Raw genomic sequence first — 121,896 nt, 5'->3', positions numbered from 1 at the left:
AAAACTTAGAAAAAAGATATTTTTGACCTGTGCATTGGACGGGCTATAAGCTAAGTAGACAACAAAGAACACAGATTGCTATTAGAGTAGAAGGTAATGAAATCAATTAATCGTCTTATTCATTTAAACTCTACTCAATTAGGTTTTATTGTGAGTAATCTTATTTTAACTCCTTATTTATCTTTATTTTACATGCTTACAGAGTTACCGTGCAAATATAGTGGACAAGGAGGGAAATATTGCAGGTAACACCGGTCCAGTTACAAAGGTTATGGAGGTTGTTTAGGTACCAAGAATGGATTGAAGAAGATGATAATAAAGTGTTCTTCCATTTGACAAGGGATTGTGCTTCAGTTTCTGTGGATGATGTTATATTTAGTGGAAAAACGAAAAAAACCAGGAACAGAACAAGAGCGAAAGGCTTGTTAATTATTTCCATGCTTGGTTACTTTGTTCAGGATCTAGTAACATATATCATTGATTTAGAGTAGTAGTAATAAATTGTCGGTCCTCGCATGTGAATACAGCTGAGACTAGTTCAGCTCCAATTTTTCTCCAGGAAACTCATATGTAGCTTCTTTAATCAAAGTGAGCCCGGACAGTCTACTTTAATTTCCAAAGGTCATCAAGTCAAGCTACTTTATTCTATCCTTGACACTGTTTGTAGTTTGTAATATAACAAACGGTTTTTCTAGTGTGTGGCCATGGGCACACACTAACAACCACTTTTTGTTGAGGTGGAGAGCTTTTATTGGCCAAAACCTCATTAATAATCATGGCCCCCTGCATATGCACAAAAATCATGACCAGTAAAAGCTCTCCACCTCAATAAAAAATAATTGTTAGTGTGTGCCCATGGGCACACATTAGAAAGACCCTATAACAAAAAGCATGACCATATTATTTAGAAAAAGCAGATGTAAAGAATGTTGACTCACTACTTTTGCTTTTCCTTATAGCTCATAATAAAACAAGAAGCAAAGACTTATAGAGTCAAGTCAATGATGTGACAGTCCAGGAATCCGGGGGTCTGGATTCTGACGTCACCACATAAAACCCATTTTTAAAACACTTTAAAAACCTGTAATATTTTTATTAATGAAGATCCAATAGAATTTAAAACTTGAAAACATTAAATAAAGGATTTGAATGAGAACATAAATCAAATGATTTCAAAACCTGACTTTTAAATTTGAAAATCATCATAAAAGAATTTCCAGAGAACATTTAAACTTCAATAAGTGACTCGAAAGAGAACATTTTAACCCCCAAAAACAACAGGATCGCTTCCAGGTTACAGTATTGAAATTAGAATCCACCACTAATACTATACAATATTTCTTACCAAGTCAGATCATCTTCGATAAGAAGAATCACTGTCAACTATTCCAGCTTGCACCAACCTCATCAACTTTCCTCACCACTCCCTGACCACTGGATCCTCAACTCTGTCTCCTCGCCTAGCATTAGCCGTATCCACAATCTCAATCAATCATCTCACCTTTAAGCCTTTCTGAAATGTTTAGAAAGGAATAGCAAGGGTGAGCAACAATGCTCAGCAAGTAATAATAAACAATGATAGTTCTGAAATTATATAATAGAAGTTCACGAGTTCAAGATATAAGAGAATTCAACCTGAGTTCATGAGTTCATGGTATCGTATAAGAAGTTCACAATACCTTGCAGCAATTGAATAATGAGGAATTCAATTTTTCCAAAAGAATTATTGAATTGGACTATCACATTTTAATTAAAACCAAGGTTAGGCAGCTGATCAGTTCCGCACTAACCCCGAGCAGGCCCCGCCATGCTCTATCACTGGATCCAAGGCACTCATTGGCCTAACATGACCACGAATCTGGTCCACAGGTTTATATAAAAACAATAATCCAATTCTCTAATTCAATTCAAGAAGCCAATGTAAATCAACAGAACATTATCATAAATATCTTCAACAACAGAATAATTCCAATTCAAACTTTAATAATAATTTATTCATAAATCATGATCCATCATTTCATAAATCACAGTTCAGGAAATCCTCAACTATTCAGTATCCTCCATTATCGGCTAAGCAACTGAATTTAGCCTGCTAAACCAGCATGACAATGGCGGGTTGAATAATCAAGAAGATCCCAATTCATTCAAAGCTCTAACTATCACTGAGCAACACATGCTTCAATGACAATCTGAACTTCGAATTAATTTGTAAAACGGAAATTCTTTAGAAACTTGAAGATTAGAAAGAATGGGTCAGAATACTCGCATTTTCGAACATTGAAAAGAAAGGTATGAATACTTGAAACATATACCAAAGGAATGGATCAGAACATGCAATATATCCAAAAGAAGGGTTTAGGATACTTGCAACACATCAAAAGAATGAATCAGAATATTTGCAATATATCCAAAAGCAGGGTGCAGGATACTTGCCTTAAATCTGACTCCCGTCTCACAGCTCATTCTCATCTTTCCACTTTCACAATCTATGCATCTCATAATCTCTAGACCATCTCTAGCTATACTCTATTCGCCACATTGCTTCGCTTACTCGATTCATCCCTTATTCGCTTTGCAATACCATTCCGACTTTCTGACGTCTTCGAGCGTACACGTCTCGTCCAAATCCTTTACGAGAATAAGATAATGCTATAGTCACTAAACAATATATCGCATATACATATCACGTATATCGATACCCACTTATATACCCCTTTAAACCTATCACATACCACGTAACACATAAGCATGCTTTGATTCTAACATATAATCAATCATATTCCACATAACATATCACCAATCAATTATCATATAAATTCTTATCGAAAATCCGACATCGTCTCGTCTATGTATAAGACTATCCACCTATTATCCTATCTCAACCATTAATCAACCAACGAAATCCAATAGCTATAATCCATATATTCTTATCCAATATCAATCATACGAATCATTTATCACTTCACAATATCAAAACTAACACGTACTTCACATAATCATCACTTGGTAGCACTTAGATCACATATTATCACATTATGCATACTTATCAACAATTATTCACCTTATAGACTCAGCCATATAGTCACATCATATTAAAATAGACGTTATAAGCTTCTGTCTCTCTTTCGTTTCACTTGATTCCGACTTACGGATCAAAAGTTATGCTCAAAACAGTTTTCTCACTCTCCTATCGGCACATAACACATCCAACCAATAGCAGACAACACACAACACATAAGGTTTCCCATCCCAATTGATATTAAATCAAGTCTTGGGTTAGAAATGATTTTTCGGGAATTTTCTGGAATTTTTAAACATTTTTCGGAATTAAAACGGATAAAAGAATCATTTTTCAAATAAATAATCAAGTCCGGATGCTCAAAACTGGACTTGAAATCATTCATAAACAATTGTCGAGCCTTGAACATAATTTGGAAAAATATTTCAAAGCTCGAAACTATTTTTCAGAATTTTTAAATCAAAAAGGATAATTAAATCCAATTAATTAATCAATTAAAATCAATTAATAATTAATTAAAATAATTAATCAATTAATATTTAAATTAATTGACTAATTAAAATAATTAATTACTAATTAAAATTAATTAATAAATCAAATTAGATTTATTTTTGAATAAACAAATATTTAAAAAGCATTTTTGAATTTAAAATCAATAATTTTCGAAATTAAAATAAATAAATAAAATGTTTTTGAAAAGATTCAAAACTCCAAGGTTCACTGTGCAACTTTGTAAACTACTAGGGACTGAGTTGAAAACTTTTAAACTCCAGGGTTCCCACTGTATCGTTTTGATAAGTTTGGGGGTCAAATTGTAATTTGACCCCCGGTCACCACCTCCGACGAGCCTTCGCCGGACTTTCGCCGTGAAACGGCTACAGGGCTCCACACATCACCAAAACGTGCAGATTTATAAATCAAAACCCCAGGAATTCACTTATGCAACCTGATTAAGCAAGGGATCAACCATTTGGCCGGAAAAAGCTTCGAAAGTTGACGTCGCCGTCGACTTCCCCAGATTCCGGCGCCTCCATTACGACTCCAACAATCAAACTAAGCACACGAACATGTTGCTCTCCTTATACTCTTTCCAATGATATATACCATGCTAGCCCAGGTTCAACGAATCAAAATTCCGACTCAAATCAGAATTTTCCGGTGACTTTATTCAAGAACACCAAGAACATGACTTTCGAAGATTAAACTGACTTTTCGAGGTGTTATTGAACTCAAAAATTGACATATGATATACCAAAACGACGAGAAAAACATGCTCTACAACATGGAATCATCAAAACAATCAAACAATCACGTTTGCAAAAATTCACTATTTAAATCATATTAATTCGAAATTTAAAACTTCAATTACTCCCTACCTGTGAATCTCAGGTTGTTTTTGATGATTGATTTGAGTTCTTCTCTTCGATATCTTCGATTTGACTATTCGCACGCTCGATTCTGACTCCAATAACACCTTCAAATCTTTGTTTAATTATGAAGAACACGAAGAACACCGCTCGGTTTCTCTCGGTATTCGTGCAGAGAAACCGGTGAAATGATTTTACGGGTGAAAATAAGCTCTAGAAAGGTATATTTATATTTACAAATAATTGGTACCCCTTTGGATCGTTTATGGCATGAAAATACATATTTAATAGCTTTATATTAAGAAAGTGGGGTCCAATCGGTACTTGTTTTCGAGATAATCATCAAAACGGGGCTTTTTAACTCAATTATTGGTCTGCGGGTCCCACTGCAATTATTACATGATAAGGATGAAAAAAAATATCCCGTTTCACGTTTATCGAGACAAACTGGATAATTATCAACAATTCAACTACCCGAAAAACTCCGCCGGACCGACTCCGGGAAAAACCGTACTCCGGATCGAAAAAGTCAAAACACGAAAAGTGTCCGGAATATCTAAATTAGGCTAAAGGTGAGTTTTGTTGAAACTTCCGGGAAGAAAATTTGCTACCTCGTTACGAGTGGACGGTTTTACAGAAGTCCAATAATTAATAAATAAATATAAATATACGCAATTAAATCCGTAAATCGATTATAAAATCATCTAATATTCCATAAATCGATATGAAAATATCCAAATAAACTATATTTTCTCCTGAGCATGTAGAAATTGAAATCTCTCAAATACGAACACATATGAGCAGTTAACGCAATAAACCAGATAATATAAAATTCACAAAAATTCATATATTAATCATATAATATTAATAATTCATCATAACTAATTAACAACAAATTCACCAATACCACTTAATCACATAACACATATATTCACATAATATTAATACAGAATTTTCAAAACAATATTTGAAAATCCGTTTTGAAAATACAGTTATCTATCAATAACACAATAACCCGGGGTTTAAATATAAACCTTTGAAAATTCATTAAACTGGAATAAAATATTAAATATTATTCCTTTCTTTTTAAGAAAATCATTTATAATATTAACAAAAAATATTTTTAAAAATCCGGGTTATTACAATCTACCCTCCTTATAGGGATTCCGTCCTCGGAATCCGAGAAAGAAGGAGGACGCATAATTTGTAAAATCCATATTAATCCATAGAACAAGTATCATCACATACAACTATTCACAAATCATATCACTATTCCATTAAAGCCAACAATTATATTTAGACAAATAGATTTATAATAATCAAATCTAAATTTAATAATATGGGATATTACATTCTACTCCCCTTATAAGGATTCCGCCCTCGGAATCCGCAAAGAGAACTCAAACGTATCACTTATAAGATTCCACTATACGCTTCGTAATAACGTATCATCATTCACCTTTGATCGGCCTTGGCATACCTTTGACTTTAAAGAAATTTGAGAATCAACTTTCACAATTGCAGAATTCATTTCCCAAGAATCAATCTTTGGAAATTTTGAACAGAACAAGATGTTTTCAAGGTAGATCATATTTGAATAAAGGAGTGACTGAGAGATCTATATGATCAATGAACTTGGTGTTGCGTGTCCACATTAGACACTACTAAAGGTTGTTAACCTTCTTGTAATCACAACACACACAAGTGATGGCGTCCCATCCAACTCCTATCACACAGACAGGTATACCTTGTGTCCCCTATAAATAGGGTTGTTCATCCCAGTCAAATTGAAGAAATGTTAAGGAATCTCAGAGAATATCAAGGAATATCAAAGAATCTCGAGAATATCAAGGGATATCAAGGATGATGAAAGAATATCAAGGAATATCAAGAAATGTCAAACAATATCAAGGAACATCACTATCTCTTCACAACAAACCTTTATCACACATCTTTGCTTTCCAACTCATACCAATAATCAATATCAATGTCATCGTAGAATTTGAGAAATTGAAGATCTCATTTATCAAAACTTTTGTAGAAAAGATATCATGATAATATCTTACTGATGAAAAAAACCATCAAAAGAATCTTTAGTTGAATAGAGGTATTGCCAAGGTCTTCTCAGATTCCGACTCTACTTCAATAAATCATTGTACGATATATGTCTTCTTTTCAACGTTCTTGATGATCAATCAATTTGACCCGTAATAGCCTCGTAAGATGTCATCGTAGACGTTATCGTTCGTAATAAGTCTGGCCCAAGTAGTTCACGTTCTTATGCTTCATCCAATTGCCTTTGAAGTCTATAACACAACACGTAGCATATCTTCGATTTTCTGAATCGTCGCCCTGTGGGTTATGGGCCCACCTTGTCCCGCTTAACTTAAAGCGTCATCGTCGAGAATTAACATTCTAACTTACTCGCAAATATCGCTTCTAATAACCTGAATCAACTTTACTTACTCTCTATCATGCACTTCTCATCTATCAACCAATCTCTCCTTCTAATCCAATACAACTCATACTCTACACTCACTCTTCATATCTTCACTCAAAACAATATACATCTTCCAAATATCTGACATGGTCAACATACTATGAACCATGCATTTATATTATCCTCAAATCAATACAATAATCCAAATTTAAATATGCAGTATAGTCAGAATACTCTGAACTCTGCATTTTCACCATTCTCAACTCAATCATTCATTATCAAACTCTTCTATATAGGTCTAATACTGACCTTTCCCACAATTCACCATCTCAAATACTCAATATACTAGAAATCATATGTCTAAACTTAAGAATCCTAATCTCTTTTAGATATCCACACTTAACTTGATCATCTAACTAAACTCTATGCTTCACTCACATCTCTAGACTATTCCTAAATAGTCCGACCATACCTCTATGTGAGGTTACACCACATTCCTCATCAATAGAACTTAAAACTATAATCTATATTCTAATTTCAAATACTTATAACCTGTCGCTCTGATACCAACTGTGACAGTCCAGGAATCCGGGGGTCTGGATTCTGACGTCACCACATAAAACCCATTTTTAAAACACTTTAAAAACCTGTAATATTTTTATTAATGAAGATCCAATAGAATTTAAAACTTGAAAACATTAAATAAAGGATTTGAATGAGAACATAAATCAAATGATTTCAAAACCTGACTTTTAAATTTGAAAATCATCATAAAAGAATTTCCAGAGAACATTTAAACTTCAATAAGTGACTCGAAAGAGAACATTTTAACCCCCAAAAACAACAGGATCGCTTCCAGGTTACAGTATTGAAATTAGAATCCACCACTAATACTATACAATATTTCTTACCAAGTCAGATCATCTTCGATAAGAAGAATCACTGTCAACTATTCCAGCTTGCACCAACCTCATCAACTTTCCTCACCACTCCCTGACCACTGGATCCTCAACTCTGTCTCCTCGCCTAGCATTAGCCGTATCCACAATCTCAATCAATCATCTCACCTTTAAGCCTTTCTGAAATGTTTAGAAAGGAATAGCAAGGGTGAGCAACAATGCTCAGCAAGTAATAATAAACAATGATAGTTCTGAAATTATATAATAGAAGTTCACGAGTTCAAGATATAAGAGAATTCAACCTGAGTTCATGAGTTCATGGTATCGTATAAGAAGTTCACAATACCTTGCAGCAATTGAATAATGAGGAATTCAATTTTTCCAAAAGAATTATTGAATTGGACTATCACATTTTAATTAAAACCAAGGTTAGGCAGCTGATCAGTTCCGCACTAACCCCGAGCAGGCCCCGCCATGCTCTATCACTGGATCCAAGGCACTCATTGGCCTAACATGACCACGAATCTGGTCCACAGGTTTATATAAAAACAATAATCCAATTCTCTAATTCAATTCAAGAAGCCAATGTAAATCAACAGAACATTATCATAAATATCTTCAACAACAGAATAATTCCAATTCAAACTTTAATAATAATTTATTCATAAATCATGATCCATCATTTCATAAATCACAGTTCAGGAAATCCTCAACTATTCAGTATCCTCCATTATCGGCTAAGCAACTGAATTTAGCCTGCTAAACCAGCATGACAATGGCGGGTTGAATAATCAAGAAGATCCCAATTCATTCAAAGCTCTAACTATCACTGAGCAACACATGCTTCAATGACAATCTGAACTTCGAATTAATTTGTAAAACGGAAATTCTTTAGAAACTTGAAGATTAGAAAGAATGGGTCAGAATACTCGCATTTTCGAACATTGAAAAGAAAGGTATGAATACTTGAAACATATACCAAAGGAATGGATCAGAACATGCAATATATCCAAAAGAAGGGTTTAGGATACTTGCAACACATCAAAAGAATGAATCAGAATATTTGCAATATATCCAAAAGCAGGGTGCAGGATACTTGCCTTAAATCTGACTCCCGTCTCACAGCTCATTCTCATCTTTCCACTTTCACAATCTATGCATCTCATAATCTCTAGACCATCTCTAGCTATACTCTATTCGCCACATTGCTTCGCTTACTCGATTCATCCCTTATTCGCTTTGCAATACCATTCCGACTTTCTGACGTCTTCGAGCGTACACGTCTCGTCCAAATCCTTTACGAGAATAAGATAATGCTATAGTCACTAAACAATATATCGCATATACATATCACGTATATCGATACCCACTTATATACCCCTTTAAACCTATCACATACCACGTAACACATAAGCATGCTTTGATTCTAACATATAATCAATCATATTCCACATAACATATCACCAATCAATTATCATATAAATTCTTATCGAAAATCCGACATCGTCTCGTCTATGTATAAGACTATCCACCTATTATCCTATCTCAACCATTAATCAACCAACGAAATCCAATAGCTATAATCCATATATTCTTATCCAATATCAATCATACGAATCATTTATCACTTCACAATATCAAAACTAACACGTACTTCACATAATCATCACTTGGTAGCACTTAGATCACATATTATCACATTATGCATACTTATCAACAATTATTCACCTTATAGACTCAGCCATATAGTCACATCATATTAAAATAGACGTTATAAGCTTCTGTCTCTCTTTCGTTTCACTTGATTCCGACTTACGGATCAAAAGTTATGCTCAAAACAGTTTTCTCACTCTCCTATCGGCACATAACACATCCAACCAATAGCAGACAACACACAACACATAAGGTTTCCCATCCCAATTGATATTAAATCAAGTCTTGGGTTAGAAATGATTTTTCGGGAATTTTCTGGAATTTTTAAACATTTTTCGGAATTAAAACGGATAAAAGAATCATTTTTCAAATAAATAATCAAGTCCGGATGCTCAAAACTGGACTTGAAATCATTCATAAACAATTGTCGAGCCTTGAACATAATTTGGAAAAATATTTCAAAGCTCGAAACTATTTTTCAGAATTTTTAAATCAAAAAGGATAATTAAATCCAATTAATTAATCAATTAAAATCAATTAATAATTAATTAAAATAATTAATCAATTAATATTTAAATTAATTGACTAATTAAAATAATTAATTACTAATTAAAATTAATTAATAAATCAAATTAGATTTATTTTTGAATAAACAAATATTTAAAAAGCATTTTTGAATTTAAAATCAATAATTTTCGAAATTAAAATAAATAAATAAAATGTTTTTGAAAAGATTCAAAACTCCAAGGTTCACTGTGCAACTTTGTAAACTACTAGGGACTGAGTTGAAAACTTTTAAACTCCAGGGTTCCCACTGTATCGTTTTGATAAGTTTGGGGGTCAAATTGTAATTTGACCCCCGGTCACCACCTCCGACGAGCCTTCGCCGGACTTTCGCCGTGAAACGGCTACAGGGCTCCACACATCACCAAAACGTGCAGATTTATAAATCAAAACCCCAGGAATTCACTTATGCAACCTGATTAAGCAAGGGATCAACCATTTGGCCGGAAAAAGCTTCGAAAGTTGACGTCGCCGTCGACTTCCCCAGATTCCGGCGCCTCCATTACGACTCCAACAATCAAACTAAGCACACGAACATGTTGCTCTCCTTATACTCTTTCCAATGATATATACCATGCTAGCCCAGGTTCAACGAATCAAAATTCCGACTCAAATCAGAATTTTCCGGTGACTTTATTCAAGAACACCAAGAACATGACTTTCGAAGATTAAACTGACTTTTCGAGGTGTTATTGAACTCAAAAATTGACATATGATATACCAAAACGACGAGAAAAACATGCTCTACAACATGGAATCATCAAAACAATCAAACAATCACGTTTGCAAAAATTCACTATTTAAATCATATTAATTCGAAATTTAAAACTTCAATTACTCCCTACCTGTGAATCTCAGGTTGTTTTTGATGATTGATTTGAGTTCTTCTCTTCGATATCTTCGATTTGACTATTCGCACGCTCGATTCTGACTCCAATAACACCTTCAAATCTTTGTTTAATTATGAAGAACACGAAGAACACCGCTCGGTTTCTCTCGGTATTCGTGCAGAGAAACCGGTGAAATGATTTTACGGGTGAAAATAAGCTCTAGAAAGGTATATTTATATTTACAAATAATTGGTACCCCTTTGGATCGTTTATGGCATGAAAATACATATTTAATAGCTTTATATTAAGAAAGTGGGGTCCAATCGGTACTTGTTTTCGAGATAATCATCAAAACGGGGCTTTTTAACTCAATTATTGGTCTGCGGGTCCCACTGCAATTATTACATGATAAGGATGAAAAAAAATATCCCGTTTCACGTTTATCGAGACAAACTGGATAATTATCAACAATTCAACTACCCGAAAAACTCCGCCGGACCGACTCCGGGAAAAACCGTACTCCGGATCGAAAAAGTCAAAACACGAAAAGTGTCCGGAATATCTAAATTAGGCTAAAGGTGAGTTTTGTTGAAACTTCCGGGAAGAAAATTTGCTACCTCGTTACGAGTGGACGGTTTTACAGAAGTCCAATAATTAATAAATAAATATAAATATACGCAATTAAATCCGTAAATCGATTATAAAATCATCTAATATTCCATAAATCGATATGAAAATATCCAAATAAACTATATTTTCTCCTGAGCATGTAGAAATTGAAATCTCTCAAATACGAACACATATGAGCAGTTAACGCAATAAACCAGATAATATAAAATTCACAAAAATTCATATATTAATCATATAATATTAATAATTCATCATAACTAATTAACAACAAATTCACCAATACCACTTAATCACATAACACATATATTCACATAATATTAATACAGAATTTTCAAAACAATATTTGAAAATCCGTTTTGAAAATACAGTTATCTATCAATAACACAATAACCCGGGGTTTAAATATAAACCTTTGAAAATTCATTAAACTGGAATAAAATATTAAATATTATTCCTTTCTTTTTAAGAAAATCATTTATAATATTAACAAAAAATATTTTTAAAAATCCGGGTTATTACAAATGATGCCCGACAAAGAAACCTGGAGACTAGTGACATGAAAGATGAAGCTGCCCTGAGAACTACGGAGAAAAGTATTCTTGCAGAAATAATTGCTTTAGTCCCACTACACTGGCTTGACTTCACAAGGTCTTTGGTGGGTGAGAGATCACAGCTCATGTTTCAGTTTTGTAACCGATAAAAATATAATTTCGGGTTATTCCGGAAATTTGATTTATAACCGAAATTAAATGAAAGCAAGGTACATATTAGTGATGAGAATTCAGCAAACTAGCAGCAAATAACTTATCACATTTGCTCCTCTCAGCCGCCTCTCTCCTCTCTTCCTCCTCCATTAGGTTTTTTTTTTTTTTTAAGTAAATCGAGGGGCTTCCACTGGTTTTCTCCGGTGGAAAGCCCCAACTCCTTCATTATCTATCTTTTACTCTCGTTAATTTCTTTTCAATAAAACCCAATTTTTTGGGTGTTTGTGTGTCTCTCCTCTTGGAGTGTGTGGTTTGTCTCCCCTTTTGGAGTGTCTGTTATGTTTTTCTTTGGTCATGATTGGGTTTATTTCGTGTTGGATCTTTTGAAAACGAGTTTCTTGATATTTTTGGTGATCTACAAAAACTGTATCGAATCTGGGACGGTGGTGATTATTGCAAGAGCTCACCTTTCACAATCAAAGATTGTTCATCATTCACGGGTTTACACTTTCGGCATGTCTATAGCTGGTATCCGGCATGTAGATAGCTGTGGTGCCACTTCTCCAATCTCGTTTTATGCTATTGGTGTTTCTGAACATTGGGCTAACAATAGTTTTTATGTGATATGGTCAATTGCGATGTTATTGTTTCCAGAGATTTTGGTGCAATTTGGATCGCTTGGGATGTTTTTGATTTCGTTTTTTGCTTCAAGAATTTTTGAATTCTATCTGTTAAACAATCAGGAAACAAATCATCTAATTGTTTTTAGCATGTTATTTGTTTACCACCTGGTTGTATCGACAGTTGGGGGTTTGTCCCGACTGTATTATATTTAAGTTAATGAAATTCTCTTGCATTTGTCAAAAAAAAAAAAAACAAGAAGCAAAGACTTATAGAGTCAAGTCAATGATGCCCGACAAAGAGTCCCGGAGACTCAGACACAAGCAGTCGAAGCAGACACAAAATAGACTAGTGACATGAAAGATGAAGGTGCCCTGAGAACTACGGAGAAAAGTATTCTTGCAGAAATAATTGCTTTAGTCCCACTACACTGGCTTGACTTCACATGGTCTTTGGTGGGTGAGAGATTACAGCTCATGTTTAAGTTTTGTAACTGATCTAAAAATATAATTTCGGGTTATTCCTGAAATTTGATTTATAACCGAAATTAAATGAAAGCAAGGTACAGATTAGTGATTAGAATTCAGAAAACTAGCAGCAAATAACTTATCCCATTTGCCTGTGTTGGAGCATCTCCTATCATGAAAATACCTTGGCTAAAACTCTACAGACATTTTAGTATTGATAATTTCTTTTTTCCATCGATTAAAAACGTAATTTTCTACACAATTATGCTAATGTTAGTCTAAAAGAATGGAACGAGACAGAATTAGAAAGAAAAAAACCTAGTTGAGTAAGAATGTATATCTACCCACCCACTTGATATGAACGTGTTCATAATGTAAATGAAATGCAATTAAATATTTATCCAGGAAAAAGGATAAATATAATTCTTATCCCGACCCAATTCCATTCGTTCCAACTAAACAGATTGCTTAAGTCCAACTACTTGACTACTTCCAATGAAATTACGATTTTAAATATTTTTGGCACTTGACATACTTATAGTTGTTGCTTAATTCAGTTATGCACACTGATAAACTTGAATGTTTATGGTTTTATGATGAAAACAAATATATTTAAACATAAAAAATTTATTTGGAGTTGCAACAATTATTTCAGTGAAGCGAGGAAAATGTAATCAAAGTGTGTTCTTGATCTATCTCTTGATCAGTTTCTGCTGAGCTCTTTCAATGATACTCACAAACCACCAAGGCTTTAATGTTGTAAAAACAATGTATCCTGTGGACAATCCGCATACCAATCCTATTCCATACCCGATCAGTATCATTTTCCAATCAAACCAAATATAGTCAACATCGTCATCAGCTTCTCGTGGTGGAAACTCATCATCTTTGCATTTCTTTGTCACAGGAGCTCCACACAACGCCAAGTTGCCTAGGAATGAATCTTTAGTAAAAGTATCGAAATGCCTGCCTTGTGGAATTTCTCCAGAAAGATTGTTGGTTGAAAGGTTCAAGGTTGAAAGAAATTCCAAAGTACTCAATTGCCGAGGAATCTTACTTGTCATTCGATTTGAAGAGAAATCTAAAGATTCGAGGAGACTCATGTTTCCCAATGAGGATGGGATATGGCCCGTAAGACTGTTATGGGAAAGGTTGAGCAGTCGAAGTGATTTAAATTCACCAATGGTCTCTGAAACTTCTCCAGTAAACTTGTTGCTTGATAAATCTATACTTGTGTATATATAGAGAATTTTTTTCACTTCAAGCTCTATTCCTTTGACAACTAGCGAAACAGAAGCTTCATAAAAGGAACCGCTTAGGATACTGGTATTTAAACCAACTCCTTCATCTGAGTCATCCATAAGTTTAAAATTATCAAAAAAGTTGATTGGTAGATTGCCACTGAATTGATTGTGAGAGAGATCCATGATGCGCAACTGGGAAAATGGATTTTCCATCTTTTTAACACTTATGTTGCCATGAAATCTGTTTGACCGCAAGACAAGAATTTGTAGCTGTGGAAGAGCCGCCAACCATGATGGAAAAGAGTCCTTTATTTTGTTGTTTCCAAAATCTAGAATTTGTAATTGCTTACAATTGGCCAAGGTCGAGGGTATTGATCCTTCAATGTGATTGTTGTTGATGTTGAAAGTAGTCAATTTACATGAGTTTGCGATGATTTGTGGTATTGTCCCTTGAAGTTGATTATCATGAAGATCGAGAATATTAAGATCAATGCTCGTATTTGTGAACAAACAGTGTGGAAGTGCACCCCCTAACATGTTACTTGACAAATCAAGAACCCAAATTTCCGTCGTACAAAATGTTGGTATTATCCCTTTAAATTGATTCTTGCTGAGATTGACTACTATAGTCTGGTTAAGATTTTCCAGGCAACGGGGAAGTGAACCTTTTAATTCATTACTTGACAAATCAAGATATCGAAGAGATGTCACTTTGCACAGTGTTGGGGGAACTTCTCCTGTCAATATCAGAAAAATAGTAAAAATAATTAGAAAAAGTGATAGGTTTGTTAAATTTCCAATATTGGTCTAGATTCTCACCAAACAATATTAATAAATAGTCTATATAAACACAAAGGAAAATAAAATAAAAATAAAAGGGGAGCAAACATGTTAAAAAGTTGTAGAGCTTACCAGAAAAGTTATTCCTCGATAAATTGATGTCAGACAAGCTGGGTGTATGGTTCCCAAAGTTAGTAGGAATGATGCCGCACAACCTATTAGAAGAAAGGTTAAGGGATTCCAATGTACCTAAATAAGGAACTGGATCAGGCAGCTCTCCTGTCAATTGGTTATTTTCGAGATTAAGATAGTGGAACAGTAGGTTCCAAATCTCAGGTGGAATAGTTCCACTCAATTGGTTATTTCCGAGATCAAGATCATCGAGCATTGTTAAGTTCCCAATCTCAGATGGAATAGTTCCATTCAATTGGTTGTTGCTGAGATCAAGATATGTCAAATCTATCAAGAGACCAATATCAGGTGGAATAATTCCTGTCAATTGGTTGGTCTTGAGATTAAGAGAATCAAGCAGTGTTAAGTTCCGAATCTCAGGTGGAATAGTTCCACTTAGATTATTGGAGTGCAGACGTAACCATTCCAATTTGACCAGGTTCCAAATTGTTGCTGGAACTGAACCTTCTAGATGGTTTTGAGACAAGTATAATCCCTGAAGCTGATTCAAGTTCCCTATCTCTCTGGGAATTGTTCCTTTAAGATCATTATCTTGCAGATAGAGGCTTGTAAGATTTGTCAACATACCAATTTCAGAAGGAATATTACCACTCAAGGCATTGCCTCCTATGTGCAGTAATTTTAACTCGGTCCATTTGGTGAAGAGATTAGGGGAGAGCTCACCAGAAAGATAATTGTCATCTAGGTATAGTTCAGAAATCTGGGTTAGATTCGAAAAGGAGTAAGGCAGAGGCCCAGCAAGAGAATTATGAGATAGAGACAAGACATTGAGCCTGGTACACAACCCAAGCTCAGGGGGAATGCTAGAGTTCAAATTGTTATCACCAAGATCAAGTTCTTGAAGCTCCGTAAGTTGACCTATGAAGGAGGGAATATTCCCTGCAAAGGAATCATCAAACAAATAAACAACTTTATTTTAATTGCGACTCCGGGAAATACAACTCTGATTTTTTTGTAACTTCTGGACATGACTAATTTAGTAAGGAATGTTACCATCTATATTGTTGCTGCTGAGATCCAAGTGCTGAAGTTGTGTTGCATTTCCAATATCTACTGGTATACTGCCTGATAAGTTGTTGCCGCTCATGTCCAAATAAGTGAGACTTGGAAATGAGGAGAAGTTGAAGTGAGCAAGTGTTCCAGAGATTCTTAGATAGTAAATGTTGAGCTCAGAAACTGTTCCTGCAGTATTGCAGGTAATGCCAGTCCAATTACAAAGGTAACTGAGATTGTTTGAAGACCAAGAATTGAGTGAAGAAGAGCTGAATAAAGTGTCCTTCCATTTGACAAGGGCTTCTCCTTGGGTGGTTGGTGATGATACTATATTTAGTGGAAGTACAACAAGGAATAGTACAAGAAGAAGAGACTTGTTAACTATTCCCATGATTGTTTACTCCGTTCCTGTATTTTGTGGAGTAACATACTATGGGATTTATAGAACTCACATGTGAACTGAAGGCCAAGGGTTTGCTCTGCAACTGATTACTCTCAGTGACTTTCCTTGAAATGGCTGTTCAAGCTGCTTTTGCTACGCGGACTTACTGTTTTTCGACAAGAACTTTAAATAACACAAAGTAAGGACTTTATATTAATTTACGTTAGTTCAGTCACATTTCTGCTGTTAATTCTATATACACGTTCCTACTTTCTATGTTTTTTAGGAATCATATAGTCTAGAAAAGGAGACCAGGTCCTGGATTTACTTTACTAACAAATCCAATAAACAAATAACCCACTATAACAAATCAAATATTGAAAGGTTCTTCCATGATCGTTAAATTATACTCCCTCCGTCCCACCCATTTCTTATCAAATGGGTTGGGCACGGAGGTTAAGGAATATGAATAAAATAGTTGAAAAGAGGAAGAAAAGTGGGTAAAGTGGTGGGACCCATTAATTTTTAATGTATAAAAAGAAGATAGTGGAGTAAAAGTAGTGTGAAAAGGAAAAAAAAGTGAAGAAGTAGTGGGACACATTTACTATTTTTGGTAAGTTTTGAAATGTAAAGAATTGGATGGGACACCCAAAAAAAGAAAGTGTAAAGAAATGGGTGAGACGGAGGGAGTATATGGCTAGTGTTTTCTCTTTAGTCAAAGCTGGCATGACTTGATTTATTAGCTCATAAGTTTGGTAGATAATCAGAGCTGTAAACATGAGAGTTGGGCCAGTACAGCATAGTATCTTGTGGAAGATGTTCCTGTATTACTGGGTCTGGAAGATGTAGCAGATGTAAAGAATGTTGACCCACTACTTTTGCTTTTCCTTATAGCTCATAATAAAACAAGAAGCAAAGACTTATAGAGTCAAGTCAATGATGCCCGACAAAGAAACCTGGAGACTAGTGACATGAAAGATGAAGCTGCCCTGAGAACTGCGGAGAAAAGTATTCTTGCAGAAATAATTGCTTTAGTCCCACTACACTGGCTTGACTTCACAAGGTCTTTGGTGGGTGAGAGATCACAGCTCATGTTTCAGTTTTGTAACCGATCTAAAAATATAATTTCGGGTTATTCCGGAAATTTGATTTATAACCGAAATCAAATGAAAGCAAGGTACATATTAGTGATGAGAATTCAGCAAACTAGCAGCAAATAACTTATCACATTTGTCTGTGTTAGAGCATCTCCTATCATGAAAATACCTTGGCTAAAAGTCTACATTAGAGCATCAGGTTCACTATAATGGTTAGTTAAAGTGATATAAAATATTGATTAATTAAATATGATTTGCAAGATTTGTATAAGCACGTCCAACAAAATCTTAAACATGGACTGAGACACGTCTGGAGTATCATTTTTGAAGCAGGAGCTATTGAAGTGGGCACTTTCCCCAGTGAAGGGCAAAGAATGACATGTAAAGCGATTAAGAGTTGGAGGGCCAAAGTCGAATGAAGACCATTGGCCTGTATATGCGCATTAGAGCAACAATTAAGAAGTTCTAGCGAGGAAAATGGTGCGGTTGAAGAGAATGGGGAGAGTTGGGAAGCAAAGGGCTTATGTGTTATCACTGTCCATTTTCCTTACTATTTGATGTATATAATAATTTCCATCTTCCATCAATTGCTTATCTGGTCTGGTACAGAATGATTCATATCTAGTAGGAAGCAGAACAGTCAAATAGGGAAAAAAAACTGTGAACATCATCTTCAAGAAAAGAAATGAAGAAAAACATTTTCCCAACTAAACAGAGTTTTAGATTAACTTTTGTTTTTAATCTCCAGTTGTTTTTGTAGCACCTAAAAAGCTACTCCCTCCGTTCTCTTGAGTTTTATACATTGGGCGACGGGGACGTGACACGTACTTTAATGCTCCTATAAAGTATAGTTCTATAACTTTTTCTTAAGATTTTTTTTTTTCTGAATAAAAGTTTGAATGTTATATTTTTATTCAGAAAAAGAAAATTTTAAGAATAAGTTATAGAACCACATTTTACAAGAGCATTGAAGTGCGTGTCGAGCAGTGAAAAAGAAACGTATAGAATTAAATGGGACAGAGGGAGTATGGATTTATACATTCTTGACACTTGACATGCTCAGTTCTTAGCTAATAATAAAACAGGGAGCAAAGACTTGCTAGTTAGCAATGGGCATGAAGCACTAATGCTACGCAGACTTACAGTCTTTCAATTTTACTGGATTTTCGTTACTAACACACCCACTATAACCCTGTAATTATGAATGAGAACAAAAAGGTTCGTCCATTAACTTGTAATACTTTCAAAAAATGAAAGGTTCTTCCCGGATCTACGTAATGGATGGAAATTAAAGAGTCTACCCTCAAGTTAGTCGCATTGAACTTGCAAGAGACTCTGAACCCTAGCTACCCGTTTGTTTTTTTTAGTACAGTTTTTGAGAAAGGTTGCAAAAGCCTCAAAAGCTTTAGTTACCTAAGCAAATCTTGGTACGTTCCACAACAAGCTCCTCGCTGCCATATGCAGTAATAGGGGGGCAAGACTCTATTAAAGGTATTGATAAACAACATCTCTGACTGTCGCGCAACGTTTGATTTACTCTCACTTTTTTGGTAGACTCGTAAATGAGGGATGCTGATTTCTATGTTCTCAGCAGAAGATTTTCTTTTAGGATAATGAATCATATAATATCTCATCTTAAACACAGCTGATAGCTACAAATTACAGTTGGATAGTAGAATCTAGATATTTTTGGCACTTGACATACTTATATTTGTCACTTCAGTTATGCACACTGATAAACTTGCATGTTTATCTTTTTATAATGAAAGCGAACATACTGAAACAGAACAAATTTATTTGGAGTGGCGACAATTAATTCAGTACAGTGTGGAAAATGTGGTTTAAGTGTTCATCATCAATCTCCTGATCAGTTTATGCTGAGCTCTTTCAATGATACTCACAAACCACCAAGGCTTTAATGTTGTAAAAACAATGTATCCTGTGGACAATCCGCATACCAATCCTATTCCATACCCGATCAGTATCATTTTCCAATCAAACCAAATATAGTCAACATCGTCATCAGCTTCTCGTGGTGGAAACTCATCATCTTTGCATTTCTTTGTCACAGGAGCTCCACACAACGCCAAGTTGCCTAGGAATGAATCTTTAGTAAAAGTATCGAAATGCCTGCCTTGTGGAATTTCTCCAGAAAGATTGTTGGTTGAAAGGTTCAAGGTTGAAAGAAATTCCAAAGTACTCAATTGCCGAGGAATCATACCTGTCATTCGATTTGAAGAGAAATCTAAAGATTCAAGGAGACTCATGTTTCCCAATGAGGATGGGATATGGCCCGTAAGACTGTTATGAGAGAGGTTGAGCAGCCGAAGTGATTTAAATTCGCCAATGACCTCTGAAACTTCTCCGGTAAACTCGTTGCTTGATAAATCTATACTTGTGTATATATAGAGAATTTTTTTCACTTCAAGCTCCATTCCTTTGACAACTAGCGAAGTAGAAGCTTCGTAATACAAACCGATTGTGAAACTGGTATTTATACCAACTCTTCGATCAGAGTTAGCCATGAGTTTGAAATTATCAAAAAAGTTGATTGGTAGATTCCCACTAAATTGATTGTGAGAGAGATCCATGATGCGCAGTTTGGAGAATGGTCGCTCTGTCATTTTAACACTCAAGTTACCATGAAATCTGTTTGACCGCAAGACTAGAATTTGTAGCTGTGGAAGAGTCGGCAGCCATGATGGAAAAGAATCCTTTATTTTGTTGTTTCCAAGATCTAGAATTTGTAACAGCTTACAATTGGCCAAGCCCAAGGGTATTGATCCTTCAATGTGATTGTTGTTGATGTTGAAAGTAGTCAATTCACATGAGTTTCCGATGATTTGGGGTATTGTCCCTTGAAATTGATTATCATGAAGATCAAGTATGATAAGCTTAATGTTTGTATATGTGAACAAACAACGTGGAAGTGCACCGCTTAACATGTTACTTGACAAATCAAGAATCGCAATGTTTGTCGTACAAAACATTGGCATTGTCCCTTTAAATTTATTCTTACTGAGATTGACTACTATAGTCTTGTTAAGATTTCCTAGACAGCCGGGAAGTGAACCATTTAATTCATTACTTGACAGATCGAGAACCTGAAGAGATGTCGCTTTGCAAAGTGTTTGGGGAAATTCTCCTGTCAATTTGATAAAAAAAAGATTGGATAAAATTATCATTCCATGATTCCATCTTATATTCCCAGATAAATTCATGTGAGACAAGTTAAAATTGGCCAACATAACACCTTATACTTGAATTTGTAAAATATTAACAGGTGAAAAAGTTGGAGAGCTTACCAGAAAAGTTATTCCCAGATAAATTCATGTGAGACAAGTTGGGGGTATATTTCCCAAAGTCGGTAGGAATGCTGCCAGAAAACCTATTGAAAGAAAGGCCAAGTTTTCTCAACATAGTTAAATGAGAAATTGAATCATGCAGCTCTCCGACCAATTGATTATTTTCGAGTTGAAGATATTGGAGCAATGTGAAGTTCCCAATCTCCAGTGGTATAATTCCATTCAATTGGTTGTTGCTGAGATCAAGATACGTCAGATTTATCAAGCGTCCAATATCATGTGGAATAGTTCCTGTCAATTGGTTGTTGCCGAGATCAAGATATTCAAGCAGTGTTAAGTTCGAAACCTCGGGTGGAATAGTTCCACTTAGATTATTATTGTACAGAAATAAGGATTCCAATTTGGCCAGGTTCCCGATTGTTGCAGGAATTGAACCTTCTAGATGGTTTTCTGACAAGTATAATATCTGGAGCTGATTCAAGTTACCTATCTCTTTGGGAATTGTTCCTTCAAGATCATTTCCAGTTAGATCGAGGGATGTAAGATTTCTCAACATACCAATTTCAGAAGGAATATTACCACTGAAGCCACTGTACCTCATATCCAGTGAAGTTAACTCAGTCCATTTGGTGAAGAGTTGAGGGGAGAGCTCACCAGAAAGATGATTCTCATATAGGGATAGTTCAGAAATCCGGGTTAGATTCGAAAAGGAGTAAGGCAGAGGCCCAGTAAGAGAATTACCAGATAGATTCAAGGCATTGAGCTTGGTACACAACCCAAGCTCAGGAGGAATACTAGAGTTCAAATTGTTAAAACTGAGATCAAGTTGTTGAAGCTCTGTAAGTTGATCTATGAAGGAAGGAATATTCCCTGCAAAGGAATCATTAAACGAATTAACAACTTTAAGTAGCATATGGTGAGAGAATGAATATATACAGCTTTATTTTAATTACGACTCTGTGAATGACCTGTACTAAAGGAAATACAAATATGATATCTTGTAGTATATTGTAACTACTGGAGATGACTAATTTAGTAAGGAAAGTTACCATCAAGATTGTTGAAGCTGAGATCCAAGCGCTGAAGTTGTGTTGCATTTCCAATATCTACCGGTATACTACCTGATAAGTTGTTGTAGCTCATGGCCAAAGAAGTGAGGCTTGGAAATGAGGAGAAGTTGAAGTGAGCAAGTGTTCCAGAGATTCCCTGATCGTAAATTTGGAGCTTGGAAACTGTTCCTTCGGTATTGCAGGTAATGCCAGTCCAATTACAAAGGTTACTGAGATTGTTTAAAGACCAAGAATTGAGTGGAGAAGAGTCAAATAAAGTGTCCTTCCATTTGACAAGGGCTTCTCCTTGGGTGGTTGGTGATGATACTATATTTAGTGGAAGTATAGAAATGAAAACAACAAGGAAAAGTACAAGAAGAAGAGGCTTGTTAAATGTTCCCATGATTGTATACTCCGTTCCTGTATATTGTGGAGTAACAGACTATGGGATTTATAGACCTCGCATGTGAACTGAAGGCCCAGTGTTTGCTCTGCGCTTGATTAATATCAGTTTTTTCCAGGAAATGGCACTTCAAGCTACTTTTGCTTTTAGCTAATAATAAAACAGGGAGCAAACTTGTTGGCAATGACTGGTAGCACTAAAGCTAATCAGACTTAGAGTTTATCAACAAGAACTTTATTAAAACACAAAGCAAGGACTTCATATTGATTATTTCTGTTGTTAATTCTATATACATGTTCCTACTTTCTATGTTTTTAGGAATCATATAGTCTCGAAAAGAAGACCAGGTCCTGGATTTACTTTACTAACAAATCTAATAAATAAATAACCCACTATAACAAATTAAAAAATGAAAGGTTCTTCCTGGATCTGTGTGAGTGGGGGGACTTTGTAATGAATGGAAATTAAAGAGTTTAGCACCTCAAGTAAGCGGCTTTGAACTCGTTGGAGACTCTGATTCCTAGCTACCCATTTGTCAGTTTGAGTACAGGTTTTGAGAAGGTTGGAAAAGCCTCAAAAACTTTAGTTACCTAAGCAAATCTTGGTAATTTCCACAACAAGCTCCTCGCTGCCCTATGGAGTTATATGGGGGCAGAACTCTCTTAAAAGTATTAATTAACATCTCTATATGTTGTCTGTCGCCTAACATTTGATTTACTGTCACTTTTTTGGGGGAAATTCGTAAATGAGGGATGCTGATTTCTCTGTTCTCAGTAGAAGTTTTTTCTTTAGGAATACATTAATTGGTACCGAATTCAACCAAAGAGTGGCAAAAAGGAGACCAGGTCCTGGATTTGCTTTATGAACAAAATCCAATTAAAAACGTAACCTACTATGAGCGTGTTAGCAAATTTATTGATGATCCCTCTCATCTTAAACAACTGATAGCTACAATATTACAGTTGGACAGTAGAATAAGATCATAACTATTCATAAGGATGTTTTGATACTAAAAATATGGATTATTTTGTTCATCGAAGAAGTTCGGGTTAATTTTATTGATCATCGATTACATAAATAATGCTACTACTTGCTGTAGTTACCAGGAAGGCTTTAGCGCGCAGTTGCATCTGCGGAATGACCCGTGTTCTGATTATATTCATGCTCTTAAAATACCCAAATAGTGAATATTTCTGTAATTCGAAGCTGAAATTTTAAAGACTAAGATACAATTTTTTTTTTTTTTTTGAATTTTGTCAAATAAGAATAGCTACATCTCCCTAACAACAATGAAGAATGCGTTCTTCATAATTACATTTTTAATGATCAAGGGTTTTAGCAAACTTATATACTTAATTCTAATTCAATTGTTTCCTTCAATTTAATATTTGTTTTCACACTTGCTCAAGAGTTCTTCGTGCATCTTTGGACCAATTTTTGTTGAACTCTTTCAATGAATATCACAAACCGTTGAGGCTTAAAAGTTGAGAAAACAAGATATCCCATGGACAATCCGCATACCAATCCACTTCCAATCTACTTCCATACCCTATTAGAATCATTTGCCAATCAAACCAATCAACACCAACATCATCAACTTCTTGTGTTGGCAACTCATCATCTTTGCATATCTTTGTCAAAGGGACTCCACACAAGTCCAAGTTACCCATAAATGAATCATTATTGAAGGTGTCAAATTGGCTTCCATGTGGAATAGCTCCAGTAAGAAGGTTTTCTGAAAGGTTCAAGGTTGAAAGAAATGTCAGACTAGTCAACTGCCGAGGTATTATACCTGTTAATTGGTTTGAAGAGAAATCTAAAGATTCAAGGGACCTCATGTTTCCCAACGAGGATGGTATACGGCCTGTAAAGCTGTTATGAGAAAGGTTGAGCAGCCGGAGTAATTTAAGTTCTCCATGTGGAACTTCTCCATCAAACTTGTTGCTTGATAAATCTATACTTGTGGTTAAATTGAGTATTCTTTTCACTTCATAATCACGTCCTTTAATTGTTAAGGAAACAGAAGCTTCATAGTATGAGTCCCTGATTCTCACATGCCCAAAAAACTTTTCACTTAAATCCATCACAACTTTAAAATTGTCAAGAAAATTAATTGGCAGGTTGCCACTGAATTGATTGTGAGACATATCCATGATTCGCACATTGGGGAATGGATGGTCCATCTTGCTAACACTTAACTTACCATGAAGCCTATTTGATCGTAAGATAATGATTTGTAGCTCTGAAAGAGTAAATAACCATGATGGAAATGTGTCGCTTAAATCATTGTCTCCAAAATCAAGAATCTGTAAGTGCTTACAGTTGGCCAATGCTAGGGGTATGGATCCTTCAAACTTGTTACTGCATATGTCAAAAGTTGTCAGTTGGCAACTCTTTGTGAAGGTATCTGGTATTGTCCCTTGTAGTTGATTTTTGTGAACATCCAATATAGAGAGATTAATGTTGGAATCTCCCAAACAGCGTGGAAGTTCTCCGCTTAAGCTGTTAAATGAAAAATCAAGGAGCTGAAGGAATGTTGCTTTGCAAAGTGTGCTAGGAATTTCTCCTGTCAAAAAGTAAAAGTGATTAATACTGTGCCAGTCTCTGTAGAAGGGGCCTTATATCATTTCTCTTTTTAAAAGAGCTCCACTTAAGCTACTTGACAGAACAAAAATAACAAGGCATTATGCATGCCAAAGTATGGGGATAAGGTCATTTCAAAGTTAGGGATGCAAAGTGTTTATTGCAAATGCACTGTAAAGTAAGTTAGGAATGCAAGTGGCGCAATATAATTCATACACGGTAAAGAAATTAATGGTAGGCTTAACAGTTAATGCCTTGTAAAGCTTACCAGAAAAATTGTTCTTCGACAAATTAACATAATACAACTTTGTACTATTTCCCCCCAAATCCTTGGGAATGCTGCCAGAAAACTTATTGGAATAAAGGAAAAGTATCGCCAAGTTACTTAATTCTGAAATGGAATCAGGCACTTCTCCATTTAAATGGTTATTCTGGAGTTCAAGAACTTCCAGCAGTGCTAAGTTCCCGATCTCAGGCGGAATAATTCCACTAAGATTGTTGGAGTTGAAAGATAAGGATGTCAATTTGGTGAGGTTCCCGATTGTTTTTGGAATTGAACCTGCTAAAGTGTTATTTGACAGGTCTAGAATCTCCAACTGCCTCATGTTTCTGAAGAAATGAGGTGAGAGCTCACCGGTAAGATAATTATCTGATAGAGATAATTCAGATATCCGTGTCAGGTTTTCAAAGGACGCAGGCAGAGGCCCGGTAAGAGAATTCACAGCTAGAACCAAGACATGGAGCTTGGTACAAAATCCAAGCTCTGTAGGAATACTAGAATTCAAATAATTTTTCCCCAGATATAGTTCTTGAAGCTCAGTGAGTTGACCTACAGAAGATGGAATACTTCCTGCAAATTATTTATAAAACAAATTTAGAAGTTGTATATTATGTCAAATATTCGGCATTTCAAAAGTTATAAATTCTAAATATTAATAATTTGGTAGAAACAATACCACTAAGATAGTTGGAATCCAAGCTTAGGAACTGAAGCTGTTTTAGATTTCCAATCTCGACTGGTATACTCTCTGAAAAATCGTTGCTGCTCAAGTCCAAATAGGTGAGGTCTGGAAATGAAGAGAAATTGAAGTGCGCCAGTGTTCCATTGATTCCTTTCCCCGTAATAATGAGCTTAGAAACAGTCCCTGCAGTATTGCAGGTAACGCCAGTCCAGTTACAAAGGTTTTGGAGATTGTTTAGGTGCCAAGAATGGAGTGAAGAAGATGATAATAAAGTGTTCTTCCATCTGACAAGGGCTTGTGCTTCAGTTTTTGCGGATGATGTTATATTTAGTGGAAAAATGAAAAGAACAAGGAATAGAACAAGAGCGAGAGGCCTGTCAATTATTCCCATGCTTGGTTACTTTGTTGAGTACCTAGTAACATATATCATTGATTTATAGTAGTTAGGGTACGTGCAGCTGTTCATACAGCAGGGAGCTGAGATTATTACAGTAACAAATTTAGTCGGTCCTTAAGTGTGAATACTAGGTACAATGTTTCTCCAGGAAATTTAAATGTAGCTTCTTTCGATCTGCTTTGGAAAGATTAGCATAGCTTATTTAGAACAAAGTGACCCTGAAAATCTGCTTGATAGCTCCAAATGTCAAGTCTAGCTAGTTTTTCTTCCCCATAAAACAAACCAGCAGGAAGGACTTAACATTTTAAAATCTTTTGCTAATAAAAAAGGGTATTGGCCTGAGTATCAGAATTTCAAGCAATAATTCCTCAAATATCAGATCGGCAAAATATGACCCCAAATCTCACTTTATAGTGTTACATAATCTAACAGCAGATAATGTAACGTTAGGTTATAACGTTACTTTATCTAGCGTTTCAAACTCAAGCCCATGTAAAATCACTCTCAGAACGCTACATCATGTAGCGTTCTATCCTTGTATTCTAACGCTACATGATATAGCATGTTAGAGTGGTATTCAGAGTCATTTTTTCAGAATCTGATGTTGAGGACATTTGAACTTCAATTTATGATATCCAGTACCTTTTTTCAATAAATAAAAGGCCATCATGAACGACTTAAGATTTTCAAAATGCAGACTCAGAACTCCGTTTATATTGAGTTCTTTTAAGAAAATATTGCAGAAAGTAAATTTTTTTACAAGAAATCTTGGAGGTATGAAATAAACATCTGTACATGGTGACTATCACCTGACGTTTGATTTACTCTCACCTGATTAAATTAACCACAGACTTACGAAAACTAATAAAGTTTCTTTTAGATCAAAGTGAGCCCAACCATCTGGTTTAGTATCCTCAAAGGTCAAGTCAAGCTACTTTATTCTTATTCTTTTCACTGTTCTTAGTTAATTTGTAATAAAACACAAAGCAAGGACTACGTTATCTAGATCAGTTCTGTCAGTTTCTAACACCCTGCTCCCGAGTTTTAAAATAGGAGGAAATCAAGTAAATAGGAAGTAAAGTTATCTAACTTTCACTCCTATGCGTGCTCCCGAGTTTTTTAAAGAGATGAAAGCAAGTGAAAGTGAGTGCAAAAATAGTATAATTTCACTCCAAAAGTGGGATGAAAGTGAAAACACACTTGCTTTCATTTACATTCACTTGCTTTCTCTCCTAAAAAAACTCGGGAACAAGACCACTTGTTCAAACTTTCTTAAGCCTGTTGAATATGAATCATATAATATAATATGATACAGTATAACAGAGGAAACCAGGACCTGAATTTGCTTTACGAACACAATCAAATAGAATATTAACCCACTATGAGCGTGTTAGAGATCAAAGTTCATGAGAAGTGAAATCAGAAGGTAGAGTTTCGTATGATATTAATAAGCATGATCAAGAAAATCTTAAACATGGAATAAGATGAGTCTTGAGTTTCAATATTAAATGAGTTATTTTTATAGTTTCAGATATGTTAAAAAGTTTTGAATGTATGTAATATTCTTCATATCTACCCATATGTATTTTAGGAATTTTATTAAAAAAAATATTAGTTTTTTTTTGTTAAGTTATTTTATAATTTTACAAAAATCTGAAAATATTTGTGAAAATATAGTCGGCAACTAAATACAAATCGATGCAACTTTTTTTGTACAGTTTGAATCAAATACAACTTAAGACAACATTTTATGAAAAATAAATGAAGTTGCTTTCAATTGTAATTGTTGATTTTGATTATTGTTTGCATGAAATGCAGTCATTTATTTTTATATGCTTGGTTGCTACAGTTTTTTTGGGAGATATAGAAAATTTATAATGGAATTTTTTAGCAAGTCAAGTTAATGTTGTCCCCAAAGATAGGCAGTTAGGCACTAATGATATGAAAGATGATTAAGCAAAATTAACTTTGGTTTTTTTTTTGTTTTTTTTTTTTTGTCATAAGACGGTTGTATTATACCAAGAAAGAAATATACAAATCCGGATGGACAGAGTTTCCTTCGTTCAAGAAGGTATATCATCTAACCGAAAGTATGTAAATACTCCGGAAGCTTAGATAACATAGCCTTTCAAGTCAGAAGAGATAACCCACAAAAAAAGGACCTCGTTAAAACCCCTCAAGAGCAAAACCCTATGGGAAAAAACTCAAGGGGAAAAAGAGTACCCTACAAAAATTACATCTGATTATATACTAAAAATGATGTCTTCTATGTTTGTAGCTCAACTGTCTTGTACACCAAGGTTCGCGTCTTCTCGGAAACAGCCTTAATAAATTCTTACATTCTTTTTCAAAACATCCTGAAAATAAGACAAAATCGAATAAAAGAAATATTAGTAAATTTGAATTTTTTTAAAATAAAGACATAAATGAATCAACATTATGGCTCTTAAATGCCTCTATGGGCCATAAACGCCCCAATTATGGTCGCCATAAATGGTACTAAAAACCCATAATTAAGATAGATACACATCACCACCACCACTACGGATGTTACGATCTTATTGTGCAAGAAGCTCCAAACACAAATCACCACGGTGATTGAAAATAAACCCAATCTGCAAAATAAAAATGAAAAACAAAAGATAGATACACATAACGGCAAAAACTAAAAGAAAGATGTGATGTTTAATATTCATATGTATGCTTGTAAAAACAACATCCCTGATTATCTTTTTACGCCTTGGTTGAGATAATCTCATATGACTTGATTGTAAGGCGCTCCTGTGTTTGACTACCGAAGATTGATCCAGAGAGAGCTAATAACAGAATATCCATCAGAATGAAACAATAGCCACTGAGGCTTGTAAATCCTTCAACATGGCTAGCTCGTTGGCGTGCCGTTGCGTCAATTCTTTCCCACAATTTCGCAATCGTTTATTCACCACCACCTCCTTGCCCAAGCCAAAACGCCGTCGTTTTCCTCAAAACATCGCGTGCTCCTCAATCGCCGCCACCGAAACCTTCACTTCCGACGCCGTCGTTGTCTCCGGCGACGGCAAGAACGGGCGCAAAGAAATCATCAGCATCACTCCACGCCTTTGCAAGCGATGTTTGTGCAGGGCGGTTTTTAGCAGGGAGAGAGAGGAATGAGTAATGCACATGAAACGTCTCACATTTTCACTACTTAAATACTTATTTTAAATTATAATTGCTAGTTGATCAGATCAGTTTGCAAGTAGAAGCTTTAGGGCATTATAAAATGGAAAAGTGATTTGATCGGTTTTTTTTTTTACTTAGATGAGTAAGCCCATTATTTTCAATTTATTCTTAATAACTCATTGTTTAACAAGATCATTATGTTGTTGCGTCATGTATGCATTAGAATAAAATTAAAGTGATGCTAATTTTTTTTATATTGTTTATTCTCTATGTCAAATTATTATGCCTAAAATATACTTATTTGAGTCATATAACCAAGAGTTGGAGACACTGTGTATTTTGAGCTATATAATATTTCTATCAAGAGTCGGACTCGCTAGACATGTCAGAGTACTTTTGTACAAACACATAGATAAGGGGTTGTTTGATTATGGGTGAGATGAAAATTAAAATCGGGAATGAAAATGAGTAACATGGAAATGGAGAATATATGAATGAGTAGTATAGAAATTGAAAGTATATGAATAAGTATCGTGTGAGCAAGTAGTATTAATCATAAAAATTTAAAATTTTTAATATCAGAAGTGATTGATTTACCCATCAAATAAGAGATTCTTATTAACATAACATATGACTTAAGTTTTCAATTTTCGAACCAGACTTGTTAATTATGATCCGAACATCCAAACTGTCCTCAGAACACAGAATCCCGGAGTCTTTTCTTTCTGCAACATGCTTCGACTCGTCTAATGACTGAAAAAATCTTCCCATCATAATTTTTGCAAAAAACATGCAATACCCAACTGTCATTTGACAATGATCCATCCACATCTGCTATGATTAATCCATGTGCTAGTGCTTTCCACATACTTCGAATTTCTATTCTGGCGTTCTCTAATAATAAACTTCAAGTTTGTAAGTCTCATCCTCCTAAACAAGTCTACTCACCCTAAAGATATAATTTTCATTTGTGGCCTCCTGATTAGGAAGAATATGGGCCGTTTGGGTGGGTTTAAAATATCTTAAAATAAATAAGTGGAGTAGAAGTTGAAAATAAGATAAGACTTATAAGTGATTAAAGTGTTTGGAAAATAAGTTAAAGTCCTGAAACAAAAGTTAACATTCCTAACTTTTTAGAAGTGTTTTTTGACTTTTTATACAAACAATACGAATAAGTGTTTCTAACTTATAAATCGAGAAATTCGGCTTAAAATTAATTGTTGCGAAAACGCCCACTATATCTGCCACGAAAATAGATAAACTCAGTTGACATATATTTCATCGATTATGTGTTTTTAATTAATTTTTTTTTATCATATATATTATACATTCATAATATATAATTTTCAATCTGAAAAGGTATAAATTTATATTATTAAAAGATATATGTATTATTATTTTAATTATAATCTTTCATATTTTGAATTCTAAAATAATAAATTATAGTTAAAATTTGATCGTAAAATGTAGGCCAATCAATAATTGGGAAACAAATGAAGTATTAATTAATCAATATATTACAAGCTCTTATAAATTATTGATAAATTTTATTTAAATTGAAATAAATTTATTTTTTTACTTAGTAATAAAACATATGATTTAGAAGACTCAAAAATATGACTCCTCCAACACAATTAGATAATCAAATGATGAATTTAATAATTTACTCCTATTATCCTGACAAATATTCCATTAAATTTTTTTGAATAGATACTTAAAATTATCCTCTTACCCATTTTATTTATCGATCTTTTTTGAAAGTATTTTCGAAAACATGAAATGAAATAAAATAAGAGAAAATATCACAGTATATATCTACATGTCAAATCCTCCATGGACACAAGTCAAATGCTTCTCATAAAATCAATTAAACTCCATGGACTTCAATTTACCATAATTATTTTTTAATCCAATACCTCAATTTGTCAACTTCATCATCTGGGCTCCTCTGATTTTATCCATTTCATAAGCTAATAGTAAAAAAGAAAAAATCAAGAGAAGTGAAGCAGAAGAAAAGAACAAATCTTTGAAACTTCTTGTTTGATTCTTGAGAATAAAGTGATGACCTTTTGATTGCAGAGCAAATGGGCATTGTGGTTTCTTTATTTTGTGTCTGTGTCTGCTCTCTCTGGTGCAAAACAAGGTGAATTATCTCATTCTTGATCATGGGTTTGTTGATATGATGTTAAATTTGTGTTTTTATGGTTTTTTGTGTTTGATTTGAGTTGGGTTTCTTGAATTCGTTGGTAGTTTTTGTAAGAGAAGGTTTAAGTTGGGTTTGTGAATTAGGTGAATTTTGGGTGATTTCTTTGGTTTTTAGGTTGAATTGGGTAGTTCTATAGAGTTTTTGATTGAAAGGCCGTGCTAAATGCGATGATCAAGTGTGTAATTGCTATTGGCTATGATATGGATCAAACCTGGTAGATAGTCTGTTTGTGGAAGATTAAAGTAATGCTAAATGTTGTCTATATTGGATATGCCTTGACCCGGCTGTTGCCGGAGTCTTATGCACTTGGTATGATATTGTTTTCTTCATATTGTGGATTTCTGAATCTGGTTTACGTATTAGATGATGAATTGTTAGTTTAGTAATAGAAAGTTTCAATCTTGGTGACCGGATAGCGCAGAACTGGGTTGGCTTTTATGTCGATGACTTGTTAGTTTAGTAATAGAAACTTTTGATCGTTGTGATTGATAGCCGCAGAATTGGGTTTGCTTTTAAAGTTAATGAATTGGTCTAATCATAGTTGATTAGATCGACTGGTTGATGATTTTAGTTATAGGCGGCGTTCATGTTCTCAATCATTTAACTGCCTTTTGCATTTTGGACTACAATAGTTTCTGATCTGTCATTAAGTTTTTCACCTCATGTTCTTATTGTTAAAGTTTGTCCTGAAGGGTGAATCCTAATAATGAAGAATAAGAATCAGATAAAGGAACAGGGACAGGGAAAAACAAGAATAACTAAAAGACTCAAAGCATTTATGAAGTGCCTCCAATCAGGGGAGCAATTAAAATCAGATGAAATGATCTCTTCATCTGAATCATTAGCTACAAGGGATTATTCAACAAGTGTGCACTCAGCTCGAGATATTGACGCTGAACAGGAACCAGATACTAGCAATATTGAGGAAGCTGAATTATCTCTGCGGGAGAATGGTTCTTTGAATTACGAGGTGCTTTCTCTCTGCAGTTCCGCTCCAAGATCTCTTTATTACCTGAACACTTCTTTTAGTAATTACATTCTTTTCCAATTACTGTTAGATTTTTTCTTTTAGTTTCTTCCATATTTTTGTTCTTCTATTCTTTCACATTATTCTTCTTGTTACTCATCTTTCACGTTGTCCTTGTTTATCTTATGTGCACTTTTTTAGGAAGCAAGAGCTTTGCTAGGAAGGTTTGAGTATCAGAAAGGAAACATAGAAGCTGCACTACATGTGTTTGAAGGAATAGATATTGCTGCAGTTACGCCAAAAATGAAAGCAACCCTTACTGCAAAAGTGGCAAAAGTGGAGACTCGTAAACGACGCTCACATAATTATGCTAGCCCGCCAATGTCCATACATGCTGTCAGTCTGCTCCTGGAAGCTGTTCTTCTGAAAACAAAATCGTTGCAAATCTTAGGAAGGTATAAAGGTAATTTTGGATGTAGTATCAGTTTATTATGCTAATTCTGGTAATTTTCTCTGCAAAGTTTATGAGAACTTATCATCAATTTTAAATTTTTAATAAAGTTGATATATATCGGAAATTCAAAATGCTTGAGAAGTAGAACTGTGCACTGTGCTTTGTATTTTTTATCGCTTTTTGAATTCAACTGTGTTGTACTAAATTATTCTTCTTTCCTTTCATACCATAAAGAGTTCGTAAAATTAAGTAAGAAGGTTGGGTTTCTTACGTTTACTTGTTGGCCATATTAGTTTATTAGAGAATTATTGACAAAAATAACCTAAATATCACAAGAGTACACCAAATCATCAATATTGAAAAAAAAGGCCATATTTAACCGGTGGAATACCAGTTGAAGATTGCGTATTGTACATTGTGTATATTGTGGCCAACTATCCTAGATTGGTTATTTGTGTTATAGCACATTGATTATCAGCTATAAATGTCCATCTACGTCTATTAGACAGTATATACCATATCCGACTTATTGCTGCATTGAGTTCAGCCAAAAGATAGCTTCTTCACATAATATATAAGCTTAAGTCCATCAAATTACCAGCATTAGTGAAATCAACTTAGGAACTGTAATAATATACAGGCAATCAAGAGTAAGTATGAAGCATTTCTTATTGACTAGGTTCTAATATAAAATTGTTTGGGTCCAGAACAGATTTCTCAATCTTAACCCCAATCCAAGCTACTATTGTCAATATCTAACTGGAAGGCAACAGTAGATTTAAACAATAAGTTGTGGGGTTGTTTTAACTATCCCTCACTGAGTACCGTGTTGTCTCCCAATGGCAAAAGATGTACTTGCTAATAAAGGGCTATAGGTGTCCACGCATGTCATAGAATGATCAGTGTTGACTTGTAGGTGTGCAATATGTCCCATGAACCATGTGCAGTCCATTAGTTTACTACTCAGGGTTGTTTTCTTGCTATGTTACCCAGACTCTGGAACTGTCCAATATGGATGCATGTCCAAGTGTTGGACTTGGTGATATTTTTAGAAGTTTGCATGTTTTGGCTTGAAATGAAGTGTAGAATGTCATACCTATGTCCGAGTGTCGAGTGTCCGCCATGGGTACATAGTTAAAATTGAAGAATCAGGGTAACGTATAGAGTTTCTTTTGTATGTGAATAAATGATTAGGATAAATCTCTTCCTCTGTGGCTTCATTTACTCGCAATAAATGGTCATGCATTGGTAGTAAAGACAGTTATTTCAAAATTATTTGTACCAGATAACCTCAATTCGAAAGCTTATGTGATTCTTGCTCTCTTTTGCAGAGGCTGCTCAATCATGCACAGTTATTCTGGATATTGTTGAATCTTCATTACCTACAGGTTTTCCTGAAAACTTTGGTGCTGACTCTAAATTGCAGGAAACACTTAATAATGCGGTTGAGTTGCTTCCAGAGTTGTGGAAACTGGCTGACTCTCCTCGTGAAGCTATCTTGTCATATCGGCGGGCTCTTCTCTTTCACTGGAACCTAAAGGCAGGAACTGTAGCTAAAATAGAAAAAGAGTTTGCCACTTTTCTTCTGTATAGTGGTGAAGAAGCTAGTCCTCCAACCCTTCGTTCCCAAATGGATAGTTCGTTTGTCCCTAAAAATAACATGGAGGAGGCTATTCTTTTGTTAGTGATATTACTAAAAAAAATATCTCTAAAAATAATTGAGTGGGACCCATCAATTTTGTATCACCTACAGTATGCTTTATCTCTTTGTGGAGGAGGAATGGCTTTGGCTAATAAACTAGAAGAATTGCTTCCTGGAGTCATTGATCGGAAAGAAATGTACTACACACTAGCCCTCTGTTACCATGGGGAAGGAGATGATATTAGTGCCTTAAATTTGTTGAGAAAATTGTTGCATAGTAGTGAGGATCCAAATCACGTGCCGTCATTATTAATAGCTTCCAAGATCTCCAGCAAGAGCGATAGTTATGAGGATGGTGCAAAATTTGCCTTCAGAGCCATAGAGAATTTGAAAGGCGGATGTGATCAGATGGTTGGTGTTGCCAACTCTCTACTCGGCATTTCACTTGCAGCACAATCTAGTTTATCTCTGACAGATTCTGAGAGAACTATGAAACAGTCTGAAGCACTCCATTCCCTGGAAACAGCTGTTAGCATGACAAATCTAAGCAACCCCAGTGTTGTTTATAATCTCAGTTTAGAATATGCCCAGCAGAGGAAACTAGTTCCTGCACTTCACTATGCGAAGTCCCTGCTTAAATTGGAAGGAGGGTCTAATATTTCAGGGTGGCTGTTGGTGGCTAAGATATTATCTGCTCAAAGGCGACTAGATGATGCCGAAACAATTGTCAATGCAGCACTAGAGCAGACACAGAAGTGGGATCAAGCAGAACTGTTGCGACTTAAAGCTAAAGTCCAAATAGAACAGGGTAAATTAAAAAATGCTATTGAAACATACACTCAACTTCTTGCTGTTCTTCAAATTCATAGTAAAAGCTATGAACATGAGAAAAAGCTTCATGAGGTAGGTAACTTCTTTGTAGCTCCAGAGTATGTGTATGTCAGCGTCCTTTGGCATCTAATTCTAATACCCTGCTCTTAACCCTTCACTGAGTTTATTTCGCTTCGTTTTTAAGTAGTTTCAAAAAATCTTCGTTTTTGAGTTATTATACTTTTTCCATTCACTTCTAGAATAATTGGTTTGAATTTTTTTTGTGTCTTGGAAGATTATTATAACTCTTCATCTACTGATTGGACAGGATGCTGCAAATCGTAGTAGGAGTTTAGAGTTGGAAACGTGGCACGATCTAGCTTTTGTATATATAGGCTTGTCAAAGTGGCGTGATGCCGAGATTTGTCTTTCGAAATCAAAGGCCATAAAAACATATTCTGCATCTAGATGGCATGCCACTGGTATGCATATCATTAATTAAATTAATGGCTCTTTTTATCTTCTAATTGATTAGTGAAATAGTATATAATGGTTCGTCCGTATTTGTGTTTGAACTGTGAAATGCTATGGATAAAAAAAATGAGGATATTTACTTTCAAACTCTGTACTAAAACTTAGAAGTCCTTCCACAACGATGTAACGCAAGTTTACTTTTTCAGGTGCGCTTTATGAAGCAAAGGGTCTCCACGAAGAAGCTCTAAAAGCTTTTGCAATTGCATTAGATATTGATTCATCACATGTCCCAAGTCTTGTTTCGATGGCTGTGGTTCTCAGACAGTCTGGTGAACGATCACTGCCAAATGTCAGAAGCTTACTGACAGAGGCTGTGCGGCTCGACAGAATGAACTACTCTGCATGGTATAATCTTGGCCTGTTTTACAAAGACCAGGGTGCTGCATTTGCACTAGAAGCCGCTGAATGTTTTGAGGCTGCTACGCTTCTGGAGGACACCGCACCTGTCGAGCCTTTCAGATGATATTTTCCAGTTTAACAGAAGATATGATTTGACCTAATTCTTACACGAGCAGGAGTTATAGAAGTGCAATGACATTGATCCATTCTAAAGAATAAAGAAATATAGTGTTAGTACTGGTTCTGCATTTGTACAGGAAGTGTTAATATATAGTTTATTCTACCACTGTTGGCCCCATTTCAATAATAAATCGAGGGGGTGTATTTGTGTATTTGATATTTCGAACAGGAGGAGTACGTGTCTAAATATGTCAATTTATAATACAATAGATAATATTAGTATTATTTTCATGTAGAAAAAGAAATTGTGTACATAATTGAGTTTTTTTTATGATCTCATTTCATCAATTTCTTTCTAATAAAATTTTCTTTTCAAAGTTCGGTATTTTAATTAGATATATTTAAATATTATAAGTGGTGTCATGTCCAAAATATAAGCATGTATAGTGCATTTACAGTAAAACAAATTAGAATTAATCGATTAACCTGCCGATTCAGAATTTACATATAATTTATCAAATTTTTTATATAAATTAGAAACTTTTAACATATCAAAAATATAATAAATAATTCGTTAAATTATTTTAATATCCTAACTAAAATTTTTTGAATCGAAAATTTTTAAATTTAAAACACATAGTAATATACCAAGTTCAAAATGGGCTCACCAGGAATGAAAAGTCCCTGTCTGAAACATTTGATCTACTTCCCAAATCTACTTTGACATTTTACACAGTCCCCAAGAAGACAAAAGTACTAGAAACACACACTAAAAGACATCCCCACAGAGGCACACAGTTCAGAATGACCCCACAAAAATTTACTTTCTTTTAATTGAGTAAAGGGTTCTTTAATGTCTGAAAAATTGAGTTTGTTTATGCTGTTGTGTAAGAGAGAGGGAGGTTAAGCAGAGAGAGAGAGAGAGATTTTTGCTATCTTGCAGAGAGAGAGAGAGAGATGGAGGGTGGGAAGAGAGAAGAGGCAGGACAGTCATCTGAGAAGTCTTTTTTTGTTGTTGATGGTGATGATCAAGGAGAAGATGTTGAAAGAAATGAGATTATTGGTGATTTTGTTCCTGCTCCTCCTGTTCCTCTCAAAGATCAGCTTGAAAAAGACAAGGTTTTCATGGTTTCTTTGAACTCAATTAGTGATCTTCATTCTACTTGTTTGATTTGATAGTAAATAGCTACAAGGGCCTTTTTTATATTCTTCTTTTGATTATTGGTTCTGTGTGTAATTTCATTTAATTACTTCTTTGATGTTAGGTGATATAGCCCTCTTACAAAAAAAATTAATGGTTTTAGCTTGTTGTGCCTAATGTGTAATCTTGTTCTGTGTAAATTCAGCATTTTAGCAGCCACATTGTCAATTTGGATGTTGAATCCAATGAATTTGATATGTAGCAGCTTGTCCTCTCTTTTTTCGGGTATATGGGGAGGGGAGCAAGGATTTGTCGATGAATCCTTCGTTTGTTCTTTTTTGCCACATGGGAACTTTTAGGATTTAGTTTTAGAAGTTCAGTTGCTTTGTGTTAACCATTTGACATTTGTATCTCTTCGGGGTTTATAACTTTTTTCAGGATGATGAAAGCTTGAAGAGATGGAAAGAACAATTACTTGGCTGTGTTGAAAGCGATTTGAATGGTCTGTACTTAGATTTTTGCTTACCAGTTGCAAAGACTGTTTGCTCAGCTCGCTAATCTGTACATGTTCATGATTATGTTTATTGCTTTGTTAGGACAAATGGACCCTGAGGTCACATTCCACTCCATTGGAATTCTTTCCGATGACTTTGGAGAGATTATTACTCCTTTGCCTGTCGAAAAAATTCAGAATGGTCAACCCCTCTTTACACTCAAGGAAGGATCTGAATACCGGCTTAAGTTAACGTTCACGGTACTGCACAACATTGTCTCTGGCTTGACCTATACAAATGCAGTATGGAAGGGAGGAATTCAAGGTTTATGATCTGATTTCTTCTTGTTAGTGATGTTATTTTTGATATGTCGGGGTTTTACTTTTTGCAGCCAATTGAACCGTTTACCTTATTAGTTTACGACTCTCAAAGAGACTAAGAACCTTTGTTGTACCGAGCTCTATCTAAGTGACTTCCACACTAGTAACTGTAGTCACGATACAATGATGTATATTGAACAACCTGGGGTAGATTGGTCCCAACCAAATGCTTCTGTTTCCGGTTTGAAACTGTGTTACTATGACGGTGCTTCTCTTTTCAGCTTTTTTAGCACAGGTTATATCCTTTATAATATAATATGGATGCTATTCCTTATATGATGACGCAAAGATAAATTTATTTTTATGTCATTTAAGTTATGAACCAACTTCCTCTGGGCTACAGTTTTGGACTGTCCTTTGTTTCCTTTATTTAAAATTTCCGGCTTATATGTTCCTCGTAAATTGATATCAGTTGATCGAAGCAAAGGAATGTTGGGAACATTTGCTCCACAACGAGAGCCGTATGTACATACCTTAGAAGAGGAAACTACTCCATCTGGTGTGCTTGCAAGAGGGGTATACACTGCAAAGCTCAAGGTAAAGTTCTTGAAGTTAAGAATTTCTGTTAGTGAATCTATGAAGTACCCGAACACAATGAATCACTCTGCTGAAACTCTCCAGATAAACACTCAGATGTCGAATACCATTAATAATAATATGCACTACATGTATAGAGAAGCTGATTACAAGATAAAGGATATGTTGTAAAATAATCATGTATATGGACTTGGTGTGTCAAACTTCAACTTCTATTACGTACTTGATCAGATGCTTTTAAAATACGCCTATAACACTACATGTTCAACTCTCTTTCATCCTCTGATTTAATCGTTCCTGCAGTTTGAAGATGACGACAAAAGATGTCATATGGAGCTCAACTATTCCTTTGAAATAAAAAAGCGATGCTAGGGAGGTGCTTTTGCAAGTCTGAGTTCTTCATTGTAGAAGCATGTTTCCTTTTGGGGATCAATTTTCCCGGTTCATACATTATCTGTTATGCTTGCTTCAAGTACAATATCTGTTATTAGCTGTGATTCGTTAGTTTGTCAAAAGTTCTTCATTGGTAATGTTTCAGATTGTGAACAATAAATTGGTGATCTTGGTAATGGTTCATGTTGACATCAGTTTCACAAGTTTACTAAGCAATTTTTCTTTTTTAAACCAAACCGGACCGAAGAAATCAGATGACTGATGCACTCTGAGCTTACCGGGGTAGAGAGACAGGTATATATATGCATACCTTGCACTCCTCCGAGCATGAAGAGGCTGTTTTCGTGAAAGCTCCTGTTATAGCAGAAATGTTCTGCCATGTTTTTTCAAAATTGTTTCTTGAACAATTTGAAGAAGATTTTATAGACGAGAGATCAGAATATCACTACTATTATAATGAAACTTTTAACTTGATTTTTGCAGTAAAAAAAAGTTCATATGAACTCACTAAAATGGATTAATAACAATAAAAAATAATTTGTAAATCTCACTCAATAAATGATCGAATTCTCTGACTTTGTAAATGTTGCGAAAACACTCTTTTTTTAGCAAGGAAATGTTGCGAAACACTTGATATGCCTCAGAACACATAATTCATCAAGAAAAAGAAATTCAATTTTGCAGCCTAACTTAATATTAGGCGGACCTAGATAACAGAATAAGTAATAAATTTATATTAAAACATTATCAGTACAAAATTTATTTCCTTTGTTATTTGATAATTTTTTTTGAAAAATATATGTAATGTCACATTATTTGAGAAAGATTTGGAAGATATATTTGAGTTTCATGGCATTACTCTTTTTTATTATCAGCTAACAAAACTCAGCTAAATCTTTTCTCACTATATATTATTTTTCATCCTATTAAAAGAAAACTTTTTATGCAACAAATATATATATTTATAGAAAATTCTAAATTTCTAAATCAAAATTTCGAAATTTCATACATATAGGAGAAGAAGAAGACTGCAAACTCACACTATCCAATCCAAGAACTAAAACCTAAAAAACCATCTCCTATACTTACCCGCACACACCAAACCTTCATTTTATCGCCAAGAATGGCCTCAACCCCCGTTCTCCGATCAATCATGACCGTCCGATCAATCTCCCCCACCCTTTTATCCATCCCCAAGCGCCTCTTTTCCACCTCCCCACCTCTCCCAGGCTTCACGCGCCCGGCGCGTGCAACTTTCACTCTGGCCCACAAGCTCCACGCGCCGACCCCACTTCGCCATAGCTTCATTAGGTGCAGGGTTAACCGTTCCGGCGGCGCGTACTCGCCGTTGAACTCGGGAAGTGGGGGGTATAGTGATAGACCACCTACGGAGATGGCGCCGTTGTTTCCGGGCTGTGATTATGAGCATTGGTTGATTGTGATGGATAAGCCCGGCGGAGAAGGGGCTACTAAGGATCAGATGATTAAATGTTATATTGAAACCCTTGCAAAAGTGCTTGGAAGGTATAATTGATTGAGCCTGAACTTGAGGATTTTATTAATTTAACGAGATTATATGTTAAAAATGCATCGTCTTTAGGACGGGGAAAAATTAATTTGTAGATATTATCTAGTGTTATAGTTAGTCACTTTTTTTAGTGTTATATCTTATATCCAAACCCTTGCAGAAGTGCTTTGAAGGTATAATTGATGGACTCAAACTCGAGAACTTTATTCATTTATAGAGATTATATGTTAAAAATGCATCGTCTTTAGGACTGGAAAAATTATTTATTGATACTATTATATAGTGTTATATTGAAACCCCTGTGGAGTTTACTGGAAGGTACAATTGATTGACTTTAAACTCAAGAATTGTATTCATTTATCGAGATATTGGTTTCTAGGTTAAAAATGCAATGTTCTTGGGACCGAGAAAATTATTAAATTATGAACGGTTTTTCTATGGTGTGCCCATGGGCACACACTAAGCACAAAAATTGATGAATTTAGATGGTTTCTATTGGCTTAACCTTCTTTAATAATGGTGCACCCCCTGCATTTACACCAACCACACCAATCAAAACCCTCCAATTCTATAAATTTTAGTGCTTAACATGTGCCCATGGGCACACACTAGACAAACCCAATTATGAATAATCGATAGAACTGGTGCTTATATTTTGTTAACTAGCTAAGGTTGCTTGAGGTGTGTTGATTGTTAAATACTCTTTGTTTATCTAAGAGTGTGTTTTATGTTGTGAGGACTTGATGCACTAGGAGAGAATTCTTGATGTTTGATAGTGGTGGTAATGTAGTGAAATTGAGCTTTATTAAGCACGTTTGAGATTGATAATGAGCCTATTGAGAACTTCACAGTTCGAGAGTTGATAACTTGAGCTTGCAGTATTCTGCTAACACGTCCAGCTGGAGCGCAAGCTTCAACCTGATAGTTTTGAGTGGATCAAGCATGGTCAAAACAAATTAATTTGAGAAATTTATGTATATAAGCTTGTATCTGTGATTTAGTAAATGATGGGAAAACAGAGCTCTTCGTTTGAGCTGATTTATGTGATGCCGGAGCTCGATTCCTCTTTAGTAGAATTCAATTATCTTACAAGAGCTCGAGTAGCTCACATATAACTTGACAAGTTTTAACCCCTCTGTGGAGGTGTATGGGTCTATGGGATAAAGATACAGCCTTTTTCCAGTTGTAAAGTTACTTCTCTCTGATTGAGGATCATCAATCATGTATAAAGATGCATTATATTTCAAGGATTGCTAGAAAGCTCAACTTCAAGACTTATGTGAGCTCTGTTAATACATGTATTGGTTTTTTGCTCTTTATTTGAAATTCTATTAACACCCCTTCCCTGCTTATCATTTGTTAAAATCAAAATGAGCTTGTCTTCGGAAAGGATGTATAGATAAACTTTTATTCAGAACAAATTAAACCTATGATCAAATTCTGTATATGTATGATTGTGTAATCATTAACCATCATGTTTTGAACTTTATGACTTGGCTTAATGTTATGGCATGTTTGACTTACTAGTGAAGAGGAGGCAAAGAAGAAGATTTACAATGTTTCTTGTGAAAGATATTTTGGGTTTGGATGTGAGATTGATGAGGAGACATCCAATAAGCTTGAAGGTCTGTAATTTTACTTATTTTCCGTATTTTGGCCTGTGGCTGCTTGTTATGTTTACTTTAATTTCATTCTTGATGTTACTTGTTTTCATGCATTAAACAGGTCTGCCTGGTGTTCTCTTTGTGCTTCCTGATTCCTATGTCGATGCTGAGAACAAGGACTATGGAGGTATGCTAAGTCTACATATTATACTTCGTGTTATTTTGTTTGTGTATCTTGCGTATTCCTGCTATATTGTATGCTTTTTGCTAAATCACTAGTAACTTGCCACTTTCATTTTTTGAATCTGAAGAGAACACGACAGAAGGATATATATCTTAATCCACTTGCTTTTCATTCACTTGAATAAGGCTCTATTTACGTGTTGTTTTTAGAAGCATCACATTTATCTATCAGTACTACGCGACTTACAAAACTTAGTTCTGGTGGTGCCACTCTGTAACCTATTCTATATGCCCAAAGCATACTATAGTATTATAGCGAAGGAAATTGACAACACCTGATTGTTTGCTTGTTCGAAACTTTGGAGTTCGAGGTGGAGCCTTGGCGGAGACAAACATGAGATCTTCTCTTTGGCTGGTTTGGTAACCATAGCATAGAATTTAGGGTTTGGCTTTTATGCCCAAGTAGAATGAACTCTATTTTGTGAATACTTGAATATAAAATTTATCTACATATCCGTGCCAGTTATCCATTATTATCAAAATTGGCGTACTAGAATATCTATAGAGTTAAGTTGTTCTTTTCTCTTTTTAAAAAGAATCCAATAAGATCATTAAAACCACTGGTAAAATAATATAATGCTCCGTAGGATGTACACACAATGTGCAGATACTTTATTGAGGTGCCAGAGCGGTTTTTGCTCCTTGTGCAATAAAATTCTTCTTATAAGTTCTCTATATGTTGTATGATTTTCTATTATAAAAACATTTTAAATGAACATCGAGTTTTTATTGCCTTTGAAAGTGCTCTGGTTTTATCATCTTTTTCCACCTGCTAAACCACACTTCTTTTTTTGATATGATTTACCAGCTGAGCTTCTAGTAAATGGTGAGATTGTCAAAAGGTCTCCTGAGAGAGAACGCAGAGTGCAGCCAGTACCTCAAAGAGCTCAGGACAGACCAAGATATAATGATCGCACCCGCTATAATAACAGACGTCAAAACACACGATAAAAAGTGGTGAAACTGTTGATAGCAGCAGCGCACTTGAAAAAAGGCTTAGCTGTTCACTTGTAACTATATGTCATGTCGATGAAATGTTTTGTGATAATAAATTGGAGGAACTTAATATTAGTTAATTTGAATTTTGATCACGGTGACTAAGGCACATAATGTTATCTATATATAATGACGTAATGGTATCCTGGTTTAATGCTTTCCTGGTTTTGCCAGGCTTTTGTTAAGATCCTTGGCCAGCGATTTTCGTAGTTGAGATGTCTGAAGCAAAATGATTTCTTTTATGCTATATAGTTTGGTGGCTGCACAGTGATATCTTTTCTTAGAAACTGTATACTTCTCGTCTCTCTTACATATCAATAGTGGAGTCTAGAACTCTGTTTTCACATGATCCTAAATATGTACACATCATTTATGTGTATGAACTAAGCTGGGGATTTTCACTGAAACGATCTCCCTGTTACGTTAGGACATGGTTTGCATACATCTTTACATCGGTTTGGTTTATTTTTCTGCTGATTTTATTTGTCTGAATGAAACAGAAACACAAACTGCATTTTATATAGAAATTGTGTTAACACTTTACAGAAGCTTGTGTTCTTCCATAGCTGACAATCTTACATTTCCTTACATGTCTGAATTCTAAGAGCTATCGACGACCTTTTCCAGCTCCGTACTGGAATATTCACTCGTCTCTTTGTTGTACACAAAATACTTTGCAACGACGAGGAAGAAAAGGAAGTTTATGAAGCTAAGTACCGCGAAAAAGATGTAGTAATTGTCTAAACGAGACTTGTTGAGGTTGTTTAGAATCCAGCCCTCACGGCCATTCCTCTTGGTGACACTAGCCACAGTTGAGAGTATGCCACTGCTAAGGAAAAATCCGAGTCCTATGCTCGTCGAGAAATAGGCCGTTCCCAGGCTCTTCATGCTTTCTGGTGCTTGGTCATAGAAGAGCTCGAGCTTTGCCACTTCCAGAAAGTTATCAGCCACCCCCATCAGTGCAAATTGAGGGAGTAGAATGAAAATACTTAATGGAACAATCTGATTCTTCTCCGTGATGCCATTTTCTTTGGCGACTTGCAGTCGCTTTCTTTCACATATGGCAGCAGTTATCATGACAATGATATGCAGCACCAGGCCTGTTCCCATTCTTTGCAGCATTGTGATGCCCCTGGGATTCTTTGTGTAACGTCGAACCACTGGTACAAAAACGCGGTCATAGACTACGATGGTGATCAGCATGAAGATCGTGATGAATGCTGTCAGACATGCTGGGGGGATTTCGAAATGAGGTCCCATGCTCCTAACAAGTGTGGCACCTTGTTTGATGAAGAATGTCCCGGCTTGAGCCAGCATGGTGCTAGGTATGATTGTTGCCAGTAAAATCGGAACCATTTTCACCATTTGCTTTGTTTCTTCGACGTGTGTCACTGGGCAGAGCATCCATGGGGTGCTCAGACCATTTGCCACTGCCGCTTTGTCTAGAACCCTGTGTCAGGATGGACAAAAATCAATGGTTAGCACTGCAGAAGAACATTTAGAGACTCTGTCGAATTAAACTTTAAGTTAGGAGCTTGAGAAAGACCTTAATGATGCAGTGTGGTCGATCCTCTGTTTGCCAGGTTTAGAATACTCATCGAAATTCAACTCATGAAGTTCCTTAGGGTCATTCGGGATGACAACGTTCCACTTCCTTGCAGAGGCCACAAGGACTCTAGCAATCTTCGTCAGAGGGCTTCCAGTCGGGGTTCTGTGTCTGTAATAACGAGTCCCGACTATAAACATGATTACTGACAAGAAGAGTCCGACTGTAGGGAGGCCATAGCCAAGTGCCCAGCCGACGTTGTCCTGGATGTAGACTAAGAAAGTGTTGGAAAACAAAGTGCCAAAGAAGATGCTGAACATCCACCAGTTAAAGAATGAGAGCCTGTGCTTTCTTTCGTTAGGCTCAAAGTCATCAAACTGCTCTGCTCCCATGGTTGAGATGTTAGGCTTTGTCCCCCCTGTGCCTACAGCGATTATGTATAATGCAGTGTAGAAAATTCCCACCTGGAAAGGCGAGGCTCGTTTAAGGCAGTCCACCTCTTTCACACCGTGGCCACACGTTGGTGGTCGGAGAGATGGTAGTGAAACCACCAGAGTGAGTAAGCACATTCCCTGTTTTACAAGATGGTAATCAGATTCACAACAATTTTCAGAATAGTTCAAATGCACATCATCAGATATCTGCATACCACAAGATAGATCCCTGACGCGATGATAAAAGTCCAGTATCGACCAAGATGAGCATCAGCAATGTAGGCACCTATGAGGGGAGTCATCCAGACAGTACCAACCCAGTTGGTGACATTGTTGGAAGAAGCCACAGTTCCTTCATGAAGCTCCCTTGTCAGATACAACACGAGGTTTGTCGCTATTCCATAATACGCCATCCTCTCGAATATTTCATAGCCTTCATCAATTTCAAATCTCTTTAATAACTTCGTAGTTGCAGAGTACAGATTCATGTTTCTAGATGGTGTTTTTTTAAATAAATATAGAAATTTTCTTAAGATAACTTCTTTTTTCCATTAGAGGTTGCTTCTAGACCAGCGGATAACAAGTATACACTTGACTTAACTTCGCGTTCTTACAATTTTCAAATTTCTTTAATAACTTCGTAGTTGCAGAGTACAAGCGGATAACAAGTATACACTTGACTTGACTTAACATCGTGTTTTACAATTTACAAAGAAATGAAAACATGCATAAAGAGCGAGACGTGGTCTAATTAGAGGGACGTGACAGAAGATGAAATCCGCGACTTACCAACAATGAAGGAAGTAGCTCTCCATCTTCCGGTTTTCGATCTCAGGACAGGCCTACCTTTAAGATCCACAGTTCCATCTTGTGTGTAGTCCTGCTCTCTGTTATCCACACCAATGCTCTCTTCTACTACTCTTGCCATTTCTGATAATTCTAGCTAAGAGATGGCTCGAAAGCTAGAGGATAATAAGTGTCGAAATACAGTTAAAATGGCTTCTTATATATAGGGAATTTATTAAGTATCTAGATGTGAAAACTCTCTGGAGCTACTTGCCTTAACGTATTTGCAATCATACTTTCTTATCCTTACTTATATGTTGTTTACCTGAGTGATTGATAGGGCCATATGGCATGGAATGCGACTTCTTAATAGAAAATTGATGAATCTTAACGGGTTATTCGCCAACAGAACATCGTTGCTGGAGCAAGGAGCAGGGGTAGGATCTACGTACAATGGCAAAATAGGATCGTGTAGAGTCCGCGGATTTATTAGCTTCTAAAAATGAACCGGACCTGGGTGGAACCGGAGACGGGAGTGAGGGGGTGTCAGTTTAGGCTAAAACCCCGACTAACCTTAAAAAACCATGACGAATTTATTTTATAAATAATGTCATCTTTTAGTTAAAGATCAGTTAAAAACTTGATTTTGAGCCCTTGCTAATCAACAAAATTTGAAGTTTTGTTGTTTCAGTCCCGACTTTTTCAGAATCCTGGTTCTGTCACTGTTCCAAACAACAAAATTTGAAGTTTATTGTTTCAGTTCCGACTTTTTCAAAATCCTGGTTCTGTCACTGTTCCAAACAATTATAATTTATAACATCTTCCGTAACTTTCTGAAACTTAGTCATATATGCAGATAACTCACTCTACCTCAGCCCTTACTTCCCAGAATCCAGACATTGCATGTCTGGCTCGATTTATTCTCATAGATCATTACAAAACAGAACGCGTAAATCTGACACTAGCCTGTATGAATTTTATTCCCAAGTATCTCGCCATCTGTGACAGTTACGATTCTTTATTATTCTGTCAACCACAACTGCAATTTAAGTTTGAAAATGACAGGAACAATCGGCTAATAAGACATGCAGAAAGATCCTCAGGCCAGAATCTATTATTATAAACGCGATATTTACATTTTATGCATGCCAGTAATGAAATTTGCCGCCTTGCAAGAAGCTGTGACAATTCAGTTAAGGAGAAAAATTAAGCTTGGAGGCTTTGATTACGACTAAATCAAGAAGAATTGCAGATTATCTATATAACATTGTAGTATACTTTAATAAAATAAATTTGAATACGTTGCAGTAACAATCAGGTCTGACATAGTACTCGTATGATCTGTGTTGTCAACCAAGTCCAACATCGTAAAGATTAAAAAATTTGTCTTGATTATAAGCCGTCAAAGAACTCCATCAGTATGAGACTTTTTAGGAGGACCCAAAGATAAAATCGTGCGGGCTTGGGAATCGATCTTTTCAAAATTAATCAGAACTTGCATACAAGTTGTACTTAGTGAGATAGAAGAGTACATCAGATAAATATTTTTATCGTTGTCGAAAAAATACTTACTACATTGTTTCATCTTTCAAGAGAGCATTCTTATCAGAAGAATCCTTGAGGTTTTCCAGCTCTAATGTGGCATATTCGTCTTCTTTGTTGTAAACAAAGTATTTTGCAGCGAGCAGGAAGAACAAGAGGTTAATAAAGCTGAGAACAGCATAAAACGCGTAGAAATAGTCTAAGCGAGAGACGTTCAAGTTGTCCAGAATCCACCCCTTGTGGCCATGCCTTTTAGTGAAATTAGCCACAGTTGTTAGTATAAAACTGCTGAGAAAATACCCCATACTCAAGCTAGTTGTGTAATAGGCTGTCCCGAAGCTTTTCATGCTTTTCGGAGCTTGATCATAGAAGAATTCCAGCCTCCCAACTTCCCAGAATGTTTCAGCCACCCCCATTAGGCCATATTGAGGAAGTAATATGAAAATGCTCAACGGAACAATCTGAGTTTTCTCCGTGATACCATGTTCTTTAATCACACTTAAGCGTTTTCGTTCACTAATGGAAGCAATGATCATGATTATGACTTGTATCACTAGGCCAATTCCCATTCTCTGCAGCATTGTGATCCCTCTTGGATTTTTGGTGTATCTTCGTAGTGCAGGAACCAGGAACTTATCATAGATCGCGACACTGATCAGCATGAAGATTGTGACAAAGGCTATCAGAGATGCTGGAGGAATGTCGAAATGAGGGCCAATGCTTCTAACAAGAGTGGCACCTTGCTTGATGAAGAGAGTTTGTCCCTGAGCTAACAGGGTGCTAGGTAAGAATGAACACAACAAAATTGGCACCATTTTCACCATTTGTTTTGTTTCTTCAACTTCAGTCACTGTGCATAGCATCCAAGGAGGGCTCACTCCATCCGCAACGGCCGCTTTATCTAGTATCCTGGGGGAAAAAAATATATGAGTGAGAGGTCGTACCCAGTGCACAAGACTCCCGTATCAGTGACATCTAAAAAAAGTCCTTCCAAACCGCTCTATGCTCATTTTTTCTTCAACTAAAAAAGATAGAATTTAAACTACCATGACTTATGGACACAAAAGAATGAACATTAAGACCATAAACAACACAATTAGTGATTAATCTGACCTTAATGAAGCAGAGTGGTCAATTCTATATTTTCCAGGTTTTGAATATTCATCAAGATTCAACTCATGAAGTTCTTTTGGATCACTTGGGCCAGCCACATTCCATTTTCTAACAGTGGCCACAAGGACTCTAGCCATCTTAGTAATTGGGCTTCCTGAGGCAGGCTTGTGTCTATAATAAGGTGAGCCCACTAAAAACACCAATATTGACAAAAAGAGCCCAATTGTGGGAAGCCCATATCCAAGTCCCCAGCCTGCATGATCTTGGATGTAGACCAAGAAGGTGCTGGCAAAGAGTGTGCCAAAGAAGACACTAAAGACCCACCAATTGAAGAATGACATCTTTTGGGCTTTTTCTTTGGGCTCAAATTCATCAAACTGGTCTGCACCCATAGTTGAGATATTGGGCTTGGTCCCCCCGGTCCCCAGTGCAATTATGTACAGTGCACAGTAGAAAATACCCACTTGAAATGGTGAGGCGTGTTTGTTACAGTTCACATCTTTTATATCGCCGCCGCAAGACGGTGGCCGGAGAGATTTTAGTGAAACTACTAGAGTTAGCAAGCACATGCCCTGTTACATAACAAATGCTAAGCCAATGCACAGCAATAGAAAACATGAAACATAGTCAAGGTCATATATATATACTGCTTTCTCCTTTCCGGCAGGTTGTATTTTGAGATTTAATAAAATATAGTTTCATAAAATTTTTTTAATAAAATTTAAATGTTGAACTTTTATTTGAGGAAAAAAATAAAAAAATTATTATGCAATTATACTTTAGAGGAGGCTCAAAATACGTGCTAAAAAGTTACGCAAAGAAACTCACGGGATAAATAATAGTATTGTACGAAAAAATGCTGAATGAGAAAAACTAAATAGTTAGGTATTTTTTCGTTGAATGATAGTGTAGCATCCGTCAAAAACTTAGGATTAAGTTGTCGGACATTTTTTTTCGGGTAACACAAGTATGTGTGGAATCCAGCTCTAATATTGATTCATTTTATTCTATTCTGCAATCTCGAATTCAAAAAATCAATCTTTGAAGAGTTGTACGATAATTTCGAGCTGTATATGCTTTCATACCCCGAGATAGATGATGGCTGAAATGATGAAAGTCCAATATCGGCCGAGATGAGCATCGGCTATGTAGGCACCCAGAATGGGAGTAAGCCAGACAGTGCCAACCCAGTTGGTGACATTATTTGAAGATTTCACAGTTCCTTCATGCAGCTTCTTTGTTAGATACAACACCAGATTTGTCGAGATTCCATAAAACGCCATCCTCTCAAATGCTTCATACGCTACAAATCATTATCGAAATTAAACATAATGGTAAAACATTTATCCTCTGTCGTAGCAAGCTAAAACTTAACTTTTCACTCTACTACTAAATGCTCTCTCTGATTATTTTATAACACGTTTGACTTTTTTCACCTATTTTCACGAGTCCTGAAATAAGTCAATCACATTTTTTTGTTAAAATATAATATGATTCTGATAAATCCTTCTCCCAACATCTCGAGATTTTAGGAGAATTAATTACTTAACATGATATCAGACTTCGAGATTCATGAGATATAATATGATTTTAGTAGACCTTCCTCCCAACAACTCGAGATTTTGAAAGAATCGGTCAATGACAATTTTGACATACCTATAATGAAATAAGTAGCTCTCCATCTCCCTGTATTCGATCTCAGCACCGGATTACCCTTGAGATCAACTGTTCCATCTTCTGTGTACTCCTCCCCACTCTTCTTTCCATTCTCTTCAACTACTTTTTCCATCGTCATTTTCACCTTAAACTTTATTAATCATCCAGATCAAGAAATCAGTTCCTTATATATAACGCAGATACTTTCTGCCGAAATGCAGGATAATAACTGAATCTTGCAGCATTGTTGAACTGTATTTATAATAGTTTCACAATGAAGTGAGTTCTTATAGATATTCATGTTGGTAAAAGAACAAAAACATGTATCCAATTTATTCATTAGTATAGTCGCCACTTAGTTTTTTTCTAGTAATGTACAGATGCAGCTGCTTATATATTAGTTATCATCAATTGTTTAAGTATAAAGAATATCTCCGACAACAAGGCTTATTATATAACATGTTTTATATATATGGTGAAGAAAACAACTATAATTGTTTGCCTGCATGTTGTGATCGGGGATTAACCCCTTACTTCAGTAAGATCATCTCCCACCTTAAGGGCGATCTAGGAAGAGGCACTGGGACACTTGTTCCCCTAATTTATTTTTTTATATTTTTTCACCATTCTAAATTTTGCAAAATTATGAAAGTGCCCCCAAAAAATTTAAAAATATACAGGTGTTTTTCAAAAAATTGCTTCATGCCCCTTAACATTTGTGTGCTAGATACGCCCTGTCCGACCCTACAAAATTTGTATCTTAAAGTTCAGGTGATATGTCAAAAATAAATTTTAGAGATAGTATGTATAAATTTCACCAGTAAAAAACTCTTATCTATAAATATAGATATCAAATTTTATAAAATTATTTTTTAAAATATCTAACATTTTTTTACAAAGAGTACACCTTCATGCTTCAATCACTGGTATTATATCAATACAATTTATAAGTTATATGAAATACATAAAAACAGAAATTTATTAATCAATCAATGTGACCTTAGAGAAGTATAAAACCTAATTTATGTTCAATACAGTAACAATTGTACTCCTTGCTCTTTATTATTTCAACCGTTAATATCAATACAACCAAAAGTAAGTAAACTCAATACAAATGGGAAGGGAGAATGCAATATTTAAAATATTTTAACCAACACTTAATTAATTAGTAACTAATGGATCAGTCGAAATGATGGTCCATTTTGTATTATAAATCCATTTCTATATATGCTTCGAGGATCTTGTAAACCATGCATGATTTATGAGCCATAATTAGCTGCATGGGGAGCTCTTCCTCCTCCACGGCCACGCCGGGGTCGAGAAGGAGGATTTTTGTCATCTTTATCCAACTCAGCTGCAGATAAAAACGAGGATTAAATCATTATTATTATGCACCCTCTGTGTTTTATAGATTTGAAATGTTCCAAATCTCATTATAATTTGTTTCATTATCTACATTTTCATTTATCCCAACTACATACAAATTTAATCACAATATATTTAACATGATTCGGGTGCAAATAAACATCAGATTTTATATTCAACAAAATATACCGTGTCTTTTATTAGAATTCAATTGATTTAATTCTTAAATAGTCTTATGACTAAAAAAAAGTCATAAAATTAAAACTCGCATGAAAATAAAATATTATATGTAAATTTTTTAAGGATACGCTTATCTAAATAACAAGCTCAAGAGTGTTTGAGTTTATTCAATTATAAATATGAAAGAAAGTGGGTGCAATTATGTATTTTTTTAATGTTTGTATTATATTTATTAGAAGTTGATAAGATCACCATGTCTCATTAATTAATTTTATTTATCTTCTCATATTTCGCAAACATATATTAAAATAATATTTTAATATTATTTTTTAAAATTCTACCATTTAATATATAAGAAAACGGATACAGACTTTTATATATTCACATTACTAATATAAAATGAAGTAAAAGTATTTTTTAATACACTTGAATACATATAAAAAATTTTAAAAATATTTAGAAAGAGAAAATAAATATTTTTGGGCAAAAAAATATAATAATAAGAAACAAACCTGCTTGAGTTAAAACGAGCTGCAGTATAATAACGGCCACTATGATAAAATAGATAAATCTTGCCCTAGAGAATGAAGCCATGTATACCGGTATAAGCTGATATCTTATTATTATTATTTTTTTTTGACAAAAGCTGATATCTTGATTAGATCCATTGATTTATGCGTCTATTTATAAACAATTGTATATAAGCTTTTTCCATCTTCACGCGAACTTGAATGGAACGTACCTGGTAATACGAGTAAATCTCATGTCACTAAATATACTTCATACGTACCAACCACTAAAAAAACAGGATAAAACCGACCGGCAACAAAAAAGTGTCGGGATAAAACTGACCATACGTAATCGGTCGGTTTTACCAAGAACGATGTCGTTCTGCCTTGCTGACAAGGCATCTATATAAATATTTTAACCGACCGACAAGAGTATGGTCAGTTTTTAGTGCCGACGTGTCTATATTATAACCGACACCTCTATCCGTCGGTTAAGTCTTTGTGTATATTTTCTCAAATTTTTAATAATTTCTCAGACAAAAATGTTGTCGTTTTATTTCTGTATACAAAATTGATTGCCAGCCGGTCGGTTATAACCCGGTTTTATTATTTAAAAATGTTTATTTAATTAGAAAATGGATAAAATTTACGCGTCAAACACCCATTTATACTGTTTTCGTAATCTAAACCTTCTATAAAATATAGTTCTATAATATATTTTTAAAATTTCCTGTTTTCGAATAAAAATTTATCATTTTAATTTTTATTCAAAAGAAAAAAAGTGATTTATTAAACTATAAAAACATTAGCCCTCCGTCCTAAGCGCATACAACGCAAGGACGGGACGGCCGACTGAGTACTAATTTTCCTCTGTGGAAATTCGAGATTGAGGAATGGTGTGTGATTTTTCCATGTCCAGAAAATCTGAAGCGAGAAAAAAATTTGCTTTTGTAATGTTGACATCAGAAGTTTGTTGAGTGCTTAACAAATCAATGTGTGAAATAATACAAAGAGCTATAAAGCAGCATGTGCCACAAAGTAGACACAAAGAATTGCTCCGTTCACTTATGAAGACAGACAGACAGTAGAGTGAAGCTAGGGTAACTAATGTTATTTTCACAAAGAAATAATTTATATTTGGTGGCCTAACAATATTAGCTACACTACTATAAATCCCAGAAAATCTTACTAGATTCCAACCATATATTAACCAATACTAATGGCCTTACTTCACAGTCCACTTGTTTTTCTACTGCTGCATGTTCTTTTCATCTCAGTAGTTCCACAAATTCTAACATCATCACCAAGAACTGAGGCAGAAGCTCTTGTCAAATTGAAGAACAATTCATTACCATCTGATTCTCTCAGTTCTTGCTCCTCGAGCAATCTCAAAAATAAAAGAACATAGAAACTTTTTGTTGATGAGTCTTATTGAAATCATATTTTTAATTATTTCAAATCTAGATCATTCAAATAAATGATCATTTGTATATGAGCATGATATAATCCAAATCTAACTCATTTAAATTATATTATCAGGATGGCAAAAAAAAACAACTATATTATCAGAATTTAAACTACACTGCAACAATATGGGTCATTTACGACGGAAAACTTACGACGGAAAAATTTACTACGGAACTGATATTCCCGTCGTAAATTTAGATAAATTTACGAAAGACTATGTATTCCGCCGTACGTATATTATTTTAATAATAAAATCTTGGCGCAGACACCGAACTTACGATGAAATAAAAAATCCGTCGTAAGTGCTTACGACTAAAAAGTTTATGTCCTAGGTATATTATTTTAATAATAATTTCTAGGAACTAAAATTGAACTGATGACGGAAAGTAAAATCTGTCGTAAGTTAGCAGGGCGCTAAATTCTAATTTTTCCCCAAAAATATTTTGGCAGTAATATCAATTCTCCAAAAAAATTTGTGTCCAAAAACTTACGACGGAATACTTCTTAAGTTAGCAGGCGGTAAATTCAACTTTTCTCAATATATTTTGGAGGTAATTTCAATTTTCCAAATTTTTTTGTGTCCAATAACTTACGACGGAATTCGTCGGAAGTTAACATAGACAAAAATGCAATGCAATTTGTTCAGATGCATCTATTATCTGGAACAAAAGTACTTAAATACCAATTCTAATAAGATTATATATATTATTTTTTAATCACTTAAATTCTATCCCCAATCCTTACGGCAGAAAAATGGTGAATATATGTTATAAAAATATAATAGAAAGAGTATGAAGAAACTATAATGAGAACATATCACCTAAATTAATCCTTGATATATTCTTCCTGCCGGAAATTGTGTAAATTTCAAAAGCTTTAAGGTTCCTGCAGAATGCATGCTTTTTTCTACATAATAAGCTTATTGTCAAAAGTAAGCTGTGACCAAATCCAAACCACAACATGAATCACATCATATATAGTACATTGAACTCTGAATCCATATAAGTTTGGGCAGATACATAAATATGTTATAACTGGAAACCAGGAAGCAGATACTTGATCCCCAAAATTAGGGTTAAACAATTCTGTGGAATGTAAAAATATAGAAATCTGGTGTCACTAAAATATACTTCCTCCTCCCACTCATTTATACACCGTTTTTTTACGCAGGCTTCTATAAAATATAGTTGTATAATTTATTTTATTTTTTTCTTGTTGAATAAAAAATTTAAACAATAAATATTTACTCTGAAGAAAAATAATAAAATAATCTATAAAGCTATATTCTAGCGTTAAAATACGTGCCAGCTACCTATTGATAATTAATGTATAAATTTGATTTTTATGTTATAAAATTTAACTATATTTGATAAGTTTCGAAAGTGTAAAGAAATAGTTGTGACATCTAGTACTAATTTTCCTCAATGTTAACAAAAAGTGGTAGAAATTCGAGATTCAGAATGGTGTGTGATTTTTCCATGTTTAGAAAATCTGAAGCCAGAAACCAATATCAGAAGTTTCTGAAGAGTGCTTAATAAATAAATCTTTGTGATGATAGAAAGAGCTATAAAGCAGAGTTTTTGTTGATTATTGATAAGAAAAAGTAGACACAAGAAATTGCTCTGTTAGTTCCCTTATGAAGACTGACTGTAGAGTCAAGCTAGTGTAATGTTCTTCTCACAAAGAAATAGTTTATATTTGTGGCCTAACATTAGGCACACTACTATAAATCCCAGAAAATCTTACTAGATTCCAACCAAATATAAACCAACACTAATGGCCCTACTTCACAGTCCACTAGTTTTTTTACTGCTGAGTGTTCTTTTCATCTCAGTAGTTCCACAAATTCTAACATCATCACCAAGAACTGAGGCAGAAGCACTTGTCAAATGGAAGAGCAGTTTATTACCATCTGCTTCTCTCAGTTCCTGGTCCTCAAGCAGTCTCGAAAACCTCTGTAACTGGACTGGCATTACCTGCAATTCTGCAGGAACAGTTTCGAAGCTCAATGTTTCTGGTCAAGACCTTAATGGAACACTTGCTCACTTCAGTTTTGGTTCATTTCCGAACCTCAGTTCTTTGGACATGAGTCACAACCTGCTGTCAGACGTTATACCGGGAGGGATTGGAGACCTGGCAGAGCTTCAGTACTTGAGCTTTTACGACAATTATATAAATGGTACAATTCCTTACCAAATTAGCCATCTTCAGAAGCTGCAACATTTGGACTTGGGCTCAAACTACTTGGCTAGTCCAGACTGGTCTCTGTTTTCGGACATGCCAATTTTGACATACCTCAGTTTATACTACAATGAGCTTGCTTCCGGATTTCCATTTTATGTGATAAATTTAAGGAACTTAATTTTTCTTGATTTGTCGAGGAATGAGTTGACAGGCTTACTGCCAAGAAATATTTCCAAGCTTTTCAAGTTAGAAGAACTTCGCCTAGGAAGGAATAACTTCACAGGGCCAATTCCTTCTTCAATAGGTCAACTTAGGCAGCTTCAAATTCTTGATCTCAAAGAAAATTATCTGAACTCTAGTATTCCTCCTGAGCTTGGCTTGTGCACCAAGCTCACCTTCTTGGCTCTGGCTGTGAATTCTCTTACCGGGCCTTTGCCTTTGTCGTTTTCAAATCTTACACAAATTTCCCAACTCGACGTATCAGACAATTTTCTCTCTGGTGAGCTGTCACCACATTTCATCAGCAACTGGTCTCAGTTAACAGAACTATACATGAAAAATAATACCTTTACGGGTAATATTCCTCCTGAAATTGGTATGTTGACAAATCTCACATACCTGTATCTGTATAGTAATAAATTCAGAGGAAGAATTCCCAGAGAGATTGGAAATTTGAAAGAGCTTCTGGAATTAGACTTGTCAGGAAACCATCTAGAAGGTTCAATTCCAGCAACAATAGGAAAGCTCACCAAATTGGTGCTCTTACAGTTGTTCTCCAATAATCTTAGTGGAACTATTCCACCTGAGATTGGAAACTTGACACAGCTGGAAACTCTTGATCTCTAAAGTTGTCAATTTAATGGAGAGCTGCCTGATACAATTGCGGAATTAAGTCACTTGAACTTAATTCATCTTCACAATAACAGGTTTTCTGGTAGCCTTCCGAAGGACTTTGGAAAAAAGAATCTCAATCTGTCCACTGTTAATTTTTCGTTCAACAGATTCTCCGGAAAATTGCCAGAAGGATTGTGCAGTAGTTTAACCCTTTCGTGGATTACAGTAACTGCAAACAATTTTTCAGGGGTCCTGCCATCATGCCTGAGAAAGTGCTCCACATTGAGTAGAGTCCGTCTTGATAAAAACCAGTTCTCTGGAAATGTTTCTGAAGCATTTGGTTTTCATCCATATCTTGTTTTCAGATCTCTGAGCGGCAATAAATTTACGGGTGAACTCTCCTCCAAGTGGGGAAAGTATGAAAGTCTTGCAAACATGGAAATGTCACAGAACAAAATTTCAGGTGCCATCCCAGCTGAGCTTGGAAACTTAAAGAATTTGCAAATTTTGCAGCTGGAATCGAATGAGTTGACAGGTCAGATTCCGAATGAAATGGGAAATTTGATCCAGTTGTTGAAATTCAACTTGAGCCGTAATCATTTGACTGGAGACATCCCTAAGAGTTTAGGCAAACTATCAAAGCTCAACTATTTTGATTTGTCTTCAAACAAATTGAAGGGAAGCATACCGAAAGATCTTGGGAATTGTGAGAGCTTATTGAGCCTGAACTTAAGCCAGAACAGTTTTTCAGAAGTAATACCATCTGAACTTGGCAATTTGGTTCAGTTGCAAATTACTTTGGACCTGAGTAGCAATTCACTTTCAGGCACCATTCCTTCTAATTTGGCAAAACAGAAGGTTTTGCAAAATTTAAATCTTTCACACAATCAGCTCTCAGGTAAAATTTCCTCCTCCCTATCTACGGGCATGATTAGTTTGGACACTATTGATTTATCTTATAATAACTTGTCTGGCCCTATACCCTTGTTCCCACACACAGTGGAAAAAGTTTTTAATGGAAACCCTCTTCTGTGTGGAGATGCTAAAGGATTGTCCCCATGTCCGGATTTGTCTTTCAAATCATCGAAGTCCAGTAAAAAATCAATAATTGGTGGCAGTGTTGCAGGGGTCAGTCTCTTAGTTTCTGGGACTATTGTTATTGTTGGATGTTTAATATGTCAAAAAAAAATCAAGAAACATGATTTAGAGGCGATCAATTCCAAGAACTTTAAGTCACTGATTTGGGAAAGAGAAGGGAGGTTTACATTTAGTGATATCGTGAGAGCCACTGAAGATTTCAGTGAAAGGTACTGCATTGGAAGAGGAGGATTTGGAACTGTGTACAAGGCCAAACTGTTTAATGGTGAGACTGTTGCAGTAAAAAGGCTGAATATAACAGACTCCAGCAGTGCTACAGAAAATAATCGATGGAGCTTTGAGAATGAAATTCAAGCACTGACAGAAGTTAGGCACCGCAATATTATCAAACTCCATGGATTCTGTTCCATAGACAATTACCTTTACTTGGCATATGAATTTGTCGAGAGAGGTAGCTTGAGCAAGTTATTGTATAGTCCTGAGGCTGCCTCTGCTTTAAATTGGGATACAAGAGTGAAAATTGTTATAGGATTGGCTCATGCACTTTCTTACCTGCATCATGACTGCTCTCCACCTATTGTGCATAGGGACGTATCACTGAATAACATTTTGCTGGAGACAGAATTGGAGCCGCGGCTCTCAGATTTTGGCACTGCAAGATTGTTGAGTACAGACTCATCAAACTTGACTAAGCCTGCAGGGTCTTATGGCTACATGGCACCAGGTGCATCTTTTTCATCTCATTATAATTCACGTCAGTACCAACCATTTCTTTACGCTTTTCTTTTGAGACGTCCCATCCAATTCTATAAATTTCAAAACTTATCAAACATACTCAAATTTTACTAATATAAAAATCAACTGCTCTCACTACTTTTCTCCATTATACATACTTTCTATATACTATTAAATATCAACTGGTCCCACCACTATCCTCACTTTTCTTACTTTACTTATTTTCTTAACTTTCGTGCCCAGACCAAATGTAAACATTTGGGTGTAATAACATGCATGCATGTTTTGTTTCATGTGTAGAACTATCCTTTTGTATGCTTATGACAACAAAATCAGATGTTTATAGCTTCGGAGTGGTGGGATTGGAGGTAATGATGGGAAGACACCCTGCGGAGCTCCTTTCGACGACTTTGGCCACTGATCAGGACTTGATCATGAAGGATATAACACTTGACAACCGGCTTCCACCTCCAAAAGACAAAATAGCAGAGGAAGTGAAAGTGGTTCTTAATGCATTGCTAGCTTGCACACTTTATGCACCAGGGTCACGACCTACTATGCGTTTTGTGGCGCAACAACTGACAAGGACTCAGACTTGCGGAGCACTAAGTGTTCAGCTGCATGATAAGGCTTAGAGGTGTTGATTAAGCTTTGGGATAGAAAAAAAATAAGGCTATAACAGAGTGTGATGCACAATTTCTCTTTTCATTTGTACTCACTATATATAGGTTTTTGATCCAGTAACATGTATCAAAATATTGTTTTATATTTTATAATAGATGTTACTTCCTCGATCCCCCCTTTTACTTGTATATTTTGACTTTTGATCAGTTAAATTGACTATATTTTGACTAAAGTTTACATGTATCGTATAATTAAGAAAAATAATAAAAATTATATCATTAGGAAGTATATTTAGTCTATTTTAATATGCAACTTTCAAATTTTAAAAATTGTAATTTGTAATGTTTAGTCAAAAATTGGTCACTTTGACTCTTCGAAAAACAAAATATACATGTAAAAGAGGAGGAGGGAGTAATTTATGGAATATACTTTGTGGTAAGCTGAAAAACATTTCATAAGAGATTAAAACAGAGTAAGATGGATGCATTAAATAGTCGCCGTCCTTGCCAAATTTTTGATCGTGATGTTCATATACAAGTTTGATTTTTTTTTTTTTTATAGAGTAGATTTTTATTAAAATCAAATATCCGACAAGAGTGTCGCCAACACACAAGATGGAGGAGACAATAAATCAGTGAAGCTATTTAACGTGCAAGATATGCGAGTCAGAACATGCGCAACCTTGTTAGCTTGCGATCTTCTTAGTATCTACCTACATTTTGTTTAATTTTTCTTCTTCTTTCATGACTTTGTTGTAATTTTGGTTGCGATTAAAAATGGAACATATAACACATAAATATGTATTTGTTCCCACGATTCGATCTTGTTAGTATCTACCTACATTTTGTTTAATTTTTCTTCTTCTTTCATGACTTTGTTATAATTTTGGTTGCGATTGAAAATGGAACATATAAGACATAAATATGTATTTTCATGAATGAAAAGAATCTTTTAAAATATTAATTGAATACACCCCATTTAGTGTCATGAAATCTCCGTCCGATTCATTTATATATAGTTTTTTTCACAGAGTGTGTTTCTATAAAATATAGTTTTATAATTTTTTAATTTTTGAATAAAAATTTAAATACTAAATTTTTATGACATTAGATAATTTTATGAAACTATATTCTAGTGTCAAAATGCGTGTCTTCCAAGCATATACAAATCAATGAAATGGAGGGAGTACTAATTTATGAAACTATATATCACTTGGAAGGGATATCAAAAGTTTAAAGAAATGGTCAGGACTTTCTATTAATTTTCCCATGATAACACAAAGTGGTCGAAATTCGAGATCCGGGAACGGTGAGTGATTTTTCCATGTTCAGAAAATCTAAAGTGAGAAGTCGTTGCTTTTGTAATGTCAACATCAGAAGTTTCTGAACGGTGCTTAATAAATCAATGTTTGTAATGACATAAAGATCTATAAAGCAGAATTTTCGTTGATTTTTGACATGTTCAGAAATTGCTCCGTTACTTCACTTATGACGACTGACTGTAAAGTCAAGCTAGTGTAATGTTATTTCCACAAAGAAATAATTTACATTTTTGGCCTAACATTAGGTACACTACTATAAATCCCAGAAAATCTTACTTCCTCCGTCCCACCCATTTCTTATTAAATGGGTTGGGCACGGAGGTTAAGGAATATGTATAAAGTAGTGGAAAAGAGGAAGAAAAGTGAGTAAAGTGGTGGGACTCATTGATTTTTAATGTATAAAAAGAAGATAGTGGAGTAAAAGTAGTGTGAAAAAGAAAGAAAAGTGGAGAAGTGGTGGGACCATTGACTATTTTTGGTAAGTTTTGAAATGTAAAAAATTGGATGAGACATCCCAAAAAGGAAAGGGTAAAGAATTGGGTGAGACGGAGGGAGTACTAGATTCCAACCAAATATAAACCAACACTAATGGCCTTACTTCACAGTCCACTAGTTTTTTCACTGCTGAGTGTTCTTTTCATCTCAGTAGTTCCACAAATTCTAACATCATCACCAAGAACTGAGGCAGAAGCACTTGTCAAATGGAAGAGCAGTTTATTACCAGCTGCTTCCCTCAGTTCTTGGTCCTCAAGCCATCTCGAAAACCTTTGTAACTGGACTGGCATTACCTGCAATTCTGCAGGAACAGTTTCGAAGCTCAATGTTTCTGGTCAAGACCTTAATGGAACACTTGCTCACTTCAGTTTCAGTTCATTTCCGAACCTCAGTGCTTTGGACATGAGTCACAACTTGCTGTCAGATGTTATACCGGGAGGGATTGGAGACCTGGCAGAGCTTCAGTACTTGAGCTTTTACGACAATTATATAAATGGTACCATTCCTTACCAAATTAGTCATCTTCAGAAGCTGCAACATTTGGACTTGGGGTCAAAGTATTTGGCTAGTCCAGACTGGTCTCTGTTTTCGGACATGCCAATTTCAAACTCTCATAAACTACGTAGGAGGAGCACTACATATAAAGATATAGACACATATTAAATTACCATTATATTGCAAACTACCACTATATTTTAATAATGGTAAAAATAATGACATAGTGTTAATAATCAAATCCGAACCTAACGTTTCTGTCCAAAAAAAAATAATCCGAACCTAGTGACAAAAAAAATCCGAACCTGCCCGCAAGGGTTGGTTCAGCTGGTTAAAGAGAGGACATGTATCCTCTTGGTCACAGGTTCGACTCCCGAAGGGAGCAGAATTTGTGATTATGCATCCTGGATCAGAGTCTGTCGCGCTTAGGTGCGGTTTACCTGGTTTACCTTGGACATGTATCCTCTTGGTCACAGGTTCGACTCCCGAAGGGAGCAGAATTTGTGATTATGCCTCCTGGATGGTTTACCTTGGTTCACGTAGTTTGCAGGCTATTGCGTGAGCTCGTGGGTTTATCCAGTGCGCACGGTGCGGTTTACCTGGTTTACCTTGGACATGTATCCTCTTGGTCACAGGTTCGACTCCCGAAGGGAGCAGAATTTGTGATTATGCCTCCTGGATGGTTTACCTTGGTTCACGTAGTTTGCAGGCTATTGCGTGAGCTCGTGGGTTTATCCAGTGCGCACCCGAAGGGTAGCGGCTGCGGGTTCCTACGTTAAAAAAAAATAAAAAAATCCGAACCTATCATTAATGACAAAAAAGAAAAAAATTATAGTTCAGTGGTAGGATTCTAAATAAATAATAAGTTGGATGGTAAAAAAAATAATCTATTTTCTCATTATATAATATACATAAATTATTAATCAGTCAATAGGATCTCAGAGAAGTATGAAACCTAATTGATATGATACAATAACAAATTTAATATTTGCTCTTTATTATTTGCTCTCTATTATTTCAACAGTTAATATCAATACAACCAAAAACATGTAAACTCAATACAAATGGGAAGAGAAAAATGCAATATTTAATATATCTTAACCAACACCGAAGTAATTAACTGGCTCTGTGTGAAATGATGATCCATTTTGTGTCATAAATCGATTTCTATCCTTCGAGCTAGGATCTTGTAAATCATGACTTATGGGCCATTATTAATTATAGGTGCACCGTCATGATCTCTTGGTCCAGGGCCAGGCCCGGGTCGAGAAGGAGGATGTCTGTCACCTGGATCTCTCGCAGCTTTCCCTGTAGATAAAAACGTTCAAAATTGGATTAAACAATTATCATGCAATCTCTATGTTTATAGGCTGAAATGTTCGGATTTTTTTTTTTTTTTTGACAAATATGATCTATAGCCTAGGAAATTTTCGGGGTGAGCGAGGTGGAACCCAGGACTTGGGACGACAAAGGATAAGCTCTTAACCACTGAGTTATTGATCATTATATACTTTTACATATTTGCAGTATAGTTATTGGAAGTTAATAAGATCGCGATGTCTTATTAATTAATTGTATTTATCTTTTCATATTTCACAAAGATGTAAAAAATTTAATATTTTAATGTTATATTTTAAAGTGTTATCTTTTAGTAATAAACAAATACAAATTTTTATCTAATAATTAATATAAAATTAAGTAAAAGTATTTTTAATACACTTTAAACTCATGCAAGAGAAATTTATAAAATATTAAAGTGATTAAGGAAAAGTTTTAAGATAAAAAAAATACAATGATAGGAGACAAACCTGCAACTGCATGGCTTAAAACGAACTGCAGTATAATAACGATCATTATAATAAAATAAATAAATCTTGCCCAAGAGAATGAAGCCATGTATACCAGTATAAGCTGATATCTTGATTAGATCCATTGATTTATGCGTCTATTTATAAACAATTGTATATAAGCTTTTTCCATCTTCACGCGAACTTGAATGGAACGTACCTGGTAACTACCATTATTGACTTTCGTCGCCTTTTTATATTTAGTCGCACAAGTAAACACTTCAACACTTCAAAACTTATTAATTAAGTATATTAAAATTTTATAATAAATTCAACCACCCACTCCTTTTCGATTCAAAATCTAAACATAGTAAAATTTTACAATATAAAATTCTTCTAACCCCATAATATTTTACACTAAATATATAATTATTTTATTCATTAAATATTAAACGGTGCCACCGTTATCCTCTCTTTTATTATTCTTTCATCATTTTTTACTTACCTTTTCACCTTTCATATACTCAACCCAAATGTAAACATTTAAATGAGACTGAGGCGTATCATTTATCATTTTAATCACTTAAGTTCTACCCCAACTTTTATATATATATATATATATACATATTAAAAAGTAATACAAAGAAGACGATGAACATATCACCTAAATTCTTCCCTCATTAATTCTTCCAGCCGGAAATTGTGAATAATTTCAAAAAACGCCCTTTAAGGTTCCTGCATAAGAGCATCTCCAACCATATGAAACCATTAGCTAAACATCATAAATAAATATCATAAATAAAAAATATAGAGAATATGTTAAAAAAAATATGAACTCTAATGGGACATTCCTCCTTGTCTATAAATATAGTCAACCTGATGAGGTTGACTATATTTGTCGAACCTCTGCAGACCTATAGGCATCTGTAAAATGATTCAGCATCATTCATTAACATATTAACATATTGAAATGATATATTCTATTTATAACAATCAAGTTATTAATAACATACTAATTTTAAAATATAGCCAATACCATTTAAGCAAATTTTATATAACGTGGTCTAATTTAGCCAACCACTTTTAGCCAACATCATTGAAAATGCTCTAATGTATGTTCTTTCTGCATAATAAGCTTATTGTCAAAAAATATGCTATTTCTGTCAAAAAAGTATGCTATTTCTGTGACCAAATCCAAAACACAACATGAATCACATTCTGTATATAATAGTACATTGAACTCTGAATCCGTACAAGTTTGTATTTTAGCCGGGGAATTCCAGCTCCCTCATGTTTGCATAAATATTTGACGATGAGTAATCAAGACTTGTCGATACATATGTTATAATTGGAAACCAGAAATCAGATACTTTGATCCCTAAAATTAGGGTAAAAAAGTTCCATGGAAAATAGTGTCATTAACATCTCAGTCTCATTGATTTATATACAATTTTTCACAAGGACTTTAATAAAATATAATATTATAGTTTATTTTTTAAATTTTTTTGATAAAATTTAAAAATTACTCATTCCGTCCTATTCAATTGTATACATTGTTTTTACTGCTTGACATGTATTTAAAAATTCTTATAAAATATAGTTCTATAACTTATTTTTAAAATTTTCTTTTTTCATAGAAATATAAATGTTATATTATTATACTGAAAAAGAAAATCTTGAAAATAAGTTGCAGAACTATACTTTATTGAAGCATTAAAATTTGTGCCGTGTCCCTACCCCCAATGTATATTGGCCGGGATGAAGGGAATACATTTTTATTTAAAAGAAAAATATAAAATAATTTATGAAACTATATTCGAGTGTTAAAATATCTGCAAAGTCCTCACTCCCAAGAGTATACAACTCAATGAGACGAGGGAGTACTAATTTACTGAACTATATTTTGATTGATGTTTAATGTATAAAATAATATAGTGGAAAGTAGTAGAGCATTTGATTTTTATACTATATAATATTTTTATATTTGGTAAAGTTTGAAAGTGTAAAAAATCAGGAAGAATATCAAAGTTTAAAAAAATGGCCGGGAACTTCTATTAATTTTTCTAGGTGATAATGAAAAGTGGTCGAAATTCGAGAACGGTGTGTGATTTTTCCATGTTTGGAAATTTGAAGCGAGAAATCGTTGCTTTTGTAATGCCAGAAGTTTCTGAACGAGTGTTTAATAAATCAATGTTTGTAATGATACAAAGAGCAATAAAGCAGAATTTTTGTTGATTTTTGATTTGAAAAGTAGACGCAAGAAATTGCTCTGTTAGTTCCTATATGAAGACTGACTGTAGAGTCAAGCTAGTGTCATGTTATTTTCACAAAGAATAATTTATATTTGTGGCCTAACATTAGGTACACTAAAAAAAATTTAAATTTGGAGCAGTGCCCAAACTACTCCAATCGTGGACTAAAAAGTGATCCAAATTTGGATCAGTCAATAGTACTGGTCCAAATTTGGATCACTACTATCCAAAATTTTATAACATTAAAATATTATTACTTTTATTATTTGATGATTTTGTTAATATTATTAAAAATAGATTAATTAAGATTGGAATATAAATAAAACAACGATTAATTATAAATTAAAATTTCAAAATAAATAAAATTTCAAAATACATAAAATTTCAACAATTTATCAATCACTACAGAAAAATCAAAAACAAATATTTTTTCATCTTGAACTTCGAAATGCACTAATTGAGCATTTGTAAGAAAAATAAACTAATTCTGAGAATTAATATTTTAAAGTAATATTTTAATATTTTTAATTTATTTTTATGTACCGTTTTAACTTTTTCGAATTATTTTGTAATATTTTTTCTTTGTCTATTTGTTAATTATATTATTATAATTAATGATGAAATTAGTTAATCATTTTTTAAAATATTTAAAATCAAAGTATATAAATATTATAAGGATGGATGAATTTGGATCTATATTTGGATGGATTAGAATAGGATTTGGATCCCGCCCCAACCTTCATGTTCTTTTCATCTCAGTAGTTCCACAAATTCTAACATCATCACCAAAAACTGAGGCAGAAGCTCTTGTCAAATGGAAGAGCAGTTTATTACCATCTGCTTCTCTCAGTTCTTGGTCCTCAAGCCATCTCGAAAACCTTTGTAACTGGACTGGCATTACCTTCAATCCTGCAGGAACAGTTTCGAAGCTCAATGTTTTCTGGTCAGGACCTTAATGTGGAACACTTGCTCACATCAGTTTCAGTTCATTTCCGAACCTTAGTTCTCCATCTCCCGGTTTCCAACCTCAACACAGGATTACCCTTGAGATCAACTGTTCCATCTTTAGTGTACTCATCCCCACTCTTCTTGCCATTCTCTTCAACTTTTTCCATCGTCATTTCACCTTAAACTCTATTGACCATCCAGATTAAGAAACCAGTTCCTCAATGCAGATACTTTTCGCCGAAATGCAGGATAATTACTGAATCTTGTGGCATTGTTAAACTGTATTATTTATTAAAATTTCACAAAGAAGTGAGTTCTTATATCTAAATCTGACCCTCTTAGATATTCATGTTGGTAAAAGAACAAAAACATGAATCCAATTTATTCATGAGTATGGTCGCCACTTCTTAGTTTTTTCTAGTAATTTACAGATGCAGCTGCTTATATATTAGTTATCATCAATTGTTTAAGTATAATAAATCTCTGCCACAACAAGACTTATATATGACATGTGTTATATCGTATATTTTTCATGTTATTTTTTTTTTAACAATCAATACTTTTATAAATTTTCACTAGAATTCAAAATGATAATAAACACTTCCTCGGTCCAAAAGATTCTTTACATTATTTTCTCACACTTATTTTGAGAAAGTATAGTTTGATAATATATTTTTAAAATTTTATTTCTTGAATAAAAATTTGACAGAATCTCAAAATCCATGCAACGGAACTTAAAAACAACTTGTGGAGTATAATATGTTGACATGGCTTATGCATGCAAGTCGAATATCCTTGAACGGGGATAGCCGACCAACTCATATCATAACTTATAAGTTATAAACTAAGAATCGACTTAGAAAATATGGTGAAGAAAACAACTATAATGTCTGCCTGCGTCTTGTCACGGTGGATTAATTTTTTATTTCTCCTAATAACACCCTGCATGTTTGGTTGTCCATGCTTCCCGCTTCTTTTATTAATTAGAAGTCGGTTTATAATTTTTTTTACCCGTTTTCGGTTAAAGTCAAAAAAAATAATTATAAAATGAGAACTCTATCTTTTGTCTCGGGTCTTTTCACTTTTTCTCGAAATACTTTAATCACTTACATGTTTTGACTTACTTTTCAGATTCATTTTTTTATTTTAAAAATGAAGTCATTTTTTTTTTTTAATTTTAGCCAAAAGGTCCTATTATTTTCGGCTCTACAAAACTCCCAACTAAAAGTTTACATAACATGTCAGAATTTTTTTATAAATAATATCTATAAATTTTATCAATCCGTTACCAAACTCTTGTCTATTAATAGAGAGACTCTTTTTTTGCAGGGGGTGCATATTTATGCTTCGGTCACCGGTATAATTATATCAATACAATTTCTATAATATACAAATTTTATTAATCAGCCAATATGATCTTAGGGAAGTATAAAACCTAATGGATCGATATGATACAGTGACAACTTTAATCCTTGCTCTTTATTATTTCAAACAGTTAACATCAATACAACAAAAAATAAGTAAACTCAATCCATATGGCACGAGAAAAAAATACATATTAAATATATTTTAACCAACACTTGAGTAATTAATTGGCTCAGTCGAAATGATGTTCCATTTGTATCTATCCTCCAAGCTAGGATGTTGTAAACCATGATTTGAAAACTTACTGTATATATAGTAAAATTTATAATTTAAAATTCAACCAATCACACTAGATACTTTTCAATTCAAATTTACTTATAGTACAATTTTATAAATTTATAAAATTTAACTAACTCCACAATTTTTTTTCACTATGTATACTCATTTTATATATGTCGAATGTCCCATCATTGTTCTTACTTTTTGAATGGGACCGAAGAGTATCATTCATCACTTTAATCATAGAAAGAATATGATGAAACTATAAATTATAATGAGAACATATATCCTAAATTCTTCCCCGATTCTTCGGGCCGGAAATTGTGAATAAATTTAAAAGAGGTTCAAGGTTCCTGCATAATGCATGTTTTTTCTGCATAATAATCTTATTGTCAAAAGTACGCTATTTCTGTGACCAAATCCAAAACAAACATGAATCACATTCATGTACAGTACATTGAACTCTGAATTCATATAAGTTTTTGTTTTAGCGGGGGAACTCTAACTCCCTCGTGTTTGCGTAAATATGGTTAAAGTGACTGGTTAAATACGACCGGTCTCAAATATGACTATTAGCTACTCCTCTGTCCCACCAGTTGTTGACGTTACTTTTTGACACAGCATTTTAAGACTCCTGTAAAGTATACTTACATTATATATTTAATTTTAAATAAAATCCTGAAAAAAAGTTTGACGTTTAAACTTATATTCAAAAAAAGAAAAAACTTAAAAATACGTTATTAAACTATACTTTATAAGAGTCTCAAAATACGTGCAAACAGTGAACGTAAACTACCTGATGTGACCGAGGGAGTATATCATAATTAAGGTCAAATCAAGAAATGTATAAGTCAAAAGTAAATATGGCCAAATAAATTTGACTGTCGTTAAATATGACTGATAAAGTTATATCAAATGGCGTTTATATTTATCTAGTCATATTTATAAAATAGGACCCACAAAATTTAGGAGGCAAAACTTTCCTCTAGTAAAATTTATGACGACGTCGCTATATTTGACTAGAATCGGTCAATAATAAAGTCGGTCATATTTTTTTTTTGAACGAGAAATTTCCCGCATAATATTTCAGAATCTCTGAAAGCTAGGTATGACCGATTTTGATCGCATTTATTAATTGGACCAACTGTGGTCATGTTTACAAGTTTGACAAGAACCAATCATATTTTATATTCGACCGACTTTAATCGTAATTAGTAATATGATCATACACGGTCATATTTATAAGTGTGGCAATATGTACTAAAGTGTTGGTACATAAATATGTTATAACTGGAAAACAGAAACCAGATACTTGATCCCCAAAATTAGGATAAAAACAATTTCGTGGAATGTAAAAAAATATAAACTTAGGAGGGTGTATTCAACGGAGATTTTAATGGATTGTTTTTAATTATTAAATTTTAATGGATGACATTTGATTTTGATTTTGATTTTATGCGAATTCTTGATAAAATGTCTTAGAGTTGATATATATATTGTTTAGGATTTAAACACCATGCTTAGAAATATCATGGATTGTGCAAGTACGAGTATAAATGTTCCCCCATGCAGACCAGGCCTAATGGTCTCAAGTGGATGACCTGGTTCCTTCTGACGCCTAATACCCCGAGATAGATGATGGCTGAAATGATGAAAGTCCAGTACCGGCCGAGATGAGCATCGGCTATGTAGGCACCCAGAATGGGGGTAAGCCAGACGGTGCCAACCCAGTTGGTGACATTGTTTCAAGATTTTACAGTTCCTTCATGCAGCTTCTTTGATAGATACAACACCAGATTTGTCGAGATTCCATAAAACGCCATCCTCTCAAATGCTTCATATGCTACAAATCGTTATCGAAATTAAACATAGTGATAAAACATTTATCTTTTGTCGTAGCAAGCTAAAACTTAACTTTTCACTATACTTTTAAATACTTTGTAATCATTTTATAACATGTTTGACTTTTTTCACATATTTTCACCACATACGTCCATGTAAGTAGTATTTTTGGATGAACATAAAAAATAAAATCATATAATTTTTTTCACTGATAAGTGAATAAGCAACATGTTTTTTATTAAAATATAATATGATTCTGATAAACCTTCCTCTCAACATCTTGAGATTTTAATTTAACATGATATGAGAACTCAGTGAGATATAATATGATTATTGGTTAAGACATACTCCCAACAACTCGAGGTTTTCTCAGAAGATTTGGTCAGTTAACAGTTTTGACATACCTATAATGAAATAAGTAGCTCTCCATCTCGCTGTTTTCTATCTCAGCACAGGATTACCCTTGAGATCAACTGTTCCATCTTCAGTGTACTCTTCTTCCCTTTCTCTTCAACTACTTTTTCTCCATTGTCATTTCCACCTTAAACTTTATAAACCATCCAGATATTTAAGTCAGTTCCTTAATGCAGATACTTTCTGCCGAAATGCGGGATAAATATTACTGAATCTTGTAGCATTGTTAAACTGTATTTATCATAGTTTCACAATGAAGTGAGTTCTTATATCTGAATCTGACCCTCTTAGATATTCATGTTGGTAAAAGAACAAAAACATGTATCCAATTTATTCATGAATATAGTCGCCACTTCTTAGTTTTTTCTAGTAATTTACAGATGCAGCTGCTTATATATATATTAGTTATCATCAATTGTTTAAGTTATAAGTATAAAGAATATCTGCGACAACAAGGCTTATTATATGGCATGTGTTATATATGGTGAAGAAAACAACTATAATTGTCTGCCTGCATGTTGTGATCGTGGACTAACCCCTTACTTTACTAAGATTATCTCCGACATGCAAAATTCATATCTAAAAATCTAAGTGACTTGTCAAAAATAAATTTTAGAGATAATATGTATAAATTTCAGGAGTACTAAAAAAATCTTGTCTATAATATAAGTACAAAAAGTTGAAAAACATTTTCTAGGATGTCATATTTCTTTTTCGGAAAGTGCACCTTCATACTTCGGTCACTGGTATTATATACGATTTATATAGTAATACATAAATTTATTAATCAGTTGATATGACCTTAGAGAGAAGTATAAAACCTAGCTAATTTATGGTACAATACAGTAACAATTTTATTCCTTGCTCTTTATTATTTCAGCCGTTAATATCAATACAACCAAAAATAAGTAAACTCAATACAAATGGGAAGAGAAAATGCAATATTTAAAATATTTTAATCAACACATAATTAACTAATGGATCAGTCGAAACGATGATCCGTTTTGTATTATAAATTGATTTCTATATATGCTTCGAGGATCTTGTAAACCATGATTTATGAGTTATTAATCATTATTAGCTGCATGGGGAGCTCTTCCTCCTCCACGGCTACGCCCGGGTCGAGAAGGAGGATGTCTGTCATCTTTATCTTTATCTATCTGATCAGCTGCAGATAAAAACAAGGATTAAATCATTATTATTAATGTATTTTATAAGTTTGAAATGTTCGAAACCAATTATAATTAGTTATATTACCTACATTTTCATTTATCCCACTATATACAACACAAATTTAATCACTATATATTTAACATGATTCGATTGCAAACAAACATTATTAGATTTTATATTTAACAAAACATATCATGTCTTTTATTAGAATTCAATTGGATTAATTCTCAAATTGTCTTAATGAATGATTTATGACTACAAAAAGAAGTCATACGATACAATGAAAATATAATATTGTATATAAGTTTTTTTAAGGATATGCTTATCTAAACAACAAGCCCTACTTATGTAAACAAGAAGCTCCAGGGTGTTTGTTTATTAAATTATAAAAATAGAAGAAAATGAATGCAATTCCTTTTGATTTGTATTTGATTAGTAGTCTGTATATATATCGCAATATTTTCTTGTTGCATATTATATATTTTTTAATATTTGTATTATAGTTATTGGAAGTTGATAAGATCACGATGTATTATTAATTAATTTTATTTATCTTCTTATTAGCAAACATATATCAAAAAGAATATTTTAATATTACTTTTAAAATTTTATCTTTAATAAGAAAATGGATACAAACTTTTATATTCAAGATACTAATATAAAATGAAGTAGAACAATTTTTTAATACACTTAAAATACATATACAATTTTTAAAAAATATTTAGAAAGTAAAAATAAATATTTTTGGAGGAAAAAAATATAATAACAAGAGACAAACCTGCTTGTGAGAAAACGAGCTGCAGTATAATAACAGCCACTGTGATAAAATAAATAAATCTTGCCCTAGAGAATGAAGCCATGTATACCGGTACTAGCTGATATATATCTTTATTACATCCATTGATTTATGCGTCTATTTATAAACAATTGTATATAAGCTTTGATCTCCCATGCGAACTTGAGCACGTACCTGGTAGCTACCAATATTATTGACTTATGTCCGCCTTTTGATAATGAAGGGGAGAACAATATATTGGTATTAACAGTGTTGTAAAAAGTGTAAATCGGATTTAATCGGTGAAGTCACGGAACAAAGATTAATCGGGGAGTAATTAAATAGATCGGAGATTAATCGGATTGATCGGTGATTAATCGGAGAATTAATCAGTTCGATGAGTTATGCAACAAGAATTAATCGGTGACTAATCGTGATTAATCACCGATTTTTAGAATAGAAAGTATTAATATTAAAACCGTATACCACCATCAATTTTTTAGTGGCAATTTCCATGGTAAAAGTAACGTCATTATTTTTTTTACCGAAAGTAATATTTTTATAATGTAAATGGGTTAGACCGTCTAGAAAAAAAACTTGCACCTATAAAACGCAAGAGAAACAATATTGTTAACTTTCATGGAAGGTGTGATAACTTACATTAAAAACATAAAATTTAACTGTTGCTAGGTTTCATGTATGAAGATGAAGCTTGATAAAGATTTTCGTGCACTATAATGAGACTCGCTATGAGCAGTTGGGCCTTCTTAGAGATCATCGTCTTCTTCAATTTGATCTTCAGGTTCAGATTTTCTGTGTTGGAGCCTTGGAGGGCTTGAAGCGAACAACATCCATTTACTATTATCTATGTTTATATTGAACAGTACAAGACAATATCTACCTAACAAGCTGATTGATTTTGATACGATTATGATCTAGTTTCAGCATCATTTTTGTTTTCATGAATCACTGTTCAGCTCGGTTTCTCTTCTGTATTCAAAAAAGTGACATATTATTACTCAAACTATAATATTTAACAAATTGAGCACTACTCCCTCCGTCCCAATGAATTATATACGTTGGGACCGGACACGGAGACCAAGAAAAAGTGTAAGAAATGAGTAAAGTTAGATGGAAAGTGGGTAAAGTGGTGGGACCCAAATAGATTTGAGATAGTGGAGTAAGGTAGTGGGTGTAATAGTGTTTTTATATATTATTATATAATGGAGATAGTGGGAGAATGTAGTGTGTGTAGTAGTGTTTTATATTATAAAAAGTTGCTATTTTGGGAATGTATAGAAATGATGGGACATTCCAAAAAGGAAACTGTATAGAATTGATTGGGACGGAGGGAGTATTTGATAGCCGAAGTGATGGGTATATTGGATTCGACTTTGGATCATCCCAATAATATTAGAACAACTACTAATTTGTAAGATATATAAGTCTAAATCATCATAAGAATTATATTATAAATAGACGCAAAAATATTTAGGCTTCAAAATTTGTACTAGTTCATGAGCTTCTAAACTCAAATAATATTTTTAATATATTTATGTGTTCGAGAGTTATATATTGCATAATTATTAATTACTTACACAATCCCATTCTAGTTATAATTTTTTTTATGTGAAATAGTTATAATTGTTAAATATTCAACATCGATGTTTCTAACATACGTCAAAATAATACTATGAATGTAAATTAATATTGAACAATTATGATAATTAAATTTATTTGATATATAGTTAAAAGTTTTTCATATATAGTTGGAGTTGCTCTTATAGGTTAAACGAAAATATTATAAATTATCAGGTCCAATTTAGTCAACTAATTTTAACAAATCTTATTGGACATGTTCTAATAAAATTAGATTTTAAAAAGATATGAGTGTTACAACAAATGCCTATAAATAGGATGAATGTCAATATTCTCTCATTCTCGTCTTATCTCGACCAAAATATCAGTGTACATAAAATGTGACCAAAATAACGACTCTGATGCGCAATCTGCAAATGTGTGTATGGGACACGCATAAATGAGATGCGTGCATGTTCTTAGTTTGTAACAACACGCATACACACTGTGCGTATGTATTAATGTTTCAGATTTGTTTTGTCGTATACGCATGTTTTATAATAAAAAAATTAAGGCAATGTGGTAATTAGTATATGTGTGTAAAAGGAGATCTGGAGATTTGTTTACCCACATGTATAACCATTATTGGAAGACGATGTTAGAGTGAATGAATGGAGAGGATGAATAACTCAGATTCAAGAGGGGCAAAACAAGGCAGAGACGTGCAAAAAGCAAAAGAACCTGAATTTGATACACACATATCGATTATGCGAGTTTGATATGATATTAAAGGCACTTGTATCGAAAAGTGATATTTTGGACACCACATATTAAAAATTCTGTTAAAGTGGGCATTTTCTCCTATAAATAATAGTATATAGGAGAAAATCTAATACAATGTAAAATAAAAGAACATAAAAATTTTTGTTGACGAGGCTTATTGAAATCCATGGTTTCATTAACCCAAATAGCTCAATTAAATAAATGATCAAAAACTGCATGGGCATGATGTAGGCCATATCTAGCTCATTTAATAAACACACTTTCTTTTCCCGAATTGTGTTTCAGAATTTAAACTACCTGAATGTAGAACAGAGTACTGATATTTGATCAGAGATGCATCATCTCGGAGAACAGAACAAAAAGTACTTAAAGATCATCTCTGAGATTTTATTTATTATATTAATCAATAATCAGTTAAATTCTACCCCAATCCTTACGGCAGAAAAACTGTGAATATCTATTATAAAATATAATATAAAGAGCATGAAAAAACCATAATGAGAACATATCACTTAAATCTTCCATGATTCTTCCAGCCCAAAATTGTGGATAGATTTCAAAAAGCTTTTAGGTTCCTGCAGAATGCTTTTTTCTGCCTAATAAGCTTATTGTCAAAAGTAAGCTATTCATGTGACCAAATCCACAATTACAAGTGAGTATAAATTGTAAGCTGTTAGAGTCGAACCAGGATCTGGGAGGACAAAGGATAAGCTGTCAGGATTGGGACGACAGAAGATAAGATATTAACCACCTAAGCTATCCGACCGTGCTCAACCCTGAATCTATATAAGTTTGTATGTTTGTGTAAATATTTGACAATGAGTATTCAAGACTTGCTGATTCTTAAATATGTTATAACTGGAAACCCGAAATCAGATACTTGATCCCTAAAATTAGGGTAAAACAATTTCCTGGAATGTAAAAAAATATAAATCTTTGTGTCACTAAAATATACTCCCTCCTTCCACTCATTTATAAAAAATTCAAACAATAAATTTATATTTGGAAAATAAAATAAAACAATAGCTGAAATTATATTCTAGCGTTAAAATGCGTGCCAACCCTGCGTACCAAGTTTATACAACTCAATTCAATGAGACAGGGGGAACGCTAATTTTACTAGGGTAGTTGATTTTTATGTCAAACGATATTTGGTACATTTTGAAATGTAAAAAAGGAGGAAAGAAATGGTTGATATTGGTAGTAATAAATTTTTCTTCGTGATAATGAAATATGGTCGAAATTCGAGATTTCGGAACGGTGTGTGATTTTTCCATGTTATCGTTGCTTTTGTAATGTCAACATTCTTGAGTGCTTAATAAATCAATGTTTGTAATGATACAAAGAGCTATAAAGCAGAATTTTTGTTGATTTTTGATATGAACATGTGCCACAAAGTAGACACAAGAAATTGCTCTGTTAGTTCACTGATGAAGACTCACTGTAGAGTCAAGCTAGTGTAATTGGTACTTCCGCAAAGAAATAATTTATATTTGTGGCCTAACATTAGGCACACTACTATAAATCTCCCAAGAGATCTTACTAGATTCCAACCAAATATAAAAACACTAATGGCCAGCTTACTTCATAATCCACTTGTTTTTCTACTGCTGCATGTTCTTTTGATCATCTCAGTAGCTCCACAAAAAATAACACCATCACTAAGAACTGAGGCAGAAGCTCTTGTCAAATGGAAGAGCAGTTTATTACCATCTGCTTCTCTCAGTTCCTGGTCCTCAAGCAGTCTCGAAAACCTTTGTAACTGGACTGGCATTACCTGCAATTCTGCAGGAACAGTTTCGAAGCTCAATGTTTCTGGTCAAGACCTTAATGGAACACTTGCTCACTTCAGTTTTGGTTCATTTCCGAACCTCAGTTCTTTGGACATGAGTCACAACCTGCTGTCAGACGTTATACCGGGAGGGATTGGAGACCTGGCAGAGCTTCAGTACTTGAGCTTTTACGACAATTATATAAATGGTACCATTCCTTACCAAATTAGTCATCTTCAGAAGCTGCAACATTTGGACTTGGGCTCAAATTACTTGGCTAGTCCAGACTGGTCTCTGTTTTCGGACATGCCAATTTTGACATACCTCAGCTTATACTACAATGAGCTTGCTTCCGGATTTCCATTTTATGTGATAAATTTAAGGAACTTAATTTTTCTTGATTTGTCGAGGAATGAGTTGACAGGCTTACTGCCAAGAAATATTTCCAAGCTTTTCAAGCTAGAAGAACTTCGCCTAGGAAGGAATAACTTCACAGGGCCAATTCCTTCTTCAATAGGTCAACTTAGGCAGCTTCAAACTCTTGATCTCAAAGAAAATTATTTGAATTCTAGTATTCCTCCTGAGCTTGGCTTGTGCACCAAGCTCACCTTCTTGGCTCTGGCTGTGAATTCTCTTACCGGGCCTTTGCCTTTGTCGTTTTCAAATCTTACACAAATTTCCCAACTCGACGTTTCAGACAATTTTCTCTCTGGTGAGCTGTCACCACATTTCATCAGCAACTGGTCTCAGTTAACAGAACTATACATGAAAAATAATACCTTTACGGGTAATATTCCTCCTGAAATTGGTATGTTGACAAATCTCACATACCTGTATCTGTATAGTAATAAATTCAGAGGAAGAATTCCCAGAGAGATTGGAAATTTGAAAGAGCTTCTGGAATTAGACTTGTCAGGAAACCATCTAGAAGGTTCAATTCCAGCAACAATAGGAAAGCTCACCAAATTGGTGCTCTTACAGTTGTTCTCCAATAATCTTAGTGGAACTATTCCACCTGAGATTGGAAACTTGACACAGCTGGAAACTCTTGATCTCCAAAGTTGTCAATTTAATGGAGAGCTGCCTGATACAATTGCGGAATTAAGTCACTTGAACTTAATTCATCTTCACAATAACAGGTTTTCTGGTAGCCTTCCGAAGGACTTTGGAAAAAAGAATCTCAATCTGTCCACTGTTAATTTTTCGTTCAACAGATTCTCCGGAAAATTGCCAGAAGGATTGTGCAGTAGTTTAACCCTTTCATGGATTACAGTAACTGCAAACAATTTTTCAGGGGTCCTGCCATCATGCCTGAGAAAGTGCTCCACATTGAGTAGAGTCCGTCTTGATAAAAACCAGTTCTCTGGAAATGTTTCTGAAGCATTTGGTTTTCATCCATATCTTGTTTTCATATCTCTGAGCGGCAATAAATTTACGGGTGAACTATCCTCCAAGTGGGGAAAGTATGAAAGTCTTGCAAACATGGAAATGTCACAGAACAAAATTTCAGGTGCCATCCCAGCTGAGCTTGGAAACTTAAAGAATTTGCAAATTTTGCAGCTGGAATCGAATGAGTTGACAGGTCAGATTCCGAATGAAATGGGAAATTTGATCCAGTTGTTGAAATTCAACTTGAGCCGTAATCATTTGACTGGAGACATCCCTAAGAGTTTAGGCAAACTATCAAAGCTCAACTATTTTGATTTGTCTTCAAACAAATTGAAGGGAAGCATACCGAAAGATCTTGGGAATTGTGAGAGCTTATTGAGCCTGAACTTAAGCCAGAACAGTTTTTCAGAAGTAATACCATCTGAACTTGGCAATTTGGTTCAGTTGCAAATTACTTTGGACCTGAGTAGCAATTCACTTTCAGGCACCATTCCTTCTAATTTGGCAAAACTGAAGGTTTTGCAAAATTTAAATCTTTCACACAATCAGCTCTCAGGTAAAATTTCCTCCTCCCTATCTACGGGCATGATTAGTTTGGACACTATTGATTTATCTTATAATAACTTGTCTGGCCCTATACCCTTGTTCCCACACACAGTGGAAAAAGTTTTTAATGGAAACCCTCTTCTGTGTGGAGATGCTAAAGGATTGTCCCCATGTCCGGATTTGTCTTTCAAATCATCGAAGTCCAGTAAAAAATCAATAATTGGTGGCAGTGTTGCAGGGGTCAGTCTCTTAGTTTCTGGGACTATTGTTATTGTTGGATGTTTAATATGTCAAAAAAAAATCAAGAAACATGATTTAGAGGCGATCAATTCCAAGAACTTTAAGTCACTGATTTGGGAAAGAGAAGGGAGGTTTACATTTAGTGATATCGTGAGAGCCACTGAAGATTTCAGTGAAAGGTACTGCATTGGAAGAGGAGGATTTGGAACTGTGTACAAGGCCAAACTGTTTAATGGTGAGACTGTTGCAGTAAAAAGGCTGAATATAACAGACTCCAGCAGTGCTACAGAAAATAATCGATGGAGCTTTGAGAATGAAATTCAAGCACTGACAGAAGTTAGGCACCGCAATATTATCAAACTCCATGGATTCTGTTCCATAGACAATTACCTTTACTTGGCATATGAATTTGTCGAGAGAGGTAGCTTGAGCAAGTTATTGTATAGTCCTGAGGCTGCCTCTGCTTTAAGTTGGGATACAAGAGTGAAAATTGTTAGAGGATTGGCTCATGCACTTTCTTACCTGCATCATGACTGCTCTCCACCTATTGTGCATAGGGACGTATCACTGAATAACATTTTGCTGGAGACAGAGTTGGAGCCGCGGCTCTCAGATTTTGGCACTGCAAGATTGTTGAGTACAGACTCATCAAACTGGACTAAGCCTGCAGGGTCTTATGGCTACATGGCACCAGGTACATCTTTTTCATCTCATTATAATCCACGTCAGTACCAACCATTTCTTTACGCTTTCCTTTTTGAGACGTCCCATCCAATTCTATAAATTTCAAAACTTATCAAACATACTAAAATTTTACTAATATAAAAATCAACTGCTCTCACTACTTTTCTCCATTATACATACTTTTTATATACTATTAAATATCAACTGGTCCCACCACTATCCTCACTTTTCTTACTTTACTTATTTTCTTAACTTTCGTGCCCAGACCAAATGTAAACATTTGGGTGTAATAACATGCATGCATGTTTTGTTTCATGTGTAGAACTATCCTTTTGTATGCTTGTGACAACAAAATCAGATGTTTATAGCTTCGGAGTGGTGGGATTGGAGGTAATGATGGGAAGACACCCTGCGGAGCTCCTTTCGACGACTTTGGCCACTGATCAGGACTTGATCATGAAGGATATAACACTTGACAACCGGCTTCCACCTCCAAAAGACAAAATAGCAGAGGAAGTGAAAGTGGTTCTTAATGCATTGCTAGCTTGCACACTTTATGCACCAGGGTCACGACCTACTATGCATTTTGTGGCGCAACAACTGACAAGGACTCAGACTTGCGGAGCACTAAGTGTTCAGCTGCATGATAAGGCTTAGAGGTGTTGATTAAGCTTTGGGATAGAAAAAAAATAAGGCTATAACAGAGTGTGATGCACAATTTCTCTTTTCGTTTGTACTCACTATATATAGGTTTTTGATCCAGTAACATGTATCCAGGGCCGGCTCAACTGAATATGAGACCCTAACCAAGAATTTAATGGAGGCCATTTTCTCTATATAAAAAAAATATTTCTATTTTATTTAATATATAAATTTATGTATTATTTATAATAAATTTTTATGTAATACTTATTTTTATATTTGAAATAATTTACAATTTGGATTCTTATAAAATAAATTATACATAAAAATTATTTATGAGAACATAATAATAATACTTACATTCTACACAAAATTTATACGCCATGTTATATATTGTTCTTTTTATTTTTAGGCTAATTTGTATATTAATATAACATTTAAACTAGTAAAATTTTAAAAAAAATACTATAACAGAAAGATATAAATTACATAATTTATGATAATGTAAAACTTATGAAAAGTAAAATAGATTTTAAAAATATGCGTATTACATTTATTAAGTACTTAGAAACATCCCTGAAAAATTCGAAATCATTTGCTTCTTCTAATTCTCATTTTTTAAGTTAATCTTATTTTTATTTATTAATAATTCCTTATTGTGTGTATATATATATATATATATATACTCTTTTTAAAGTATAATAATTCATATTTTTTTAATATTTTTTTCATAAATACAAATCAAAATTTAACTATTATAACCTAAACATATATATATATATATATATAATTATAAAAATTTGAGGCCTCCTTTGAGTTGGGGGGCCTAAGCAACCGCTTAGTTGGCTTTACTGTTAAGCCGGCCCTGCATGTATCAAAATATTGTTTTATATTTTATAATAGATGTTACTTCCTCGGTCCCCCCTTTTACTTGTACATTTTGACTTTTGACCAGTTAAATTGACTATATTTTGACTAAAGTTTACATGTATCGTATAATTAAAAAAAATAATAAAAATTATATCATTAGGAAGTATATTTAGTCTATTTTAATATGCAACTTTAAAATTTTAAAAATTGTAATTTGTAATGTTTAGTAAAAAATTGGTCAATTTGACTTCTCGAAAAACAAAATAGACATGTAAAAGGAGAGGAGGGAGTAATTTATGGAAGATACTTCGTGGTAAGGTGAAAAACATGAAAATAAAAGATTAAAACAGGGTAAGATGGATGCATTAAATAGTCGTCGTCCTTGCCAAATTTTCGATCGTGACCTTCATATTTAAATTCGATCTTGTTAGTATATACCTACATTTTGTTTAATTTTTCTTCTTCTTTCATGACTTTATTGTAATTTTCGTTGCGATTGAGAATGGAAAATATAACACATGAATATGTATTTGTTCCGACGATTCGATCTTGTTAGTATCTACCTACATTTTGTTTAATTTTTCTTCTTCTTTCATGACTTTGTTGTAATTTTGGTTGCGATTGAAAATGGAACATATAAGACATAAATATGTATTTGTTCCGACGATTTAAGTATAGTGAGAATCCAACAAACAATACATAAATCTTTATATAAATTGATCATCAGACAAATTTATCTATGATCAATTTCATAATAAAAAAACAAATATATTTATTTATATCTCGTAAAAAAGACATTTCATTAAGATATACACGTTAAAAGATAATATAGACATTTTCATAAAAATATACACGTTAAAAGATAACATGAAAATATATTTCTCAAGGCAACCCAATTGCAAAGCAGGGGTGAAAAGGAGCAGCATAATCTAACTCAAGAAGCTTCAATACATTATCGTAGTACTACAAGAAAAGCAGATAATTTGAACTGTAGTTTTCGACCGTCCTTATATTCGATCATTATCGATCGAATATAAAATTGGTCGAAAGTAAAAAATTGAAATTAATAGTGACAACCTAACACCGGTCAAACTTGAACGCGGTCGAAATAATCTGGTCGCATATATCCCATAAATTCGATCGCTGATGTGACATGGAAGTTGTCTTCCTTCCACGAATGAGCCAAAGTTTTCCCGCCTCTAACATAGTCGAAAATGCACGCGGTCCAAAATAAGTTCTAGGCGGGAATTTCACCGCCTATTTTTTGAGAGAAAAAAGGTGGGCTAAAAAAATATTTTCAACCTAAATTTGTCATAAATATAAATGCAACCGCAAAGTCAAAGGTCAAATATTTTCAACCAAGCCATATAAATATATTGTCCAATAAGTTCAATCGCAAAATAAGAACTGTAAAATATTTTCGACCATTATGAATCTAGAATAGAGGAAAGAAAGATTTTAAAATTTTTGGACTCTAATCGAATATATATTTTCCTCCAAATTCAATTTTTTTGGCCAACAAAAATTTTGAAAAGAAAATATATAGCAGGAAATTTGATCGTACACGGTTGAACTTTGCCAATTGAAGTAGGTCGAAAGTAAACCGTCGAGAAAACGGTCGAAAGTGTATATGATTTTCATAAAATTTTTGACTTGCATATGACAAACTTAAAGAATTGAAGCAACGCTAGAAGAAAATCGAATCAGATTTAAACCTACTACTTTACCCAGACAAAATTATGATAGATCTCCAAATATATATTATAAACTCGACTTTGTCCATTTGCAACCCTGAAAATAATTAATATTCAAAAATTTTAAATAAGTACGTCCTTGAAATTTGATAAGAAGAATGGATAAGAGAAAAAAACATCTAAAATTTATTATAAGATGAAGAAAATGCGCGCATTTGAACTAAGATGCACGGTCATGATTAATAATTTTATTTCATGACATGATAAAGTAAAATTTGAATCTATTTATCGCAATTAAGAAAATAAAGTATTTTTTATTTATTTTTAGCCCGCAAGGGTTTGTTCAGCTGGTTAAAAGAGGGGACATGTATCCTCTTGGTCACAGGTTCGACTTCCGAAGTGAGGAGAATCTGTGATTATGCCTCTTGGGCCAGAGCCTGTCGCAGTGCGCACCCAAAGGTAGTGGCTGCGGGTTCCTACGTAAAAAAAAATTAAAGTATTTTATAAATTATTTTTAAATATAACAATTGTAAAGAGGATATTTTGGTTTTGGTACTATAAAATAAATACGAACCGTTAAATGTTAATACTTGATGGTTAAGATCAAATAATAATAAAAAAATTTATATAAAATACTTAAATATATAAAATAGCATTTATACTCGTGATATTTAAAATCAAATAGAAGTAGATTTTATAAGCAAAACACATTACATCAAATCGAAGTAGATATTGTAAATAGCACACATTAATTGTAAATTTTGACTTTAATAATGTATAAATCACCTTATAAAATGTTTATTTCTCCTCTCACTAACGACTTGCTTCTGTGGACGTAAAGAAAGGGAACGAAAATAGAAAACCGGCTTCCTGTGTAATTTCGTATATACTAGCTTGTAGCCCGTGCAAGGCACGGGAGCTTTTTAATTATTTATAAACTTTTTAAATATATTGTAAGTGGTGTGAAAGAATTTAATTTATAATAAATTAAAATTTTCAATTAAATAAAATTTGAAATTATGATTTGTTTGTAGGTCAGAACTTTTGTAAAAATATATAGGTTCTACTTTTCAGACTTGTTTCTGAAAAAAAACACTGGTTACACATGTTGGATAATCCGACAGTGGCGATGCAGCATAAAATACACTATCACAGTCATTAATGGCTTCAAATAAACTATTATAATCAAACTATTCCTTTTCTCTTATGTATCATGCCAAAGTATTCAATTTTTTCTATCAAATTTTAATATATATTGAGTAGAATATGTGACGTCAAGTTCCATTAGATTATATTTATAAATATATTTTATATTAGAATTATTATAATATGATTTAAATTTGGCTTATTAATTTTAAAATAATATTAGATACAAATAATTTTGTGACAGTGCGATTTATATGATTCTACAATTAAAACTGGTGGGAAATATATGTTTTGGATTAAAATATCTGGCTTATTAATTTTAAAATATATTAGATGAAAATAATTTTGTGACGGTGCGATTTATACGATTCTACAATTAAAGCTGGTAGGAAATATTTATTTTGGATTAAAAAAATCATAAACATGTGAACGACAGAATTTGTTTTGGATTCAAAAAAGAAATTATAAACATGCAAGTAGATATTAGTTGCCTTATAGAATTAAAAGTTAATTTTGTCCTAATCTAACGGTACTTATTTGTTCAATATACGATCCAACGGATGATAAGCTTTTGGACCATGTGATCATGCGACCAAATTATCTCCATTGCGCTTATTATATATAAGTATATAATATAATAGCCCGTGCAAGGCACGGGAACTTTTTAATTATTTATAAACTTTTTAAACATATTGTAAGTGGTGTGAAAGAATTTAATTTATAAATAATAAATTAAAATTTTTATTTAAATAAAATTTGAAATTATGATTTGTTTGTAAGTCAGAACTATTGTAAAAATATATAGATTCTACTTGTTTCTGTAAAAAAAAACTGATTACAAATGTTGGATCATGCAACGATGCGGTATAAAATACACCGTCACACTCATTAATGGCTTCCAGTAAACTATTGTAATCAAGCCATTACTTTTCTCTTATGTATCATGCCAAAGTATTATATTTTTTCTATCAAATTTTAATATATATTGAGAAGAATATGTGACATCAACTTCCATTAGATTATATTTATAAATGTATTTTATATAAGAATTATTATAATATGATTGTGACATCAACTTCCATTAGATTATATTTATAAATGTATTTTATATAAGAATTATTATAATATGATTTAAATTTGGCTTACTAATTTTAAAATATATTTGATAAAAATAATTTTGTGACAGTGTGATTTATATGATTCTACAATTAAAACTGGTAGGAAATATTTATTTTGAATTAAAATATCCGGCTTATTAATTTTAAAATATATTAGATAAAAATAATTTTGTGACGGTGCAATTTATATGATTCTACAATTAAAGCTGATAGGAAATTTGTATCTTGGATTAGAAAAAATCATAAACATATGAAAGACAGAATTTGTTTTGGATTCAGAAAAGGAATTATAAACATGCATATCAGTTGCCTTATAGAAATAGAAGTTAATTTTGTTCTAATCTAACGGTACTTATTTGTTCAATATACGATCCAACGGATGATAAGCTTTTGGACCATGTGACCATGCGACCAAATTATCTCCCTTACGCTTATTATATATAAGTATATAATAATATAATAGCGACTACTTGAGCATAGACTTTTTAACCTAGTGTAACAAAATTCTTGGCGAAAAAGTGCATGGAGCTATTCTCTGTAACTTTTAGTTCCACAAAATTGTTTGAATTTGGGCTACATATATGCGCCTACAATTTGATCAAAGCTCTCTGCTAAGTTCATATTTTACCAAGTTCCGTTCGTTAATAGCGCGTATGATACAAGTAATATATTTGCAACATGAAACTACTTCCATCTTTCCTAATTAGGTTTTCTATTTAACTTTTATATAGCTGGATTTTCTAAAATTTGATTGGAATTTATATACATTAGATATTTTATAAAAATTATATCACATAAGAAATATATATATCCAACTTAGTTAATATATCTATTTTTATGTGTGATTAAAATATTTTTTTAAATGAAAGAAGTATCATTTTATTATATCTGCTATTATCTCGGTCAATTTGATCATCGAAAATGAAAACTTGACATAATTAGAATATCAGCAGTAATACATGGTACCCTAGCAGAAGGCGTCTACCATCTAAGAAATAAAGAAAACCAGGTGAACACGTTTTGCCGGTATAATATTCTCTTCTACAAAATTAGGTTGTTCCCACCAGATGGAATGAAAAGAGGAGAGAATGAAACCAAAAATTATAAAGAAATTCTATGGTAAAAGAAAAGAGTATGGAGAAATAACGACTTAATTTTCTTGATGAATACCGTAAAGAAACTTGATGTTGAATGGAATGAGTATTACTTTGAAAACATGTAAGTTAAAATTCTAGTTGATTAAATAGTCAGAATTGAATGACCTAAATAATGAAAATTATGGAACCTTTTAATAATCACTCCCAATAAAGACCTAATTTATAAAACGAATTTCATTCCATTCTCCTTTTATTCAAGTGCACACACATCTAGAGTCTAGGACATAGAACGATAAACCATGGTAAAATTTGTTTAGTGCTGACTTCTTGACAAAAAAAAAATGAATCCTCAATTCTATGGCGTTAGTGTATATAACACTTTGGCTTGTAAATTTTATTTCAGAACTGGAATATTTGAAACCTAATTATCGTTAAAATTCAATATATTAGTGTTCAACATGGTTTATAATGAAAATGAAATGTGGCGTGTTCTATGCGCAAGCTTATCTCTTTGTGCACATACCCTACACATTTTGAAAATATTACTTCTTCTGGTATGTACTGAACGAACGAGTAAAGTAGCATGCATGGAACGAGTAAACAAGCGAGCAAGTACCATTCAAGTTCGCATGGGAGGTAAATCCACCTTTGAACTTGTATAAAAGCAGACAAATGAGTCCATGCTTCTCAGATATTAATTAGGTTAAACACGGCTTCATCCTCTTTGGCAAGATTTGTTTATTTTATCATAGTCATTATGATCATATGTCAGTTTGCTCTCACTCATGCTGCAGGTTCGTGTTTCATATACTATCATTCTTCTTCTGAAGCCTAAATAGCTTCGTGTAATTGTCTAACTGCATAATCTTTGACTAGCAAATGTTAATGTTTTCCGCTGGGAGACACGTTGTCTGATAATAAATGGTAGCTCTTGATGATTTGCATCAAATAGTTGAATTAGTCCTTTTCAGACCTTTCCTTTTATACTGAATTAAACATGCTCACACACTACTCTGGAATGAAGTAATTAAGCCCTTCATTTCAATTTACATGCCCACTTTTAAGGAAAAAATTTGTTTCAAATTAGTTGTCCACTTCAACTTTTAATGTAAAATTGTATTTTCAAAATCAATTCTACTTCACATATCTCTTTTATATATTTCCTAGATCAATCTCATTCCACATATTATAGTCATTTAATGCAATTAATTACTCTCTCTGTCCCAATATATATGAGTGTCGCTTTGACTTTTTCTCACGTAATTGGAGGTGTAAAAAAAACATCTTTCTACATATTATTTTTCAAATTTTCTTTTTGTAATAAAAGTTTAGCATCTATATTTTTATTCAAAAAAATTGGAAAATAACGTGTAGAAGTATTTTTTTACATCTTAAATTATGTGCAAAAAATAATAGTGACCCTTGTTTTGTGACAAAGGGAGTAGTGAACATTCACTTTTCTAGAACAATGTGATTTTTTGAAGGTAGACCTCTGATTTGAAATGAAATGAGTATTTAACAGGACAATTAAGCTTTTCTCTTTGTGTACATACCCTACATATTTGGAAAATATTACTTCTTCTGGTAAAGTAGCATGCATGGAACGAGTAAACAAGCGAGCAAGTACCATTCAAGTTCGCATGGGAGGTAAATCAGCCTTTGAACTTGTATAAAAGCACACAAATGAGTCCATGGATCTCAGATATTAATTAGGTTAAACATGGCTTCATCCTCTTTGGCAAGATTTGTTTATTTTATCATAGTCATTATGATCATATATCAGTTTGCTCTCACTCATGCTGCAGGTTCGTGTTTCATATACTATCATCCTTCTTCTGAAACCTTATAGCTTCGTGTAATTGTCTAAATATTGCATAATCTTCAACTAGCAAATGTTAATGTTTTCCGCTGGGAGACACTGAAGGGTTGTCTGATAATAAATGGTAGCATATTTTCAAAGTCAATTCTACTTCACATATCTTTTTTTTATATTTCTTACATCGATCTCATTCCACATATTATGGGTCATTTAATACAATTTGTGAACATTTACTTTTGTAGAACTGTGTGTGATTTTTTGACGGTGGAGATCTAATTTGAAACGGAAGGAGTATTTAATAGGGCATTAAGCTGAGAAATTGAAACCTAATAATTATTTGACCCAGTTTTGCTGGTTTCGCATGCAGATGAAAATAGACAAATGTTGAAAGCTAAGAAGTCACCATCTGTCAAACTGATCAACTCACCGCATCGACATCTGCTTCAGATAGAGACCACTAGACAGGAAACAAATCCCCCTCATTCCCCTTGGCCTGGCATTGGAGGGAAAAATATAGATACTCCTCCCACATGTATGTAATGTTATAGTTTCTTTTAAAGCTTAATCTTTTTGATATTGCATCATTTTGGCTCATATATATTTTATTAACTTTATATGATTTGATAAACAGATGAATATTAAATTTTAGTCCAAATGATTTCAAATTGACATGTATATATGGTTATAAAATTATTACCATATGATTTAGCAAAAATAAAAATTATTACCATATGTTATGGATTTAGATATACGCTTTCTTAAAACTTTGGTCCTATACATTCTAAAACATACAATATTTTAGTTTTTATCCCATTTATTTCTACAGGCGTTCTCTTCATTGCTTGGCACCACTTTTAAGACTCTTACTTCAAAATTTCTTTTTCTCAATAAAAATTAAGTCAAACATTATATTTTTTATTCATAAAAATGAAATTTTTTAATAAATAATACGAAAACATATTTTACAAGTGTCTTAAATGAGTGCCGAGTCCTTGTCCCCAATGTATACCAATGAATGGGATAGAGTGAGTAGTAAAGAGACTAACATTTTCTTCCTTGAAATAATAGTTACATAGAAATATGTCCATTTTAAAATTTGTTAAATAAGTAAGTTATGCCACTTTTATGTAATAAATGGGATATGATAGTGATATAAGAATCGATATTTATTTGTTATCAAATTATGTAAAATGGAGATAGTGGTGTGTTGAGAATCGAATAATAATATACATTAATCAATTTATGAATTTGAGACTAATAATTATTTTATATCTAGCTATACCGACCGCGTCCCATCAAAGAAATGACAAAACAGGTATTAGAGCCGGCCCAATTGATATACAGGCCACCCAACCTTGACGATTACGGATCGATGTGGGGATGATGTTTGAAGAATTCGACTAAAGAAAATGGATTTATATTATTTACATTGTATTGGTTTCGAATATTAAACTATCAAATATAAAGGAATAAAATTGTTTTTTCGGTTTAAAATTTATTGATAAATATTTCCGTATCTCCATTTTTCTTAATATTCGATTAGAGATGAGAACATAATGTGTGTCGACTAAAAGTATATATATGTATAATTTTAGATAAGAAAAATGGTGAAGTATAACCTATTAGTTAAGGGTTGAGGTATCACTGGATAAGATAAATGATAAAATATGATATTTTAGTTGAGAGATGATTATATACAATGATCATAAAATTATATATAAAAGTTTTGCCACAAATTAAAGTAGCTAATTATTAGTTATCTGCATTAGTTTGTTAAGTAATTTTATTATATAGTAACACACAAATAACTAACGATTAAGATATCAAATATTTCAAAAAATAAATAAACGATTTGGATATCAACATTCAATATTAAGAAATTACAAGGCTGAGTGCTCTAGTACTTACATATTTTTCAAAAAGTGATATATATATATATATAGACACACACACACACATGTATACTAATTCAACCTAACATTTGTTTTTGCATATAGAGATGCTATAATATAAATTTTATTTTTTAATTTTTTAAATGTTTATAGTTAAATTAAGTTTTAGGTCATAAATTGTAATATGTAATAGGCAATAAATTATTTTAAAATATAAAAAAGTTTAAAGTTTCGACGTAACATCCTTTTGAATTTATAACTTTGACAAATGTAAGAAATTGTTGAACTAATGCCGGCCAGATCATTCCGCTGAAATCAATAATTTAATATGAAGTTCAATTAATAGAATTCTCATTGACAAATTTAAAAATTTTGGACAATTTTAGGCTGTAATTTCTCGCTAGACGGGAAAGTGGCCTCGACTTGCCGGGAAGTATTTTTGATAGATTATCATTCTTGTCGAAATCAAATTCGATAATTTATTTTTGATAAGTTATAATTTTGACTATATATCGTTGATATTAAAGTCTATTGAAATTATCAAATTAGTTGTTTTTCCAGTAATGAAAATATCATACTAGGTTCATTTGTAAAATATAATTAATAATACAAAATCTTAATATATTTTTTATTTCCAGATTAGTTTATATTGGATTATTACTAGACTATACCAAGCCTCATCCATGAATTTGAATTTTCAAAACATTATTTTGACTGATCAATAATAGTTTCTCATGTATTACTCCGTTTGTCCTAATCAATTATAGATGTTTAAAATAGAAAGTTCTATACAACTTTAAAAAAATCTTATATCGATAAAGTTTCATTAATTATTTCAATTTTTTCTTCTACATAAAAATTTGTTCTCTCCATCCTATTTTACCTAAGCTTTTTATAGAAAAAATACCTCCAAATTAGTTTATTCTTTTCTTATTCCGATGCATAGTTACTACCAACCTTTAGTATTTAGCCATTATATAGTTACATTTATCATTTCCAATATAACTATCTCTCTAAGTTAATATAATTAACATGAGTGGATTAGAAATTTTTTACAAGCATTTAAAATTTTGGAAGTGTATAAGAGCAACTCCAATGGGGGTGCCAAAAAGAGTACCAAAGTGTTATCTGACATGATGTGGCATAACACTCTTGTTGGCTCTCCATTGGAGTGAAAGGAGTGTCAAGTAAAGTTGGCACCCTCCTAAAATAGAAAAAAGTGTATATATATCACCCTAAAGACATATAGTTTCATATTTTATTATACTTATACTGTTTAATTATTTAATAGCAACTCTATGTGCCAATCATTGGAGCAAATTTTTTATGTAAAAGTTGTCAAAAATAAAACTTTTGATGATTTATCATTTTAAGCAACTTTAATTAGCACTCCTATTAGAGATGCTCTAAAAGGCTCATTTAAATTGTGACATAGACCAAGATTGAGACATTCACATTAATGGCTAAATTTTTATTGAGAAATAAGAAGTTCAACGTGTCCAATGAAAAAATTGTAAATAAGCACAAAGAGAATATCAATACCATGGGTTATTTATCTGTTGTTTTCTCTCCTTAGATACTCAGAACAGTTAAATTATTTGCTGGTCACGGTGGCTAAGAAAGTAGAATTTAATGGGTGGAAAGAAGTTGAGAGGATCAGGAAACTTACCAAACTAATTTCAAAAAATGTAAAGTCATTACTTGTTGTGGTGTTAATTATCAGCTAAAGATGGTCAAAAGTAAAAGAAATGAGTAGCATGCCTGCTGGTTTGATTTAAATTCTTTTATTAATCTCTTTTACCTTGCATTTCACTCGGGATCACCTGCTTATCACAGCACTGATGAAAGTACACGGGTCATTTGGATAATTTTATAAAAAGTAACTTAATTATTGATTAGAATAAAAAATTGTAGTAGAAGTGAGAAGCAGGTTCAACCTTATAATTAATTCAACCTCCATTAACTTCGATTTCCTTTAAGTCGGACATTCACTTCTTATAAAACATATTAGTCAAATAAGCTCAAATAAAATGAGATGAAGGGAGTACTAACAATATATGATACAAAAACCAGAATTTCTTCTTCACCTAAATCTATTTCGGTTTATGTTATTTTCTAATAAAAGGAAAAACTTCAGCTGGTGTACTTCCGATTAGATTTGTTTCCATATGGGATCGGATTTCAGATTTCAGATATTTTGGACATCTCTACTTCCGATTCACCATACCTATAAGAGAAACACTCTTATTATTATAATCCCTCGCAATCAGGGCAGTCACGGGGTGTGCAATCAGGGCAATCACGGGATCTGTAGCCAGCTCGAGGTAGGAGGGGCTCTCTTTCTTCTGTCCTGCTTGAGGAAATAACTTTCTGTTTTCATCTGCAATATAACACGTACTTGTAATCAACTTGTAATTTCAGCTTCATGAATCTCTAAAACCGTTTATGGTCAATTTTTGTATTCCGGCCCGTCAGGGTTATTAACCCTAATGAAAAGAGCTTCTTCTAGATGGGATTATTTTTCATTTTTTACCTGTAATGAAATTTAATTTGGTGACTAGTCATACAAAACACAGATTTCTAATGATTGTTTTTTCTTTGATACAATCATACAAGTACCAACTTCTACACATGTGTTTGAGAATCTATGCATGTATTTAAGAAAAGAGGTTTCTTCCTCTTCCATTATAAGAGACCTCTCCTCAAGGATAAAAGGTAACTTATGAAAAGCAATCATCTATATATGTAAGAGGTTTCTTTCTCTTTGATCACTCTTTAAATTAAAAAAATGAGCTTCCTTCGATTAACAAACCACTTATTCAAACAAGAAAATTTCTTAGTGATTTCTTTTCCTCAATTTGTACTAGTGCCCTTTGCCTCCATAGCCCGGCCTAGGTGAATGAGGAGGATCTGAGTCCGGTCTGGAGTACGCAATCAGATTTCGATGCAGCGACTTCTTGGTTGTCAAGGTTTCTCTGTTTTCATCTGCATGCAAATTAAAATTAAGGGCAATGACGGGAAAAACAATTATCAGGATTTAGATTCAAAACCTAATGGCCTAACAAGTAACAAATAACCATTATTCGATTCTAAACACCAACCTGCATGAGTTATTATGATAATAATCATTATGATAAAATACACAAATCTTGTCAAAGAGGATGAATCCATGTTTAAGCTAATATATATCTTAGCTTAAGTGAATCATGTTTCTATTTATATACAAGCTTATATGATTGTTCATCTCCCATGCGAACCTTCATAGGTAATTACCTGTATTGACTTCCACTCGCTTGGGAGAAATATTAAAATTAAAGCTGTATGCCATAGTCAATTTTTTAGACGAAACTTCTCATGCCAGAGGTAATTAAAGTCCGTCCATTGTGTTTCTTTTACTAAAATATAAGCAATCGCTTTGTCAACAAAAAAAAAATATAAATTCTTCCCACTACTCTAATTTCTTAGCCAAATTTTGAATTTTCTTCCTTACACAATAAATTCTACCAATGTTGGTTGAATTTGAAAAAGGACCCTAATGCCCTTCAGTCGCTTTTGTATGATTATTTCTCGACAAAAATCAGGACTTAATTATTTGGTTGTTGTCCCCTTTTGTTTACTGCACCAACGGAGATAAACATTCAACCAATCAAATATATATGTTATGTACTCATTATTCATCAGAAGGGAGTGAGAAGGGGGAAGAGTGTGTGAAAATTCCAGTTTCAATAACAAAAGCTCAAATCCTAATATTTTCTCGTGTAAGCTTGAAATTGGTAACAACTAAAGATGTAATTGGTATGTATTAGAAATAGAATCTTAAGAAACCTGCATGACTTAAAATCATCAACTGCATGATAATGATGATCAGGACCGCATGAATAGTTCTCGCCCAAGTGAAAGAAGCCAATATAGGTCTCTCTGTTAGGGTTTGCCTTACTTTCTTTAAGGGTTTATACCTAATATCTTGAACACCATTTTGGTTCAGGTGACTATTTATTTTCTCATTGTTACTTATTTGATAATTGAAAATAGCTGTTTGCTTTGATTTGGTCTTTCACGTGGTTGTGAGAATGTAGGAGTAGTGCAAATAAACGTTAGGTGACTGAGTAGTTTCAGGGAGTCTGGTGCTATTATTTAGCAACCATCTTGTATGCAATTTCTATTTATCTTGTACTGCTTTTGTCTGTCTCTTTTAAAGTAAACACCTATGTGGCTAAGTGGGTGTTTGGATGGGGCTTTTATGCCCGGCTTCTACAGTTTTAAGTTGGAAACACTTGTTCGTAACGTCTGTTGTAAAATGTCGAGAAACACTCATAAAAAGCTAGGAATCCTAGTTTTTGTTTCACGATTTCTACTTTTTTTTTCCCAATCTAACTTCTACTATTCATTTTTTTATTTTAAGAAAGAAACACTTAAGCTCACCCAAACGACCCCTATATCTATATCTTTGTGAGTACAGGTACTGGGATTTAACAACACAGGTTTCTTAATAGGGCCTATCTCGTTTCTTTTATAGCACAAAGTTCTCGTACTTTCTTTTTCTGTGCCAAATGTTTTTATCTCGCATAATGGGACATTTGTTTATTAGATTTTGTTAGTAAAGCAAATCGTCTGCTTTGTTATAATATATTAATCATTCAGAATGAACGATCTCCTATTAATTTGCTGGTCTGACTCGGATAAATGATACCAACGTATTTCTGTAAAAGAGTTGCCCAATTACTTTATGTAATTTAATTATTTACTAATCACGGTACTGCTACAGTGCTCCCCAAACATGAGAAACCCTTGCCTAAAAACTTAGTTGGCATATCAAATATAAAAAAAATAATCAAACGTCTTTAAAAAACGACACTCCAACCATAGCACCCCTTATCATCGACGGATATATTTGTTGATCCACTAGTAAAAATTATGTAACAATATTACACATCACTTGTCATATTAAAGTGATAGATGCTTGAGCAAATTTTACATAAATCCAATTCAACCAACATTTATATATAACCAATCCAGTCGGAGATGCTCATAGAAAAGTAGAAACAAGTGGATGGAAATTAAGACAAATTAAAAAATTCACCGAACTAGTTAAAATAGAGGGAAGTCTTTAATTAGCAAAGATGTCCAAAGAAAGATAGCTAGAGTGCTTGTAAATCAGGGAATTGAAATTAATTTTAGTTTTAATCTAAAAATGTTGCTTCTAATAAGAAATTGATTTAAAGTTTTTTTTTTGAAGGTAAGAAATTGATTTAAAGTTGATTTAATGTTTCATGGCAAGTTATAAAGTATTTTTTTTTCAAATGTACGGAAGAAAATTAGAGTAGCATTTATTTTGTATGTGGTAGGTTTTGAGGTATAAATGCACATTCGAATCCAAAAATTCATCAATTTGATCTGAAAGTCTTAAATAAACCGGATATTAAAATGTTCTGTCTGTGTCGATTCAGCCGACGACCTAATTAAACAGATGACCTAATATAAGCACTAGGCATTTCAACAGAATAAGAACATTTTATTCTTATAACTATTTCCTATGTCCCTATATTCTGGGGGGCAGAGGATCGGAGGAATGGCGGGGTTTAAGCGGAGTAGGGCTTATGGGAGCCCGAAGAAGCCGCCGGAGACTCGTTTCCAAATTTCCAGGATCTGCAAGTACAATTTGCAGAACTCGGTTAAAAATTTATCAGTTTCGAAATCCCAAGTTCAGATCCTAATATATTCTGCCGTACATCTGAATTTAATAACATATAAAAATGTAAAAATATCAAAACTAGGGAAGGAAAGAGGAGAAGGGCGAAACCTTCTTGAGCTAGAATCAATTGCATGATGATGACGACGACGAGGACGGCATGAATATATCTGGACAAAGTGGAGGAAGCCATAGGTTTCACTTTCACCGTATTAGGGTTTGTCTTATTTTGTACAAGGGTTTCATTACTAGCTATTTGTATGCGTATAATTATATGAGGTTTGAAAGGAAACGAAAGTGGAGAATAACCTAAATGAAAACATTGCATGTATGAACGGTGTGAACTTGTTGAACTCTTAGGTCAGTAAAGTAAAAAAAACTCACTTTTTGACTGTGAATTTCCTCAACTTTTAGGATAGAAATTAGAGTGCTAAAGGGGTCGTCTTGAAATTTTTTGGATTATATATTAATAAAATATATCCTCACAATTTCGCGGTAGTTCAGGAGAGCGAATAATTATTTCTTATGGGATATCTTGGTAACACAAAGTGGAAGTACTTTAGCGTTCGAGTATTGAATGTAACATGTACGTTATTGCAAACTATAAAAATTTTGTTGTACGGTGAGCTTTACTTGAAATGGTGTTATATCTTATTTCAGTTTTTATTAATTTTGTGCCACATTTCACTTTCAAACTAAAATTAGATGAATTTTTGTCATTATTAATTTCTTAAAATCTGCATGTACGACTGTTTTTTAAGGATCAGTATTCATGGATTTGATATTAAAGTAGCTAGGGTATTCCTTTTGTGAAAAGATCAAGAAGTTTTCGAAGTAGACATAGGGGGTGTTTGTTTGCAACTTAAAAGCTAGCTTCTGGGATTATAAGTTAAAAGCACTTGTTTCGTACCGTTTGTGTAAAAAGTCAAGAAGCACTTATAAAAACTTAGGAATGCTAACTTTTGTTTCAGGGCTTCTGCTTCTTCCCAAACACTTTAATCACTTATAAATCCTAATTTGTTTCTAACTTCTACTCCTTTTTTTTATTTAAGCAAGAAGCGGTTATTTTGAACTCGGCCAAACGGCCCCATAATAATGATTTTATTCCTTGCTACTTCCCATTCAATTATATACAATTTTTTCTAAATGTTCGATACTCATTTTAAGGTGAATATACATAATTTATTTTTAATTTTTTTCATTTCTTTATTAAAATTTAAACATGGGATTTTTATTTAGAGAAAAAAACCGAAAAATAATTTATGAAACTATAATTTAACATAGCTTTAAAATACGTGCCGAATCTTTTCTCACTACAACAAAAACGGGTAAATTTAATGAGACTGAGGGAGTATCTAATACAATAATCTATGAAATACAAGTGAAAATCAGATGACATTACAAGTACAGTACTATATTGAAGATTATCGATCAATATATATTATCCCCTTCCGCTGGGGCCATGGTCTTGTATAGGATTGGGGGAAGGTCGAGGTTTAAACTGAGTGTTGATATTTCGATAGCTGTGATGAGTCTTGACTGAGAAGAAGTTCAAAGGTTGAGAAGAAGGTCGAGGTTTAAACTCCATTTTACTATTTCCAGAATCTGCAAGTACTGCAATATGCAATCCAGGGTTAATAAAAACAGACATCAGTCTCAAATTCACAGGTGGACTAAATAATCATCAACAATATATATATTTTTCGGCATATAATTAAAAAAATAAAAATAGTATGTAATAAGAAACCTGCATGAGTTAAAATTAACTGCATGATGATAATGATCATCAGGACTGAATAAATAGATCTTGTCGGAGAGGAGGAAGCCATATATAGGTTTCGGTCGTAAAAAGCCCTGTTTGAGTGTTATATCTTGAATTCATATGATTCAAGTGACTATTTATATACACTTAGGGTTTATATGAACGCAAAATATTATTGGCTTCTACTCCTTTTGAAAAATGAAGCTAGCTGACGGAATTCAGGGTTTAGAAACGAAGGAAATTGTTCGCCTTAGCCTAATGCATGTCCAGATAACTGCTGCCACACGCAAGTCTCTTTAATGTTTTATTTGACACCTCCTCTCTTATAAAAATATATTATACAATATAAAAAATGAAAATAAATAAATAATGATATATATGTTAATAACTGGGTGGAAGGAATATATTATATATTTATTTAATTATTTTAGAGGGTGCATATTCATAATGGCCCAAATAAGAATATGGTTGGACTCCAGTTTAAAAAAAAAAAGAATATGGTTGGACTGCTTCAAGCTAAAATTCACTTTTGACATTAGTGCAATTTTTTAAAATTTTAAGTCAGTCTAAAGTAATAAAGTAAAAAAACCTTATTGTGGATGATTAATTTTTCTATACCTTTTAAATTAGGAAAAAGAATGTTGAAAGAGTCGCAAAAAAAATCTCCACACAATTTTCTATTGTAAGAATAAAGAATTATTTATGTGAGGGCTTGGGTGGACTTTAAGTCAAGGGCTTCTTATAGCTAATTTAATTTTAAGATGAAAATTGTACGTCTTGTGTAATAAGTTGGAACCGACTTAAAATAAAAAATAAATCAGAGACTAATTTAAAATCAAAAGTTATTTTGAGATATATTTTTTTGAGTGACTTAATTCTTTTACAACTTTTTTGATAAAAGTTAGGTATAAGTCATAAATTACCCATAAATAACTTTTATTGTTATTATATTTTAATAACTCATAAATAATTAATAAGTTGAAATTATTCAAAGAACATTTCTTTTTTTCTTTTAAAGTGGAGGCGTTAGCTAGTTATCAGTGAACTGGAAAATTCTGATAAGCTTAGATCTCATCATTACTGCCTTCTGGAATGTTGCCTTCTTTACTCATTTGATTCTCTTGGTTGTCTCGTTTTGTTTATGATCAATCATCATTTGCTTCGGCCAGAGTTTCAAAAAAGGGGTCTTGCAATTCTCTTTTGAGATAATGATCTAGGATTATACTCTTACATAGATGATCTCTTGTCAGAGTTTCAAAAGAGTATATATGGTTAAGTTTACCGTCTTAGTCATAAACCAGGAGCAGAATATTTTTATCAACATCTAAAATATCTTACTTTTGTAAAATTGCTTCATAATATTATATTTTGTATTAGATGGAGTCATAAGAGAAATTATATGTGATGTCTTATTATTGTTGTCATATTCCTTTAATTACAAATGGATATAATCAAGTTTTCATCCCTTATTAGATTTTCATATTTAGTTATTTGTTTAATAATTTTTAAAAATTATGTGAATTAATGATAACCAACACGTTGGAAATAGTATAAAAGTTGTATTGAACAAATAAGAGGACATATATTGCAAGGCATTATATTTTAACAAACAAGACTATTAAAATAGAAAAACGGTGTAGTAATTTGAAAACTCATTATAAACCTACTACTTTACCCAGACAAGATTATGATAGATCTCCAAATATATATTATAAACTCGACTTTGTCCATTTGCAACCGTGAAAATAATAATATTCAAAAATTTTAAAAAAGTACATACTTGAAATTTGATAAGAAGAATGAATAAGAGAAAAAACATCTAAAATTTATTTATTATAAGAGGAAGAAAATGCGCGCCATTTGAACTAAGATGCACGGTCATGATTAATAGTTTTATTTCATGACATGATAAAGTAAAATTTGAATAAAAAATCTCTATTTATCGCAATTAAGAAAATGAAGTATTTTATAAATTATTTTTAAATATAACAATTGTAACGAGGATATTTTGGTTATTTGGTACTATAAAAAAAATACGAACCATTAAATGTTCATACTTGATGGTTAAGATCAAATAATGATAAAAAAAACATTTATATAAAATACTTAAATATATAAAATAGCATTTATACTCATGATATTTAAAATCAAATAGAAGCAGATTTTATAAGCAAAACACATTACATCAAATCCAAGTAGATTTTGTAAATAGAACACATTATTTGTAAATTTTGACTTTAATAATGTATAAATCACCATAAATGTTTATTTCTCCTCTCACTAACAGCTTGCTTCTACTATGGACGTAAAGAAGGGAACGAAAATAGAAAACCGGCTTCCTGTGTAATTTCGTATATATAGCGACTACTTCAGCATAGACCTTTTAACCTAGTGTAACAAAATTCTTGGCGAAAAAGTGCATGGAGCTATTCTCTGTAACTTTTAGTTCCACAAAATAGTTTGAATTTGGGATACATATATGCGCCTACAAATTGATCAAAGCTCTCTGCTACGTTCATATTTTACCAAGTTCCATTCGTTAATAGCGCGTATGATACAAGTAATATATTTGCAACATGAAATTACTTCCATCTTTCCTAATTAGGTTTTCTATTTAACTTTTATATAGCTGGATTTTCTAAAATTTGATTGGAATTTATATACATTAGATATTTTATAAAAAATTATATCACATAAGAAATATATATATCCAACTTATTTAATATATCTATTTTTATGTGTGATTAAAGTATTTTCTTAAATGAAAGAAGTATTTATATATGCTATTATCTCGGTCAATTTGATCATCGAAAATGAAAACTTGACATAATTAGAATATCAGCAGTAATACATGGTACACTAGCAGAAGGCTGTCTACCATCCAAGAAATAAAGAAAACCAGGTGAACACGTTTTGCCGGTATAATATTCTCTTCTACAAAATTAGGTTGTTCCCACGAGATGGAATGAAAAGAGGAGAGAATGTAACCAAAAATTATAAAGAAATTCTATGGTAAAAGAAAAAAGTATGTAGAAATCGTGACTTAATTTTTTATGATTGATATTGAAAAAAAACTTGATGTTGAAATGGAATGAATATTACTTTCAAAACATGTAATTAAGCTAAAATTCTAGTTAATTAAATAGTCGGAATTGAATGATCTAAATAATGAAAATTATAGAACTTTTTAATAATCGCTCCCAATTAAGACCCAATTTATAAAACAAATTTCATTCCATTAGTGTTCAACATGGTTTATAATGAAAATGAAATGTGGCGTACGTGTTCTATGCGCGAGCTTTTCTCTTTTTGCACATACCCTACATATTTGGAAAATATTACCTCTTCTGGTATGTAAAAGTAGCATGCATGGAACGAGTAAACAAGCGAGCAAGTACCATTCAAGTTCGCATGGGAGGTAAATCCGCCTTTGAACTTGTGTAAAACCACACAAATGAGTCCATGGATCTCAGATATTAATTAGGTTAAACATGGCTTCATCCTCTTTGGCAAGTTTGCTCTCACTCATGCCGCAGGTTCGTGTTTCATATATCATTCTTCTTCTGAAGCCTTAATAGCTTCGTGTAATTGTCTAATTGCATAATATTTGACTAGCAAATGTTAATGTTTTCCGCCGGGAGACACTGTAGGGTTGTCTGATAATATATGGTAGCTGTTGATGATCTGCATCAAAAAGTTCGAAAAATCATCTATAAATAGTTTAATCAGTCCTTTTCAGAAATTCAGACCTTTCCTTTTAAGGAAAAAAATTGTTTCAATCTAGTTGTCCACTTCAACTTTCAATGCAAAATCATATTTCCAAAGTCAATTCTACCTCACATATCTCTTTTTTATATTCGGTCTTTCTAATGTGTGCCCAAGGGCACATAATAATCACTAAATTCTATAAAAATGGCCTATTCTGATTGGTGGAGTTGATGTGAATGCAGGGGGCCATTATCATTTATTATTCATCCACCAATCAAAAGGAGCTATTTTTATAGGAGTTAGAGACTATTGTGTGCCCTTGGGCACACCATAGAAAATCCCTTTTATATTTACTACATCAATCTCATTCCACATATTATGGGTCATTTAATACAATTGATTTGTGAACATTCACTTTTCTAGAACTGTGTGTGATTTTTTGAAAGTGGACATCTAATAAGAAACGGAAGGAGTATTTAATAGGGCATTAAGCTGAGAAATTGAAACCTAATAATTATTTGACCCAGTTTTGCTGGTTTCGCATGCAGATGAAAATAGACAAATGTTGAAAGCTAAGAAGTCACCATCTGTCAAACTGATCAACTCACCGCATCGACATCTGCTTCAGATAGAGACCACTAGACAGGAAACAAATCCCCCTCATTCCCCTTGGCCTGGCATTGGAGGGAAAAATATAGATACTCCTCCCACATGTATGTAATTTTATAGTTTCTTTTAAACCGTAATCTTTTTAATATTGCATCATTTTGGCTCATATATATTTTATTAACTTTATTATTTGAAGAAACATATGGATATTAAATTTTAGTCCCAAATGATTTCAAATTGACATATATGATTTAGATGCTTTCTTAAAAATTTGCTCCAATTCATGCTCAAACATAGAATATTTTAGTTTTTATCCCATTTATTTCCGTACGTGTTTTCTTCACTGCCGGCTTTAAAGACTTTTACTTCAAAGAAAAAAATTCTGAATAAAATTAATTCAAACATTATATTTTTATTCATAAAAGGAAAATTTTAAAAAAAAATATTTCAAAAACATATTTTACGGGCGTCTTAAAATGTGTTTAGAGTCCTTGTCCCCAAATATATACGAGTCAATGGGATGGAGGGAGTAATAAAGAGGCTAACATTTTCTTCTTTTTAAAATAATAGTTACTTAGAAACAAATATGTCCATTCTAAGATTTGTTAAATAAGTTATGCCACTTTTATTCAATAAACCGGATATGTGATGCTCTAAGAGCTGGTATTTATTTGTTATCAAATTATGTAAAATGGAGATAGTGTGTGTTGAAAATCGAGTAATAATACACACTAAACATTAAGAATTTGAGGCTAATAATTATTTTATCCAGCTACATCGACGGCGTCCCATCAAAGAAATGACAAAACAGGTATTAGAGCGGGCCCGATTAATACACAGGCCACCCAACCTTGACGATTGCGGATGGATGTGGGCATGATGTTTGAAGAATTCGACTAAAGGAAATGGATTTATGTTATTTACATTGCATTGGTTTCGAATATTAAACGATCAAATATAAAGAAATAAAGTTGTTTTTTAAGTTTAAAGTTTATTGATAAATATTTCCCTATCTCCATTTTTTATTTGATTAGACATGAGAAAGTAGTAATTTATGTCGACTAAAAGTGTAATATAAAATTTTAGATAAGAAAAATGGTGAAGTATAACATATTAGGTAAGGGTAATGATGTAATATATAATATTTATTAATTACTAGATAAGATAAATGATAAAATGTGAACTAACGATTAGGATATCAAATATTTCAAAAAAAAGAAAAAAAACGATTAGGATATCAACATTCAATATTAAGAAATTACAAGGCTGAGTGCTTTAGTACTTGCACGTTTTTCAAAAAGTGATATATACATGTGGACTAATTCAACCTAACATTTGTTTTTACATATAGAGATGTTGTAATATAAATTTTAATTTTTAAATGTTTATAGTTAAATTAAGTTTTAGGTCATGAATTGTATCTCTCCGTCCGTTTCATTTCTTAACATTTATTTTTTACTACTTGACACGCACTTTAATGCGCTGATAAAATATAATTTTATAACTTGTTTCTACATTTTTTTTTGAATAAAAATTCAAAAATTAAATTTCTATTCGAAAAAGAAAAGTTTTTGAAAAAAATTAATAAACTAAAAAAGTTTAAAGTTTCGACGGGTAACATCCTTTTTAATTTATAACTTTGACCAATGTAGAAATTGTTGAACTAACACTGTTGACAACATTCTGCCGAAATTAATAATTTAGTGTGGAGTTCAACTGACAGAATTCCCGTAAGTTCTATGGAGTACACAAAAATATTGGATAATTGGAGTACAAATCATAATTTTTTAGTTTGATCCTATATAATATCTTTGATTATCCAAATTTTGATATAATCTATCATTTATAAGTTGTCTTGCACATAATTGTCAATTAATCATTAATATCTTTCAATTTTAACAAGTATTAAGATTATTGTTCTGCTTATTAGTTATATCGCAGAACATAGAGTCCTATGATTTATAAAAGTAATTATTCTGCCATTTGATTACGATGTTTATGTTGCAGAACATAATGTGCAAGTTGTCAAATATTTACAAATATTATTGGACAAAAAAAATTGAAATTTAGATGACTAGATTACATTTTATCCAACTTTGTACTCCAATACTCCAATTTTTTTTACTCCACAGAACTTACTCATGTAAACAAATTTAAAATTTTTGGACAAGTTTAGGCTGTAATTTTCTCCCTAGACGGGGAACTGGTCTCGACTTGCCAGGAAGTATTTTCAATAGATTATCATTCTTATCTATTTTATATCGTTAACATTAATGTACACTAAAATTTATTTTTCATAAGTTATAATTTCGACTTTATATACTAAAATATCAAATTAGTGGTTTTTCTCGTAATGGACATATCATACTAATTAATTTGTAAAATATAATTAGTAACACTAAATCTTAATATACTAATTAATTTGTAAAATATAATTAATCTTAATATTATGTTGAAAAATATTATGTACTAGATCATAGTCAGCCTTCACCCATTAATTTGAGTTTTCAAAACATTATTTTGATCGATCATTAAGAGTTTCTCCACTACAACAAAACTGGAATCAGACAACACTGATCAGACAACGGACGCTGAAAAAAGCGTTGGCCAAAACAAAGACACGACACTTTATTTTCGCTCTGGAAACACTATTGTCTAACACCACGACCTACAATGGTTAAAAAAATGTTGTCTAGTAAATTCAATCAGACAACACTTTGTTTACTGTGGTATTGTGTAATAATGCATGTCAGACAACTGTTTTTGAAGCCGATGTGTGAAGAAACTTCACACAATGTTTCAGGAAACCGTTGTAGTAAATAGACAAGTGTTTTATTTGTTGTGTTGTTTGCGAGCAGTTCAAACAAGGGTTTTATATAGTGTTGTGTGACTGGAAAGCTAACATACAAGTGTTTTTGTTACCATTGTAACAAGGGCTTATAGACAAGCCTTTAATATATAAAATGTTGTCTGCCTGATTGACTTTTAAGCAACATACAACGGTTTGTATTGTAAAAGTGTTGTTAATAGACTATAAAGACAAGACTTGTTTTGTTTAGTGTTATGTGAATGTCTATCATACAAGCCTTTTTCTCCAAAAACGCTTGTCTGATTGACCACCATGGGAAAAAAAAATAGCAGAAAACAGAGCAAACCAGCCTCAAAACAGAGGCACACCAACAAATCTAACAGATCTGACTCAGAACAGAGCCAACCAACAGAGATAAAAACAAAGAAACTAACTTACATCATGAAAGTTAGTTTAGTTCATCACCAAACTAAGAATCAAATAAAATTACATCATAAAAGTTGAATTAGTTCATCTACGTCTCGCATATAACTAGTTGTTGCCTCGTCTAAATCAACATCCGGCAAATTTGGTATAAAGAACTCATTCTCAAGTTCTACTTCCACGGATCCCTCATTTTCTTCATCATTGTCCTCATGATAGTTTTTCTCGGGTAATTTCAACACCACGGACCATAATTTATCAAGAGGATCATCTATGTAACATACTTGTTTAACGTGTTTTGCTAACACAAATGGATCATTAAAAAACCCCAACCTATTCAAATTAACCAAAGTATAACCCAAGTCATCTACCTTAGTCCCTCTATTCATATCAATCCAATTACAACGAAAAATAGGGATCCTAAAGTTGTTATAGTCTAACTCCCATATACCTATTATCACTCCATAAAATGTAGGCGAGGCATGCTCAACAATTTGATCCTTCCCCTGCACAACCATGGTATCGGCTTGAACACACACGCCACTGCACTGAACATTACGTGTATCATCACGATCTTTGGTGCTAAAGGTAATCCCATCCATTTTGTAACCATTGAATGTAGGGACATCCTTATTGGGCCCATCTGCGATCCATCTGATTTCTTGTGATATCTCCATTTCGTCGAGAAAATTTGAAGCAATCTGCCCAGAACATCATAAAAGTTATAAATGACTTATGTGACAGTTTTAAAAATGCACAGAAATGCTATAAATAAAGTGCACATAATACCTTTTCTTTGAACCATTCTGGGAATGTCTCATTTTGCTTATTCTTTAGCCACATTTCATTATTTTCATTTTCCGGATATTTGGTCATCAAAAAACACATGTGTTCACTGCATACAATTAGAAAAGACTATGTAAATAATAGAATAATGATATATAATTTGACAATTAAGCAGAAAATTAAGAAATGACTTACTTAAAATATGGCCTAACCGAAGCCGTATTTTGTAAAACACATAAATGGGCTAAATGCAAATCATTGTCGCTCGGAGTTATAACTGATGCACCAGATAATGGCCTACAAACAGCATCATTCCTATTTTTTGGTATCCCAACAGTAGCCTCCTCATGGTTCACCAAACACTCAACAGCTTCTTCTGCAATATAGGCCTCAGCTATGCAACCTTCTGCGCGAGCCCGATTTCTTATATACCCTTTAAATGTCTTCATATATCTCTCAAATGGATACATCCACCTCAAAAAAATTGGTCCACAAAGCTCTACTTCTCGTACAAGATGGACCGAGAGATGAAACATCACATCAAACAAGGAAGGGGGGAAGTACTTTTCAAGGTGGCACAAAGTTTCCACCAGCTGGGATTGCATTTTCTCCAACTTATCAACCTCAATAACTTTACTGCAAATTGCCTTAAAAAAGAGACAAAACCTGATGACAGTGTTTCTGACCTGTTTTTGCAGTGACGATCGTATCGCAATTGGGAGCAAGTGATGCAAGATCATATGGCAGTCGTGAGATTTCATTCCAGTAAGTCGAAGAGTTTCCATTGAAACTAAACTTCTAATATTTGAACAAAAGCCATCAGGCAACTTCATGCCAAGAAATGATGAGCAAACTACTTTTTTTTCCGAATGAGTTAAATTCCAAGATGCCAATGGTAACTTCTCCTTTCTCCCGGGATTTTTTGGCCTTAGCTCCGTTCTTATTCCCATTTCAGCCATGTCTAGCCGGACAGATTCCTTATCTTTTGTCTTCTTGGGTATATTAAGCATAGTACCAAGTAAAGCTTCGCAAATGTTTTTCTCGATGTGCATCACATCGAGAACGTGTCTAACCGGCAGAAACTTCCAATACTCAAGTTCAAAAAATATAGAAACCTTCTTAAAAATAGGTCGAACATCACCTTTCTTGAATCGAGGTTGGCGTTGTGTCTTACCAAAGACATGACCCTTTAAGTGTTTTGTTCTCTGAAGCACCTCCTCCCCGGTTAATGGAATAGGGGCAGTTCCCTTTTCCACAATGTTATCAAAATCTTCTTTCTTCCTGCGATATGGATGTGCACGGGGCAACCACCTCCGATGCCTCATGACCACGCACTTACGGTAATTAGCCAGCCTTGTTGCTTTTGTTCCATCAACGCAAACAGGACACGCATTATACCCTTTTACAATGTTCCCTGAAAGGTTACCATAGGCTGGATTGTCACTAATTGTCCATAATAAAATGCCTCGCAGCAAAAAGTACTCCTTCTTGTATGCGTCATAAACTTGTTTTCCGGTCCATAACTTTTGTAAATCTTCAATAAGTGGTTGAAGGAACACATCGATATCATTGCCGGGTTCTTTTGGTCCGGATATCAATAAACATAGCATGATGTACCTCCTTTTCATACAAAGCCATGGTGGGAGATTATATATTGACATCAAAACTGGCCAACAAGAGTAATCAACATTTGTGCTATAAAAAGGATTGAATCCATCCGAGGATAAAGCTAACCGGACATTTCTAGAATCTGAAGAAAACTCGGGCCACTTTTCATCGACATCCTTCCATGTTTTTGAATCTGCCGGATGTCTTAATTTACCATCTTTTATTCTCCCCGTGTCATGCCAAATCATATTTTTAGCTATTTGAGGAGAATTGAATAAAGTCCTCAAACGTGGTATTAACGGAAAATACCATAGAACCTTTGCCGGAACCCCTTCCAATTCTTCTCCTTTTTTGTTCAACTTCCATCTAGATGCTTGACAGATACGACAACTTGTCTCATCTTCATCTCTTTCTCCTCGGTATAATAAACAATCATTTGGACACACGTGAATTTTTTCATACTCCATTCCAAGAGCACACAAGCTTTTCTTAGCCTCGCTGAATGAAGAAGGAAAATGGTTGCCTTTCGGAAGCATAGATCCAACCAGTAGAAGAAGTTCAGAGAAGCAAGCATCCGATACTTGGTATTTTGCTTTCAAGTTATACAACTTCACTAAAGCCTTCATCTTTGTAAATCCTTCACATCCCGGATAAAGTGGTTCATGTTCAGATTTAACATGGTTAAAGAAATCTGAGGAATCAAGAGAAACATCATCATCACTATCATTATTCTCTGCATTGATAGGGATTTGGTCCACAGAATCAGAACTGGCCGTCTCTTCAGCGGGAGATACACTTTCCGTATTTAATTCACCATGCCAAATCCAACGAGTGTAGGTCTGATCAATTCCATTTTCAAAAAGATGGCACTTCACTGTTTTAGCTTTCCAAGATTTACTATGTGCGCATTTTAAACACGGGCAGCTGATTTTGTTTTCATCAAATCCGTTCTCAAATGCAAACAACAATAGTTCATCTACTCCTCTTTGAAATTCCTTTGTTCTTCTATCAGCCTTCAACCAAGACTTGTCCATCTATTGAACATTAAAAATATAATCAGTTTACTACAACTATATTATGATCATTTTTAAGTAAAAAGCAAAAGCTACAGATTAGAGATTTTAACAGAGGAAATAGCAAATTAGAGATGTTAACAGAGGGAATAGCAAATTTGCTTGATAAATTAGCTACATAGTTGCTTGTAAATAATGTATTAGCTACAGATTCCAAAAGTGAGCACGAACCCTAGTTTTAATTTCTCAAAATCCCATACATTCTCCAAAATCCCCAAATATTACGTATGAACCCTAATTTCAAAAAAATTAAATCGAACTCATCACAAATTACATAAAAATGCTAGGAATGAGATTGAGTGCGCGTAATACCTTGAAGTCAGACCTTTCACAGAATGAGATTGAGGCTTGATTGTGTTCTTGGTTAGAGAATGAGACCTTTCACAGAATGAGATCTTGAGAAGATTGTGTTCTTCGTCGGAGATGAAGATGGAGATTGAGATGTGGAGATTGAGATGTGAAGATGAGATGTGGAGATTGATATGTGAAGATGAGATGTGAAGATTTTTGTCGGGTAGAGAGGATATTTGTCGCCCAGATTTGGTAATCGGTTTCAATTCAGACAAAGATTTGGTAATGACAAAGATTTGGTATTAAATGATTTCATAAAAGCAAGTTCGAATTGTGTAAAGTAGGTGGCAAAAAAGTTCCTAATTAGACAAGCTTTTACTAACAGAAAACTGTGGTTCATCGGCTTATAAAACAATGGTTTTTAACAGAGTCGTTGTGGAATTTGTATTCTTACGATGGTTTCAGTTTTATAAACCATTGTGTGAATAACACAACGGTTTCGCGGTAAGAAACCGTTATCTGAAAGCCGTTACAACAATACTTTCCCGCTTAAACCGTTGTTTGAATGTTAATGGATTTTTCACGAATAATTTCATTCTTTACCGTATGGATTAACAATATATGTCCCGTCAAAAACGCAAATGAACCACTACAGTAACAATTACATATTTATATATGATATATTTCTCTTACTTTATAGTTTCAGTATGAAATCTTGTCGAGGTGTGTGTTTTCCAGTAGTAATTATGACTATATCATTGATACTTAATAGGATATACCCGATTCTAGTGGTTCTGTTATACATATTATCAAATATTTATCAAGTCTGACCTTCGGTGTTTATATAGGAATGACGATTAGAAAAAGAATTACAAACAACAACAATATCGGTATCGGAATTCAATACATCATAGTCATATGTCGTGTAACAAACTGTAATGTTGTAAATTAACAAGAGTAATGTGTATCGAATGTTACAAGATACTTAAAATATCATGCTAATTTGTTAATAAGCGAATAAAATGTATGATAATAGGAATCTTTTGCTATAATGTACTCGTTTATTTACAATGTTGCGTAATTTGATTTGTTTACGGGTGGCCTATTTAGGAACAAAAGCACTTAATTATTAGACAAGTGTTTGGGCATAAAAAACCGTTGTTAATAAATGAATGACACAATGGTTTTTTTCTCTCTCGTTGTAGAATTTGTCTTCTTACGATGGTTTCAGTTATACAAACCATTGTGTGAATAACACAACGGTTTGGCGGTCTGCAACCGTTATCTGAAAGCCGTTACAACAATACTTTCCCGCTTAAACCGTTGTTTGAATGTTAATGGATTTTTCACGAATAATTTCATTCTTTACCGTACCGATTAACAATATATGTCCCGTCAAAAACGCAAATGACCCACTACAGTAACAATTACATATTTATATATGATATATTTCTCTTACTTTATAGTTTCGGTATGAAATCTTGTCGAGATGTGTGTTTTACAGTGGTAATTATGACTACATCATTGATACTTAATAGGATATACCCGATTCTAGTGGTTCTGTTATACATATTATCGTAAATTAATCAAGTCCGACCTTCGGTGTTTATATAGGAATGACGATTAGAAAAAGAATTACAAACAACAACAATATCGGTATCAGAATTCAATACATCACAGTCATATATCGTGTAACAAACTATAATGCTGTAAATTAACAAGAGTAATGTGTATCGAATGTTACAAGATACTTAAAATATCATGCTAATTTGTTAATAAGCGAATAGAATGTATGATAATACTAGTCTTTTGCTATAATGTACTCGTTTATAGCAATATATGTTGCGTACTTTGATTTGTTTACGGGTGGCCTATTTTAGGAACAAAAGCACTTAATAATGAGACAAGTGTTTGCGTCTAATAAACTATTGTTGATAATTTTATGACACAATGGTTTTTGTCTGTGTCATTGTAGAATTGGTCTTCTTACAATGGTTTATTTTATATAAACCATTGTGTGAATAACACAACGGTTTCGCGCTCATAAGCCGTTATCTGAAAGCCGTTACAACAATACGTTCCCGAGTAAACGGTTGTATGAATGTTAATGGATTTTTCATCCAAATTACACCAAGTACTTTAAATATTTTCAATTTTTTTATATTTTCCTAATTATTTTTATTTTTATTTATATAATATAAGTTGTTTTATATCTGTATATTTTCAGATTCTAGCATCTAATGATTTTTCCACTATTTTTCTTAATTAAAAATAAAATAAAATAATGTAAATAAAATAAAATAATATAAAACCCCCACTTCCCACTCATTTCACAGTCTCTCTCATTTTCACTTCCCACTCATTTCTCCCCCCTTTTTCAAACCCTCGTTTCAAACCCCCATTTTCTTTCAAATGCCCATTTCTCACTCACTCTAGGTACTCTCTCCTCTCCTCTGTCGCACACACTCTCCTCTCTCTCTCTCTCTCTCTCTCTCTCTCTCTATGTCGCGCGCACACACACACACACACTCTCTCTCTCTTTCTCTCTCTCTCTCTCTCTCTCTCTCTCTCTCTTCGTAGCTCATTTTGATTTTTGTTTAACATCTATGAATGTGTTTTAGATTTTTGTTTTCGTCTTCTCCATAGCCCTTTTGTTTACAACTGGTGTATGGGTTATGCTTGTGATTATGTGGGATATGAGTTTTAGGGTTGCATGTCATTTGTTTATGTTTAATTGGTTTTACAGTATGCTCAAACTGTTGGTAATTGGGGTTTTTAGGTCTTATTTGTTTGTGGGTGCGCTTTGCTTGTTTTTATGAGTCTCTAATGTATGTGGGTTATGAGTTTTTAAGGGTTTGGCTTAATTTTTTAGTAATTAGGGTATTTAGAGTGTTTATATGTGTTATGTGAAACGATTTTTAAGTCTTATTTGTTTGTGGGTGTGCTTTCCTTGTTTTAATGAGTCTCTAATGTTTGTGGGTTATGAGTTTTTAAGGGTCTTGCTTAAATTTTTGGTAACTGGAGTATTTAGAGTGTTTATGTGTGTTATGTGAAATGATTTTAGGTCTGATTTGTTTGTGGGTGTGCTTTCCTTGTTTTAAAGAGTCTCTAATGTTTGTGGGTTATGAGTTTTTAAGGGTCTTGCTTAAATTTTTGGTAACTGGAGTATTTAGAGTGTTTATGTGTGTTATGTGAAATGATTTTAGGTCTGATTTGTTTGTGGGTGTGCTATCCTTGTTTTAACGAGTCTCTAATGTTTGTGAGTTATGAGTTTTGAAGGGTCTTGCTTAATTTTTTGGTAACTGGGGTATTTAGAGTGTTTATGCGTGTTATGTGAAACAATATAAGGTAGTTCTTTGCTTAATTTGTTTTTGGGAGTGCTTTGCTTTTGTTAATTTGCAACAGAGGTTGTGTGTTATGTGTGTTGGTTATTTGTTTAAGTTAATGTATAGTTTATTTTGTTAACTTAGGTCTTATTAATATATTTTTGGTTATATCTTGTAGAAATTAATCATGGCACCTTCAAAGAAAGCAACAAAGACAAAATCAGCTCCTAATACCACTGCCGCCAACCTTTTAAAGGCATTAAAAAGAAACAATTCAGTGGAGACGGGAGGGGTAAACAAAAAGGCGAAGAAGAAGCTGGTGCTGCAGCCTTCACCTCAAGATTCCTCCCCACAGTCTATAAAGAAAAAGGCAATTTCTACCAACCTACAACAGGAACTGAATAAGAAGAGGAAACGGGTGGAAGAACCGGTGGCTAGTAAAGAAGGAATTAAGCTTTTAAAACGGGGCGCAGTTACGATGCATAGGATTATTAGGAGAAAGATGCTGGGAGTCAAAAAAACCGTGAGTTTCAACGCAAAGGGCGAGCCATACGGTACTGTTGCCACAGAGATGCAGTCTTACATTGGGGTTCTTGCGAGAACTAAGGCCCCTATTTGGTACGAAAATTGGAAACGAGTTCCAAAAGAAAGAAAAAACAAAATCTGGGATTGTGTTCAGGTAAAACCGATTCCATGACACTTTTTGTTTCAAATATCACTAATTTCTATTCACGTTGAACACTAACTAACTTATTGAACATGCTTATGATTGTAGATGGCATTTGATGTGCCATTAACAGCAAGGAGGATGGTGTTAAAATCTGCTTGCCAGAAGTGGAGGGAGTTCAAGAGCCGTTTAACAACGGCTTATATTCTTCCTTTTCGTGAACAACCTGAGTTGCTTGCACATCCACCGGCAGACTATACATTTATTGAGAAGGCACATTGTGACATTTTTGTTGCTGATCGTTTATCTAAAGATTTTCTAGTGAGTTCCAAAATCTTTTTTGATTACAAATCGATGCATACTTTGTGGTGTGTGCTAATATATATGTTTGATATTCTTTTGTAGGAAATACACAATAAGCAGAAATCAAGAAGGAGTTTGAATGTATATGGTCACTACATGTCTCGGAAAGGTTATGCCAACCTGGAACAAGAAATTGTAAGTATCAATAGCGTCATTTTTTTCCCACTTGACATTGTTTAATTATGTTCTGAAATTAATTTGTTAAACCTCCTCATACATGCAGTCTGGTGGTGATCCAGAAATTGAGATAGACCGGTCAAGCACATGGCTTCGTGCACGGTGCGATAAAGCTGGAAATTATAAGACAGATAAAATTAAGACCATTGCTGAAGATATTGTAAGGGCTGTTAATCATAAATTTGTTATAACTGTATTATTTTTGTGTTATGTATATTTATGATAATTATGTTAAATTGTGTTTAGTTTAAAGTGTTATTCTTGTGTTCAAATATGGCTTATAAATGGTGATTTGAATCTTTATTATGTAACTTCACTCCCATATTATGGTAAAACTTGTTTGGTTTTGTTTTGATTTTTTTTTGGTTATGGTCATCGAATTCCATGGATTTCAAAGTGTGTTTGTTTAATATAGGTGAAGATGAAGCAGAAAGTTCATGAAGGGGATGTGATAGAGTTAGGCATAGATGATGTGTTGACCAAAGTTCTTGGGAATCCTGAGCACCGCGGACGGGTCCGTGGTCAAGGGAGTTATGTCAAACAATCTGTCTACTTCAATCTTCCCAGACAAAAGAGAAAAAGCCGAACAATTGAAGAGAAGATACAGGAAGGTATTCAAAAGTTTATGAGTGAAGAGACTGATAGGATTATTCGAGATAGAGATGCATTTTGGGCTGCAGAAATGGCCAAGCTCAAAGAAGCTTTAGTTGGAAAGAAATTGTGTTTTGATGGGAGTCCAAATATTGGATCACAACAAGGAAGTTGTTCTAAAGGCGTACTTGATAATGTGGAGTTGGATTTAGCAGCGAGAAAGAAATTGGATCTCAATGAAGATCTTGGTTCTGCTGAAGGGAAAGATTCGGAAAAAGATGAGTTTGGTTTTAAAGATGATGTTGAAGGGAAGAAAAATATTGAAGAAACAGATGGTTTTCAAGGGAAGAGAAATGGTGAACAGAAGGGAGCTGAGGTAGTAGTTGTGGATGACCCTATGGACACTGCATTGAAAAATGAGTGTCCTTCTCTATGGGAATTGTCTATTGAAACGCCCAACAATGTTGTTGCACATGCAACAGTTGACATGGATTGTACTATTCTTCATGGAAAGCCAATTGGAAAAGATAATGCACGAGTCTCCATTACTCATGTAATTCAAGGAGCTGCTCAGATCCCGTTTCCAATTGAAGATGAGATCACCACTGTTGAACAAGCTGTTGGGACATTTATTGCGTGGCCGAGAAACCACTTACGGGAAGTGAAGGTAACAAGTGATGATCTGGTGAAATCTAGAACTGTGAAGGTACTTGTACACACCCCATCTTTTCTTTGTCATTTATCTTGTTAAGTATTACACTAAAAATATAGGTGAAATAATATAAGATAATTGTTGTATATGCCTGTCATATGTACCAAGGTACTTAGTTTTCATTTTATTTATTTTGATTTACATGGCTATCCATTATTAAGAAAATCTGTAATATAATAAGATAGATTATTAACATGTTATTTGGACTAATTATGTGGATACTTAGATTTGTTATTAATATTAAGTTATATAATTCTCAAATCACTTAGCTGGTCTATTTTAGTTTTGTCTTCTAATTTTGTTTTTAATTTTTATTTACAGGGAGGCAAGAAAAATGGCGCAAGGAAAATGAAGAAGATGAATGACTTGGTCTCGGAACCAGAGTATGCGGTTACCATGGGCCCTGACTTTCCTGCTGATTTGAAGAAATTATGGCTTTGGGCAAGCGATTCTTTGAAAGATGGTCGCTCACACACTTTTCAGTTATCCGAAGAAGCTTTTGGATCGAAGGATAGGAAGCGTTTGTTTCAATCAGATATGAAAGCTTTGTGCTTTGGAGGTGAAATTTCAGGAGGGGTCATTTGCATGTTTATCAAGTAAGTGCCAAATTTGAAAATTTTCCTATACTTTTATATTAGTTCCTCGATGCAATTTATACTTTTTGGTGATGGTTGTTTACTTCTTTTTATGCAGTGTTCTCCAAGATAATTTGAGAAAACACAAAATAACAGACATGATCACTTTTGTTAATCCGGCCAAGATTGGCGCCATTGGTTGTGGTACTCCGGCAGAGAGGTCACGTGCCCTGTCTCTTCGATTCAAAAATGCCAAGCCAGGCCAAGTTTTTCTTTTGCCATATCACCACACGTAAGTACATGTCTTTTTTCTTTTTTAACGTGATTATTAATCAATACCACTTCGGTCAATTACTTAAAAATAATAAATAAAAGTTGAAGGATGACTTGGTTTTTTCTTGTAGGAACCACTGGGCACTTACTGTGGTTAATCCAGATGCACAAATGGTTTACCATATGGACCCGTTAAAGAGACGAATCGCAAATGAAGAATGGACCGAAGTGGTTAACAAGTGAGTACAAAAACTCTATGTTAATTTATGAATCAACTAAGGAAAAATGTATTTATGCTCTTTCATTTTATTTTGTTGTAGTGGCATCAAAATTTACAAGGAGGACCTGAAGAGGTTTGTTAAGAAGAAAATAAATTGGGAGAATTTAGCGGTATAAATATTCTCAAACTTGAAGTCTTATTAATTTCTGGGACTTTTATAAGCATTTTATGTGATAATTTTTTTTTGTAGGGAGTTCCTGCCCAGACTGGGACCACTGATTGTGGTCTTTTTCTAATGCATTATATGAAGGAAATCTGTCTCGACAAGGAACTGAAGTTTGCAACAAAGGTATAAAAAGTACAATTTCCAGTTCTGTGTTAGTATGCTTGTGTTTTGTGCATAACTTTTGTCATCATTTTTCATTGCTCGCCTGCACTAATAATTTCTATTATTTCAGTGGGCGCGGAGGACCAACATTGTTTGTGATACCGATGACCTCAATGAAATGAAGTGTACGTGGGCGAAGTATTTCATGAGGCAGCATGCTAGTTAAGCCGCTTACATGACTGGTTTATTTTAGGATGCACATATATATATATTTTGGGAGTTGTCGTTGACTTAGATTGTTGTTCTTGTTGCATGCAATCAGACTTGTCTCTCTTTTTTGGATATGTGCATCCAAAAATATATTAACATTGGCCAGTCAGGAGTTGTTTATTTTCATGTAAAAATTTTTTGTTGGATGGAATTGTTGGTTCTTGGGTGAATATTGGTTGGTGAATATTATTACTTGGTGGATATATAGGTTGGTAGTTGTTGGTTGGTATTTTGTTTGTACTGGTTGGTTTGTTGGTAATGAAAACTTCTGTTTTTCAATTTTTGGCATTATTAATTATATTGTCTAGGCTAGCATATTTGAATCATGGAAAACCATTGTGTGTTGTACTTTTACGTAATGGAACATGTAAAGGGCCATTGTTACAAGTCACATAATACAATGGTCACTCTGATAAAACCATTGTCTATGACATTTTCAGCTAATGAGACATGTCAATAACCATTGTTATAAACAACATTATACAATAGCCACTGTGATAAAAAGTATTGTCTCACAAAAACTTAAAAAATTACTCTTTTTTATTAAACCATTGTCCAAACAAATGACTTACAAGAGTAATGAAACAAAAACAATTGTTCATATTTTTAAGAGACAACAAAGTAGATGAAGAAAACAGTTGTCCCAAACCAGACAAATGACACAATATTAAGAACAAAAGCGTTGTCTAAGACCTATACATATAAGTAAATAGTACTCACAAACCATTGTCTAAAGCACAATCACTCGAGAATCTCAAAATAAAAACTGTTGTAGAAAATGTTTCACACAATTGTTCCAACATAGAAAGTATTGTTATATGGAGGCTTACACAAGTGGTCATTCCTCCTAGACCATTGTACAAGATAGCAAAACACGAGCCCTAATGACAGAACAATACTTGTCTAAAGCAATATCACTCGAGAATCTCAAAACAAAAACTGTTGTAGAAAAGGATTCACACAATAGTTCTAGTATAAAAAGTATTGTGATATGGGCCCTTACACAAGTGGCCACTTCTGTCGGACCATTGTACAAGAAAGCAACACACGAGCTGTAGTAACAGAACTAAACTTGTCTGATACTCTTATCAACAACTGGGTAAACCCGTGAACTGTTGTGGATACTCTTAATAACAACACGAATTGAAAACAAGTCTGTTGTTGTTAATGGTTTACAACAACACCTTGTAAAATGATTCCGTTGTCGTTCAACGGTTTAACACAACACGCAGTTAAACATAAACTGATGTGTTTCTTCATCTCACACAACGGTCGGTACCGTTGTCTGAGGCGCGTATCAGACGGCATCGCAATAGACCACGGTTTTTCTTGGTATCAAACAACGGGCAAAAACGCTTGTCTGATTCAGTTTTCCTTGTAGTGCTCATGCATGACTTCTAGTTCCAACCAATTATATATGTTTAAAACATAGAGCTAGATACATTTATATATTTATAAAATAAAGTTTCATAGATTATTTCAATTTTTTTCTTCTACATAAAAATTCGTCTCCTACATCCCATTTTAGATAAGATTTTACAAAGAAAATGACTCCAAATTAGTTCATCTTTTTCTTTTAACGATTGATAATTAGCCCTTATATTTGTCATTTCCAATGTAAAATATCTTTATGTTAATATAATTATTATGAGTAGATTAGAAAAACTTTATAAGCATTTAAAATTTCTAAAGTTTTTATAAAAGGCTCATTTAAATTATGACAGAGACGAGACACCAATGCTAAATTTTTATTTCCTACGAATGCTGAAAGGTTGAGAAATAAGAAACTTAACATGTCCGATGAAAAAAAATTTAAATAAGTAGAACGAATTAACGCCATCTTGTATTTATTTGTTGGACTTCGACGCTAAAACAAATCATCTTCTTACGGTCAAGATGGACTATCAAAATTAACTTTAATTTTGAAAGATTTTTTCCAACAAATTTCTGTTGAAAATATTAATTTCGACAGTTTAATTTTATTTTACGGCATTCTGTCAAATTTAGTTTTTGTCATAATTATTTTGTTAAAATTAGTATTTTCTAGTGGTGATTTACACTCTATCATCTAACAATTTTTCTCTTTATTATTTATTTATTTTCTAAAATACTTTAATAATAACACTTCTAAGATAGTATGGAGTTTGGGTTTTCATACTTATAAACATCGACTATCAAGATATATATAATATAATGTTAGTGCAATTATATATTTCACTATTTTACTTCAAATATTCTACAATTAAATTTTAATGATTTAAAATCTTGTTAAATATGCACAATCTTTTGTTGCAAGATTTTATGGTTGGACCGATGTTGTATGTGTTGCGTATTCTATGTGCAAAGCTAGTATTTTCAAAGTCTCCTCCACTAATATTATAAATTATTGTTCTCGGTTAAAGAAACATGATTTGCATGACCTGATACCTGAGAAAATCTGGTTGTAGTAAAAACGATTAAATTGTCGTGGAAAGTTATTGCAGGACCCTTGGCAAATTTCTTTCGCGTGGGAGATGAATAATATATAATAGCTAGTCATCAGTAATGGTAAGCACCAGATATACAATGGTATATAAATAGAGACATGAGTCAATAGAGCTAAGATATTAGGTTGAACAATGGCCTCATATTCTTCGGCAAGATACATTTATTCTATCATAATGATCACCATCATACTGCAGTCCGTTTTAAGTCATGCAGGTTCGTATTTTTATTTTCTTTTAATTCATCAGTCTTAAAATACTAATATATATTGCCATATATGACATTCTGAAGCCGAATAAATAATTCTTGTTTCTTAGAGAATTAATGAAGTTGTGAATTCAAAACATGATCCGGTGTTTGGCTGGGCTTAATAAACCCAGCTTCTCGGCATTTAGTCATAAGCAGATTATTCGTATCGTTTGTGTAAAAAAAACTAGAAACACTTATAAGAGGTTGAAAATACTACTTTTGTTTCACGTCTTCTACTTATTTTTCCAAACACTTTAATAATTTATATGTCTTAGCCTACTTCTCATATCTACTCCACTTTTTTATTTTAAGCAAAAACTCGCTTTTTTTTAAACTCACGCAAATGACCCCATGATTGTTAACCCAGTTCTGTTCGTTTTACATATGCAGATGAAAATAGACAAGTATTAATAACTGATCAGGCCTCATCTGTCAAATTCGATTCATTGTATGTTGCTGCCAGAAGTAGAACCCCGTATTTCTCTCATCCACCTCTGATTGATTCTGCAAAAGCGGACAAAGATCCTCCTTCTTCACCTCAGCCTAACCGTGGACCTAGGTTTAACCTAGCACCGGGTAAAAATGTGAAAATCGATCTAGGATAGGATCTGTTAAAATATACTCTTATTTAATATAAAATCATTCTGATGTAACTAGTCGTTTAATTTGTTTCCCATATGGTTTAACCGTAGATCTAGGATCTGGTATCTACCTTCTGATTCAAGTAGCTAAAGTTTGTATAACTAAGACCATCTCCAATCACAATTTTATAAATAAAGCAATTTCATCTTCATGTTTCACCTTTTGATTTTATATCTTGATTCCATCTCCAATCATTACTTCATTTTATAAATGAAGAACTTTTGTTTTATATGCATAGTACAACTTCATATCTAGAGTATTATAGTATATGATTTTATATATAAAGATAAAGTAATGGATGCATGATTGGAGATTGATTACTCCATTTATAAAGTTGAAAGTGAAAAAAATATAAAGTTTAAAGTCATGATTGGAGATGCCCTAATTAACTGCAATCGAGAGGCAACTAAAGTTAAACAAGTTCAAATTGGCTCATTTTTTCGATGAGATTATAATAATTTTCGGTGGCATCTAATCCTCCACTTGGTTATTGTATATAAGGATTATATGGACAAAAACGATGGCAAGCTAGATTATGAAAATATAAGCTATAGATTATACTTCCAAATTTAGCCATTTTCTATGATGAAAATATTTGTAAATTATAATTATTATTGACCACAGTGATTAATCAAGAAAGTAGAAATTAATGAGTAGAAAGAAGCTGAGAGGAGGAAACTTACCTAATTAATTAATTAGAAAAAAATGTACTAGTCTTTAATTACTGGATGGTCAAAGGAAAAAGAAATGAGTAGCATGCCTGCCGGTTTGATCTAAATTCTTTTATTAATCTTTTCGGTCATGTAATTTATTACTCATGATCTACTAGTTGTCAGAGCGCGCGCTGAAGAATCTACAATAGCAATATAATAATATACGATACAAGAACTTTGAAAACCATAGTGCTTCTTGCTCTAATTTGTCCAAAATCACAGTTTCTTCTTTACGTCAATCTGTTCTGATGCTATCATACCTATATATATATATATATATATATATATATATATATATATATATAGGCTCATGATATGATCAAATAGAAACCAATCTTAAAATAAAAACTAGAAACCAATACAAGTTAGTGATATTCTCAGTACAATTTAGTGATATTCTCTTTAGAATTTAGTGATATGCGTTGCAGGAATTAGTGAAAACTTAATCTTCAGATATGTTCCAGCTTAGAACTTCAAATCTGTTCATGTTTTCGATTCAGATGGTGGTAATAGTGGTGGAGATGGTGGAGGTGAAGGTGGAGATGGAGGAAGGATGATTGTAGCGGATGTTTGGGCGGCTTGAAGTGGGGGATTGGAGCGTTGCCGGAATAGTGGCGGTTCTGCGTTTGAAGTTGAGTCGAGGTGGAGAAAGAAGTATGAACGGGGTTGAAGTAGGTTGAAGCATCGATTAAGATGAGGTTGGTGAAGATGGAGGTGTGGAGGTTGTGTTGTTAGAGAAATAATAGAGGTGGAGGTGGTGGTTATGGAGGGGGCGGGCGGCATAGAGGTGGTAGTGGTTATGAAGGAGGCGACGACGGAGGTGGTGGTAGTGAAGGTGGGGTTGGTGAAGATGGAGGTGGGTTTGGTGAAGATGGAGATGGAGGTGGAGATGGGGTTGTTTAAAAATTTAGTGGTATTTGTTTTAGGATTT

The 121,896-nt window shown here is 33.5% G+C and overlaps 11 protein-coding genes and 3 long non-coding RNA genes across 20 annotated transcripts in view; 6 read left to right on the top strand and 8 right to left on the bottom strand.

The window, feature by feature from the left end:
- Positions 1-1,213: 1,213 nt before the first annotated feature.
- LOC135151341 (uncharacterized) lies at positions 1,214-11,902 on the bottom strand. Of its 2 annotated transcripts, none has more exons than XR_010290159.1 (3): positions 10,788-11,902; positions 4,396-7,905; positions 1,214-1,513 (listed from the first exon to the last, which is right to left on the bottom strand). It is a non-coding gene; the product is annotated as an uncharacterized LOC135151341 (long non-coding RNA). The 2 variants fall into 2 exon arrangements; XR_010290158.1 differs by lacking the exon at positions 1,214-1,513 and adding an exon at positions 1,522-2,628 and having other exon boundaries at positions 10,788-11,901.
- A 1,862-nt stretch (positions 11,903-13,764) lies between these two features.
- On the bottom strand, positions 13,765-16,895 carry LOC108214659 (receptor-like protein 43). The gene is made up of 3 exons (XM_017386787.2): positions 16,404-16,895; positions 15,351-16,289; positions 13,765-15,175 (listed from the first exon to the last, which is right to left on the bottom strand). The coding sequence occupies exons 1-3, from the start codon at positions 16,792-16,794 to the stop codon at positions 13,887-13,889; spliced, it is 2,619 nt and encodes an 872-aa protein (XP_017242276.1). The 5' UTR covers positions 16,795-16,895; the 3' UTR covers positions 13,765-13,886.
- Positions 16,896-19,618: 2,723 nt separating this feature from the next.
- Positions 19,619-26,575, bottom strand: LOC108212915 (receptor-like protein 12). The gene is given in 8 exon segments (XM_017384626.2): positions 19,619-21,027; positions 21,188-22,057; positions 22,237-22,678; positions 23,533-23,587; positions 24,108-24,181; positions 24,184-25,205; positions 25,491-26,072; positions 26,179-26,575. Coding segments are annotated over 8 exon segments (4,746 nt in total). The 3' UTR covers positions 19,619-19,723.
- A 5,057-nt stretch (positions 26,576-31,632) lies between these two features.
- LOC108210554 (protein NPGR2) lies at positions 31,633-37,146 on the top strand. 3 transcript variants are annotated; one of them, XM_064089644.1, is made up of 7 exons: positions 31,633-31,883; positions 32,639-32,916; positions 33,115-33,376; positions 34,699-34,755; positions 34,828-35,912; positions 36,148-36,301; positions 36,500-37,146. In XM_064089644.1, exons 2-7 carry the CDS (start codon positions 32,653-32,655, stop codon positions 36,814-36,816), a joined length of 2,139 nt encoding a protein of 712 aa, XP_063945714.1. In that variant the 5' UTR covers positions 31,633-31,883; positions 32,639-32,652; the 3' UTR covers positions 36,817-37,146. The 3 variants fall into 3 exon arrangements, with proteins under 3 accessions (XP_063945714.1, XP_063945713.1, XP_017237375.1); XM_064089643.1 differs by having other exon boundaries at positions 32,627-32,916; positions 34,699-35,912; XM_017381886.2 differs by having other exon boundaries at positions 31,634-31,883; positions 34,699-35,912.
- Positions 37,147-37,576: 430 nt separating this feature from the next.
- LOC108211418 (rho GDP-dissociation inhibitor 1-like) lies at positions 37,577-39,960 on the top strand. The gene is made up of 5 exons (XM_017383015.2): positions 37,577-37,931; positions 38,392-38,455; positions 38,550-38,771; positions 39,240-39,364; positions 39,668-39,960. Exons 1-5 carry the CDS (start codon positions 37,770-37,772, stop codon positions 39,734-39,736), a joined length of 642 nt encoding a protein of 213 aa, XP_017238504.1. The 5' UTR covers positions 37,577-37,769; the 3' UTR covers positions 39,737-39,960.
- An 819-nt stretch (positions 39,961-40,779) lies between these two features.
- Positions 40,780-44,313, top strand: LOC108210586 (multiple organellar RNA editing factor 2, chloroplastic-like). Its single transcript, XM_017381931.2, has 4 exons — positions 40,780-41,281; positions 42,813-42,910; positions 43,011-43,076; positions 43,941-44,313. The coding sequence occupies exons 1-4, from the start codon at positions 40,881-40,883 to the stop codon at positions 44,081-44,083; spliced, it is 708 nt and encodes a 235-aa protein (XP_017237420.1). The 5' UTR covers positions 40,780-40,880; the 3' UTR covers positions 44,084-44,313.
- Positions 44,314-44,620: 307 nt separating this feature from the next.
- Positions 44,621-47,138, bottom strand: LOC108210587 (protein NRT1/ PTR FAMILY 5.2). Its single transcript, XM_064089642.1, has 4 exons — positions 46,898-47,138; positions 46,324-46,541; positions 45,675-46,246; positions 44,621-45,578 (listed from the first exon to the last, which is right to left on the bottom strand). Exons 1-4 carry the CDS (start codon positions 47,034-47,036, stop codon positions 44,729-44,731), a joined length of 1,779 nt encoding a protein of 592 aa, XP_063945712.1. The 5' UTR covers positions 47,037-47,138; the 3' UTR covers positions 44,621-44,728.
- Positions 47,139-48,202: 1,064 nt separating this feature from the next.
- On the bottom strand, positions 48,203-51,456 carry LOC108212916 (protein NRT1/ PTR FAMILY 5.2). Its single transcript, XM_017384627.2, has 4 exons — positions 51,206-51,456; positions 50,635-50,852; positions 49,550-50,121; positions 48,203-49,345 (listed from the first exon to the last, which is right to left on the bottom strand). Exons 1-4 carry the CDS (start codon positions 51,342-51,344, stop codon positions 48,466-48,468), a joined length of 1,809 nt encoding a protein of 602 aa, XP_017240116.1. The 5' UTR covers positions 51,345-51,456; the 3' UTR covers positions 48,203-48,465.
- A 5,009-nt stretch (positions 51,457-56,465) lies between these two features.
- LOC108211429 (probable leucine-rich repeat receptor-like protein kinase At1g35710) lies at positions 56,466-60,373 on the top strand. Its single transcript, XM_017383030.2, is given in 2 exon segments — positions 56,466-59,566; positions 59,878-60,373. Coding segments are annotated over 2 exon segments (3,399 nt in total). The 5' UTR covers positions 56,466-56,502; the 3' UTR covers positions 60,213-60,373.
- Positions 60,374-61,443: 1,070 nt separating this feature from the next.
- On the bottom strand, positions 61,444-64,437 carry LOC108213686 (uncharacterized). 2 transcript variants are annotated; one of them, XR_010290157.1, is made up of 3 exons: positions 64,321-64,437; positions 62,795-63,820; positions 61,444-62,651 (listed from the first exon to the last, which is right to left on the bottom strand). It is a non-coding gene; the product is annotated as an uncharacterized LOC108213686 (long non-coding RNA). The 2 variants fall into 2 exon arrangements; XR_001805348.2 differs by having other exon boundaries at positions 61,445-62,651; positions 62,818-63,820.
- A 12,778-nt stretch (positions 64,438-77,215) lies between these two features.
- Positions 77,216-81,173, top strand: LOC108211376 (probable leucine-rich repeat receptor-like protein kinase At1g35710). Of its 2 annotated transcripts, none has more exons than XM_017382958.2 (2): positions 77,216-80,349; positions 80,662-81,173. In XM_017382958.2, exons 1-2 carry the CDS (start codon positions 77,280-77,282, stop codon positions 80,994-80,996), a joined length of 3,405 nt encoding a protein of 1,134 aa, XP_017238447.2. In that variant the 5' UTR covers positions 77,216-77,279; the 3' UTR covers positions 80,997-81,173. The 2 variants fall into 2 exon arrangements, with proteins under 2 accessions (XP_017238447.2, XP_063945711.1); XM_064089641.1 differs by having other exon boundaries at positions 77,250-80,349; positions 80,708-80,867.
- A 24,469-nt stretch (positions 81,174-105,642) lies between these two features.
- On the bottom strand, positions 105,643-109,045 carry LOC108207151 (uncharacterized). The gene is made up of 3 exons (XM_064090137.1): positions 106,599-109,045; positions 106,407-106,512; positions 105,643-106,318 (listed from the first exon to the last, which is right to left on the bottom strand). The coding sequence occupies exons 1-3, from the start codon at positions 109,043-109,045 to the stop codon at positions 105,686-105,688; spliced, it is 3,186 nt and encodes a 1,061-aa protein (XP_063946207.1). The 3' UTR covers positions 105,643-105,685.
- A 3,804-nt stretch (positions 109,046-112,849) lies between these two features.
- Positions 112,850-117,028, top strand: LOC108207217 (uncharacterized). The gene is made up of 11 exons (XM_017377680.2): positions 112,850-113,380; positions 113,477-113,689; positions 113,774-113,866; positions 113,955-114,068; positions 114,324-115,205; positions 115,533-115,807; positions 115,905-116,078; positions 116,191-116,298; positions 116,380-116,449; positions 116,530-116,628; positions 116,738-117,028. Exons 1-11 carry the CDS (start codon positions 112,889-112,891, stop codon positions 116,831-116,833), a joined length of 2,616 nt encoding a protein of 871 aa, XP_017233169.2. The 5' UTR covers positions 112,850-112,888; the 3' UTR covers positions 116,834-117,028.
- Positions 117,029-119,668: 2,640 nt separating this feature from the next.
- Positions 119,669-121,896, bottom strand: part of LOC135151340 (uncharacterized) — a 3,038-nt gene continuing 810 nt past the window's right edge. The window contains exon 3 of one of the 2 annotated variants that reach the window (XR_010290156.1): positions 119,669-120,176. This is a non-coding gene — a long non-coding RNA (uncharacterized LOC135151340). The remainder of the gene's footprint in view (positions 120,177-121,896) is intronic. The other variant, XR_010290155.1, reaches the window with a different exon arrangement.

Source organism: Daucus carota, chromosome 3 (assembly GCF_001625215.2).
Source record: "Daucus carota subsp. sativus chromosome 3, DH1 v3.0, whole genome shotgun sequence".
NCBI classification, from domain to species: domain Eukaryota; kingdom Viridiplantae; phylum Streptophyta; class Magnoliopsida; order Apiales; family Apiaceae; genus Daucus; species Daucus carota.
The sequence above is the reverse complement of the archived record's forward strand: the minus strand, read 5'-3'. Positions and strand labels throughout refer to the sequence as shown.

What these genes read in the sequence shown, in the direction of transcription:
- LOC108214659 (XM_017386787.2), bottom strand. Translation starts at nt 16,794, where the DNA reads ATGGGAATAGTTAACAAGTCTCTTCTTCTTGTACTATTCCTTGTTGTA. An exon ending in CAGCAGCAACAATATAGATG is followed by an intron (nt 16,290 to 16,403) that starts GTAACATTCCTT and finishes ATTCCTTTGCAG; the next exon opens with GGAATATTCCCTCCTTCATA. An exon ending in ATCGAGGAATAACTTTTCTG is followed by an intron (nt 15,176 to 15,350) that starts GTAAGCTCTACA and finishes TGATATTGACAG; the next exon opens with GAGAAGTTCCCCCAACACTG.
- LOC108210554 (XM_064089643.1), top strand. Translation starts at nt 32,653, where the DNA reads ATGAAGAATAAGAATCAGATAAAGGAACAGGGACAGGGAAAAACAAGA. An exon ending in AATCTTAGGAAGGTATAAAG is followed by an intron (nt 33,377 to 34,698) that starts GTAATTTTGGAT and finishes TCTCTTTTGCAG; the next exon opens with AGGCTGCTCAATCATGCACA. An exon ending in ATCTAGATGGCATGCCACTG is followed by an intron (nt 36,302 to 36,499) that starts GTATGCATATCA and finishes TTACTTTTTCAG; the next exon opens with GTGCGCTTTATGAAGCAAAG.
- LOC108211418 (XM_017383015.2), top strand. Translation starts at nt 37,770, where the DNA reads ATGGAGGGTGGGAAGAGAGAAGAGGCAGGACAGTCATCTGAGAAGTCT. An exon ending in ATCAGCTTGAAAAAGACAAG is followed by an intron (nt 37,932 to 38,391) that starts GTTTTCATGGTT and finishes AACTTTTTTCAG; the next exon opens with GATGATGAAAGCTTGAAGAG. An exon ending in TATACACTGCAAAGCTCAAG is followed by an intron (nt 39,365 to 39,667) that starts GTAAAGTTCTTG and finishes TCGTTCCTGCAG; the next exon opens with TTTGAAGATGACGACAAAAG.
- LOC108210586 (XM_017381931.2), top strand. Translation starts at nt 40,881, where the DNA reads ATGGCCTCAACCCCCGTTCTCCGATCAATCATGACCGTCCGATCAATC. An exon ending in CTTGCAAAAGTGCTTGGAAG is followed by an intron (nt 41,282 to 42,812) that starts GTATAATTGATT and finishes TTGACTTACTAG; the next exon opens with TGAAGAGGAGGCAAAGAAGA. An exon ending in GACATCCAATAAGCTTGAAG is followed by an intron (nt 42,911 to 43,010) that starts GTCTGTAATTTT and finishes TGCATTAAACAG; the next exon opens with GTCTGCCTGGTGTTCTCTTT.
- LOC108210587 (XM_064089642.1), bottom strand. Translation starts at nt 47,036, where the DNA reads ATGGCAAGAGTAGTAGAAGAGAGCATTGGTGTGGATAACAGAGAGCAG. An exon ending in AGCTACTTCCTTCATTGTTG is followed by an intron (nt 46,542 to 46,897) that starts GTAAGTCGCGGA and finishes AAATTGATGAAG; the next exon opens with GCTATGAAATATTCGAGAGG. An exon ending in CGTCAGGGATCTATCTTGTG is followed by an intron (nt 46,247 to 46,323) that starts GTATGCAGATAT and finishes CTTGTAAAACAG; the next exon opens with GGAATGTGCTTACTCACTCT.
- LOC108212916 (XM_017384627.2), bottom strand. Translation starts at nt 51,344, where the DNA reads ATGACGATGGAAAAAGTAGTTGAAGAGAATGGAAAGAAGAGTGGGGAG. An exon ending in AGCTACTTATTTCATTATAG is followed by an intron (nt 50,853 to 51,205) that starts GTATGTCAAAAT and finishes AATGATTTGTAG; the next exon opens with CGTATGAAGCATTTGAGAGG. An exon ending in GACCACTCTGCTTCATTAAG is followed by an intron (nt 49,346 to 49,549) that starts GTCAGATTAATC and finishes TTTTTCCCCCAG; the next exon opens with GATACTAGATAAAGCGGCCG.
- LOC108211376 (XM_017382958.2), top strand. Translation starts at nt 77,280, where the DNA reads ATGGCCAGCTTACTTCATAATCCACTTGTTTTTCTACTGCTGCATGTT. An exon ending in TTATGGCTACATGGCACCAG is followed by an intron (nt 80,350 to 80,661) that starts GTACATCTTTTT and finishes TTTCATGTGTAG; the next exon opens with AACTATCCTTTTGTATGCTT.
- LOC108207151 (XM_064090137.1), bottom strand. Translation starts at nt 109,045, where the DNA reads ATGGACAAGTCTTGGTTGAAGGCTGATAGAAGAACAAAGGAATTTCAA. An exon ending in TCGGTTAGGCCATATTTTAA is followed by an intron (nt 106,513 to 106,598) that starts GTAAGTCATTTC and finishes AATTGTATGCAG; the next exon opens with TGAACACATGTGTTTTTTGA. An exon ending in CAGAATGGTTCAAAGAAAAG is followed by an intron (nt 106,319 to 106,406) that starts GTATTATGTGCA and finishes TGTTCTGGGCAG; the next exon opens with ATTGCTTCAAATTTTCTCGA.
- LOC108207217 (XM_017377680.2), top strand. Translation starts at nt 112,889, where the DNA reads ATGGCACCTTCAAAGAAAGCAACAAAGACAAAATCAGCTCCTAATACC. An exon ending in AAATCTGGGATTGTGTTCAG is followed by an intron (nt 113,381 to 113,476) that starts GTAAAACCGATT and finishes TTATGATTGTAG; the next exon opens with ATGGCATTTGATGTGCCATT. An exon ending in GTTTATCTAAAGATTTTCTA is followed by an intron (nt 113,690 to 113,773) that starts GTGAGTTCCAAA and finishes ATTCTTTTGTAG; the next exon opens with GAAATACACAATAAGCAGAA.